The 144,179-nt window shown below is 40.2% G+C and overlaps 1 protein-coding gene across 1 annotated transcript; it reads left to right on the top strand.

Annotated features, from left to right (window-relative positions):
* The first annotated feature begins 29,811 nt into the window (after positions 1-29,811).
* Positions 29,812-127,625, top strand: GALNT2 (polypeptide N-acetylgalactosaminyltransferase 2). Its single transcript, XM_074167267.1, has 16 exons — positions 29,812-29,934; positions 84,219-84,309; positions 90,219-90,372; positions 95,144-95,242; positions 95,819-95,886; positions 96,782-96,847; positions 98,678-98,799; positions 105,469-105,556; positions 109,363-109,450; positions 110,006-110,109; positions 115,675-115,801; positions 119,711-119,803; positions 120,008-120,091; positions 121,865-121,991; positions 126,035-126,154; positions 127,470-127,625. The coding sequence occupies exons 1-16, from the start codon at positions 29,812-29,814 to the stop codon at positions 127,623-127,625; spliced, it is 1,710 nt and encodes a 569-aa protein (XP_074023368.1).
* Positions 127,626-144,179: the final 16,554 nt, after the last annotated feature.

Raw genomic sequence — 144,179 nt, 5'->3', positions numbered from 1 at the left:
ATTGAAATGGTATCCCCTCGTTGGCAGGCTGCAGGTCAGCGAGGGGGAGACGTGGTCTGTTCCAGTTAATTCTGTAATTGCCATCTAACTGCTGACAGAAAGCATTTGGGAAGCTTCTTAAGCAGCCTAATGATTTTACATGGTGTACACCTAGAGGAGCACTCAGCCTTTCCAGCTCTGTTGGTGCGTTAACATGTCATGTAATGAAACTATTCAGCCGAGATTAGAGGAGAGCTGTAGGGGCAGGCAGTGGGGAATTGGTTAGAGTCACAACTGTGTCTTCCTGACACTTGTATTGCCAGGGTCACAGAAACAGGCAGAGTGGAGCATGAAATGAGTACATTGCTGATAATTTATTAAACAAAACAAATTGATATTAAGCCATCTAACAGAGAGTGTACAATTCCGCTCCAAAAGCCAGCTATTACACCACCACCCTCATATTTCTATAAAGCACTTTTTAGCCAAAGATCTCGAAGAATGTCTTGGTCTGGGCATTGTAATTCTCAGTTTGCAGATGGGAGTCAGGAGCTCAAGGATGGCAAGGTTTGATTGTCCACTGCCTGAGAGCAAAGGTGGGCCTTCGGCAGAAGTTTTGAGTGCTAGTTCAGTGCTGTAACTCAGAGGCCCCACTGCCTCACTTGCCAAACGGGCAACAAATCATCTACTTTAAAGCACCCCCTATTCTGTGCTGGTTTGGACAGCATTTCTGTACTCAAAAATGCCTGTAGCTCAACAAATTGCAGTGGAATTAGATGGCAATTTCTATTCCACGACAGAGGGTCCCCCATGCCTTGTTATTAATAGTTTTCAATTGTTGAACTTAAGTCAACAAAATTGCAATTGTTTTTCCCCTAATCTTCCAGCCAAGAGAGGGACTATTTACGCAAATATTGCTCAGAGTACTTGAGAAAATGTTTGTTTGTGGCTTTAAGTAAAGAACTGCAAATTTCCAGCAGAGCCCCCCATGGGTTATTCACAGTCCTGTGCTTAGGGAACTCAGCCATGGTAGAGGAGGGCAGCCTTCTGCGACCCTTGCCAGTGCCAGGCGGCTTGTGCCCCTGCCAGTAGCTCCCAGTAGATTCAAGGACTATATTTGTAAGCACCACTAAAAATTCACATGGGTTTCAGAATTTGCCCTGAAAAGTCTGGTAGGGAAAACTCATCAGAGAGTGGAGTGCTTTCTCAGTGCTCTGAACAGAAGAAATTATCTTTCTTTTGTTCTTTCATTCCTTCATTTCCTTCCTTCCCTCCTGCCTTCCCACCCTCCCTGGCTTGCTTTCTCTTCCTCCTCTTCTTTCTCTCTCTTCTTCAACACAGATAATTGAAAATCTGTCATTCTGAAGTTCCTTTGTCCCTGCAGAAGGCACTGAATAGCGATTCCAAAATAGCCCAGCCTTTTCTTTTAATCCATAATTCATCATCCTAAATTGTTGTTCACTCGCTACAACCCTGAACAAAATGTCACAGACACAGCATAAAGAAAAGAAATCAAGCAAATGAAAAAGGGACAAAAGGAAAAGCAGCAAACCCCAGGGGTAACTGCACGGAGAAATAATTTAATCCAAAAGGCTCCTCAGCTCTCATATAGGAAACCTGACTTGTGCCATGTGTGTCACCATGTATTATAGGAATGCAGGACCGGACTTACCCTGAGATGTGCTGTAGAGTGACTTAATGGGTGGAATAAAATGGGGACAGGACTGAGAAAGACACTAGAAAATAACTTTCTCTGTACCTTCACAAGCAGGACTCCAGTGAGCAGCCACGCCTGGCTTTGTCTGGACTTTCTCCATCTCATAGCAGACTCTCACGCAACTGTGATTTGCTCCAGCCGACACCAAGAACTGGCACTAAATAGCCTGATGGCTCTGCCCTGTTCCCTGTGAAATATGGTAGTGGTGGGAGAGTAGGACAGCAAAGTGGGGTAGGATCCAGTGGGGATGGTGGTAGTGTCTTCAAGCCTCTGGGACCTGTACCCAGAACAAAACTCATCAAGCCTCCCCAACATGTGGGGTATCTTGCAGTGCTACGCACGCCAACCTGGGTGTCACATTAATATGGGATTTCTTGAAAATGCCTTCATCTGGAAGGAATCCAGAGAGGGAGTTTTGTGGCTGGCAACCTGTAATCTGTCTTTAGCTCTAAGCACATCAAGCTCTGGCAGTGGTCATCTAGAATCGGCTCCCCTCTGTACCCTGTGAAGTGCCACCAGCGTCAGGAGTAGGAGCAGACAGTTTAGACAGGGTTACAAGAGGAAAAAGGTAGAAAACCAGTCAGGCAAGAAAGGATCCTGAGAGCTGGAATAATTCCATTAATATGTACAAATCTGATTGCCTGCTCCCATTGACATCAGTGGGGAATTTTACTATGGCCTTCAGGGGAAACAGGATCAGGCTCACTTTTAGAAAGGGCAGATCAAACTGGGGACAAAACCTTGTACATGTGATTGTGCTGTGATTTGAGTTGTGTTTGTTTTCCTGAGATACCCATGCAAGGATGTTGGAGCAATCAGATTAAAAGAGAAGATTTTAAGGTCCTCCTGACAAGAGAAATGGAATGGAGAAAGCCAAGGGGTTAGTAAATGCAGTTATTATCCATTCGTCCCACTTATCCCCTTAGGCTTGTGGCATTCAGGTTAGAGTTGTCCTTTATATACACTGGTTTAAAATAGTCTTGATGCTCCAAATAATGCCAGAAAAAAAAAAAAAAAGAAAAATTATGATAAACAGACTCAAAGCCTTTTAAAAGCTTGCTCAGCTGTGCGAAAGAGGGGTTAAGTCCTTGATCCAGCAAGGTGTTTAAACATATGCTCTTATTTTAAGTATGTGAGTGGTCCCATTGATTTATACTTAAGAATTCTGCTGAAGAGGGGTCTTTGGCCTCTGGTTCAGCAATGCAATTACACACGTGCTTCGCTTTTGGCATGTGTAGTCCTGTGACTTTTCTGAGGAGACTCACGTGCTTGGCTGGCTCCAGGCTGAGGGACAGTCTTCAGGAGGTGGACGGCATTACGGCACGGCCAGGGTTAGAGGGAAAAATGTCCCAAATCTGTCTCTTGATTGGTCACCACCTCTCTCTCGACTGTGTAATTCTGTTCAATTGCTTGTAGCTTTGGGATAAGCCGTAGTGTTGAGAAAGTTTCTCGGGAAAAAAATAAATTTTCCCTCAACATTTTGGCACTTAGAGTTCTGGCCTTCGCCAGACATGGAAAAGAAAAGACGTAGCCAAAAAGTTTAGTCTTGAAGATACTATAAAAGCTTGGTTTTAATCAGGGAGAGGAGTTTCGGGAAACAGAGAGGAAACAACAATTTGGGTCTAATTCTGCTCCTTCTGGCAAAATATCACCCCCCCCGCATGAGCTCATTGGTGTGGCTTTTCTCCAAGCTGATAGCAGAAGTGCAGAAGTACGCCTTGCTCACATGCTCAGACAAACCTTGTTGCCAGTTTTGGGGCTAAAAGGGATTTCTCCCTCAGGTCAGCTGTGCCGACTTGGTTTCACCCTCTGCAGGGAGAGGCAAGGTCTGCTCCCCCAGACCGCTGAGGGTGGTCTGACAGCCCTTCTTCTGGGGCCTTCGGTGGGAGCAGCTTTTGGTCTTTCACAACAAGACTTGAGCTTATAGTGGGGCATTGGTGAGTATCGTAGGGTGGGGTGGGCCACCCTTCTGCCCTAGGTCCCACCCCACATTGCCTGTGATGCCAGGGCCTGGGCTAGCAGCCCCAAGATGGTCCCTTCCCACCCAATGTCTCTGAAATCCAGCTAGAGTATGCGTCACGGGGAGGGAGACCCATTACAAGCAGTAGCTGCTGGTGTGTTGGCAAGTAAATATCCCAGTAAGGGGATAAGGTGGATAAATACACAACGTATGGTTTGTCGATTAATTTTGACAGCTGGAATGTCTTCTGACTCGCTGTCAATGCACAACCTCAGCTCCGGTTTCAAAGCAGAACGCAGTCTCAGTGCAGGGCACACCACTAAGGCTTTGGTGGGAGCAGAGCAGCACAGGCAGCTTGAGCAAACCACACGGAGAAATATCTGAGCACACTGGGACGCAGCAACGCTGGGGAAAGGATGATGGAGTTGTCAGAGATTCAAGCTCCTGGGGCCTGGCCCAAGACTTTACACTTTGTTTATACAACAGTAATCCCGAGCACTTCACGTGATAGATCCCCAGTGCTATATTTCAGGGGAGTTACACTGATTTACACTTCTCAAGGCCTTGGCCTATATTTTCCAAAGGATTTTCCAAAATCTGGTAATGAAAAATACCAGAGTGGTCTAATCAGCAGAGGGTTAGCTTACCGCAGTCCACGGGCTGGGGAGTGCGGGGAGCCCTTCTCCCCAGCGTCCCCTAGGGAAACCCCGGGTGCAATCTCTTCCAGCCTACTGGGGGGTGTGTGGGATGAGGTCTGTAGGCACCAGGACACAGGGAGTTTATCTGCTGGCTCTCGCCCCCTCTGGAAGACTGTCTGTAATGCACTCAGCTCCCACTTTTAAAAGCTATGGGGCATGCCTTAGCAGGCATAAGATTGAAAAGTCTCAGCACTGATTAACTCCTTCAGCCCCAAACAGCACCCCAGACATAGTCTCCTCCCTTTGTCTAAATTCAGCCCTGGGGGCGGCTGGAATGAGCTGACAGTGCACTAGAGCCTGCAAAATCCCATTCCCCCAAGAAAGATGAAATAACAGTTGGGTCTTGACTTATTCTGCACATTCCTGCTGCTGTACAGTTCAGAAACAGAGCACTGCCCTTGCCAGTGCCTCCTGCCATTTGGCAGGAGGTAGGAAGAAGGAGAGCAGGCATGACCGGAGAGGTCAGGAGATGCCCTTTGCATTGCTGGAGCCTCAGATCCATCTCTATATACGAACAGCCAGAGTAGGTCAGTCGCAGTCTCCATCTGGCCCAGGGTCCTGTTTCCAGCAGTGGCTCTAAGTGGACTTCATGCATATGACCCTCATCACCCTTCGTCTCCTTGTCCAGAGCTTCTCCCTGGGGTGCTGTGTTCCTTTGAGGCAAGGACCAGCACAAATGTAGGTAGCAACTGAGGATTGCTATCCAGGTGGGAGAAATTTACTCCTGCTGCGTTTACGGATCAATGGAGAAAGGGTGTAGGAGGAGAGAAGGGCTGATGAGAACACAGTATACAATCTAAACCAGACTGTTTGTCAGGATTTAGAAGTCTCTGTAAACCATATTATTAATTTCTAAAGAAGGCTTGCTTTTTTTCTTTTTTTATTTTCCCCTCCTGTCTTCCTGTTACAGGATTGCAAAACTCATTTTCAAACAGACTTAGTTCTTTCCTGTTACTAATAGCAGCAGAAGTGATTTATATGCACACTGGGGGAAGAAGTGTGTCTGAAAAGAAAAACCATCCATCCTTTCTTCCACCTGTATCCAAACTTATTCTTTTTCTTTTGTCTTTCCCTCAGGGCTCAGACACACCATGGAGTTACTGTGGTTTCTGGAGCTGCCATGGTAACTTGACAGCGTGTCCAGGCCCAAGAGCCCAGCTCTGCATTGGTCAAAGCAAAAGGTCCCCCTTTTTGTTTCAGGAGCTGGGAAAGGCTGAGATGTTGAGTTAAGAATGCTACCTGCCTACAGGCAGTGAGGTTTGGTCTGAAATTCCCTACTCCAGTAAGAATTTGTGTTGCAGGTTTTCACCTGGAATTCATTTTAATGATTACATCATGCAAGCCCTGGCAAAGTGGAGTTTGTAACGGCCTCACTTTAGCAGGAGCAATGAGAGGGCAAAATTACCGGATGTGGTTATTTAAGCTTGTTTGTGCTATTTTGCTGTTGGAAGTCCGAAAGTCTTCCTTGGGGGCCACAACCCAGCCTCAGGCTGAAGCGTGGTGGCAGGGCCATGGGTAGCCCCTGTCCCCGTGATACAGCTGCTGGAGAGGGAGGCACAGACCATGGCTGAACTAGCCCTGCAAAGTCAGTAGCCTTGCCCAAGTGCTCTTCTGTGCAAACAGTTTACAAACCAGTATAGAAGAGCTCACCACTTGCACCACGTCCATGCTGTGGGAGAAGGGTCAGAAAACTAAAAGGAGTTTCGGAGATGAAACGAGTGGCTGGGGAAGGGCTTTGTCGGGCCGGAATACAAGAAGTTAACAGCAAGTGCCACACCTGATTTCGGTGGGAGGATTTTCAGTGCAGGGTTGGCAAGGGTATGTTAATGAGTATCATTAGAATTAGGTAACAACGTGCTTCCATGTAGGGTTGCCTAACTCTCTTGCTGTGCTTTCAAGCTGAACATATGTTTTCAATTATTAACATGATTAATGGGAATGAGGTGACTGGAATCCCAATGAGCTCTATCTTGCCATCACACGCAAATCCCACATTATGGAAATGTTTATGCAGTGTGGAAGTGCATGATTTCCTTCACCAGGAGGGGTCTTAGGAGGTCCAGGTGTCTAATCCTTAGCAAGTTTAGAGACCCACAATTAGAGCCACTTGCTGTAGTAAGTCCCCAGGCTCCTGCCTCTGCAACTCCGGGAGCACAGGATGTGGAAACTGCAGTGCAGGCGCCAATTCATACTGTGCTATCCCAGCTTGGCATGGATTTTGGTCAGAAGTCTGAGAAGGGCTGGGAGACATGAAACCTTCCCATCGTCATCTGGGACAAACTCCAGGATGTATAAATCTCTGGTGAGACACTCTCACTATTTTGTGTGGGCTCTAAACCTCCCTTTCCATTCGAGGTGGGTAAATTCTGCTAAGGTGTGCATCATTTTCACCCTGCCCTGTGTCTTTGGGAAGGGAATAAGGTTCAGGATTTAGAACAAGGAAAACAGACTTGGAAAATCTTTTTTAATGTTTAATTCCTCTACAACTACCAGACCCAGAAATCATCATTATACTTGGCCCCTTTATCCCCCACCAGTTAAATCCTGGTCTCGTTCCTTCTGACATAAGTATATGTCATTCACTCAAAATCCAAAATCTTATCTCTGGAAGTGAGTCATTCAGCCCCTTAATAAACAGGAAAATGTAGGGTAGAAACAAAATTGTACAGAATGAGTGTATTTGCTGAAGGTCCACTATAGAAATGGACAGAGTAACACCCTCTTTCAGATCAACAGAAACAAAGTAGAGCCATGATCATGGAACTAATGAAGCCAGCCTTTCCTTCAACTCGGGTCTGGTGGTTGAATAAAAGTTCCCATTTAAATTTTCCTAGGGTTGCTAGACTTTTAAATTTGCTGTCTCTTGCAGATTCTGGGGGTTAAAGTGAGGGTAAGTTCATATTATAGTCTTTACCCCAGCCACGATACAGATCGAGGCTTTATCCTGTGTCTGGATGTCTATTTTCATTGATTCTGTAAGAAATTAGCTATCTCCAGGTAAGCTTGGAGCTGCTAAAAAGGTTTGGGATTGCAAGGAGATCAGCCAGGCAGAAGGAGAATGATTTCATAAATCATTATTTCCATGGGAAATGTGACTAAAATTGCTATACAGTGCAAGTGCAGATGGTTTTTACAATACCAGCAGTGTGTGCACATGTGTGTATGCAGACAGACATACAGCATCAGTTAGCATCAAGAAGCTGTGTGACTAGATCTCCTTTTCAGTTTTGAAATATTCTATATATATGTACACATGTCTGTATATACACATATATATAAATGTCATCTTCCTGTCTGTTTCTATGCATATATATGTGTGGATTTTTCTGTCTAAGCATTCTATATATATTTAGACAGAGTATATAGCATTGTTGAATAGGCTGGTATACGATTATTTATCTTACTGAACTTCAGACATACTCTTTTCAGATTTACCGATCAAACAAATAGATTGCATATTAGGACTCCTGAATTCAGCCACTGAAGAGAGGGGGGTGTGTATGTATGATACATGATGTACAGCCGTACAAAGGTTGCACTCAGGTGAGAGACAGCTACATAACACAAAAGCAGTAAGACCACCCCAAACACTCGCGTATTGCCACAATGACTGCCACAGCCCAAGCGTCTGTACGCTACATGATGGTCCCAAATCACCTGTTCATTCTCCATCTTTCTGCAAGTAATTTTCCTGTTAGCAAACATGAAAATTCATGTCACAGGAATAGTCTGTGAATGGTTACAGGAGGTATTTCCATGTGTGACTGTAGCTGGGATCTGCACAAATAAAAATTTGCCTAGTAATATTCTATGAGTTCCCAGACTGTAAAATACTTATAATTGGGTCTGCACTCAACTGCTGTTTTGCTTGGGTGAGCCGCAGCGAAGGAGTGTGGAGCATTACCAGTTAACTAATGTCATGTTTGTAGAAAGCATGGAATAGGCTCAGCACCGTCGTTGCTACGGGTGTACAATCACACAGAACTTGCCATCGAACAGTAACAATTTTTGGTAATTGCCAAGCACGGCAAGAGGCAGCAATCCTCTATATTCCATTACCCATTCTCCCAGACATCCACTTTTGCTGAGGAAGGGATTTTAGAAACAGAACCTATATTTAAGGTCAATTGAAGTCTGAAGAGATTCCAATTTTTTTTTTTTTTTTTAAAGTTGCCATTATTCAGCGTAATGCACTGCTGCGAGCATCTGGAAAAGGCAAGGCAGGGGGGTGAGCTGCTCTCGTGCTGGGAGCACGGGCCAGTGCCTGAAAGCAAAGCAGCTGCTTTTCGGTTGGGGCAAGACAGGCCCAAACCGGGGACCTTAAATGAAAGCAAACTGCTGTTTGAGGGAGAGCGTGTGCCAGGCCGAGAGCCGCTTTCTGCACGATGCTTCGCTGGCATCGGCTGGGCTACAGAGGTTATTTATGGCAGGCCACCGCATTTCGAATGGAAAAGAGAAGCTGCTTTGGCAAAGGGTGCTGAGGTGTCTCAGGCTGAAGGACTTGTTCTTATGGCCGGCAGGGTAGATCCCAAGAGAGCTCTTCCCCTCCTGCGTCCCCAGCTGCCTCCACTCAGGAAAAAGCCATGCATGAGCTATAGCCAGGCCTGGGAAGAGGGCTGGCTCCCTCACGCTTGTTTTGTTTCTCTCTATGTAGCATGAAGTAAATAAAACGCGGCAGCTTGGGTTTTAATAACAAATGCTCATCTGTCCTGGGAGATGGGCACAGTTAAAGGCAAGCAGGAGTCCACTGTGGGTCGTGCGGCAGCATTAGCTGGCGCCTAAACAGGTTGCTGGGTTTGTCCTCCTACTCCAGGACCAATATTTTTCTAGCATGCTTTCAAAAGCCTCAGTGCCTTTACGCCAAATCCTTGTATTTCATTCTCAGCTTCAGATTATTCTGGCAGTTGGACTTTTCTTTGACCTTGCCAGAACCTCAGTTCCTGAAATATCTAAAGAGGACAGAGAAAGGATTTCTAAAGATAGGTCTGAGGATTCATCAACCGCACCAGGGCATGGCAGGCAAGCGGTGGGGGACCACTGAGACCCCAAACCATCCTACTTGGCACCCAGCGCCCTGAGATGGCAGCTGTGAGCTGTGGCAGCGAGGAGGGAGCAGAGGCTTGCTTTCTCCCACCCCTTCTCCTCCCACCCTTTGCGTGGGCTGGCAGCCCCTGCCAAGCAGCCCGGCTGCTACACCTGAGCCTGCCTTCCCTGTGCCTCACTTACAGCCATAATTCACTTCCAGAGTCAATTAAGATAAACTGAATTAGGGGCTCTCTATTTCTGAACAAGAGCGCTTCGTTTGCTGCTGATTATGTCAGCACCTAATCCGCTTCCAAAGTTAAATTAATTTAATTCTCCTGAACGTCTCCTTATCAACAAGCCCTGAACCTATCTTCTATCCCTAAGGTGGCTGGAGAGATACCAAGTTTAAGGAAGTTTGGGGCACCTGATGACCCTGTGGCAGATGTGAATCGTTGCAGTAACTCCTGAAACTTCCTGTAAAGTAACTTTCTGAAAACCCCATGAAGGCTTCCCTGGGAAACCCCCCGTGTCCGTGTCAGGGGAGGCGTTTGGTGGCTTCAGCAGAGGAGCGAGAGGCAGAAGCCCATGGGTGCTGGGGCTGGCTCAGGCTCAGCTCTGTCGCTTTGCACGCCCGGAGCACGTTCCTCCAGCTGAAGGCAACGCCATGAAAAACCCCATATTCTTCTGTTTGCGTTGTTCCCAGCTGCAGTAAATTTTAAGCAAAATCAGATATTGTTTAGTGAGGTGAGTTTACTTTTTTTTGCTGCTTCTTGCAGGTTTCAGTTTGTAAGCAGTACTTAAACCTCTGGATTGGAATATTTTGGAATTGCGACATGGCAGCTCATCAGCACGAGTAGTAGCACTTTGATGAATCCCAGTAGAGACAGAGTGACCTGGGAGCATAAAGAAGACCTGAAATTCAGTTCTGAAAGAACTGTGCAGATTTGACTAAAACATAGATTTATATCGGTGCTAATGTAAAACTGACAATCTTGTATTTGGGTTTTTTTGAGGTAGAATGACACTGAGAATACAGTGTTTATTACTGCCGTGCTGCTATTTGTAAGGGTCAAACTCAGCCAATTCAGACAGAAGACAGCACTGCAGAATGTTAGAAGGGTGGTAAAAAAAGATATGACAGTTTTGCTGTTAGAAAATTTATGTTTAGAGCATCACAGCAGGGAACCTGCGTCATATTTTAAGTACTTTTAAATCAATTTTTTTTTTGAGAGTGCTGTTTGAACGACACCTCCTGAAAAGCCAGTAGCTGCTCTTCACAGGAGAGAATGGGGAAATGTTTGGTTACCACCTTCATAGCCCATAGCAAGTATGTGTTGCAAGCCTCTAAGCGACGAGGGGAAGAGTGGTTGCAAATATGAAGAGGTGCGGTTCTTCGATAAACAGTAAATTTTCACTCAGAATATCATGGAATTTGTGGAAGAGAATCGAGGTGTTAATAAATTTCAGTCAAATTTGTCAAGTCAAAGATTTTAATATACTTGGTGTTCATGATTTTGAAGCTGAATTTATTGTTTGGGGAATGATAATGATACAGCAACATTATTTGAGGTGGAAACAAACTACTTTCTTTCAAATAAAATGAAACATTTTAGGAAAATTCATTTTGGGTGGGGTGGGCTGTTACTTGTTTCACAAAACCTCTAATTTGTTCTGGTTCACTTTTACCTGAACGTGGAGCTGGTTTTTATTTCACCCACCTCAAATTGCACACCACACTGCAAATCCAAGTATCACAAGCCCTAGATCCAATTTTCTTTCAGCTGTGTTTCTCCCACACGGTCCTCCTGGGCTGGAAGGATGTGTCCGTGACACAAGTCAGGTTACGCCCTGCTTTCCAATTATGGCAAACCCCACAAGCAGAAGGACTCATCTCTGGTGAGTGGTTTTTATGACCCCCTCTCTGCTGGTGCCTGGGCTTTTTGGAAAGGGCTGGTGGTTTTCATACTGAAGATCCCAGGTTTGCTCCCTCTCCCAGATGTTGGCTGAAAGGCTGTTGTCACCTGTCGATGTAGAAGCTTACTTTTTGAGATTCACATCGTCTGGTCCAGACCCATCAATATATTGCAGCCAGTGGCTTTGGTGTGAGCAGGGTGAACAGGTCAGAAACCACCTAAAGGAGATCTGCATTGTAAGCAATAGTGGGTAAACATTCTTCTCTGTGGACTGATGCAAGACAAGACTGGATAACGAGTGATTTGCCATCTCAGCAGATGGCTTTTGCACTTTCTTTTTGCTCTCTGCTTATACGTGGAATAAACTTCTCTAACTCATTCATAAAAATACTGCTTCGTCCTCTGCAAATCTCACTTCAGCTATGAAGTGCAGAGCCAGCTGTTCTGAGTAAATATTTATTAGATGCTAATAACATGGTTCAGTATTTCCTAATTGTCTGCTAAAGAATAAAACTGTGCTACTTCTGCTCAGAATACAAGTGTCTTATCATTTCTAATCCTTCTCTTCATTTCTGCATTCCTTCCTTACAGGTTTTCTTCTGGCACTTGATGATATGCCTTAAATCTGATTTAAATGTATTTGATTTACATGTTTTTTTCCCCATGTGCTTGTATGACAGCATGATTCTTGTCTAGCTATAGTATTAATAACAATTACACAATATTTGCTTATCATCACAGTGGAGATGGTATGATCTTGTGGTTTTATCCTGCTCCCAAGTGAATTCTGTGGGAAATCACCCTTATCTATGACAGCAGGAAGCTTGAGTCCATCGCAATTGCAAGTCACTGGTATCACCCTTCAAGGTGTATACCGAGGGGCTCAGAGGTCCTGCTCGCTCAGGGCAAAGCTCAGCTGCCTGGATGAATTTGTGGGAGTGTCTTGTGATTTGTGCTGCTCCAGTCACAGCTGGAGACCAGAAGCCAAGCTCGAGGGATGGCTAGTACTTGCTCCTATGCAGCAATGCTTTTGGTTGCACTGCTGGCTCTTAAATGTTTGCCTGAAGAGCCTGAATGTGAATAGCTGAGATGTCTATTGACAGCAAGTAGCTTCCATTCCAAGACACCGATTTGCAATACGAGATGCAGTTAATACCAGCCTGAACCAGCTGGTGTTCATCTGCTTGTCCATAGCCCTGAATTATTTATCTGTTACCCGTTGCACAGCATTTTATTGCTGCAGCTTACTTGTTTGTGCCTTGCACTCATTCTCAAAAGAATAGTACAGATCCACAGAAAAATCTCCCATGTCAGTATCCTGAGACTAAAAATCCCTTGTTTCACTGCAGCTGTTTTGAACAACATAAGAAGAAAGGACAATTTCCGAGATAGATGTTGTTCCATCAACATACACTTTTGTGCCTTCTGCACTCATCCAGCCATTTTATTTTCCCCCAGTCCTCTCTCTCAAATAACAAGTGATGCACCATAGACAAGTCTGGCAGGCCGTCAAGATGCAAAGGTTGGACCGTATGTTAAGAGAAGAATTCAGATATCTTCAACACTTCAGTCATTATTCCCAGAACACCATCAGTCTGGTTTATGGACCTGCGGTATAATCTGCCTGATAATTTATATATTATTTGACCTACCACAGTCTCAGGTTATTGTTTTTATCACCCTGGAATAACCGGTGAAAAGTAACAGTTACTTTACTATAAGCTTCCAATGGAAGTGTATTTCCCTGTGCTGAAGGCACCGTGCCGTATAAGGGAATTCCACACGCAAGTAATTTTTGTGTATCCTTTTGGTTATGCTTCAAATTTTGTTATCATTATTTATTTATTGAGCGTTGCCAATGAGCTCAGTTTTGTACACTGTGTAGGAAAAGCATGCGGAGCCTGACTCTCAGCCAAGTTAAACTGGCGTGATGTGCTCTGGTGAGTCTGGCTTTCGCTCCCTTATCTTTAGGGCTTACCATCAAAGGGTTTCACACAGGTGCATTAGGTACCAAGCTCTTCTTTGTTTCGTTTGCTAGCTCTACGTTCAAACACCTTTGGGGATCTGGCCTCACTGAGAAACTGGGACTTAAACCAGCTGCAGTGGGAATTCTAGTACCTCATTCCTAAATCACTCTAGTCTGCTTTTCCTTTTATTTCTCTCTCTTATTTCTTTTATCCCCCTTCTTGCATACTGAAGAAGTGCTGTATCTTATTGGAAGCAAATGCCACAAGGCTTCTCTTATTCCTTTAACACAAAAGCAAAATTCTGGGCGTGAATAGTACACAGTCAGAGCACTCGGTGATGTGTTGCACAACCAAAAAGTTAACCTGCATTACCTTCTTCCCTGCTTAGACCACTACATGTTGCTCACCAAAGGGCTACGAAAGGTCCCACTCTGTCTGAGGAAAGATTATTTCTCTGCAGGGAGCAGCCATAAGGTTACGTTCCTGGGCATTTGGCAGAGGTGTGCTGGGGTATCATGAGTTGTGGGGAAGGATGTGCTGGGGTATCATGTGTGGAAAAAGGGAGCAGCTTTCTCCACTGCCATTTCTAAACGGGACTATTTATCCTGGGAAGGCCCTGGGAACGTCTCCCTTTGGACTCCAGCAGGGTTTCTGCATTACTCAGAGTGTGATGGAGCAACAAGAGATGGGGTAACATACAAGTGGCTAAAGGCTGCCATGTGCTGATCATGGAGGTGGTGAGCTCCCTGCTGTGCCTCTTACAGCAACTTTGCTATGCAAGGATGAGCTTACAGCTCGCTTGAGCCTCATGTAGCTGTTGCAGCAGAGAGCACAGCCACTGCTGAGCCCACGCGTGTTTGTTAAGATCCTGGACAGAGTGCAGTCCTTACTAAACCCTGCATAGCTATAGTCCTACTGTTTTTAATACTGTAAAACTAGGTGTTATATCAGCTGCAATTGGCACTCTGGCTTGTAGTGTACCCATAGCTGGAGGGCTGGAGTACAGAAACCTACCCCAGCTGCAGGAGACATGAGCCAAAACTGGGAGTTGATGGGAAATGTGAAAAATGTGAGGGCTTCTGTGAGGACAATAGCCAAAAGCAATAAACATACAAGTAAATAAATCAGGAAATGGCTGATGAAACATATCTCTGGGTGTAGTAAGAAAAGTAAGTGGAAGAAAGGATAGAGTTAGAGAAAATGACTGGAAGAGAAGGAAAGGAGAAGAGATGGGGAAAAAAAGATAATTTTGCTGGGTGTTCATTTTTCTTAGAGGGAGATGGGAGAGGGAATTGGGGAACGGGGAGAAAGGTAATAGAAAAATTAAGAGCTCTGAAAGGAAGGAGGAAAAAGAAGATGCTGAAGGATGTAAAAATGTTAAAAATTACATGTTGAAGTTATGGGATGGGAAAACATAGGCTGTGAATGGAAGTAAAAAGCAAGTAGAACCAGACTTTACTGTCCTTACACACAGAATCACAGAATCATATGGAGTTGGAAGGGACCTCTGGAGATCACCTAGTCCAAACCCCTTGCCAAAGAAGGTCCACCTAGAGCAGGTTGCACAGGAATGTGTCCAGCTGGGTTTTGTATGTCTCCAGAGAAGGAGACTCCACCACCTCCCTGGGCAGCCTATACATCTTGCTGTTCAGTGTGGGTACACCAGTGAACCCAGGGGGATGCCCTGCAGAGCAAAGGACCTGTCTGCATCAGAGAAGTGATGAGAACCTGGCAGGAGGGTGAGGTAGATGGGGAATTGAATGGCTGAGAAAGTGCAAGAGAAAAAAAAAAATAAAATCAATGTTACTGTGGAAAGGGTGATGCCAGAATGTTGTAGAAACAAATTTTGATTTTTCTCTTTCCACAATGCACGATTGCTGAGACGCAAAAGAAGAAGTCAGGTGTGGTGGTGACTGAATGGTGTGGACATGAGTCCTTGCATTTTGGGTGCAAATGTGCATCTCCCTCTTCAGAAGTTTTCTTGAGCTTCTCTGTGGTGGCTAGGACTCAGCTGAGTGCATCCATGCAGTGAATTTTCTTGTGGCATGCTGATGGACCAGAAGCTCAACCGCTTTCTATGAGCAAATTAGAGTTCCACCAGGAGCCTTCCTTTATACTGACTTAAAATGTTTTTTGAACAAAAAAAGTTTTCTGAAAATACAGGTAATTGCAGGGTTTTTTTATACTTTCCAAGAAAAGAATTACTTGCATGAAGGCTTCTGCATTTTGCTTTACTACCTCTTCACACAGGTTTGTTTGTCTGTTGGGGACGGGGAGGATATTCTCCAACCATAACAAAACAAAAGCACCCCAGGATGATGCAAGGGAGACCTCCAGCCTGTTTACCTCCACCGGTCTCAGTCCTGCCGTCCAGCTTTACTCTCTGTACTAATTGCATTACTGGGGTTTTCAGGTTGTGAACAAAATCATTTGTAAGAGCCACTGTGAAATAGGGCAAACCAGCCTGCAAGGTGCTCCATTCTTCTGCAGCTAAACCATTTCTCATAATTTGAAGTTGCCTCACACACATTGATACCGCACCACAATCTGCAGCACACAACAGGGCAGAGACCTGGACAGACATTGCCCATACTACTCCTCACCACTAAGACAGGGAGCAGGTGAAGTGATGGTAGTATCTTAATTGTCTTGCTGCATAGACACTCCCTTGTGCTCTATTACAAACCTGCATGGAAGAAAGAGTCTGATCCTTTCCTCCAGGTCCCTGGATCATAAAGCTGTTGCACATAAAGGAAAAGGATCTGGGGGTCCTGGTGGGTAGTAAACTCTCCACGAGCCAGCAATGTGCCCTTGTTGCCAAGAGGGCCAATGGAATCCTGGGCTGTGTAGCCAGTAGGTCAAGGGAGGTCATTCTCCCCCTCTGCTCTGCACTGGTGAGGCCACAACTGGAATACTGCATCCAGATCTGGGCTCCCCAGTTCAAGAGAGACACTGGAAAGAGTCCAACGTAGGGCAACAAAGATGATTGAGGGATTGGAGCATCTCCCTTATATGGAAAGGCGGAGAGAGCTGGGACTCTAGCCTGGAGAAGAGAAGGCTGAGGGGAGACCTTATTATTGCTTATAAGTATCTAAAGGGCAGTTTGAGGGAGGATGGAGCTGGACTCTTTTCAGTGGTTCCCAGTGACAGGATGAGGGGCAACGGGCACAAGCTGGAACATAGGAAGTTCCATTCAAATATGAAGAACTTCTTTACAGTGAGGGTGACAGAGCACTGGAACAGGCTGCCCAGGGAGGTTGTGGAGTCCCCTTCTCCGGAGATTTTCAAGACTCGCCTGGATGCAGTCCTGAGTAATGTGCTCTAGGCAATCCTGCTTTGGCAGGGGAGTTGCACTAGATGATCTCTAGAAGGTCTCTTCCAACTCTGACAATTCCGTGATTCCGTGATTCCATGATCTGCGTGCAATAAGAGAAGGGGGATTTGCCAGGGGTGCTGAGTGTTCAGGCTCTGGCAGAGACCTTTGTTTTACAAGACTTCTTGTGAAGCCGCACTCAGGGGTAAACTGGACAAATGCTGTTGATTCCTCATTTTCTGGGCCCTGTCAGGCAGGGATGCAGGACTCACAGCAGTTCAGGGCTCATACGGCATGTACACAGTAGCCCACGGGTCAGGTTGGGGGGCTGCAGCATCCCACAGCTCAGAACTTGCCTTCAGGAGGGTTGATTCTTGGGTAGATATTGGAGCATGTGGGTCTTCATGGTCAGCTGAATCCTGAACAAACCTTCTCTGCTTTCAAGCACAGTGAGGAGAAAAATTCAGGCTGACCTAAAAAATACGAGTAGAGTCTCATATCAGAACAAAATCTAGGAGTAACTGGAAAGGGGTTATGTGTGACCACTCAAGTGTACCTGTGTCACGTAGCTGGGAACATACGCAGTGTCCTGGGGAGAGAAGGGGGAATGCAACCCCCTCAGGACTCTCACTACTGGGAAACCCACCTGTGCAAGTAGGGAGCAGAGTTAGATGATGCTTGTCCAACAAAAGCAGAAGAAAGAAAAGGTGCCTGATCCTGAATTTGTAACTGCCAAAGTGTTGAAGCTATTGAAAAGCACCTGCAGCTCAGCTTCAACACTGCTGTTGAGAACAAAAGGAAACTGGATGGAGCTGTTGATAAAACAAGATTGAGAATGCTGAGAAGCTATGTGAAACCACTGAGATAATTTCCTTGCTCTGAGTGGGATCAAATATACCTGTAGCACTGCCAGATCTATTCCTAAAATCCTGTGCTAGCATAGAGTCCCGAGGATTATTAGCCAGCCTTGGATTTTCCTCCAATTTCTAACTGACATTCTTCAGGATCTAGTGGATCCTTTCCAGAAAACTGGGAAAAAGGAATAACTGATTGTTGTCCTTTCTTGGACAGCCTTTCACATACTGGAAAACTATTATCAAATGTCTCTTTGGAGCTTTTAGAGTTACCAGCCTAATTATCTGAGCTGTTTCTGGTAGGCCACATTCTCTAAAGGTCTTGTATTCTTGTTGCTCTTTTTAAAAGCCACCCAGAACTAGATCCAATACCCGAGCTGGGTCTTCACCAGTGCCTTGCAGAGCTGAATAATTCCCTGTTGCGTATGATACTCCTGTAATAATACATCTCAGTATGAGATTTGTCTTTCACAAGATTTACCTGCTTTGCTCATATTTGCTTTGATTCCTACTGTAGCTCTCACATCCTTTTTTTTTTCATCCTTCCACCTCTTCTATGATTCCTCATTTTGTATTTGTGCATTTGATCTTTCATTTCTTCATGTCATTCTTTGTATGCATTGTTATTAAATTCTGTCTTGCTAGTTTTAGACTATTTCTCCAATGTATTGAGATAATTTTGAATTCTGATCCCATTCTCTGAAATGCTTGCGTCCACTCCCACTTTGGTGTCATCCACAAATTTTATAAGTGCACTCTCCACTCCATCATCTCTGAGGATGGCAAGAAAGTACTGAGCTAGGTAATAAAACATTCTTTTTAAACCTTGCAAAGATAAATAGTGAGTTAAGCTCTGATAAAGAACACTTCAGGATGAAAAAGGTGTGAATATTTCTTAGCTCTAGGACTTCTAATCCTGGTTTGTGTGGATAGTTCACATGTGCTACATACTTGAGTAAAGATTGGAAAAACGCAATCCTGATTTTTCTGAGGGGCTTTTTTTCCCTACCAGCCTAACTGCAAATGAAAAAGGATGCTGGTAAACTGAAGTATAAAAAGAGCCATACTGTATAGCACAAGATAGTACCAGAAAGAAGTTTAGTATTCAGAAAGTGTACAGCACTAAAACACTTGTCAGTGTTGCAGTGTTTTGACATATAAGTGGGACACATCTGAAGCCTTATCTTTGCCCTCCATTGCCTGGTGCAAAGAACTGGCAGAGTGACAGAATTCATCTTGCTCAGGAGTCAAGATGTTACAAGAGCCATCTCTAGGAAAAAAGAAAAAAAAAAGAAAGAAAAAGAGAAATGGCAACACCTGTAGAAGTCTTACAGCCCTGGGTTGGTGTCTGCAGCATCTATACTCTTGACAAGCCTGGGAGGTTTTGTCTGAACTTAGAAATGCACAATTTGTGAACTTGCTTTCTGAGGAAATGTCAAGAAGCATTGGACAAAGAGGATGCTTTTGGGATGTTGCCAGTTCTCACAAACTGCTGTCAACTATGCCACTGCTTGTATGATTTTCCCATCTGCGTAATCAGTTGACAAAATATATGTTTTTGCTTCCACAAGGTATTCATCCTGCCTTTACTTGGTGCTGTTTTTTCTATGTAGGGTTGAGATCTAACTAGAACAAGGAGCTGAAAATACAGCAGCTTCAATTGAGTCTGTTCCTTTCATTTAGTTGGGTTTAGCGAATTTAATGATTCTGAATGGTGCCAGATTAACAGCCTCTTGTACTGACGTTCCCCTTCTTTTCTGTAGAGCAGGTACAGGATCAGTGCTGGCTTTGCTAAGGCTTCCTTACTGGGTTGTATCTCAGCTCAGCAGGATGGAGAGCAGTGCACTCGCTCAGCTGTGGTCCCTGCAACAACCCACAGCGTAGGTATCTATTACAAGTGCAAATGTTGATCATAGCCAGTGCTGTGGGCTCTGATCCACTACGAGTGGCCTGAGACTGGGCCATTTCACAGGCAGCTATTGAACGGCTCTGGGGGACTGAGCAGCCTAGCCAGTTCTCTCTGGCAGAGACTGGGAGCTCTGTGTGTTGTTACCGGCTGCCTGAGGCTGCCAGCTCTCCCAGCAGACCCGTGGAGAGCCTGCTTGTGGCAGGACCGGTCAGAATGCTTCTGGGCTTTTCTCAAGGAAGCAGAGGAAAATCTTGGCAGGCAGATTTACATGGGAAGGGGATAACTGGTTACACACTGAAAAGAGGTCTTGGCTCAGCTGACTTATTTATTCAAACTTTTCTCAACACTAGGTAACGTCACTCCCCATGGGGCATGCAGAAGAAAAGCACGGCTCTGGCAGGGTTTCCAACATTGAAGAGGTTCTTCTCTGAAGACTTTATTCTTCTTGGAAGGAGAAACTTCTTCACCTGGTAAATTGCAAATGCAGACCTCTGTTGTGTTTGTAGGTGTGAGCCCTTTGGTTCTGTATTTCTTGGGATGTCAAAAGCACATTGACTCCTCTGAGACATGTATCAGCTACTATCTCAAGTTCCCACCAGGACCCTACCTCCTTGGCTTGGGGAGTGGGGTGTGCGAGTCCTGTCAGGACCTCTTCTGGTTCTTGGAGGTCCTTTATTTCAAGCCTTTTTTTCCTGTACAGCAGCACAGTACAATTTTTCAAGAACTGAAAGAATGATATGTACAGACTGACCCTGACAAGAGCTTGAGATCTGAATCTGTTCAGGTCTTTCAAATGCAAACTCCCCTTCTTTCCTCTCTTTCTCTTCAGGAGCGATATACGAGCTCACGGCTGATCAAATTCAGCAGCTGAAGTACCAGTGGGATCCTGAATTAATTTGGTGTGCCATCAAGTTCTTTGGTATAGCCATACAACAGTTCAATGTTTTAGTGACTAAAGGGAAAAAACAGCTCTCCTGAGTGTATCGGTCCTGCTGATGTTTTTTTGGCTTTTAGAACAGAAAATCTAACTAAAATAATAATAATCTTATGAACAGCCTCATTTTTCCTGTTTATTATTGTTACTCAAGCACATGGTATGCCTGAAGGTAACCTAGCCAAGAAAGCAGTGTAGACAGCAAGCAAACGCTATGGAGAGCCAGCACAGAGCATCATGATCTAACCCAGGGAAACTCCAACTGCCGGGTTAATTATTGTTATTTAGTCACATGCCAGAAAGCATGCTATTAATTGCAGCAGTAAAATGCACTGCCTTTCATCATATTTAAAAGAAGTCTGCCTGCCAGGAGAAAAGACGAAATCTGTGAAGCCGATAAACTGAAATAGAAGCAGGAAAGAGTGAGATAAAAGCTAACAGTGGTCCTGCTAACAGTGGTGAGGCTTCCCATTGTATCCGGCCCCTCGTGTGGTCCTGTCAGAAAGCAGGGAAAACCATGAGACCCAAGCACAGAGAATGTTGCTTTTTGTTCTGGTTGAAATCCCATACCAGTGGCTTGACAGAGCCCTAGGGAACTGTGGGAGCACAAGGCAATACATTTCTTAAGTACAGGGTTTCTTTGCAGTGCATAGGTGTGTGCCTGGCTACCGTGCAGTGACATGGCCCTCTTCCTGATGGGATCCTTGCCTTCAGGTGTGAAGGTGTCTGTAGTGTTGCGCTGCCACCCACTCTGCCTTCTCCTCGGCAAGAGCGCTGGGTCTCAACTGCTCCAGGGCGTGTAGCATGCAGGATCCTGAAAGGGCAGGTGACTCAGACAAATAATGGTTTAGGTGAGGCTCTGCGAGGCTTGGCAGGAGCTGTACTGGTTAAAGGCAGGATTTCTGTTGGTGCTCCACATGGCATACGACCGCCAAGGTCAATATTGTGTATGCACATTTGTCTTGCCACTGTCATGCTGTACCTCTGCGGGTACATCTGTGTCCCTAGGCAAGTATTTAGCGAGCTCTTCTGTAACAAGGACAGGCAGAGAATAGCTGGTAAATGTTTTATACTATGCGGTACAGCCAAGGATGTTTGTTCCTGTAAGATTGTCCTGGGATACCCATCTAGAGGGGGTGCCTCAGAAAGTAAAAAAGAAAAATAAGTATACAGTAGAAGTGCTGCTTACAAAGATGTGATACCAGAAACAGTGTTTTTCTTGTTCATCATCACAGAGTTTTCTATTCCCAGCATCATAGCAGGAAGCACTTCCTAAAATGCGGGGTTTTTCCCTCCTTAACAAGATATGTGTGAGAGGCTACAGTGCACAGGCATGTCCCTCACGCTGGGCTTCCTGACACAACCACTATATGCCCGTATGTAAACAAGCAGAGGGCATCTCCTCTCTCTTCTGATTATCCTCTTCCTCTTCCCATGCCTTCCTTTCCCTTACCTTCCCTGCCACCCCTACTCCCTGCACACAAGCCTTTGGGACTGACAGTGGCTCTTTGAGCATTTCCACGCACTAGGTCTCCTGTGGTGACAGTTTTCGGACTGTTCTGTGCCAAGTATATGTGCAAGTGCAGTACTGTGTGCAAACACCTTTTTGTTCTCCACTGTATATTACAACCTTTCAGTGACAGAAGGAGCTATATGGGAAAACCTGATTCTTTTTCTCAACTTGCATCAGTTTTAGCCTGTTGTGATGACATGACCTTCTACAGAGTTATTCCCAATGTATACCAATGCATGCGTGATGACAATAGGACAAAGTATCTCTCTCTAGGACTTAAGGAAGGAATTACCTTCCTGGGGAATTCCTGAGGCCAAAAATATTATTTCAGTAGGGAAGGCCTCATTTACACCTGTATGTGCTGGAAGAATCTAATTTGCAAGTAAAAGTAAAACCATTATTTGACCATCTCTCCACGAGGTGCACGTCTCAGTTCAGAAACAGTTTTGAAAGCGAGAGAAAACAGTGATACTCTGGTAGAATGAGAAAGAAAAAAGGATCTCAACCTCAGTTAGGAAACCCACAGACTGTCAGCTTATGGAACCAGGACAGAAAGTCCTTTTATTTGTCATTTGACTTGGAAGAAAACACATGCTTCTCTACCTGAAACTCTTGAGAGAACAAAGGAGATGGAAAATACATGGTCCCTGCCAGGGGGGTGTTTGTGTGATAGGTGCCAGGGCCAAGTTCATTGTGGTTCAGTCGTGTTACACAGAGGGTGGATCTGGCTACTTTTGATGCAAGAGGAACACTGTAAAACTGATTTCTCCAGGTTTGCTGGTTTTGGCCCTGTTTTCAGAAACAGTGTCTTTCATGATTTCAACGGATAATGATAACGGTTTGAAGCCAAAGGGTCATGAAGGCTACAAGCGGGGGTCAATTTCCATCCCCTGTGGTAAGTGAGCCTATTTACTGTCTGTTCCGAAGTACTGAAAGCTTAAATTTGGAGAAATCAATATATGACTTCTAGAGGGTATGTGAACTGAAATACCTGTGAGCATCTCTTTTCCCTCTTATATGATATATGCTCTTGAGTGCTATACAGAAGACCTGTGTAATTTGCTATAATGATTGTGGGATCAAAACACCAAATTTTGCAAATTGGCAAATATGCAAATGAACATGATAAAGTAAAGTAATTATTGATAATATATGCCACATGAAAAGACTACTTTTAATTGCACGGAGAAATATCTGGGAGTACAATATATAGCATTGATAAAAATATATTACTGGGGTTTATTTGTTTAGCCACAGTTGTAATGGAAAAAGCAGACGTGGCGCTAAGGCAGGTGTGTGGGGAATGATGTCCTTCACCTGGCGCAGAGGAATCTCTGGGGATGTACAGCACTGCTGACTGTCAAACTGCACTGTGTCCAGGAAGAATAGCGTGGATAGGTTGCTATGGGCAGCATACCACTTTTGAGGCATAGGCTCCTTGTGTGCATCTGAATGGGAACCAACAATATGAACATGGGAGAATGGTATTAAAAAAAAAAAAGAGATTAGCCAAAGACATCTGCGCTGTATTCAGCCTGTCCACTATGGCACCTCTGGAAGTAACTTGTCATTGTCAGTGATTAGGATGCTTCTCCAGAAAACTGCGCCTCAGACTGAAAGCACTTTTCTAACTCCTACAATAAAGGAAGTGGGGAAAAAGTAAGGAGATGCTTTCTACTGTCCAGCTGAAACTAAAATATTGTATAGCAAGGAAAGATTTCCTCTCTTTGCCCCTCTGAATCACATACAGTCACTGCAGAGAAGCATTTGCAGTACCTTGGTTGAGCACTTGCTAAGCATCAGGCTCTCCTTGCCATCTGTATAAGAAGCCAGGGTCTGACAGCTGGCGATCTGAATCACTTATCAGTCTTTTCAATTCAGACACTGCAGAGAAGGAGTTTGAATATGGTGCAGTAACTTTGTAAGGGAAAGGCCTATGTTGCTTGCACTCACCTCCCCTCCTACCACGCCTCCTTCAGTTCTCTTAACATTTTTTTTTCTTTTTCCCTTAGTCTTTTACACTCCCGTTGGTGAGCCAATAAAGCTGCAATTAGCTAGGACAGATTTTATTTAAAGAGATAAGCAAAATCTGCTTCTGGTAGAACACTTTGACTTGGGGAAACATCGTTCTTGATCTCTAAGAATCTTATTGTGGGCTAATTTAGCTGCATTTTCTATGCGTTGCTGTAGGAAATCTGTATCATAGATAGATAGCCTCAAATTACTTAGCTGTAGCCTTACTGGTCAGGATTATGAGTTTGAATAGACAAAGTACCAGTTGCAATTACAGCACCATTGTGTGATCTGTTCACATTTGTCTTTGTTGCTCAAAAATAGACTTTTGTATTATGCATTAGCACATGGTGTTTACCCCTAGCCTCATATGACTTAACAGTACTACAGCTGCACACCACTACAACTTAGTCTTGCTCGAGAGGAAAGGATGGAATTTCCTGCCCTGTCTCAGACCATAGATCATCAGTCTTTACCACTCCTGGCAGCTCTGAAGAATGCAGTATGACCTTCAGAATTCAGATAAATGCAATGAAGGGGGATCAAATTACCTCAATCAAAGGTGAGGTCATTGTTTCAGCAAGTCTCTCTCCTCGGCCGATTCTCTCTTTCATCTATCATCGCTCTCCTATGAGAGATGCTTCTGAGCCGTATCACATTTTGAAATCCGACCATCAGCCTACAGAATGCCGCAAGAGGTTTGTTTTGTGCTGCTGAAGTTCAGTCCAACACACTAAGTGACTCAGCTCGGGAAGAATAGTTGGCAATGGGACTGCAGTTTGTACTGGCTTCTGCCATCTTTAGTGGGAGGCCTACCAAAGGCTGAGTTGTTCTTTCTTTGTCTTCACCACCCATAGGAAAAGAATCTGTTTCCTCTCTTTGTAGAACTGAACAACTCCAAGGAATGTTGAACCTTAAACTTTATTTCATAGAGAGGAAGGGCTTCCAGATTTGGATCATTTGCCTTGGAAGCACAGGAGCTTAAGCTGATGCTGCAAACCTTTGTGAGAAAATGCAGCATTTACAATATCTGCATCACATGACGTAATGTGTTGATCGATCTCTAATGGGGAAACAGCATAAAAAAGCTGCTATCAGAGGAAATGGCCATTGCTTTATGCTTTAAGAGTGAGGATATTGCCTTCCTGATATCAAAGTCTGGGAGGAGAGAGCTTTAGTTCTAGAAGGCCTGAATGCATTCAGACCTCGTACGGCAAGCCCCGTACAGGTCAGGCAGAGTGAGACACTATTTTCAAGGTAAAATGTGCATGATACAATATTTGTTACTTGGGGTTTTAACAGCTCGAAAAACATTCTTGGAGGGTAACAAGATTTTCTGGAAGTGAGCCACTTTTGAATGCTATTGCCAGCATGCCTGCCTACTCTGGGTAGCATCAGAAACTGTGCTGAAAAATTAAACAAACATAGTTCTTGGCATCTAAACAGATGGGAAAGGACATGTTGACTCCCAAGTCTTTAGCTGAGGAGGTAGTCTGTTTCTCATTGTTACCACTGTGCAATGAGGAATTGCAAAACACCCACATAGATTTTCAGACCTGCTAGCTGCACTTAACCTTCAATCCTGCAAGTACTCAGCCATGAGCATATAATTTTAAACATCTGAGTAGTCTGACTGACTCCAATGGGAATATGTACTGAATGAAGTTAAACATTTGCATAAACGTTTGCAGGATCAGGATCTTTCACTACAAACACTATTCTTGCACTACAAACACAAACTTGGTTCAGGCTGAGTACTCAGCTCAAGCTCTCAAGGCATTAATAAACCTATACCTTCTACAGATGTATTTTAAATTTCATGTTAATGTGTGATTTCTATGTTATAAAACACCTTACATTGGGCTAATGAGTAACCTTTCTCATGAGAGAGGAGGAATTATATACTTTCTGACATAACTGCATAGGTTTGAGAGAATGGAATCTGCACCGGATCAGCAGCATACCGGCTTCCCTGTATCAAAGAGGTTCTGGCATCTTGATTGGATTTTTTTGGACCTTTAAAGTTTTCAAACCTATTTTCTGTGTTTTAGACCTGATCTGCAAAATTCTTCTTCCTGTCTTTGCAAGGACAAGATTTCTTGCATGAGTAAGGGATTGACTCACTTATTCCTCAAGGTGAAGCCTACTTTCCATCTGCACCGCCAGAGGATTCATTCACCGCTGCCTAGGTCATTGAACTTCCGAAAAGGATGAGTAACTTTTGTGGTCTTTAGCTACCAGAAGGTGAACACTAACACTCTGAATTAGAATCCCATCATGGCTGTGTCTGGTTTTATACCTTCTGTCAAATAAATTGGGTGAAATTCCCTCTGCTTTACACCCTAGCTAACTAGATCAGAATTTGGCCCATCGAATCTAGGTGTCTGCATTAGGAGATCAAAGGCAAAGTTTTGATGATTCCTTCTGCGCATTTCACTCCTATTTGTACTCTCACATGCTTGATCTCTCGTTTGTTTAAAGCACTGTGGTTGATACAGAAGCATTTATATTCTGTGAATCATTATAGCAATGCTGCTCTTAAAATATGCTAATATTTTCTTTTGAAATGCACTGGAAAAATAGTTTTAAAATGTCTTACATTTTTCTGGAATTCTTTGCTTTAATTGAAGTACTTTTTTTTTTTTCCGGTTTTGCTTTGCTGACTAAACACGTTAGGACTTTTGAGGCAAAGAGGTATGTGCATACGAATGTGTTGTAATAGAACAGGCAGCTTTTCCTCGAGTTAAAGCGATGTAACATTTTCCATTCTAAACCTCTGTGTTTTCTGTGGTCTCTGAAATATAAATGATTCAGGATGAAATCTGCCGGATTGGGACTTTGTCCAAATGTGAATATTTTGGAAAGATTTGAACAAAACTGGTTCAGCCAGTTCAGAATATCAAGAGAGTGGGGAAAAAAAATGTGTTTCTCGAGCTAAATGGGTTCTTACAGCCTTTTTTGAGCATTTCTATAACTTTATCAGCAGAAGGCTGAAAAATGAACTCTGACATGGAAGTAGCCTTCCTTGAAGTAGACATGTATTTGCTTGTTCAAGAAAAAATTAGTTTTGATTTGACTGAGTTATAAATGCGATTGAGCATGTGCAGTGGATTATTTCAGTAAGCTTGTGAAGTGTGCAGCTACAGATGGATTTTCTGTACATGCATGGCTGGCTAATTTTGCTGGAAAGGGAAAAATCTATCTAAGCACATTGCTAAAATCAGTGAAAATACCTGGGGCTTCAGGGAGACCTTTGAAGATCGTCCCAAGATCTTTTAGACTATGAAAAGGGCAAGAAACGATTCTGTAGGCTTTGCAAAGTGTTTAAAGAGTAAGCGGCCCACAGATTTTGTAGGGTTAAATGGGATTAATGGGCTCCAGAATTGGGCGCTTTACACATGGAAGTATATGATGTTTTCTGTGGGGAAGCATGTCGTGCATGGCACCATCTCCCTCGGCAGGTCTGCCGGGTGAAGGAATCCCCCAGCAGCAGGGGAGCTGCACCTTCGTCTCACTTCCAGCTGATGGTAGAGCTTAAGTGGCGGGAGTTTATCAGCAAGTTCACAATCTTGAGCTGCTGAGCCTGCTCTGAATGATATAGAAAATCTTGCTAATTAAAATTTAGCCTTTGGGGTTGCGTGTGTGTGTATCTTTTTAGACGCAGGCACAATCAGTGCTTTTGCAGGAACTGCTCTCACTTGCATCAAACACACTTTGGATAAATCAAAAACTCTCATCCAGAACATCTGCGTGTCTCCTGGCAGCCCATGCTCTCCAGTGTACCTCACTTCAATGGATGCCAGTTGTTTGATTCCAAAACTTGTATTTTGCACAAATTGGGTGTCTCTCTCCAACTCCCTCCAAACCCAAGAATCGTAATGCTGAGCTTACTCAAAGAGTCATTTGCTCTGAAGAAAGAGATGTCTTTATTTTACAGTCCTTGAATGAATAGTTATTTGGGATTTCTTCCTTCGTCGTTTCACCCATCCCATCTCTCCATCAGGGCTCTGGCAGGTGGAAGGTGTGCAGTTATTCACTGAAATCTTTGCATGCCGGGCAACTTCTGCCAACGCTGACACTAATCACCTCCCTGATAAGCCTGTCAGCAGAGCGACTGTGGCGTCGAGCAGGTGAGCTTTTGATACCGTTTCTTTTGGCTGCTGGATCTTTTCCTGCTCATGCAACAGAATTTGGCACCTCATCCTGGCACGGCTTGGTGAGAAGTATTCTACAGAGCCTCTGCAGTCACTTGGTGGGGCTGGACTGGCAGAGGTCTGACATCAGTATAGACAGAAGGAGGACAGAAATGTGGGGTACAGTCAGAACGGGAGCAGTAAAACAGCATATTGAAAAAAAAGAGGTGAGATGGCAGTGAAAACCTTTGAAAATCAGGAATGTTCTGCTTTGAGCAGATACCATGGCTCTGAAATAGAGGTGCTTTTTAATTGTTAGGGAATGCGTCTCTTCCCTTCTTAGTTTTGTGTTCTTGTTTCTTGAATTCTCACGCCAGGATGAGGTAGCAGCAAATGCCGAACAACAGGAAGCTCAGCAGTGTGGAAAAACAGCAGCATGAGCCGTGCACACACGAGCCAGTAAACCACAGTGAGAGCCAGCAGCAGTGCAGCGTCTGTCCTGAGGTGTTTAAGGGTGGAACTGGGTAAGCAGAAAGAAGGTAATTTTCCCAGGCAATGACCCCATATCAACAGTCCAGCCTCTAAAAGTGGAGCCTCACCTCCTGGGAAGGTCCAGGCAGAGTCCCCAGAGGTCCCTTTAGGCCTGCGTAGGGGCGACCATGATCCCAGACTGGGCACTGCTGTAATGCAGTGACCCCAGAAGTGCAAGTGGAGCAGGTGCATGACCTCAGTGGGATGCTGGGGTTGTCAGGACCTTGATGTCTCCCATCAGGCCACATAAGAATAATGTAAGGTAGACTTATCAAATGAGGTGCAGACCCCTGTCACGCAGAGGGTACTGGACATCATCCAACATGGCTTTGCTTCCTCACCTTTGAGGTTCAACAAAGATCAGCCTCACTACTTGCCTGAAGTGACTTCAAGGACAACACCTTTGTAAAGCACGTTCTCTGTTCCCTGCTGTTCAGTGGGAACAGTAAGGAGAGAGACGGACACGACCTGTGGTGTCCAGCCCGGAGTTTCTGTGGACCTGGGAGTCTCTACATAATCCACCAATATGGGTGTGAATGACACAACCCGAGTTCTCCAACACACCGGTGGTGTACTACAGCGCTCAGAGACTGCCCTGAAGGGGGGTGCAGCCACCAGCAGACCCTGCGAGCCGGGATCACCCCTCACGTCAGGCACCGCCCATGCCCCAGCTCCGCAGGGAGCCCGCGGGAAGCCGTTCCACGGAGCGCGGCCACCGACTCTTCGCCGCTTTTCGGCCCGAAGGCAGGCCGGGGGTGGGAGGCGGCTGGTCGGGGCCCGGAGTGCGCTGCGCCCGCGAAGCGGCGCCCAGAGCGGCTCCGAAACCACCCTGCGCCGCAGCACCCGCACCGCCCGGTGCCCACTGCTCTCCCCGCCCGCCCGGGGACAGCGCAGACGGCAGAAGTAGGAGGGGGGTCGGCCCCGCCGCCTCAGGGAGGGGAAGCCGTTGCTCGCCGTTGGACGCGAGGCGCGGCGCGGCGCGCGGCACCCGCCCCACGGGGCGGCGGACAGCGCGCGCCCCTCAGGCAGCCGGCGAGCAGGGCGCGGTGTGGCCCAGTGCGCGCCTCTGCCGCCGCCGGGGGCGCGTGGCCCCCGGCCCGTGAGGGAGGAGGAGGGAGCGGTGCGGGCGGCCCGGCCGGCGGCCCGGCGTGCTGCAACCATGGCGACGCCGGTAGTCCCGCCCCGCCCCGCCCCCCGCGGGGCCGGACGGCGCGGGATTGGTCGGGGGGGGCGGGCGTTCGCCCTCTGCCCCCTGACCCTGCGCGGCAGCGGCGGCGGCAGGAGCGGAGGCGGCGGTTGCTGCTGGCCGTTTCCTGGTGGCCTGGCGGCGGCGCGGGAGTGAGTGAGGGAGGATGCGGCGCAGGTCTCGGCTGCTGCTCTGCTTTGCTTTCCTCTGGGTGCTGGGCATCGCCTACTACATGTACTCGGGCGGCAGCGCCGCGCTGGCCGGAGGCGGCGGCGGCGGCGGGAGGAAGGTGAGAGCCCAGCCCGGAGCCCCTGCCCGGGGCGGGAGGGGAAGGTGCGCCCTCCCCGTGCGCCGGCGGCGGGGCTGGGGCAGTGGGGGCGAGGGATGGGTGTCTCCTCACCCCCGCGGGGCGGGGGCCGCTCTCTTTCAGGCGGGGTGAAACTCCCCCGGGCTTCTCCTTCCCGTCCTTCTTCCCGCCCGCCCTTCCCCAGCCCGTTTCCCGGAGGCAGATGGCTTCTTTGTGGACTTCAGACCGGTTTCAGCCTCGTCACGTCGCTCCCTATCCAACTGCGGCCGGCCACGTCCCGGGCCGGGGGAAGTTGGTGTGGGAGGGGAGAGCGGGGCGGGCGGCGGGAGGGGGCCGGGGCTGCGCTCCGGGGCGGGGAGGGGGGACCGGGACCCGCCTCGGCTCCTCTCCGCTCCCTTCCCGGCAGATAACGTCTGCCTTTTCCTTCCCCCGCCGGCACCGGAGTCGTCTGGGCTGGTGCTCCCACCTAGAGAATCGATGAGGATCCCAGCCGCAGATGCGTTTCCCCCTTTCTTTTCCCCTCTTGGACGCACAGCGATTCCCTGTCTCCTTATCGCTGCACCCAAAGATACGGTTTTCTGATGGGTTTTGCAATATTTCAGGAAATAGCTGGATTTGTCACGTTTCGTGTCTGTGGTGTTGAAGGTCTGTCTCTTCCTTTTTTTTAACGGCTCGGTTACTGATGTTCGAGAAGTTCTCTGTTGACAGTACAGGACATTATTCTGTCCATCAGCTTATTAAGTGAAGTTTTCCATGTGTTACAGTAATGCATTGATCAGGAAAATAGCTTTAAGTATGTCATAGTTCACGTTTGTGTCAGTCAAAACAGGCTTCTGTGGCATGATATGGGAAGTGGCAACTTTATCCACTAACTCCACTTAGAAAAAATAATTATGAGTAAGGGTGCTTTTTCTGTGGGCTTTCTCCCCAAACACTAGCAAAGCCAAGAGCTTTTAGAAACTGTCATATTAAACATTATATTTTGGAATAGGAAAAGTGAAAAAGCATCTCATAATTGTGTCACTTTTCAAAAAAATCCAAACAAGCCCAGAAATGGGAAGAGGGCAAGTGAGCAAAGCGCACCACAGTTAAGTGGTGTTATTTTCTAATAAATGTTAGTCTGCTGTTAAATGAAAAGTAGTGTTTCTTAAGTCTAGCAGTGCATAAGAAGAGGAATCCTTTTATGTTGCTATGATGCAGTGTGGTTCATCAATGCACGTATTCCCAGTAAAAATCTGTTGATGACTGCTTCCACGACCTGCCACGGGAACCAAATACTTGCATGATTACTTACAAGATTGCTTACGTGAGCAAGGGTCTAGAGAATGACTTGCTGCTCATTGATAATTGGCTCTCTGTTCTTGTGTGTCCTGTTATATTTTCTCCCTGTAGCTTAGGAATGCGTTCAACAGCAACTTTTGACGTAATATATTAAAGTGTTAAGTGTGTATTGCTAAATACAAGCTCTTGGTCCTTCAAAGTAGATACAGTAGCAGAAATAGATCAAGCATGTGACAAAAAGTAAGGCAGTAGCCTAAAGCCTGTCTTGAAGAACCATCAGAGTGTATTTAGAAAGTAAAAGCAATCTTACGCTGCCGCTGATGTGTAATGGGATAAAGAAAAGCTATCTAAGGCAAATATATCTGCAGATAGGGAAATATATTTTTAACTCTTATGGTGTGTTTCATTTGGAGTTTCCAGACAGGTTTGCAACTCTGTACAGTTCATTTTTACTGCTAGGGAAACAGCAGTGTGGGGATAGTGATTTGCCCAAGGTCACCTAGAAGACTAGGTGAGGATAAAACAGAAAATAAACCCGTCTTTCTGAGTACTATTCTGGTACTTAATCTACTAGAACCTGCTGCTGTTTATTATTGATATTAGTAGGAGTTTTTACTAGGTTTTAAGAGATCTATGATCCTGATCATTGCTTTGGTAGCATAATTTGTTAACATTCTGCTCCAAATTTAGTAAACCTTACTGGCCTTGGTAATTGGAAGAGTTTAGTAAAGATAATTTAAAGAAAATGAGAAATTTCATCAGCCTCAGAAACTCAGAGCTAGTTTAAAAATGTGGAAGTTTAAGGCTGTATGGTAAGGAAGAAAATAGGTACTGTGACCACAAGAAAAAAGTGGGGAAATTAACAATTATGTGTGGATTGGCGATTTAGGATTCTATTTTCTGTCAGCGAAGCGTAAAATTTAATCCTGGGCCTCAGCATAGGTTAGCAAATGTAAGTAGAGGAAGATGTGTGTAATGTAATAGCTCTTGAATCTCAATAAAAGGCTTATTAACTTAGTGTCAGAGCCTGGTATAAAGCAAAAACACAAACTGTCTTAAACTTATGAACAGAAACCCCGCTGTAGTAAATTTCTTGGTGTGTATGACTTCATGTAGTCCTTATTACTTGCCCACTATTTCAATATAATGGAAACAGAGTTGCTTGCAGAAGAACATCACTTTTAATAAATTGAAGTCTCTGCTGTGTTCAGTCTATATAATTACAGAAGGTGGGATAGTTCTTAATTTGTGTAAGTAATTTGCATATCAATTACAGATCTGGTTATACAAACAATGTTTTTTTTGGTAAGGATGATTTTTTTTTTTTTCATGTGCTGGTAGTGTATTATCCAGACATACTGGACTTGTTTGGTAGGGCAGCCAGTCCTGTTATGTGACGAATGCCACCAATTCCCTTTTTCTTCAGTAAAGTTGTAGAGTTGAAGGTGTGTGCCCTTTGTCAGGATTGCAGCTGAGTAAGAAAAGAGTGATTTTTAAATTTTTTTTATTTTCATGTGAGTTTCTACTTATTTTGGTTCTCCGTTTACAACCTTTCTAATGAGATCTGTGAAGCTATTTGGATGTTGCAGTGTGCAGTACAGCCTTGCCTGGGTTTTTGGCCTCTGGCAGCAGTGGTGGAATCCACAGCCCTATGTGCAGTAAGAACTGAGCAGGCATGAAAGGGCTAGAGCACACAAAGTGGAAGCTGTCTCATTGGTAAGTGTGTAAAGCATAATAACAAAAAAAATTAGGAAAATAGGAAGGTGCAATGCTTCTTATTCTGGATGTAGGCATAAAAACTGAAGAAATTATGTCTTTCATGTCTGGAATTTAGGGTGTGACAACCTTTTTCTTATTTTTTTTCTTTTTTTTTGAAAAGAAGAAAAGGATAGAGTCAAAGCCTTTCATTCAAAATGTTCTTGGAGGGGGCAGAAATGTCTCTCTTTCTTCTTTTTTTTTTTCCACCCCCCTCTCTCCCCTCCAGTGAATCTCCAATTAAAACAATTGTAAGCTTGAGAGTGCTATGGGTTCACTCCTTCTCCAGCCAAATTACTAGGTTGTAGGTTGGAAAGAGTGAGTCTGATTCACTTGTTTGAAGGTTAGAAAAACAGTTGCTAAAACCAGCTGTGACACAGAAGAAAGCAAATTGCGAGCCCAACAGTAGAGACTGAGAAAAATGTGGGCTACTGTTGTGTTCACTTAATGTGTTTTATATTAAAAAGCCTTTGGAGTGGAGACTGGAAATGCCCTTCTTTTCGTGGATGAATTTCCTAATCTGTAGCAAAAGCAGTTTGTGTCTCAGACTTGCACAAAATGGAGCAACTTTTGCAAGATGACTAGAAAGCTACTCATGCTCTCCCAAGCCAAAGTCATCCTGATGATGTGATCCCCTCCTAAGACTGGTGTGAATTTGAATTTGTGTATTTGTCACACAGGTTTTGAGTTCTTTAACCACTAAGCTCTTGCACAATAGAGTGACTGGATTAAAAAAAAAAAAAAAGCCCAAAATCCCAGCTGTTTTCTAAAGCACTTGGTCTTCTAGGCATTAAGAAAGTAGCCCCATGTAATTGAGCCCTTCAGGCAGGACAGAGGAATGTCTGCATCGTGTTGAAAGCACTGAACACTCAGCCGCTGCCAAGAGTGAAATCCTCCTAGGCGTACCCTGAAGGAGAACTGTAGGCAGAAAGGGGATTTACCATTGAAAGCTAAGACATGAAGAGAGGTCTACTAGGTTAAGCTCCGGCTGAGCCAAGGTTTGGACCCTTCTGGATTTAGGTGCCAAAGTTCTGACAAGCTTTTACTTTTTTTGCACTGTAAAGAATGTTGGTTGTTTTTAAGTTGGGCCTCTGTCCCCTCTTGCCCCATCTTTGCTATCTGGAGGAGGTGGCTAAAAGCAACCTTTCAGAAATCAGAGATGGGTAACTTTTGCCAGTCCTTCTTAAAATCAGAAACATCTTTCTTTTTCATCAACTCCCCTCTTCCTCCCCAAAACCAACCAAAAACCAAACCCTAACAAAACTAAACCTCAAAACTACCTCAGACTAGAAGCTTGTTACTCTCTTGGCTCACCAGATTTACTGGATGTAATGGGACAAATTGGAGAAATCTAATTTATGATTAGTTGAGCCACAAGGAGGCAGGCTTCTCCTGTGGAACTGGTTATTACCCTGTATATAGTGCTATTTTTCCTTTCCATATTCTGGTTTTGGGGTGGTTTTTTTGGTTGGGTGTTTGTTTTTTTTATTTTATTTTATTATTTTGGAACAGGCTTTTGATAGGTGGCTGTACCATGGAGCTAGCTGAGATGAAATATGTCCAAAGGTAAAAGGTGATGTCTTGCCTTGAGTATGTGACTGATTAAAAGTGGCTTAATCACTTTGGGGAAAGCAGTGGAAAAAGAAGCAAGCTTTGTAAATTCTTGTTCTACAAGGATAAAACTTTACAATAACTCCTTTCAGCATATGGAAGGCTTTCTTTTTCTCTTTCTTTTCTCCTTTTTTTTGGAACCCCTGAACTATTTCAGTTACTCTTAAATGGAGCTCTTATTGCCATTATACATAATGACGTACATAGGAGAGCAAGAGTGCTACATATACTGCAGATTTAGTGTACCTAAGTTTCTTTTTGAAGGTTTAAGTAGGAGGAAAAAGGAAATGTCTTTTAACTTTAGCTGCATTAACCTGTTTTTGTCAGAGTGAAGCTGCAGAGCGTAACTTCTTTTGACTGTTCCTCTCAAGGTGTGTGAAGGAAGTAGAGATTTTTTTTTTTGGAAGGGGGTTAGAAGTAACCTTCCCAGTTCTGTTGTTTTCTTTCATCTGAGAAACGCATCACCTGTTTCAGCTGCTAAATACTGTTTAGTTTGCCACATCATTTTTAAAGGTAACTTCAGCCCCTTATATGATGTCACATTGGATGTGATTTCCGAAATCTTGATCTTTAGACAAGTGAAGATATCAAAGGTTAAAAAAGCTAAATTGTCATATGTAATTTCTGCGGCATTCATTTCCTAGAAGATCCAAGGAGATAGAAAAGGATGTTCCTCTGCATAACAGATAACAGTTTCTGCTAATGCATGACTTTCTTCTGTACAATTCTGTGGTAAATGGGAAAGAAATTAAATGCCCAGGCACTTGAATAATAAAGCTGTCCTTCTCTCGCTAGAATGTAAAAATGAGTCTCTGAATTTTGTTGTACATGTATGTTTTCTCAATCTAACATATGTCACAACAAAATGACTGTCTTGCCAATTTAGTCAATGTAGTCACTTATTTTTGTGGATTACTTCATAAAATTTAATTCTGAGTGCAATGAAAGACAGTCAAATGCAAATTTTCTGCCATCTATTTAGGTCTGTGGTCATATTGGGCTCTTCCCTTTTCCTCTGCTACTATTTGAAATGCTTCAGTGGTTCGTTTTTTTTTTTTTTCCTGTTGATATGGAGGGGCAGTGAGAAATTAATTCTTAGCTAGAAGACTGTTGTGCCAGATTAGAAATTGATGACTCTGGCTTTGCTACAGATGCTGTTGCTTTTGGATTATTGATAGCTATTTTGTTTCATAAATGGAGAAGGGCAGGGCTGTAGTGATGGCAGAAGGGGCTGGGGAAATGAGAAAGATTTCTTCAGTAGTTTCATATGAAACGGGGTAGTTAACCATCTTTTTCCCCTAGTTTTTCCCTTTTGTGTGGGTATTGTAGTAGTTTGCTGTGCTTCTCTGTGTTACTCCATTGCTGCTGGGGTTTGCTGCTTACAGTGATCTCTGTGTACAAAGTTTGTAAGTTGTAGTGATGTCCTTTGAGAGATATTGTTTAAAAATTAGCTAGTGCGCTAATGAAGTGTGCAGTATACCTTACCTGTTCTGGCTTGTCCGTCCTGTGTTTTGGGCTGTATTGCAAATAAATGCCAGTTGTTCTTTCCATGTATTCTAGATCCTTCCAAAAATACAACGTGAAAAGTGATAGAATAACATTTTATTACTTCATATGAAGTAAAAGAATATTAAAGATCCATCTCAGTAGTGATTACCAAAATGGAGTTGTCATCACTTGGTCTTTTAGACCAACCTAGAAAAACAAAATATAAACCATTTAAACATATGTTAGATAATTTCAATCTTAGTCTTCAAAATTACATGATAATTTCACATTTTTTCCTTAGAAATCCTGATTATTTTTTCCTCTCTTGTCTTGTCTGTTCTTTTGGCCCTTTGCTCTTTAGTTTACAATGTTACATGGTACCCAAGTGCTTGTATATAACTGATACTGTCTTTTTAGGTCAGATCAGAGATGTGGTATTGTCTGCTAGATAGCCACTCACAATGATACTCCACTACAGAATAGAAGAGAGACCTTTATATCCATACTGGGTGTCATGAGAGAGTAACCCTTGTTGTTTGCCTAGAAACTGTTTAAAAATAATAATTGCAGCAGAGACAGCCTATAAAACTTTTTTTCTTTGGTTAGCTTTTTGGTAACTACATGTAATTCATAAATAATCTAATATACAGTACCTTTGGTTAAGTTAAGTCTGTTTGGAAAGAAAACATTGGGACACAGTTGATCCTGTGCAACTCAGATGATGGATGTAAGCTGCTCAAATAAAGTCAATGCAAATTATAAACTTGTATTGTTGTTTAGGTTAGTCCACTTAAATCTTTTCTTAAATAACCTACCCTTGACAGTAGCTTAGCTATAGCAGTACAAATTAATGTTTAGCCAGGTGGTGTACAAACAGTTTTTCAACTCCCTGGCCATTGATAACTTGTTACTAAATGTGATTTTTATTAGGATTTAGTGGAGAAGTTGTATATTGCCAATATGTTGTGATACAATTTGAATTCTAATAGTGAATCTGCAGGAAGCAGTGAGAGATTTGTATTTTTTTCTTTCTTTTTTTTTTTTTTTTCCAGGGATATGGGGCTGAATGTCATTGCCCAAATATATACAGATAGTGTGGAAATAGAGTACCAGTGTGGGTGATAAAGAAGGAAACACTAAGCAGGTTTTATTGCTGTCATGTAATTCAAAGCAGTGATATCTTAAATTTTAAAACCAAGTGCATTCTTGTATGTTGTTTGTTTGGATATGAGTTAGGTGCTCATCTTCTCTTCAGCTTTTCCCTTTCATGTAATCTTTCAAAGGAATAAGAGATGGATTGAGGTGGGAGGAAGGTGGGAATTAAGAGTCCACATCAAAATGATCATTTTATGTGTTTGGGAATTTGAAGGCATAGCATAAGATAGTCTAGATAACACTAGAAACTGAACCATTTTGTGTTCCCTCTGCGTCTTTAAGGTTTTTTTCACAGAAAGTTTTGTATTGTAGACCACTGCTGCTAAGTGGAAGTGAAGGTTTTAAAATGTGTGGGTGGTGTTTTTTTCTCCATTATTCAGAGAATGAATTATTTTGTGTGCATCAGTAACACGCAGGTTTCATAGACTACATGCTTACCTGTCGCTTTCTAAGTCTTCATTTGCCAAGTAATCCTGCCATGAATGAAGCAGTCCTGGACTATTTATCGTGTCCTCTGGCAGTCTTTAGTGATCGTGAAAGGGGAAAAAATCAGCATTTGTTTTCTTTCTATAAACTATGACTGATATATCCCCTGTTGGAATAGAAGGTATTTTAAAATTCCATTGTGGCTGCTTTTGGAGTGGGTTGTGTGTTTGATTTTGTGGGGTTTTTGGTGGTATTTTTTTCTTTTTTCTTGTGTGTATCAACTTGCATGTTAAAGTTGTTTCCCCACTGTCCCTTTTTATACACTGGTTTTGTTAATTGCCTAGGGTACCTTTATTGTCATTTAAACAAGTTAAAATATGCTAGTTCAAATAGCTCCACCACCTGACAGAGCACATCTGTGTAAAGGGACTATGCAGGCAGATGTTAGTTTTGAGCTCCGCTTATGAAATTCAAATGGGAAAGGAATGAGATGGTAAAAGAACAGAAAGTCTGAATTTTAGAGTATTTCATATATTCCCCCAAACTGCTATGTAGTGCACATCAAAGGCAATAATTTGGATTTGTCGTCTTTATAACTGTGGTCTCTTATGGGGGGGTGGAAAAAAGAGCCTATTAGAAAAGTTTTTTAACAACTGAACCTGCAATCTTTTCAAAGTTGTAAAATTGTCGTAAAACCTGGGCGCTTTTTTGAGGAAAGCAAAGAATAACTAGAGATTCTGCTGAATTCAGGCATTAGCAAAGTGCAATAGATTGTCTGTACCAAGTAACAGATCTGCTTGAAACAAAAATACTTTAGCTGAGGAAAGATTATACAAAGAATTGGCACTGAGCTAACGCTATTGTGTACAAATCCTCAAAGAGCTATGACTTGATGAGAAGAAAATGTTTTCTCCTTGTATGAAGTTCCAAATGTTTAGGCACCCTGGAAATAATCAGCACAGCTGAAATTAGTTTTGGTTGCTAAAATAAATTTGCTCTAGCTGGCCTGTCAGTTTAAGGATGGTCAATAAATATATGAGTATATATACGGATATATGCTTATTGAGATGAAATGTTAAGCTTTTTAGATAGCTTGGCTTTTCTTTCTCTTGGGTCTCTTAAGTGAAATGGAAAAGTCTGTTCATTGAAATACATTTCGGTTCTCTTAAGACCTTGGTAAGGAAAAGGAAAATTTTTCTCATTAACTACTTCATTTGGTAGCAAGCTGCTACTGACTAATGGTAGACTAGCCTATATACTTACAGATCATTCAGCCATTGGGAAACATTCCTATCGCAAAACCACTGCTGTGGTAGGTGGATCTGCCAAAAATGTGGGGGTGATTGAATTACAGTATATATCTGCTGGAGTGTTTCATAAGATCAGGGTTGTGTATGTTGTCCAGACAGTATAATAGGTTTGTGTTATGGGTGATAGCATGTCTCCTGCTACAGTGGCATGCATCAGTCCATCAGTCCTCCTGGTTACCATACCAGACCATCCATCAACAGCAACCTTGCTCATTTTCTTCAGCATTATCTATTTGGAGCAAATAAGGGGTGTTCTTTAGTCCTCTGACTTGTGTTCTCACAACACAATGTGTATTTGGGTTTTTACTGTGTTGCTCTGTCAACAGCTATTGACATGAAGATGTGCAATGTCTTTTAGTCTCAATAAATGGTGAACCGACTGTTGCAGCATGTGGGATAGTTGTTACCCATATACACTATGTTAGTGAATACTTCTTAAAGTTTTAATTAAGGAAATGTTCCTTTTCGTTCCACTGATGCAGTATCTAGCTTTCTTTCGGTATTCTCTGTAGGTGGACCCCATGAGAGCACTGGAGTTTGGTTTTATTACTTGGTGCACTTTTAAGAGCCGTTCTTAATACCTCTTAAACTGATAGATGTCTGTCAAAGACAACCCCCACCCATTGGCTAAGCTGTGTGCTTTCTGTTAATAAGTGCATCATAAGAACTCGTAGGTGTTGGTAGTTAAATAAAAAGGCATTTGAAGTCTAAAAGAAGTATTTAAAATAAAACTAGTGGGCATTAGCCTAGCAAACAGCTTGTTTGCATCCTTAGGTTCCATACTTCCTGTGCAAAAAGTGCAGGGGAAGGGACTTGCCTTCTTTGTACAGCAAAAAGTGTGCCTGAATGCTTTTGGGGGAAACTTTTTCCTTTATAGAAACACAAGTGCAAGTGTTGTTTGGCTTGGTAGATTCTTAGTGGGAAGATTGAACTGAGTGGAAGATTGTTGATACCACCACTGAGGTATCACAAGAGTTAGAAATATGTTGGGACAAAGCTTACGCTGAACAGCAGAGAAAAAAAAATTTGAAGGACTTTTCTCCAGTGACTGCCAAGTCTGTGAGAGACTTGGTAAGGATGCAGTATGCCTCGTTAAGGTGTAGCTGTTCAGTTATTCCCAAATCTTTCTGAATATTCTCTAGCAAAAATAAGCAAGAGATTGATCTTGATGTTCACTTTAGCCGAGACAAGTACCTGGCTTTATACACAGCAAAAGCTATTTGCCTAAAAATCCATTTAGGCTACCTACTGAGATAACTAATGTTGATCATAGTGGTGTTCTAGGAAAAAATACTACTTTTATCCTGGGAACAATAGTTAGAAAATCAAGATGATAAAATCAATCTATAATCACCTAATGTTCTCTCTCCTGTGTGCTTGCAGTCCCAAGAGACAGAAACTGAGGCAAAATCTAGTTTTATACACATGGATGGTCTTGGAGTGTGATTTTTTTTTTTTTAAATTATTTATTTTTTAGTTTGTCGTCATTATTCCTTAATGGTTGCAAATGTTTCAAATTTGTCCGTGACTGGGTCTTTATTTAGTGATATGCCAAAGTAGTTTGTCTGGTGGTTGTTGTCTTTTTTTTTTTTTTAAGGTAGGGATATAGAAAATATTTTTGACAATTTCCATTAGTACATTTGCTAGGCTGTCTGTGTAGAAGTAATCCTTTTCTTGATAAACTTGGATGTTGTAAGTACTGTCTGACAGTACCGGAAAGTCTGGTTAAAAGATACCACCACCTGTTCAGAAGACTTGAGTGTTACTTGCTTTATAGTACTGTCTAGAGTTCTGGGTCTATTGTGCAAAAAACTGAATGGTCTTGCTATTTCTACACCATGAACTTAGAAAAGGGCTTTCTCCTGGTGGGATTTTGATATCTGTGCAAGGATGTTAGCTGTGGTCTTACAGTAGAAATGTTCTCATGTGGCCGTCTTCTTGGTATGGCCTTTTGCTCAAAACCAAATCTTTTTGTCTATGTGTATCTCAACAAACTATATTAGAGAATTAGCTTTTATGGATTAAAACTCAGTAATTAGGATGTTATAATTTGTTAAATTTAATCCAATTTACACATCACATGGAAAAGATAGCTCAAGCTTTTCGGTATTCAGCATTGAAGTGTGATGGGACTTCACGCTGCTGAGCTTTCACGAGAACAGGGTGAGAATGTCTCTTGGGTCTGGGTCTGATATGGTAGTCATGCTACGCAGTGAACCACATCTAGTGTCTAATCTTAATGTTGCTGATGTTGACTCCAGTTCACCACATTCAGTTTTGCTTATAATTGTGATATACTAATGTTTATTTCTAAGAGCAGCTACAGCTCTGATGCAGGCAATGGTTTGGAAATATAATGGCATTTGTTCAGATTAACTGCGTTTGTGGCTGTCATGATGTTATCCCAGTTACTGAGAAAAGTTTCCAGTGACACATCTGGAAAAGTATGCAAGAGAATTGATGTAAAACTCTTCTACTTGCTGAATGTTATGTATCCTGTAATGTTCTTGGTGTTCTAAAAGGTGTATTAAAAAGGCAGTGTGGCGATGTTGTTCGATGAGTTCTGGGGGACAGGAGTAGTTTGGATGTTACTTCCTTTGAATAATTTACAATGCCTGAACTGATCGCTTTTCAGTTGTAAATGGCTTTGAAGATTTTTTTTTTTCTTTTAAGGGAACTGCCACGCAAGTGATTTGGCAAAGTCTTGTGAAGGCTTCTAAAACTATGTAAGGAAACATTGGTTTTAATGCACCTTTGTGATGAAGGCCAGTTTATAGTGATGAATAAGCAAGGTATTGGATGTTAGTGGGTGTATGAACTTGACAGTCTTCTGAAATCTTATTTTTTTCTTTTGGAAGATGTGAGTAGTAGAATTTAAGGAAAAACCTTGTACTTTAGATGGCAATTTCTATTAAAATAATCCATAGAGGTACTGAAATTACGGCAATTCTTCAAGACTCTAAGTGCTTGTTTATGTATGCAAAACAGCTAATAAGTGTCTGCAGTTTGCTTCAAATATTAATGCTTTTCTGTTTGCGTTATATACCATCTTAGTTTGAGTTTATCCCTGTTTCACCTTAGCTATATGACTGTCACTTTCCTTTTGCACTGTCACAATACTTTGACAGAACATCATGGCACATGGTGGATTTTTTTAAAACATAATTTCTTGGGTAAGCCACGTTTTTAGGTAGAGATTCTATTTTATTATACAAATGAGAGTAGATCTAAAACTGGTTTTGGTAAAGTGTGTGTGTGATTTTTGGTGTGTGGTTGTTTTTTTTATAAAGACAGTGGCATTTATGTAGATACTGATACTGTGTTTGCTGCTGTTTCTCCTACAATATTTGAACAAGTCTGACTTTCTTCTTCTTGCCTGTAAGTGTGAACTTTGCAGTGATGCAGCTTGCTATCTGCAGCTTCAAGCGAGTTGAAGATGTATCTGCTTTTATCTTTTGTAGGTTAAAGTAATGTCCTCCTTTTCCTGGAGGGAGGTGATAGAGGGAGTGTTAAATGATTAGTCTGGAAAACATACTTTCACATAAGCATCAGAATAATTAAAAAGATTTTTTTTTCTAGATTTTTGTGATCAGCTAGTGCTTGCAGATATCATTTTTATAGTTCTGAATTGGTTTGGCTGGCTCTTTTGTCAGCTGAAGGAAGAAGAGTCTCCAATGGGAGAGTTTTTTTTGAAGTATGTTAGTATAACTGTTCTTCTGGCAACTGCATGATGTTTTCATTCAGTCTGTTCTCATGCTCTTACTGGCAGTAGGCTGTAGCAGCTGGGATGTCAGCATGTTTGCTTTCTTGTGACATGGTTTAGTCTTATTTTTAAGGCTTATCGGTTTAAGACAATTTTGTAGTCATTTTTTTCCCTTGTATTTGAATGGACTTTTGCCGTTACACAAATAGTGATGAAAATGGCAATGAAATGATAGAAAGTGGCTAGTACTGGCTTCCCTTCTGGTTTTGGAAGTTACAGTGGTTATTGCATGCCTGAATGCTATTTTTTGCCCATAGTTCAATGACCAAGCAGTTGATTCTCTTCTTCCCTCTCATCCTGAATTCTGGATTTTGCCAGGAAAACAAAGCTTTTCCCAGCTCTGCCAGTAAACAGCAGTGCTTGCCAGTTAATGCAATGATGTTAGCCTGGATGGAGCTGTTGTTGAGATGGGAATGGTCCCAATTGTACTGTTTGAATAGGTGGTTAATATGGTATGGGCAGTATTTCTATCGTTCTTTTGAGTGCTAGCATGCTTATGTATGTGGTCTTAATTTGTCTTAAAGTATATAATAATATACTTTAAGATTAATCCCCTAAATACATTACCCAAGAGTATTCTTGTTTGCTGTTGAAGAAAATGGTAATGACTGGTTCGTGTCTAGTAAAAACGCACATGCCTTTTAACATTTTATAGTGGGAGTAGTTAGTCTCTACCATGATATTACATTATATTATGATAAGGAAACACTGAAACTGTGATTACTATCTCACACGTAGCACCATGTAGTTTTTCAACTGTTAACTTGATTCTGCCTCTTTTTTCTGGAAGTGCAGTTCTAGCTGTTACGCCCATTCTGATAATAGAGGTGACTTGTAAAATACACTGCCCTCTTACTCTTTTGAGGATTGAAGATGTACAACAGAAGTTGTATTAGTTCTATTTTCCCGGTTTCTGTGCTCTGCTTTTGGGTTTGTATTTGAACGTCTAGCAGTTGTACTCTTTATATCTTAGTTGAAAAAAAAGTCCTATGTAAATAAATTGCATAGTCACTTTTCCCTGCAAGTATGAAAAGCTACTGATATTGGCATGACAGTATTCCTGCCTTGGAATAAAGAATGTATGATGAATACTTCTTGGGAAAACTATGATCTTGCCAGGAGCTTATAAAGAGAAAGTCAGATGGTCACTTGATTATTTTCCGTTAACTTGAACTTTTATGATCCTAGAGTTAAGCATTAAATAATTGGATACTGGTAGAACACAAAAAAAAAAAAGGCTCAGTGTTTCAGTAAGTAACTTAAACTAGGAACTGTCTGCTTCCGTTTACAATGCCCAAAACCAGAGTTTCTGTAGAGGAAGGGCTGCCAGATCTAATAATTTTAATAGTATCTGACACACACCAACAGACATTTTACTTTTGTTCTGCGACAGAGAAGGGAAAGGTAATGATATAGGCTGCTACTTTGTTTTAAAAGGCATCTATCTGTCGTACATAGTTTTCATCAGTCACCAACAAAACATTGTGTGTAAGAAAAGTAAGAAAAAGGGTGAAGATAAGCTGTAGGTCAAAAAGCAAAGAAAGGTATGCTAAAGAAGCCCTTATCTCTATCTCGGAAAATCATCACATCACTCTAAGAGAACAAATGTGTCTTATCCTAATCTTACCATTAGTATAAAACGTGGCCTGTATTACCTGGTTTTGGCTTGATAGTCAAATCCAGTTGAACTGAAAGGAAATCTAGGGAGAATGCTGTGCTGCAGGGACAGGTTTTGGTTTTTTGGTTAAAGTTCATTTGTACTAATGGCAACAATGTATAATTTTAGTTATCCTGTGAAATTCACTTAGCTTTGAGGTTTACAAAACAATAAATACTCTCTGTGCTAAGAATAACAATACAGTTTTAGACTGAGCTGCTCAGTATAGTTTACCAAGTTTACTTGTAGACAAAAACAATTACTTACCGTTAAGAGCAAATATGAGTGGAAAGCTCTTCTCCTCATGTTTATGTCTTGATGTTTGGGCTATCCCCCTGCCTGACCATTTGATTGCTCCTTGACAACTTGACTGATTTATTTCTTTTTCAGTCATTTTTGGGTTTTAATGATGACAACTGGGTTTTTTCATAGACTGTGAGTAGCAAGGAAATGGAATCTGTCAGCTGTCTTCAGGTATGCATTAGCAGAGAAGGAGGCTTCTAGAAACAGAAACTACATCCATTGTGATACTACAGCGTCTTTTTTGGCAGCTATGAAGTATTGTATGTGTAGAGAGAAATTAAATATGTGGTGTAGGTGTGTACAAAACTAAGAAAAAATAAACATCACAGTCATGGTGCTTCATCCTAGGATGCCAGGTGATTTGGATTGTACCCACTTTTGGTGGGTACATTTCAAAAAAACTTAAAATCACAGTAATCTATAAGAATCTGGGTTTTGTGTAGCCACAAACCACACTTCAGAAATTACTGGAAAGTTTATCTTGGGTGGGGGAACCAACAAGTGAAGTTACAGCTTGAACTGTGGCAAAAGTAAGATACTGAAAATCTTCTAAGAATAGAGTTAGTTTACTCTGTAGCCATCACTATGACTCCAACCATTGAAATACTGTGTTTAGGTTATCCTTAAAGCTAGAATACATGTCTGAAAGCTAAAAAGAAGCTGCTTTTTTCCATTCATGGCTGTTTGGGAATTCACAGTACTTCTGGCACGTGGTGAATTAGGTTCTGCTGAGCATGGGGTGCCCGTGGCTCCCACTGCATTCAGTGCCTCTCTGTGGTATAAACAGTTGGCATTGAACTTCTTTCAGTCTGCCTTTCTTCTTGGGCCATCGCTGCTGCTAGTAAGTGGCACTGGCACTAGAAATGTCAAGCCTTTCTTAACATTGCAGGACTTCAGCTTATTTCAAAATTGATCAGAAGATGTTTGAGAGGAGATCTGCAATTGTCAAAGGGAGGTGAAAGTGGCAACTGAATTTTTTCCTGTGGTTGGGTATCTACAAATTTTAACTTGTTTGCTATTTTACGATGTGGATTTCAAACTCTACTTCAATGGTAGGCTTGGGCTGTTCATTGAGAGAAGCTGTGTATTTCACAATGTTCATTTGCTAAGGCTCTGTTTTGCAGCTGCTGCCTTAGAGATGCACTAATTCTGAAAGTGTTGCATGTTTGGCATCCCTTGCTGTGCACCTTTGCTGTGCATCCCTTGCTGTGCACACTTCTAAACAAAACCTGTCTTGTCACACTGCTGTAAAAGAAATTGGAATAGAGATTTCTACTATTGCAACAAGAAATAACAAGCACAGTTTTTCCGAAATATTTTTACCATTTGATGTAAGCATGCTATTTTACTTTATAAACTGTCTGCATTGAGTGCAAGTGGAAAGTATTATATCTTATAAATAAAAGCTGATTTAATCTGCCTGTGATATTTTTGCCATTGTACTGTTTACAGTTTTTAAGACTTCTTAAATATATTGGAGTGTGTTTATTTTTGAGGATGACAAAATATGTCTGATTCCCTCTTTCAAATCACTGTTTATTCTATGCTACATTTTGAAGCAACAGGCATGTCAGAGCCTTTACTTTTCTACATAAGGCTGCAGACCACTACCTTATTTTCTAGATCTCGGGTTATCAGACAGTTGTAGTTGAACATGTTTTCCATACCAGAGAAATGTTGACCTGAAATGTCACAGAGGTAAGAATATTGTAATAATTTCCTCTATAAAGGACTGATGAAGTAGAGTGAAATCTGTGTGGACAGGTCACATGTACTTTATTTTTGTCTTTAGGAGCAAGCACACTGTTACTGAACTATCTCATGGCATGATACTATGACCATATGGTCATGATTAACGCTTAAGTATACTTACTTAAAAATTTGAGTCCTTCCTTCCCCCCCCCCCCCCCCCCCGCCCTTGCTCTTCTCATTGTGTAGTGTTAACTAATAGGAATGAAATCTTAATATACACAATTATTTTCCTCCTTGAGAGTTACAGAAAGTGATAACCTTTGGGAGACCAGGTAGCTCCTGGGAGTCCTTAAAGCATGTTGCTCTTCATAATAAAGTCTGTCTTCTGCAGAGCCTAAACAGCATCTTCTGCATACAATTGCCATAATAAAAAAAATCTTGGTGTGTAACGAATGCTTAAAATTCACGTGAGGTTTAGCAGGCTTTCTTTGCATCATTATATGGAAGTAGTACTGAGGCTACCAAACTTACAGGTTAAAATTAATGTTCATTTTCAAGATGATACTGAAAAAAATCAGTTCTGTGTCCAGAAGGTTAGCTCATTGCTGTACCAAGTAGCACAGTCAGCTCTGTCCCAGGAAGAGAGCTTTTATTTGATGTATAAAGATCACTGAGTAGGTTCTCCTTCTGTGCTGACTGGCTTTCTTTGCATCTGCTGTGTGTTGTCCCTCTGATTTTTCTCCCTTCCAGCTGATACTTGACTACTGCAAATAAGTAGCTGTGTAGTTCCTGTCCTCACAAATAGTTTTTTTTCTGAGTATTTTCCTGCAAAGTTATGCTATTTTGTTTTGCAGTTTTTAAAGAATTTGGCTGCCAGTAGGATTATACTGCATGATCTATAGCAGTGTTTTTTTCTGATGCAAGCCATGCGTGTAGGTACTGACTTAAAAGAAGAGTTCTTGTCTGTTGAGGTGTTTTTGGCCACTAGTGCAGACCAGTACCCTTTGGGGAGGAAATTATGTAAAACACTGTCATAAAACAAGAATAACTTTTTCCCCCTCTTGCCTAGAGAACCCTCAAATTAGTGTGAAAACGGGAAGTTCAGAAACAAAGAAAAATAACATTCTTATTTTCCTGCTGGAGGGAAAATGTGACACAATGCTGTGCTGATGGTAACCAGAGCCCAAAAAATAAAATGGTCTTTACAAAAAAAGCAGTTCTTCACAGTGAGAGCGTGTGTTGGGTGGTGGGAAGGGTGGATGGTAAAGCTTCCGCTTACAATGTCGGGCAATTTGATGTTTCAAATTGAACTTAGGTATGAATCTATATCAAAGATTTTGAATGAAGGTTAACTTAAAGATGGCTTCACAAGGACATTTTGAAAAACAGTTTCTGCTAGATCTGAATTTGTTGTCATTGTGGGCTTTCTTTTTCCAAAGAAATCTGCTCTAGTAGCAGTCTTGGAGTCTGTTTGTGTGGCATGGCATATCTCCAAAGTCTTGGGAATTTGTTTTTGAAGAGTGGTGATGTAGCTATTTCTTTATTCTAGCTGCATACAAAATCAACCATCTTTGTTCTGCTTGTTCTAATATATTCATTCCATAAAATATAATCCTCAGTATTTTTCCTTGAAGCTTCCCTTGGCTTTGTGACATTTTCAGTTGCTTGACTTGAAGAACTGGTTTACAAACCCAGGACTCTGTTGACCAAGAGGGATTTCTGCTTTTCACATCTGAGATTCATCCATAGCAGGTACCAATGACAAGAATACAGTCTGTGTACTGCAGAGAAATATGCTCTGTTGCAGATTATCAACACAGAGGTATGGGTAGAAATTACCATGATGCAGAAACCCTCTCAAACTTAGCCTCTGATGCTGAAGCTATACATCAACAGCTAGATTCAGAAGTTGCAACATTACTTGGTTGCTATTATAAGTAGTTGAGAGCAGCTTCTGGATTTTAAAATCTTCTTTTAACATCTTTGACTGTAAGCTATGCCTTTGTTGTACTTTTGTTCAGTGAAGCCAGTATAAGCATTTGTCTGATGTAAGAAAAAACCAATCTGTTCGGTGGCTTAATTTGAACAGCAACACACAAGAATTCTTGCCTGCTATTGCTTCTTCTATCCATGTGACTACTCTTAAGGGTTTTCATCAATCTAGTGTGGTTTTCCAGTGGAAAGGTCACATTTTTCAAGCAGTCTTTCTTTCCCATTGCTTTAATAGTAGTGTTGCCTTATTCTTGAGTAGCTCATTTTCTGATGAGCAAGTCTTATGAAGTACTGCATGGGCACTTCTCTGTTAAATGGATGAATAAGTGGTCTCAATTTGTGCAGAAAGCAAATAAACTGACATAATTATTTTGTTAAGAGCCAGATTTTAAATGTGCCCATTTCACTGTAATTACTGATTGGCTACTTCAGTAATTGGCCACTTCTGCAGAAGGTGCATCTGGTAGTCTCAGTCTGTTGGTGGAATGGTCCTCTTCTTGAAGTTTTGGGAAATGGGAGGCTAATTGTCAAGCTGCCACAGATTCCAAAGGTAATCACTCTGAAAACAATTTCTAAATGGAAAGCTTTCTATTTCTGCACAAACTTTTATGGAAGTTTTTATAAAGGGAAAAAAAAGCAGGTTTTCCTGTTTCAGAAATTAGTTTCTCGGGAAACACGTGTACTGAGGGGAGTGGAATTCTTGTGTTCAACACAGTATTGGTGGTCCTGTGTTGAACAAATGAATGTTTTTGATAGTTTTAACTGTTATGTTTTTGAAGAACGTGCTTGGAAGAGCATATTAATTGTTCACAACTGTTATGAGACTGAGAAGTTTCACTATATTTAAATTATTCTTTAGTTAATATTGCCCTGTAAGGGGGTAAGAACAGCAGTTTGTCAACACAGGATATGTCTGAATGAAGTTTTTCTTTTGAGTGCCCATATCCAGCCCCCAGTATTGTTATTCCCCCACACCTTTCTGCTCTTATTTGAGGTAGATTGCATTGATTTCTTTTTAACAGATTGTACCTATAAATCTCTGTGGCTTTTCCTGTGAAAGGAGGGAGAACATAAGGAGGAGAAAGAGTCTGAAGAAGGGTGTTACTGAATTCAAAGGAAAGTCTGGTGTTGGACCCTAGCTAATTTTCCCAGTGCGTCTTGCTCAGTCAACTGTGCATGAGAGAGTATGTTTTTACAAGCAGCTATGAAATTCTGGGGTTTTTTTGAGGGGTGGGAGAGGTTGCATGGTTGCGGATATTAGCACAATAGCATTATTGATTTTTTTTTTTTAAAAAATAAGTAGTGAATTTCAAAATTCAAGGGTTGAATCTGCCAGCTAATACTGAAGGTATTTCAGTACCTCTAAAAGTATAATGACTTTCCTTCTGGGCAATCTAGGTTTCTGTTTCTTCCCTGCTTTGGGGGTATTCAGCATGATGAATGGTATCTTGTACCTCGTGTTTTAGTCTGTCTGGTTAGACTCCAAAGAGCAAGCCTATGAACAACTTCACAAACACTGTGATTTTGTATTATGTTGGAAGTTCTTTTGCTTTGAGTCTGAAAAGGCAAGTAGTGAAGAAGAAAGCCTCACAGCCAGCATACAAATACCCTTTCTTCTTTGGTTTCACTGTATTGTGCACTAATAAGCATAATCTATAAAAACTCTTCTGTTATTTTCTTAGCTTCTGCTTGCTGTGAAGATACTTTTTGCTACTAATGTGACAATTTTCTGTTTTCGTATCAATGCTGGGATATGGATAGTCTGTGAACTCCCTCTTCCTCATAGCTGTAAATGTCCTAGTGAGTGCCATTGCGAAAGGCTGTTGTGGCTGGAGATAAGTCAAAATAATTACTGTTGCTTGCAAGTTTGGCTGTGCTTTCTGTGAGATTTTTATTGTCAAAAGGACTGTGGGGTGAATACATGACTACAGCGGAGTGCAAGCCCACAGAACTGCTGCAGCAGGCATAGCTAGCACCTTGGAAACATAAGTGTGTCTATATTGCAATGGAGATTAAGCCTGCTCTTCCTGCTTATAAATGACTGAGTACTGTCAGCCTTGGCTCTCTGAGGTGAGTGGGATATGTTTTGTGGTTCTCTACCACATTAGGGTGGGTTACAATAAGTGGGTTTTTGTGGCTTAAGCTGTCAGGAAGATACGACTCTCCAGTCCATGATAAAAGACTGCATTTGCATGAGGGTATTGTAGAAAAAATACTTAACACGGGGTAGAAAGATGATTCTGAAAACAACAAGGATGTTTGAGGACTATTCATTTTCAAGTCAAGCAAGTGACTCCAGCTCTTCATTCAGCTGTGCTTAGTGTGGTGATTTAACCTTGGCTGGCCATGAGGTGCCTATCAAGCTGCTCTATCAATCTCCCTCCTTGAGCGGACAGGGAGGGTATACAATGAAAAGCTTGTGGATTGAGGAAGATAACAATTACTGTTACTGGCAAAACAGACTTAACTTAATGAACTTAGATTTATTACCAGTTAATAACAGAGTAGGATAGTGAGAAATTAGAACAAAAACTAAAACAACTTTGTCGCACCCCTGCCTTCCTCTCAAGTCTCAACTTCACTCCTTACTCTACCGCCTCCCTTACTTTTGTCACTGTAAAACTCAGTTGTTTTTTAATTTTCTGCTTGTCCAACTCTTAACTGAGTAGAAGCTCATGACATAACTTAAAGATGTGGAAAGGTAGTAAGACAAGAGAGTAGTCAAAACTCCGCTGCACATTCCAGTGTAGTAAAATGTTCAAGCTTGTCAAACACACAACTATGACTGGGGAGAAGGGGTTTCTGTATCATTAATAGCGTGACCACAGATCTCTAACAACTCTGTACATTTTTATTGCAGATGGTATCGGCACACGTTAAAAGATGTAGATTGCTGAATGAAACAGCAGTGATAATCACAGCAGTATGTATGTGTGGAAAAGGCTTGTGGAAAATCTAAACAGATTTGTTCACTCTTACATTTTGAGGAAATAATAGTGCACAGGATAGCACCATTAATATAAAATAGTTACTAGTCTTGCTAGAGGTATAGTAAGCATGTGTGTGAGGCCTGTCATATAGTAACTGGGTTGTTAGACAACTGCAGAAATAAAAAATCTTAAAACACCTTCCCTCCCACCCTTTCCTTCTTCCTGGGCTTAACTTTACTCCCACATTCTCTACCTCCTCCCGCTGAGTGGCAAAGGGGGATGGGGAATGGGGGTTATGGTCAGTTCATCACACATCTGTGCTGCTCCTTCCTCCTCAGGGGAGTACTCTTCACGCTCTTCCCCTGCTCCAGTGCGGGATGCTGCCCATGGGAGACAGTCTTCCATGAACTTCTCCAACATGAGTCTTTCCCATGGGCCGCAGTTCTTCACAAGCGGCTCCAACCCATGCTTCAGCATGGGTCCTCTGCAAGGTCACAAGTTCTGCCAGCAAACCTGCTCCAATGTGGGCTCCTCTCTCCACTGGACCACAGGTGCTTCCAGGAGAACCTGTACAGGCTTCCCATGGTGTCACAGTCTCCTTCAGGGCATCCACCTGCTCTGGCATGGAGTCTTCCACTGCAGGTGGATATCTGCTCCACTGTTAATCTCTATGGGCTGCAGGGGAACAGCCTGCCTCACCATAGCCTTCACCAGCGGCTTCAGGGGAATCTCTGCTCCAGTGCCTGGAGTACCTCCTCCCCTTCCTCCTTTACCGACCTTGGCGTCTGCAGAGTTGTTTCTCTAATGTATTCTCACTCCTCTCTCTGGATGCAGTTGCTGTTGCACATGTTTTTTTCCCCTTCTTAAATATGTTATCACGGAGGTGCTACCACCATTGCTGTCTGCGTTGGCCTTGGCCAGTCACAGGTCTGTCTGGGAGCTGGCTGGCATTGTCTTTATTGGATATAGGGGAAGCTTCTAGCAGCTTCTCACAGAAGCTGCCCCTGTAGCCCCTCTGCTACCAAAACCTTGCCACGCAAACCTAGTACATGCAGGTGTGAGCTGATTGCTCTGCTTTTGCAGGAACCCCTTTTTTAACCAGCTTATTAACCTTAATAGGTTTATGTGATCTCAATTACTGTGCATCAATACTTACTTAGCATGAACAGATAATTTAGTGGGCAGTAGTACTACTGGGCTGGTAAAAGAGACTTTGCTAGACCCAGTTGTTCTGCAACCCAAGAAGCAAAGAAAGAGGAAAGCAGAGTTGAGGAAGGGAGCAGGAAAGAAGCTCAAAAAAAAAAAAAAAAAAAAACCAGTTGAAGAAGGGCAGAAGAAGAAAATATGAGAGGGTGTATACCAAAGGGGTATCGTCAAAACAGCATGGTAGGAATAGTTGCATTCCTTCAGGAGAAAAGAGTTGGCAGAGCCCAGGGAGTGGGCAGTGTAGAGCTGAAGGAGCAGATGGGTCTTAGTGAAAAGAGGGTAGATCATAGAATGAATTTAAGCATGTTATTTTTGATCTTGTGCCTTTAAAGTGACAGTGGGTAGACCAAACACCTGTTCTTTATCATCACTTTTTAGGAAATGTAAATAAGCCTAAGTGTTAATTCACTTCTAAAACTTCACCTCATCTGACTGCTGAAATATTTGCTGGTGTGTTTGCTCTATACACAGATGGGGTATTTTGAGGAAAAATGAGTTTTTTGCAAAAACATCCCCCCCAACCCTGGCAATCTACTATAATATAGGACAAGTTTAGATGTTAATTAACTTGGGAACCAGTTAACCAATTTTGGTATTGGTATGTATGTAGTACTGATAAAAGAAGTTAGTTGGGTGCATCTTTGTTGTTGCTCTGTGTGGTGCAGAGAGGCTGTTTGCTGTGTTCCATTGTGGTTTGTGGACTTCATATCCACTTTGCATTTCTCATGTCAGGAAAATTTGCATTAGCTGTCAGTCCTTGGAGTGCACTGTGCTTGCGTAGAGAACAAACTGTTAGATGATCTCGCATCTTTGTTAAAAGTAGGGAAATACAGGTAGAGTCTTGGGGTAGGACTTCAGCTTAGATTTCATCAGGAGGGGGGGATGCTTTGAGCATGCTTGGGCTGTGCCTTAAAAAATGCTACAAAACTCCAGATATAAACACAATGCAAACTTGCACCAAGGAGTATCCCTCTGGCAGCCTAAATATCTATTGTGGATGCAGCTGGTGTGAGCCACATCTATTACTTCACTGTTACTGTCTTCAAGCAGCTGTAATCTGCTTCCTGAATGCTCAATTTATAGAATCGTAGAATCTTTTCAGTTGGAAAAGACCTTTTAGATCCTCAAGTCCAACTGCCAACTTAGCACCGCCAGGTCCACCACTAAACCATGTCCCTAAGTGCTACATCTATACATCTTTTAAATACCTCCAGGGATGGTGACTCAACCATTTCCCTGGGCAGCCTGTTCCAGTGTTTGTCAACCCATTCTGTGAAGAAATTTTTCCTACTATCTAATCTAAATCTCCCCTGGTGTAACTTGAGGCCGTTTCCTCTTGTCCTATTGCTTGTTACATGGGAGAAGAGACCGACCCCCACCTCACTACAACCTCCTTTCAGGTAGTTGTAGAGAGCAATAAGGTCTTTTCTCAGCTGCCTTTTCTCCAGGCTAAACAACCCCAGTTCCCTCGGCCACTCCTTGTAAGACTTGTGCTCTGGCCCCTTCATCAGCTTTGTTGCCCTTCTTTGGACACACTCGAGCACCTCACTGTCTGTCTTGTTGTGAGGGACCCAAAACTGAACACAGTATTTGTGGTGGGGCCTCACCAGTATTGAGTACAGGGGATGATTGCTTCACTAGTCCTGCTGGCCACACTGTTTCGGATAAAAGCCAGGATGCTATTGACCTTCTTGGCCACCTGGGCACACTGCTGGCTCACGTTCAGCTGGCTGTCAACCAACACCCCAGTGTCCTTTTCTGCCAGGCAGCTTTCCAGCCACTCTTCCCCAAACCTGTAATGCTGCGTGGGGTTGTTGTGACCCAAGTGCAGGACATGGTACTTGGCCTTGATGTGCCTCAAACCATTGGCCTCGGCCCATTGATCCATCTTGTCCAGATCCCTCTATAAAGCCTTCCTACCCTCGAGCTGATCAACACTCCTGCCCAACTTGGTGTTACCTGCAAACTTACTGAGGGTGCACTCAATCCCCTCATCCAGATTATTGATAAAGATATTAAACAGAACTGGCCCCAATACTGAGCCTTGGGGAACACCGCTTGTGCCCAACCACCAACTGGATTTAACTCCATCCACCACTACTCTTTGGGCCCAGCCGTTCAGCCAGTTTTTTACCCACAAAGTGTATGCCCATCCAGGCCATGAGCAGCCACTTTCTCCAGGAGAATGCTGTGGAAAATGGTGTCAAAGGCTTTACTAAAGTCTAGGTAAACAACATCCACAGATGTCCCAGATAAGCAAAGCAGGGGGACAGGGAGCACTTGAGATGTTTAGAAACTGTTGTGATGCTGATTCATACTTGACAGGATCAGATGTGGCATGTCTGCTTTTGAAGTTTAAATGGGATCCAGGTAGTTGGGATCTGCCAGAGTTCTTTGTCAGCAAAAATTTGTTGCCATAAGTGTTGCCGGTTAGGCTTAATAGTTGATTCTGTGCTGTGATACTGTCATTCAAGTCTGGTGCTTAATATTGACTGTGCTGGAAATTTGTCTGCATTTATTATGTCATTGCATCTCCAGAAATCATGTTACTTGGTATTATCTTAGAAGGAAATTGCATGACATAAATTTATTCAAGTCCCAGGAAATATGCTTTATTTGGTTCTTGACCAGGATTAAAGGGCATAGTTGAGAATGTGAGTCCAGTTTGAACTTCTGTATATTTAGAAACTGCTCTGTTGAGAAGAAAACTACTTCTGGGGTTAAATGGAAAAGAAATTAAAACCATAAAATTACTGACTAACAAATTCCCTGAATGTAGACCTTGTGTGTTTTCTGTGGTAGTTTTTCTGCATGTGTATGCTTTTTTCATCAGCTATCAGGGTATACATGAATAAAAGTCTTACAAATTTATATGAAGAAACAAGTATTGCTTTTTTTATTTGGTGTTTGTTTGCATCTTCAGAAACTCCTAGCACTAAATTGTGCTAATATCTATGAAATTGGAATTCTGAGATTTCTATAAGGTACTGCTAGCCTTAAGCTATGCAACTTGAAGTTGCAGTTTTTCTAATCATTCTTGATTACATCTTCGTTCCTTGCATGTCAGAGGTAATTAAATGTTGACTAATTATAGTGGTTTGGATTTTTGCTGACAAGAATCTGCTTTAGAAAGTGCAAATTCTTTTTCTAGTTATGGTTGTCTTCCTCCAGCCTATATTTTAACACCAAAAAAAAAAAAAAAAATAAAAGCACTTGGTGACTGTCTAAGCAAAAATGGAGGTAATCTGAATCGCAGTGTAATTGGCTGCCTTGAACTACAGCAGGCTGTAGAATTAGCTGCCTTGAAATGGTGGTACTTATTGGGCACATCTTTCTGTACAGCAGTTCTTTTTATACCTGCCAGTCGCTTCTACACTTTTTTTGCTGAAGTCCAGGTGTTGGGCTGAAGGGTTGGGCCAGAGCAAGTGGATTTTAATTTTTATTAGTGGGATCTAGATCATAGTCTTAGTAGAGAATTGGGTGGATGTGTAACGGTGTCTCTTCCCAGAAGTTCAGCAACGTCCATTGCAAAATATTGGGCAAACCTTTCCTACCTCTCCTATTACCTCTCTTGCAATTCTAGATACACTTTTTTTTTCAGCTACAGATGAGTATTTTCTGCAGGATACTTGATTTCAGTTAACTGAACTTTCCATCACTTACTGATTATATTTCACAAAGCAGCATATGAATTTGTCCTGCAAAAAACTGGAATACGGAGCAGCCATAAATGAGATACCTAGTTGCAAGTTAGCAAGGTAACATTGCACTTCATTGTGGAAAGCAGCTACCTATGAAAATGGCAGGAAACTGATTAGCGTTTGAGGACATTGTTCAGAAATATAGAAATGGATGATCATATGGTGATACACTCTAAAATGCTGAAAAGTAAGACTTGCTTTTTGGTATGGCAGCTGGCATAACTAACTTGCATACCTGAAGAGAGTCTCTAGAGGATAAAAGTTGATACCACTTCTGTCAATACATTTCTATGTTGTTCTGTTTGTGAACTTGGCACACGTTTTCAAGAATTAAGATATAAACTGCTTAAGATGCACCTTTAGTTCTCCTAAACTAAAAGAAGGTTTTATGGAAATTCAGTCATCAGTATCTTATGCACAATATAGTGAGTTATCATACTAGAAGGTCTTTTTTTAAAGAGGTGCAAACTCAATATCCCATAGCATTTCTGTGACAACTTCTAAAAAAATATCACGTATAGTCTTACAGATTTAAAATGCTTCTTCACTTACTGTGAATATATAGGGTTATAATTTTAGATAAGGCAAAATATTCTTGGCATTTCTTGCGATAATACTGCGTGAGTTGACTCAGAAAATAGAGAGATTGTAGTGATTTCATGGCAGAGTGACCACAGAAAAATTATTCTGAGTACTGAAGCAGATCTTGGTTTTGGCTTTTTTGTTGTTTTGCTATAAGGCACACTCACAAGTAATTGTGAAAATAAAACTTTACTTATCTAGCTCACCTGATGTGTTAGAGGAGCATTGATTGTTCTTGAAATTGATTTAGAGATGCAGCTTGCTGCATGCCTCTGTGATGACTATATACAGTCTGTGGGTCTGTTCCAAATGTTTTGGGTGGTGTTTTTTTTTTTTTGTTTTTTGGTGTGTGTGGTTTTTTTTAGTGTTTGTATTATAAACAGCCTCCCTACTCTGCTATTGGCATTGCTCTGTGTGTGTTGCCCTGGAAATGGGCAGTGCTAGTGAGCCCTCTGAAGCTTCGCTACAGCCCCCCCATCTTGTGAGTGGTATTTTTCAAAGCAACTTTTAGTGGCCCTCCATTAGACATCAAAAAGCATCTTGCTGCAAGTATGAATGCTTCCATATTCCTTAGTGGCTTGCTTGTAAAATTGTATCAATAACATTTTCTTTGTCTAATGTTGTACTAGACAGATTAGTTTTGCATGAGAAATTATATCTTGTTTCTGCAGTTTCAGAACTGCACTACTTTGTTTTCAACTGTGCCAGTCATGCACACGTCTGCCATTTTCTCAAAATGGTTTTGACAATTAAAATTTGATTTATGTTGCTGAAGTCAAATGCTGTGTTTTCCCCTCTGTGCTAATAGCTCGAGTGATGCTTTGAAAACTTTACTGTCAGTTAAAAACAGGAATTAAGGCTCGATAGTCTGGGTGGAAATGCAGCTGAACCTTTTTGGTTGGTTTTGGTTGGGACCTCTGAACTTGGTGATTTTTAACTGGAAGGCTGCAGTTGGTGCGATGTACTGCAATTTGTCTTTCCATTAATATTCCAGCCACTTCTATTCTACTTCCTTGTGTTCCATGGTATCTTAACTCTTCTCTTAAGTCACTTCTCCTAAGTCACTTCATCCATTCCGTTCTGTTCTTTTACTGCAGGAAAGAAGCCTGGTAGATGTGTATAGACCACACTCTTCCCTCGATTGACAGGTTATGTTGTTGCTTAGGATATTGGATGTAAAAGCATCTGTGTTTGATCAGTTTCCTGATAACTGCCTCCCTAACTCCAATGTGTCTTTCACAGCTCTTAATGTTTTTGAAGAGTCTGTTAGTAATCACAGTACTAAAAGAAGGTTTAGTGGTTCTGATCCTGGACTGTCATTCTGGGAAGAAATAGGTTTTTCTGTCACCACCTGCCTGCTGGAGCTCCAGGGGTCTGCCCAGTCACTCTAGTTTCTCTAGGCTCTGGTAGCAAGTGTAGTATCTGTCTGCCCTTCTACGCTGTCTGAACGGTGGAAATGAGGGTTTTCTTCAAGGGTACTGGGAAAAGGTCTCTAATCTAAAACTGTCACTTGATTTTATAACTGTTTTGCAGCTACAGTTAGTCACCAGACTTTTGTAGGTTGCATAGTTTCCTAGATGACTAATAACAGCTTTCCAGTAATTAAGTTGATATTTCTGTAATGGCTAGAGAAAGTTTTGAGCAAGACTATCAGGATTTGAACCGGGATCGTTCACTGTAAGTTTGCTTTCTATTAACTTCTGAAAGATTATTTTTAGGAAAGGACAAGTCTAATGTCTGACACTCATAGAGAAAGTTGAGAGATGCCATGAGACTCTGCCTTCATTTGAGGTGATATTCCTGTTTCTAGTGGTCTACTGCTCTTCTAGAAAGAGATGTTTAGAGGAAAGACTATATGATCTAGACAGTAGCCCTCGCTGAAAATTACTGTATTTTAGAGTTATCTTACCTGCTTAAATGCTTGTTGCTAAAAGCTTGTTCTGTACCTTCTAAATTTCTTTGAAGAATAAGGTCTGTAGGAAATTATCTTCTAGAGTTATTTGAAGTTTTTTTGATAATAATAGGAGGAAAACAATCAACAGTGCAAATTAATGTGAAAAACTAGCAGAAATTGAAATCTCTCTTTGTATGTGATCCTTGCTTCGGCTAAAATTCATCAGCTTTTGTGTGTCCTTCTTAATTTATCTGAGTACTTGAAAGCTGCCAAACAAATGATGTACCTGGCAAACATTATTAAACAGCAAAATGCAAACGCCCATAGCGCTTAATATTCCTTGTGTTAGTTCCTTACATTAGTTAGTTGTACCCTTTCATACTTTATTTCCCACAAATTATATACACATCTTCCTGTTCACAACTTTGTATAAACATACTTGTTTTTGAACTACTATGGATGCCACTTCCATGGAGCTCTAAAGAAGTTTTTTAGGGCTGTCAGCTGCAAAATGATGTTTTTGAAAGAGAATTTATGCGAGCTGAATAACAAAAGTGTGACTTCTAACAACTGTCAGATTCTTTTTGAATGAAAAAATGTTCACAAATTATGTTTGAGAGACATAAGAATATTCCTACTGTGTCTGTGTAAATACTGTTCCAGGCTAAGCAGACCCTGGGTATTTAACACAAAGCTTGATAGTTCAGATAATTAGGAGAAAAGATGCACACAGTCCATCAACTCAGTGAGGGGAGAAATGACTTCTTCCTTTCCTTTTTGGTTCAGTGAAGAAAAATGGTTTCTGCTCCTTATTCTGAAGGTGCACTATTTTTAAGCGTGTTTTTTTTTTTCTTCACCTATCTATGCCTTCTAAGATGTGGCAATTAGTAGTCCATGTCCTTTGACAAATCTGAGACCAACAGAACGTGATGTTTTACCCTTTCTTCTCTCATTTTAAAAAGCTAAGGAAAACTTCTAGGGCAGGGAGCTATTTTGCAACCAGTCCTTTTTGGGGTTGACTTTTAAGAGGTTCAGTTGAGCAAGACTTCACTTGGAAAAAACTATTGTATCTCACTTCTTGCTGTTCTCTTACTGAAAGTTTATAGGTTAAAGATATCTTTGCAGTTTGTATCTTTTGAAGCTGTGAAATATGTAGTGGTTTGGATTCCCAGTTAAGAAAATATTTGTTCAGAGCATGACTGATAAATTAAGACAAAACTTCCTTCCTTAGCTTAAACAGGAAAGGAGTGTGGTGACTTTTGAAGACTCAGAGGGGCTAGATTAGCTGGTATAAAATGTCTCTGAGAATTCTAGTTAGCTTCTTGCTAAGATGCTTGTTGAAATGCATGTAGAGAAGGAAATACAGCTTCTATTCTGCTGCAAGCACAAGTGAAAAAAGTTGCAAATGAAAGGGTATCTCAGGAGTCTATTTTTGATCTGTATCGAAATCTATGGCAAGGATTGTAATATTCCAGTGGCTCTCAAGTTCCTTTGTAGAAGCATGATAATTATTCAGTTAAGATACTTTGTACCTTTTTAGATGCTACATGCATCTTTTTGGAGTTAAAACAGCTTATGAAACTGTTGCTCAGTGTTTCTGGACCGGAGATTTACATCTTAACTTTTATAGGCGTGCTTATAAATCTCCATGGTTAACTTGCAAAGTATTTATACTGAGACCATGCCTTCCAAGAATCCATGGTATTGTCTGATTATTCTTCTGTTCCTCATAGTCATGATGATTTTGAATTACTCTGAAGGCACCACAGAGAGATCAGGTTTTCCCCAAAGCAACTCTGCAGAACAAAGTTATTTGAAGTGTCATAGTACTAATTTTCAATATTGCTGAAGCAATTAGGTGGCTCTTCAGCACTCAAAATCCCTTTACCCACAGACTTTTAACAATATGCATCTCTGAAAGGAGTTTTATGTGAAGAACCTGCTTTTGCATGATAAATTACTTTCAATATTCTTGCAGAATAGGGTTCGGAATGCCTCTTATATGAAGGGTTTATATTAAACTTACACCAAATAGGCCTAATACATGGGGTAAATTATATATGTGTATATATATTTTTTTCTTCCTCTATCAGAGTTTGGATATTTTATCTTTTTATGGCACTGATGCAGATCATTCACCAATTGATCCTTTTTTTGTGTGTTTGTGTAACTGTATACCAGAGTTGCTTTGATTTCTTTACCCTCCCCCAAATTACTCCCAGTATTAGCTCATATTTTAAAAGTAGAATAATTGTTATAGCTCTGCCTTTAGTCCTGACTCCTTCATGAATTACTTCTCTTCATCAAGAGCCCAGCTGTGGCAAATTCCTAAAGCTTTATTCCTTAGGGTTTTTTATTAAATTTCATCGAACCTGATATGTTTTGTGTGTTACAGTAAGCCAAATAGTTAATCTTTTAAAGTTTCAAACTTCTCCCTGAATCTCAGTCAAAAAAAAATTGATTAGGACTCTTAGTTTTGTTCAGATAAGATGTTGGTGAGGAGGGAAGGAAGGCAGGGGTTTAGGGAGGATTGTTTGTTTAAAATGTGAAGGAGTTGTCTTAATTGACTTCTGGTTAACTTTTTTGTCTCCATCTGAATAATGTTAATGAGGTTCTTAACTGACTTTTTAATTTTGTCTTTCTTTTATCTGGGGACCTGCCTCTTATCTTGACCGTTACCTGAGTCCTTCCTTTCCTTGAAAGTATTGCATATGTATTTGTAGCATAGCGCTCTTGTCTTTTAATGGTTAAAATGAGGCTAACCCGACTCGCCTCCCCAAGTCATTAGTTATTGCAGGAAACTAATAGTCACATGAAACAGTGACTTCGGTCTTCCAAAAGTGCTGCATAGCTGCTAAAGTAGTAAATGAAGTACTATGATGCAAAGTTTATCTTTGTAGTACTTTTCTCTAAATTTGCAGAAACTTAGTTCTGCAGAGTTTTAATCTTTCAATCTTACAATTTCTGTGTAAGTATAGAAGTTTTGCCTTTATTAGGAAAAGTTGGTTTCGGAAAAGTATTCCTTAAAGTAATTGGGAATTTCCTTTTGTTGTCAACATGAAATAATTGGTATCACATTGGGTTTGGCTCTTAGCACTTGCTAAGTGAAATGAAATTAAATTGCACGTCTGTTACCAAAATAATCATTTTGGATGTTTGACAAATGGACTTGCCTTTGTTATCATACACTCTTTCGGGGATAGTTTCCCCATTAAAAATAGAATAAGGCTGCCTGTGAATCTAACTGGAAAACTAGTAGCTTTGTACTTAAGTGTTCAGTAGAGCTTAGGGCCCAATTATGTCCTTTGATGTCACTTGGACTCTCTGGCAGTATAAGTTAAGAGAAATACAATATTTCATCTTCTGATGTGATACTTCACTGCTTATTTGAGGTAAGACCACAGCCTTGTGTGAGAATGCGTGCTGTACAGTGCAAGATGGATTGCAGAACTGGCTCTTAGTCTGTCTTATGCTTTTTATGCTATTTAGTTGGATAGTTTTAACTTCAGCGTGTCAACAGATGAGTCTGTAGGCCATGCAATGTAGGCCATCAATAAGGAAGTTAAGAGTTACCTGGTTTTGAGGCATGTTTATTCAGTTGCATTGATAGCAACTAAGGAGTATATTTTCTAAGAAATCATTTTTCTATGATTTTCAGATTTATTGCTGATGCAGCTGATGAACTGATAAGAGATCAGGCTAAAGTTGTATTAGTCATGAATAACCTCACAAGAGGGGGACTAAGTGCCCAGCAAATGTAAGTGGGACAGGCATGTCCAGGCACTTCTGTGTTGAGACAGTTAAATGTCATCAGAACTGCACGTAATTGATTTCATCATGCTAAGTATAGCAGTGGAGCAAAAGCTGGTGTTCCTCCTGACTGCAGTAAATTGATGGTAGGAAATATGCCTGGAGAAGAGTGATGTAGTCCATAGTGCCTGTCACATTTAAAGATATTTTTAAGGAATGGCTATCAATTGCTCTCTCCCATAGGCTTGAGTGAGTCCACAGAGTAATGGCTTTCTGGCAGTGCATGCGGTGGAGCTGGCAGCTCTGAGCCGGCCTGTATTGCCAATTGCTGCGTGGTGCAGGGGATGGCTCCTGGCCAAGCAGTGAGCTGTGAACTCTTGGGGATAGTTCTGTGGGTCATTGTGCAGGCACTGAAGTGAATTCTGCCTAAAACGCAGCCCTTTGAATTAAGAGGAAAACTACCATTTACTCAAGGTCTTGTTTGTGCTGGCAGATTAGCTTAACAGTTTAATTCAGTTTTTGCTCTTCAGTTAATGCCTAGGAAAGATATGAATCATGTTGTAGTACGTGGCTGTCATGCCTTCTTTCTGAAGTCTTAAAATTCTCTTGCAAAAAATTAATGTCAGGGATATGTGTTCCTCATTTAAAAAAGTAAAATATCAGGGAAAACTCTGAATGTAATATTAAAGTGTGTGTGTAGAGGCTTCATTGTTGGGAACATTTTGTGAAAAAAATGCTTAAATCCTTGACACAGTACTGAGAAAGTGGATGGGCTAGAATGTATTCACTGCATGGAAAGCTAGCTGTTGCTGTGCATTTGACAATTCTGTAATATTCTACTAGCTTTATCTTTTAGATAATTGGAGTAATATCTACAGTATACATTTTGTTTAAAAACAAAAGTTAAAAATCCTTTACAGTCACCTTTTCAAGATGGAAAGAAATGTTACTAGGTAATATTTTTCTTTTTGTTGCAAGTTAGACAACTCTGACAGTTTTGCCAAGTTATTCTTCAATCATCTGTAAAACAGAATTGTCTTAGCAAGTAACGCCTTAATTGGTAGACCAAGAAGTATCTCTAGTGTACTTCTCATAAATCTTAATTTAAACAGAGTATTATTCAGAACAGGAATGTTGTCAACCCATAGATGAGCGTTCACACGGAAACCTTGAGGTTAGCTTGTTTCTTGCATTTTCCCTATCTTTTTTGATAAAGCACTTTTTCTTCTTGTTTACATCTATATAAATCTTTCAGTAGTAAGTCAATTAAAAATCATTTAAAAAGGTGAAGATTTGTTTGTTTGGATGTGAGTCATTGGAAGACTAATACAAGAACTTGATAAGATCATGAGTAGGAGTTAAGAGGAAGCCAAACTTGTTTTTTTGCATTGCAATGAAACTTGGCAGCCTGAGGATTCAAGACTTTTCATTTCTTTATTAATACATTTCTCACAATGGATGACACGCAGTATGTTTTTCTAGGATAAGAGAAGTGTTGACTGCCAGAACAGCTATTTCATTTTCTGTTCTCTCTTGTAACTCTTTTTTCTATGAAAGGAATATGTTTCCATACAGTTTGCTAGTTGTGCACAAAAAAGTAGTTAATCTAATAATTTTTTGTGTTGGCCTGGGACTTTTTGTGCATCTGCTGTGGTATTTGGCTTTATCGAAGTACCATGAGGGACCAATAGAAGAGGAGAGACTTTTTTTGTTGTTGTTGCTGTGTAAGGTGCTGTAGAACAATTAAGAATGATTTCTCGTAGCCTGTGTTAACTTCTGGAAAGGCAGGCTTCTAAGATGAAACCTGTTTTTACTTTTAAGCAGAAGTCTTATGATGGAAACCTAATTTGTTTCCCATAGATTCTGATTTTGTTACAAAGGTTTGGTACTTACTGCTCTTACAAGGAAGACTTGTTTGAAACTTTACCTGTAAGTGCTAGGTACCTAGAAAAAGAATAGTACAAATGGCATATTTTGAAGTTCTGCACCTTTTATAACTGTTAAATATGTGCTGTGGTTTGGTTTTGCCCACCCTTTCAGTTTCCATGGTTCTTGTGTGCAAGAAAGTATTTAAAAAAAAAAAAAATCAGTGCAATTTTTGTCTAGAGGATACTGTTGTGTTGAGAAAATGCATCCCTTCTTCAGGTTCAGTAGGGATCACTAAAATGCAAGTGAATTTACTACCAGGAAATTGAATTTACTTGTGTACTTTTTAAAATGTCTTGCGCATCTATCTTCTCGGTCAGCCTAATAGATGATATTTGTATAGAGAGAGAGTGAAACTTCACAGGGCACAAACTCCTTTATTTCTAAGCTCTCTGAGCAGCCGAGAGGGCTGTCCTCATGACCAGATTCTCCTTTTGATGATTCAGGCCTGCTGCTTTGGCTGGATGTGTCCTCCCAATATGTTACCCATATATGCTGTAACATTTTTGCTGTGGTGTGCGCTTAGGTGTGCTAACTCTGCCACTTGAAGAGGAGTGGTGTAATTGGTCTAGCAAAACAGACTTTCACTGAGTGTCTGGGTTCACATACAAGTACTTGTACACTCTTGGGCTTCACAACTTTTACCTGGGTCATAGCTAACATAGCTGTGCAGCTTGGACTCCAAAGGGTAATGTAATGATCACTTGGAGATACTCAAAGCATGCCTTTAGTGGAAAACAAAACTGAAAGCTAAAAAGTGGTGCTCTGTTGGGATTCAGTAAGAAATTAATAGAGATCTAGATGGAAGGTATGAGAAACTCTGCTTGAAAGTATTCTCTAATAGTTTTGACTCACTACTACAAGAGTTCTCTCTGTCAAAGCAGAGCTGCCCATTCTCTGTTCTGCAGAACCCTATGAAGATCTCCTGGACAGGTTCACTCTAGTTCTTGCTCGTTGTGTTGGTCACTATTTGAATGAGCTAATCTTCTGGTGGCACTATGCATATGACAAAACTAGGTTTGCTTTTCTATGTATTCAGAACTAGGTATCCATAGCTTACTAGAAATAAGCCTTAAGGGTTTTTTTGAACTGTTTTTCAGCTGTAACTAAACATTTTGCCAATGTGCACGTGTAACACATCCTTCTGTGTGCTGAATGAACCAGTGTAGAAAGTGGATTAAGAATGTAAACTGCAAAAAGTCTGGTGTAAGAGAAGAGAAAACTAACTTTAATGTAGTCCTTTATTGAAAGTCAGACCTGTCCAGTTTATCAATAGTGTGGAGGAGGAAGATGATATTGTTCTTCCAGTAGCTCTCTCATTTGGGTTCCCTGACACTTGGTATATTTCCTGCTTCCTGCACTGATTTTATTTTTTTAATCCTAGCTACAGCAATTCATGCTTTTAGTGTATGATTGGCAATAAAGACATTCTTTTTCTTCAAAAGATTAGAAGATCTCAGTATAGTTTCTAGAAAGTTCAGAGCCCTGCAGCTCATACTGATCTTCTCCAAGAAAATCCATCATCATTAGGGATGCAGTTCCCCTTTTAAGGGGATAAAAATGTGAGAACTCAAAGCTAAGTAAAAATAACCAGTATTTTATTTCATCTCCAAAGGAATGATTTCATTAAGAGAACAAATATTTACTTTCTCTCATCTGGAATATGTATTATTCATACTGTTATATAGTTTGTAGATATTAATGATTAAGATTCATTTTGGACTTCAGAGCAGGTTTGTTTTTTCTTGATCCTGCTAGTGCAGAGCTGTAGGTTTCTTTTCATTTTGGAGAACCATTCCTTATAATCTCTGCTGCCTTCCAAGAGTTTATGGTTGAAATAATCCCAAGATACTTTTCTTTTCTATAATTAAACCTGAGTATGCAGCTTCTTTTTTTTTGTCCTTGATGTGTGTTCAGATTTTATGAGTAAACAGTACATTATATTCTCCTTTTTTTTTTTTTCCCCCCCCCCCTCCTCCTTCCCTCTAGAGAGTTCCAGATGAGCCCCTTCTGAAAAAATCTCTTGATTCTGTCAGTTCTGCAGAGTTCTACAGAGTTTCTGGAGTTCCCTGGAATTTAACCTTGACAGATCTAAGTAGATACAAAGAACTAACCTGGTTAAAAAGTGAGAAGCATTATCTTTTGTTTAGAAGCAAACCCTCTCGATACTGCATCTGAGGGCTGATAGGCTGTGTTTTCCAGATCACCTTTTTGTATCTATTTCCCCTGCCACATATGTTCCTCCTACGTGATACGGTCAAGATATTCCATATGAGGTGCCTGTTTCCAGTGGTGGTGGTAGGTGGTCCCCAGAATTATCACTGAGAATTGCCATCAGGTATGTAAACAGTTTGATAGGTACCGTGTATTTTCCTTTGGGGAGGAGGGCAAGGAAGAATAAGCATATGAAATAAAACTATTATGGGGGCAGTCTCTCTTTTATTTTAAGTCATTTCATGTAGAAAAGTGGATTAAAAAAAAAAATCTAACCCCTTTTTAATCCAGAAACCTAGCAGAGTGCAAGGTGGTAGTAAAAATCCATTAACATGTAGGAAAACTGGGCTGAGAAATCTAATCAGGAGTAGAAAAATGTACTGTTTTAACTTGACAGTGTTTAATGTGAGAAGATACAGGCAGAGGTTCATCCTTGTGTAAAGGGACACCAAGAAATACAAGGTGCCACTTGCTATTCATAAGGCTTAAAGTGTGGTTGCCAGTGAACTATTTCTGAATTCACTAGACAAGTCTTGGATAATTGTCATAAGACTTTGTATCCGAGGCTTAAAACTACTCCGCTTTTTACTTGCATTGGTGTTGAGGGTATCTCATTATTCCATAAATAGAATTTTACCATTTATTAAAACACTTCTGAAAAACATTACAAAAGGATATTTGAATATCTAAAAATTGAATTGCCTTGTTTCTCTTCAGTGATGCTAGCAGAAATAGTTTGTACTCAGTTGAATAAACTGATGCTTAAGACAGAATCAATACCTTCTGTTAAAGTGAAGTGTAAACTGCAATGTACAAGTTTCTGTTTCTTTGCCTCAAGTACGTTGATTACATAAATGCAAGATCTTCTTGTGTCCAAAACTAATCAATAAACTTGTCTATGTGGACTCCTTCAGGCTTACTGTAACCAAATAATGAATTAAGATTATTCTCAAAGTTATTGTTTGTAGTCTTGTGTTTAATGACATTCTTATTATTGCATGTAAAAAGCATTTAAACTAATAGCCTGATTAAAAAACAATTTACTTGTGAAGGTGTTCCTTACAGAATACCTGTTGCTCCCATTGTAGCTCATGAATTTTAACAAATATTCAGTATAATACTGGTTTTCACCTACTTAAATATGATTTTAAAATTCTAAGTTCCTGCTTATGTCTGACAATTCACCTATCTAATCTTTAGCAATGGGACGGTTGTTGTTTCAGTAACTCCAGCCAAAAAAGATAATTCCTTTTGGTAGTAATGAAAGCCACTGATAGAGTAATAAACCCAATAATAATTATGGTTTGCCACATGTATTACAAACCAACTTATTATATTATTGTGCTTATGAAGGGAAACTCTTGCCCAGTTGCATTTCTCCATGTAAGAAAGTTTAGAGATTACCTTTATATAATCTCAGCAGTATTTCCAAAAATGTGCCATTGCACATTTGCTAACAAATGGTTAGCATCGGGTATGGAGCTGACAATGGGGTTTTGAGTGTTTTGCCTTAAGTGCTGGTGGTAAAGCAGGACAAGCACAAGAAACTGTAAAAATGGTGGTTGCTGGGTACATGGCTTTGAAGCAGTAGCAATTTAGCACTGTTTTAGAATGAAGTCTGGCCATCCCAAATTATAATACATAGGTTTTTCAGGTGCAGCTAATGCTGACAGTAAGCAACTCCTTCTTACAATGCCAGCAGTCAAAAATATTTGGAGAAAGGGAAAGGGACAGCCTTGTGCAATATGGATCAGAACAGGTTTTGATGTTAGGTTGAGGAAGTAGAGCTGGTGGCTTTTAGAAGTGATGTAGGAAACCACTGCTGTAACTTGCTCCTGTTTGTGCTGTGGCTTGATTCAGTGACACCTGATCAGTTTGAGCATCAAAGAATTCAACTCCGGTTTTAAGGATTGATTCATCCTCTTAGAGAAAAGAAGTGGGAGTGCATAAATGAAAAGGTAAAAGGCGGAGAAGGCTGGAACCACCAAGCAATATTGCTCAGGGCTGGCAAAAAGTAGCAGGTGCTTGGCTTTTGGGAAGTAGCGATCAGTAGCTAGAGAAATTAATGTGTCTCCCCGACCTTTGCCCTTTTAAATTATTTGTGAGTGTTGCTTTTAGTACTTGTGTGAATTTAGGGGGTTTTGTCTTTCAGACTTTTCTTTAGCAGGTTTTTTTTTTTTCAACTTTAATCTCAACATGTAACTAATCTATCAACAGAACAGCACAAACTTTAAGAGCCGGTGAACTAATTTATGTCTCTGTCTTTATGTGTGTTTTCCTGCAAGTGCAAAATAAATGAGTTTGCAATCTGTCTATGTTTTTAATAAAACCTTTTAAAGTTGCTCCTATCTGAAACGTATGTATACCGTAGTGAGAATTAAATGTCAAAGAAATACTTGCTTTGAATTGTTACTCGGTGGTGCTGAAGTTTTCCTTCATTTTCTCTAGGAGTTTTTTATTTTTACATCTGTGTGTGTTAGTACTTTTTTAGCCTTCCTCCTGCCCCAGAAAACTCCTTTGATGGGCTGTCCTGTTTCTTTTCTTCTTTATTCTTCTTCCTCCTCCAGCTTTTGAATCTGTTACTCAATTCAAAATAACTTCAATATTTCATCTTTGTCAGGTTCTTTGGAACTAGACAATGTAGTAGATAAGGACAGATCAGATTGAGTCCCTGAAGGAACAGCCGTATGGTGAATTGAAATATTTGTAACTCCTTGTGGGTTAAGATTACAAAGCCAAATTTCTCACGGCCTTATCTTATAAATGCTGCTGCTTACGTAGTTCTGTTATCTATTGTAGTCTGGCTGAAGTCTTAAAAATGATGGTAAAGCTGCATTTAGGCCGCAACTCAACTATTTATCTGGCTAGGTGAGTCAGAATTTAAGGAGTTTGACAGACCATATTTACTCATTAGTCTAGAAATAGCTTTTGAATTATTAGTCTGTGTAAGCAAGAAGTATTGCTGTGTTAAGTACTACCTCTCTAAAGCTCAGCTTTACTTATATGCTGTGGCTCAGTATTTTGGTGCTTTTTTTCCAAAATGAAAACAAAATGGGGTAAGAAATTAGAGCAGTATGTGGGTTTTCTAAAATCTGGTAGCTCTAACTTTTGGATAGTGTGACTGGTCCAAAAATTAAAGCCAGCTGACTATACCTGGTTTATTTACCACACTATTTAAAACAAGTCATTCTGAAGATAAGACAGTATCTAAGAATTTCTGAGTCATGTAGTTTGAATCCCTCCAAGTTTGATGAATAACTTGTTTCACCTAAAAGATTTAGAGGAGAGAATAAGAAACAAACTGTTTTTAGGACTTAACAATTTTTCTAGATATTTCTTTTGGTTTGGGTGTGGTTTTTTGTTTTGCCATAGACTATCTCATGCCTGAAAGTTAGATCCTGGATGTCTGCAGCTGTAACCTGCTGCTCTCAAAAATATCCTGCAGCCTTGAAGTGAAAGGACTGGCTGATGAAGCTTGACACTTGTAATGCCTTATTGTGATGAGGAATTGAGGACTATTTGAAAGAACAATGATGAAGGAATTAGTTTAAAAAGTCAATGATGCAGTTGCCTTGGTATCTACATGTAGTATCTTACTTTACTACTTGTTCCCTTCATATTCCAGTTGTCTGAACTGTTGGGGCTGGACAGCTGTTTCATGTGTTTGTAAAGGATGAGCCTGCTTAAAGTTCTGTGTAAAATGAGGTTCCATATAAAAGAGATTAAACAGTCTCTACAATCAGTAAAAGTGGAAAATATAGCCATAGCAATCTGATTGCCCGGTCCAGTGTTGAAAATTTTTTGTGTGTGTGTGATGAGATGTCTCTGATAAATTTAGTTAACACGGTGGCACTTCATAATGGAGTGTGAGACTGATGTAAAGATAGGGATCACCTTTCTAGCCAGAAGGAAGGTTGCTATCCTATGGAGATGATGTTCTTGTTGGATAACAATTGGAAAAGAGTAGATGAGTCAGATTTCAGGTGTGAAGTGGTGTTGCTGCTGTTCAAAGCCGAGGACCACATCTACAGTGTATGCAGGAGTGTAAATAAAATCCATAAAATCCATTTTCAGACTGATGCAAGGAAAGAAAAGGCTGCTGTTTCAAATCATATTTTTTTCCTGGGTATTTTGTGGAATAGCCAATATTGAAATAATCCTCGCTTCTTTCCTACTGCATCAGTTATTTCATTCTGTCAGTTCTGCTACTGTTTTGACTGTTGCAGAAAACAATGAAAAATGAAGAGAAATAAGAATATCCTATTAATGAAATAAAGTCTTTATAGACATGAGCTCTGCTATTTTTTTAAAAAATGATTTGTAGTGTTAGATACTTACTGCATTACCTGACTGTATCTTGCTGTATTGACCACCAACATATGAATGAGTCAGTACGTTCACGTAGAGTAATTAAAATATTTGCAGCAGTGCAGTGATCTTTCTCAATATGAAGCCTGCTGGTTGGTGCAAGCATCAAACTGGTAACCATATTCTTACTGAAGCTAATTTGCGATTTGGAGCTGCCTTCTGTTGTATAGACATACATTATCTTTCCTGAGTATCGTGTAGTCCTTACTCTCTCATCTTTAAGGACTTCTCTAATCCACGTGACAATGTATTTTTCAAAAAGCTGAACACACCCTTTTATTCTACCACCTAAATGTGAGAATGCTGCTGTGGCTTGGGTTCAAGGCAGTTTGATATTATTTTTTTTTTCCTTAGTTTTTGGGAAATCTTGTTGCTTCTCCTTATTTTTGGGGTTGTTTTTTTTTGTTGTTGTTGTGGGTTTTTGGTTTTTGTTTTTCTTTGGGGTAATGTATCTCTTAATTTTATTTGCTGTTGTGCTGTGATCAAGATTTCAGCTCTTCCCTCATTTGCCAGAAAGCAATTAAATGTTTTTTTCTGTCGTCTTGTGGTAGTTCAAATTACTTACTAAGATTTCTGTTATACATTTGAAAATACACTTGGTCTCCCACCCATTTTTCTATCACAAAATAAATCTGTGTTTTGAGTTCACTTCTGGCCACTAATATGAAAGGATACTTCTGTCTCCGTGTATGCATGTGTGTATATATTTTTGTGGGGGCATATATATGTATACGAGCCCATGAATTTAAGGAGTCTTTCTTCTCAAATCTTTTTTTTTTTTTAAATTTTCTCATTTACTTTGGGGTGACTTCTGACACTACATGTCAGTATACGAGCATATCTAGTGAGAGGAGGCAGAGAGCTCACTGTTGAAAATAGCGGGGTAGTATGTATTGTGGAAACAGTAGATGATAGTGACGTTCTGCTCTTATCTTTTATATGCCATTCCTGACTTCCAAAACAGATGATGACTTTTTACCTCATCTTTTATCTTTTTCCAACATTCAGGCTAATATTCCATTTCCAAGTTGGTAGTAAAAAACCTGGTTTGAGCTAATGAATTCTAGAAAATGGTAGCTCAAAATCCTGTGAAGGGTTTAAATGTCAGCTTTCAGAAGTTTCTAGTAGTTTGAGTTAGGCAGTCTTAAAGTGGAATCTGAAATGGAGTCATGTTTCCAGTTGGAGTCTTTTGAGTTGTTGAATTCCAAGACTTTTCCTTATTGGTAGGTTTGAGAGTGGCACAAAAGCTCTCTGCGCTGCACCTGGTTTAGCCGTCATGCTTGGATCAACCTTTAGTTCTGGCTTTCCCCCTCTTAGGTCAGTTTCTAGGATAAAGGCTCTTTGTGGAGGTTGTGTGAGATCTTGAAGGGTGCACAGTTGGTGACCTCTCCCCTGAGGGACTGCAAATGAATAGGCCATAATTTGAGCAGACTCTAGCCCCCATCCTCTTCTTGCTAGGCCTTAATATCCAGGAGGAGGTTTCCCATCACTTTTTAGAGTGAGATTAACTCCAGTGTGCCTGTATAGTGTAAAATTGCCTTCCAGCTTGCTGCTTCAAGTCTGCAGAACTCCTGGGATGCTTCAGTAAATTGCCCAGTCCTTTCTAAACATCTTCCCCTCAGTCCTGAAAATCTTGTTTTCCTATGAATAGGTTTGTGTATTGTGAGCTTTGTCTCACAACTGAAGGAGAACAGGTCTCATAAATGTGTCTGATACACTGTGGAAATCTTGAGGGTTTTGCATGCAGGACCTAAATCATATCAAAAGGGCTCCATTTATACACTTGGTATAGTATTTAGCTGCATAAAGCTGCTGCTCCCCTCTGTGCCTCACTCTGCCTTTGCTCAGGGCTGAGCAGACAGGATCCCACCTTGAAGGAATGTACTTTCTCAGAAGGAAAAGCAGCGCTGTGTGCTAGGAGCAGAATGTGTACCAGCATGGCAACATGCTTGATTTCCTCCTTTGAAGCTGTGGGTCTGTGCATGGTCAAAATTTTACTAGTAGAATGCTCTGACATTAGTTTCCTGTAATAGTGTCAGTTTGGGTGTTAACCTCAATAAACAAAAAAAGCAAGCTTTTTTTTTTCAGCTGGTGTCTTTCAAAGATATAATGCTATATAGTTTTGTTCTGTGTTGAGCAGAGATACGAAGATCTGCATTGCCACTTCAGATCCAAATCTAAGTAGTAAAATTTGGCAGAAAGAATTTGGAGGAAGTATAGATGTCCCCTATCTCTGTAGTGATTAGTATTTTTTTCCTCCTGATGCAGGAGTCTGCCTTTCACACTTGTCTAGTTTGTGATTTGCATTTGATTCATTACGGAGTTGGGCTTTGATTTAGTAGTCTGAGAGTATTTCAGATGAGCAATGCTGCCTAGTTCTGGCAAAACTGAAAGATGTTACTGGCAATTATCTGTGTGAATTTTGTACTGTGGCACCTTTGCTGTTTGAATGCATTAGTAGATATTATTTACTGCCAAAATTTTTGGACTGCACTAGAACTTTACACTTGCTGTGCACAATATTTTTCATTTTAAATTTTTTAAAAATTAGAATCTGCAGTTAAACCATGATGCTACGCACTGTGTCATGTGCCCAGAGCTGCAGAGATTTGTCCATAAACCCTAATGTTGGGATGGAACGGAAAATATGCAGAGTTATTAAAAGCAGAAGTCATCTGTCAAATGCAGGCTTGTCATAAGGTTATTTAATTAGAGGAGTTACTAAGTAATTTTTCAGAGTTCTGGGACTTATTCCATCTGTGTTCAAAGATGTCCTCCTTGAAAGAGATAAAGGAAATAGTTGCCGTGTTTTTCAGTGAGTCAGTTTCTGAATCTGAAAGTTAACCTTTCCCCCTTTTTTAAAAAGGGTAAGATTTTAAGTCAGTCTCTTTGTTTTCCTATTGTTTTCTTAGAGAACAAAACAATGCTTTTCCATGCTACAGAAAAGATCTAAGACACAGCAACTTTAATTCCCTTGTCTCAACCTATCTTCAGTTTCCTTATATGTCTGCGATAACCTTCTGTTACAGCCGAGAAAATGCAGTGTAATGTTGTGTTACTTCACTGCATTGTAACTCTGCAGGTCTGATCCAGAAAAACACTCAACCTGTTAACTGCATCTCATGTTTCTTTTTTTTTTTCCTTTTTCCTCATTCGAGACAGCAAAACAACACAGAAACAGGATCCAGGAGAGCTATAATAGTCACCTTGTTCCCTTTACTAATAAACTGTGGACATGACTGCCACAGCAGTTTTGCATTTACGTATAGTTGCATTTCTGATAAATGTATATCCATTTGATCTCAGTTACATTTGCAGGTTTAAATATTTATAACACAAAATTAAGCTGAAAAAGGTTTAGTTCCCTTTTTGCTCTCTGTGTGCTTCAAGATGTGTGTAAAGGCATGGGAGGTTTGTGGGTGTTTTTTTTTCCTTCTGCCCCAGCTGGTTCTTATGTTGCAGCTGACGGATTGGCTACTGCTTCCTTCAGAAGTATACAGATGGAGAATTGGAAATACCTGGGTTATTCCAATGCTTCAGTATACTTAAGTTATTGGATATGTTCATTTTAAGTTGAGTTCTGCTTATTTATTCAATCCTTTTCTTTCAATTATTTAACTCCCGTTTCCTGGACTTCCAGAAAATATAAGACTTTCTCATGTGTGTAAACATTAAAACAAAGCACCACACTCTTGGCTTTCTGTCTTTCCCCCTCATCCTCTCCTGTGGAAAAGCTTTTTTTTTTTTTTCCCTTTGGAGAGTCAGTCTTAGAGCTAAGAGCAAGTGGTGATGAGTTGAATTCAAAGAGGATTAGGGACAGGACTTTGAAATGCAGGCTAATTCATCAGACACTTTTGATATTGTAGAATTAACAAGAGATGGCATTAAATCATGCCTGAACATTTGTTGGAGTAATTGCCTTCTTTCAAGCAGAAAAATATGTAGTGTTTTTGAGTGATGGGTCGTTTAACGTTGTAACTAAACTTGTAATCCTTTACTTCTAATGGGAACACCTCTTTTAGCATGTTTTACCCTGTTACCCTGGCTGCTGCTTCTCTTGCATCAAATACCTCAGATAATTTAGTGGTTGATCTTGTAGTTTAAAAAAAGCCCAGCTAGTGAAATAATACAACCATACATTTATACATCACCACCCCCACTCCCCAGCCCATTGTCAAGTCAGCTGGATGGATCAGATCACCTATCTGCCACACCAGTGTCTATAAGGGAGAAGTGGGGCCAGTCCAGCAGCTCAGGATAGAGACATGGTGAAATGTGAACAGCCCCTTTCAGCATCAGCTGGCCTTTAAAGCAGCTGACTTGTCAGCTAGGGTAAGCAGCACCAACTACATGCTCGCTTTGCAAAGCACTGCAGCAGTTCAAGTTTATATTGTCCTTCTGGTTTCTTCCTCTTGCTGGACGAGTTGTTCCATGGGATCTTTGATCTGCTGTAAGTAAAATCAACTGGAATTGTTAAACAGGGGTTTAGTTTAGTCTCATTAATCTTTTGAATGACTAACGTGCCCGCTAGATCTCTTGGATCTGAATTGGAGTCTCTGTACTTGTGTTAAGTTACTTGAATGTTCAAATTTGACATCTTGGAAAATGCTCAAGCAAGAAAATGAATACACGTAGTAATTTTCAAACAAGAGCTGTAGGCTCTGAAGGAAGCACAGTGGGAAGATACTGTGTGTGCATCAAGCTATGCGCTACTTTTTTGGGACCTATCACCACTTTTTCTGCATTGTCCCATTCCAGAAACTGGTCAATTCAAACAATTTAACAAAACAATTTAAAGTATTCTTTGAAAATGTTATAAAGTGTGGGAAAAGCAGTAGGTATGAGATAGGTATGTTAAAATTAATGCTGCTGCATGTTCTTCAAAACACTTTTTAACCTGTATCAAACATGATGACAAAATGCTTCCTGGATGTGGACATACCAATAAGATGCTTTTAACAAGTTGCCAATGGTAAAGTTTTGTGACATCTTCCTGACTCTTCTTTTTTGCTGTTGAAGCTTGTTTTCCTGGCATATGTATAACAGATCAGATCACTCAGCTCCTTTTGATTGATGATGATTTATGATTAATTCATTCTTGGATTTTTTCCCAATGTAGCGCAACTAAAAGAGCAACGTAAACACCATTGCTGCTGAGTGTGCACTTACTGTGTAGATAGTGGAACTATGTGTCTGCACTGACAATTTTGGAATAGAAGGCTGTTTTAAATGTTGTTTAAAAAACTCCATGAATTAAGTATTGAAAGAAATACCTTATCTTGTCTCCCTCAGTCTTTCCTTTTGGGAACTAAAATTGAGTCATAATGGACTTAGATGTTATCTTGAATTTAAATAATCATTGCAAATGTTTTGTGATGTTTTATTTTCATAGTCTGTGGCAGGTAGTGCAGACAAGTGAGACTTTTTTCTGAGACATGTTAAATTTAAAAGGAAATACTGGATACTGTTTCTGACTCCCTGCAGCCATCCTTAGAAATGGTTATTCCTTGCTTTCAAAGTTACTGGTGCACTTGAGAATTTACACTTCTATCAGCCGCGGTACCCTTAAATGTTTCTCCTCTTCCCTTCCCCCATCCACGCCTAGACATTTGTGCAGCTTCATGAATCATGAGGATTGAATAGTCTTAGAAAAAACCCAGCAAAGCCTTTTAATTGCTCATCTGCAATCTTTCTGTTGCATTTGTGTTCTTTCCGGTGTATGAGATTTTCCCCTTCTGCTGTTTCTGTGGAGAGGTGACAGTCTCTCCCATGAGTTGGAGTGAGATTCTGTTTTGCTTTCTGGTCCTTGGGCCCTAAGAACGGGTGCCGGTCCTGCTTCTGTCTGTGGGAGCCTCTGCGGAGAATTTTGCTTGGTTGGTAGGGCTTTTTTAGGCATGGTAGACTTGGCTTAGCTGATGTTGTTAGATGTAGCCTCTGGCAAGAAGATGTGTTCTTATCTACCCACGCTTCATCTGAGCAGGGGTGTGTGTTATTGCACCTTCTTGACTGTCCCCTCAGTCAGATGATCACTTCTGCTCCAACAGTGTTTTTTCACTGTACAGCTGAAGAAAACAAAGGGTGTGTCATAATTTTTTGGGTTTGTGGGCTTTGTGGGTTTTTGTTTCCTCTTGCTGGTGGTATACTAGCTTGCCAATTTTGTAAGGCAAGTAACACTTATTTTTTTGCTTTCTTGGTGGATGATAAGGTTGACCTCTTAGTTTAGACACTTACTAATGGAGCAGAGGAAATCTCTAGGCAAAATGGAGTGTGGTTTGGTAGAGCTCACCTGGAGCTGGATACCTGAATTCTCACAGAGCTTTTATACCTTTAGGATCACATTATATTATGTCAGATGCTTACAGAAGAATTTACCTTTTATTGTAAAATACTGAAATACAGTCTAAAATTGCATAGCATATGTGGGCTAATCAATTAACCCAGTGTCCATTAAACCAATGTGAGGATTTGGAGGTTAAGTCATGCTGTTACTTTTAGGTTATCTTCAAATGTTAATTAGTTCCTAAAATATACTGAAATGCAAATTTTAATATTTAACAGCTTACTTGTATTTAAAACCTTAGTGCCTGAATAGCCCTACCTTCCCTGCCTTGGGGTTTCTGTTGCTTGTTGGTTATTTTCAGTTGAATAAGTTTATTGTGCCCAGAAACCTTAAATGAAGTTGAACCAGAACTTCCAGTTGATCCCATTCTGCTGCAAAGCTGGATCAGACCTTCCTCTGAATACCAGTATACATGTAAACCAGAAACTTCAGATAAAGCATTATTTTTGTCTAATCCATTCTGGATCTATAAAATGCCAGGTTTTATAGGTGTTTTGGTACTTCAAATAGTGCCTGTAAGCTCTAAAATATGTACCTTGCCCTAAGCAAAGGTAAAATTTACAGAGAAGGTAGGACACTAAGGCATTTAATTTTGTCTGGAGACTACAGTGTGTAGTAGTAATAGTAATTGGCATTTTCAAAATGTTTAGAGAGTATATCTAAACATATTTCCTATAATATGGAGCCATCAAAGTATAATCTTGATTACTTTTTGCCCCTTTTTTGAGAATTCAAGATTGTTGCGTTGTGTGAATGAAGAGTGTGTGCATGTGTTAGATGCCTCCAGCAGGGGGGAAAAATTTTTGATTTGAATATCCAAACATATGAAAGGAATGTACCTTTGGCAGCAATTTACAAGAGCAGTAAGAGTGAAAATTAAATCATCTTTGCTGTAATAATTCCAGGCATTGTCTAACAGTGGTAATTAAATATCTCAAAGTATATATATAATTTCAGTGTTTTTTCTGTTTGTTTAAGCTTTGCTTCTTGGTGTACTTGGAAATGTTTGTTTTACTAATGTTAAGTAAGTTGGCAATAAAAGGAAGCCAGCATTTGTTTCTGGGATATTTCCTGCTCATCTTGCCTGTAAGAAGCAGCATTCCAGACATTTTCAGAGCACACTTTATCTCAGTTTCATACAAAACGTTTTTGCTGACAAGGGAAGACATGGGTGCCTCATAATGTAATTATATTAAATTGCTAGAGCGCTTTCCTGGCACATAGGAAAGCTGCGTTCGTTTACTATAGTGAGAGAATCTTGGAGTCATGTTTCTGAAGACCTTTTGGAAGGCGGCGAGCGAGCATTGGGTCAGAAGGCAAGCCAACACACTGGACTCTGTCCTCTGCTGAAGATTCCCCAGGATTAGGAGGAACTGGCACTTCAGAGCCTGCTTAGCTATTCTATAAGCATCTGAAGTGATGTCTAATTAAAAGATTGTAAACTGAATTGGGGGGGGAAAAGAGGCAGATGTTAAGTGCCAGCAGTAGCAAAGAAGTTTGGGCTTTGGCTACACCTGTGGCTTAGGCAGCTTTCTGACTGCACGGCTTTGAGTCCTTTCCTTAGGTAACTATGCTGTCTACGGAGCCTTCGTGCTTGGTTTAGGGATCTGAGTTGTAGCAGGCATTAAACTGTTGCGACGCCAAGTGCCTTTCTACGTAACATCAAAGTGTTTCTGTGTATCTGGCCCCAGGTATGTGATCAGAAGTATATGAAGCGCTAAGAGGAACGTGATCTGCAGCAAGAGCACCCCTTCCAAAATCATCAACTGATTTGACTGATCTGTACTGCATGATGCAGCGAAGTCTTGTATTAGGCCAGCTGGATCAAATTGCGGTCTCTGAAGATGCTGCCAGTGTTCACTTTCCTCTTAGAAAATCAGCAGCAGAAGAAAATCTGTCTGCAGTTGGCCCTTGGCCAACATCTTAAAAGCAAGCACCAAAACAGATATTAAGCCTTATCATGTATTTTGTCCCATGAAGCCACATTTCTCAATTGTTCTGTGTGTATGCTACCAAGGTGTGTAGAACTTTGTTTTATTCTGTGTAATTCCCTGCTTTGTATTCAGTGTGAACTTCTTTGAAAAGTTGTGGTGGTACATGGTGATGAGCAAAGCAGTTGGTTTGAGGGTGTCTAGGATAGCTGGATGGCTTTACCCTGGGGGCAGAGCCGTGTGTTAGCCAGGTACTACCTGATGTGGTCGTAGCTCCTAGCCATCTCCTGCGCCCCAATGTTGCGTGTTGTTCAGCATGTGGGTTGTCTGTGAGAGGAATGGCTGGTGTTGGAGGCACACTCAGCTCCCATTTCAGATGTTTTCAATCACAAGAGCTTTGCTGAAGTCTGTGTTGACTTGCCACTTGTAAGGCGTGTGATATCTTAATATATCTGGTGATGTTACACGTTGGTAAGTTGTTCTCTTGTTGATAAGAAGCTGGTGTAGGGTAGAAATCTCTGCTATAATGAGATCTAATACATAACAGTTAAATGTCAAATCCGTGATACTTGAAACTTTAATTAAAAGAAAAAAAGTGTTAGAAGACAGAAATAGGAAAACCAGTAGTGGTTTTTAGTGTTTTTTATACAAGAGAAATACCTAGGGACTTGGATCAATTTAATTTTTTTTTTTTTTTTGTGCTAAGTAAAACAACAATTGACAAAATGCTAATTGCTTTGAAACACTTGTAAGGAATGTAGTATTCAATGGAAACAAATACACTAAAACCAGCAGGATAAGCGGTCTGGAAGATCTAAGTAATGGTAATGAAATTATCCACTAATGTATGTCTGTGTATAATTACAGTTTTCTAAACTCAAATGGCACTAGTCTTAAATTTCTTTCTTAAATTGTGTCGTCTTGTAGATGTGTAGAAATGCTGTAAAAATGTGTTTGCATCTTGGTTTGCATTTGTACTACCTCATCTTCCCTTTCCACACACCAGTCAGAGCAGCTGCAAATGTGGATGTAACTAATCATTTCATGAAAGAATTTTTTCAAATCTTGTTCTCAAAACGGGAGTTTCATATTGCATCTTTGTCATATCTCAAGTCTTAATGGAGTGGGTGAGTTGAGCAGGAAAAGAAGTGGCAATAGCAAGATTTGTAAAGCGATGTAGGCTGAGGCATAGACAGTTTGCCATATCCTAAAAGAAAAGAAGTTGCTGCACTTCAGTGATTAATCAGTCTAAAAAGATGCCAAACTCTTAACTACTCTCCCCCCCTGCCCTGGTTTATTCAATTTAACCATAATGAATTGTGGTTATGGCTTGCAAGGAATGTTTTAACAACTTAGAAGCTAAGGTGACGTACACTTACTTACTGAACTTTTGGAGTGGCAGAAATATTTAGACAATTGAATTTAAAAATTACATTTAGTTTAGGTTTGTTTGGTACATCTAAAATAGGACTGCAATACTGCTGTAAGATTTCCCACTGAATGGAGTTGAAAGGCTGCAATTTTGTTTCTTTGCGTGTCATCTGGCACTGAATCAGGAATTAATGGAAAGCAGTGACATGATGTGTAAAACTAATGTATGCCAAATCCCTGCAACACATGCATTATAGCTGGCGTGTACTTATTTTGATGTTGCTGTGTCCTGGCCTGAGATCATAACTGTGTGAATAATGACCACAAATATATTACTCTAGTGGTGTTCCACGTCCATCTAATGTTAGTGTCTCTGCTAGTTGGCCAGCTACCTTTTTATTTTTTAATAAGCTCAAAATACTTGTCCAGATGTATTTATAGCATTTACATATTTAGGTTGTGGCCTGATATTGTCAGATTTTTTAGTATGTCGGGAAAATAGTATTTTAAAGTATTAAGTACTAATAGTATTAACAATATTTTAATATAGGAAAAGGCATTAACCTTTTCTTTTTCATTTTAATGCATTAAATCTCCCTCTTGTGCTCTCATGATTAAAGAACTATGCCTCCTCTTAAATGTTTTCACTTCCTTCCAATCTTGCCTTAAGCTTAGCTTTTTTGTATGAATGACTTTTGTCGGTGCAAGAATTGTTATCTTCTACTGAGAAGATTACTCATCAAATGCAAGCAGCTTTTTAAGATAACTTTACAAGTTGGGGTTTTGTTTCTCTCCAAGCAAGCTGAAAAAGCAACTCTGTCCTATGATGATGACAACATAGGAATGTCATTTGACCATATGATTCATTTGTGTAATGCACCAGATTAACATGCTGAAGCAATTTACAGTCAAGAGATGTAAAGAAACTGTTGTACTTATGTCTATGGTTTTAATGTCTGATTTCTCCTCCTTTTGTGCACTTGAGCTCTCTCTAGAGGATATAATGTATTATTTGCCCCTAAAAGGCATGGGATGCCCACATGTACTTTCCAAATGCTTTATTGGATAAAAGTTAGTGCTTACAACAGATCATCAGTTTTAGCTGAGTAGTCTATTTTAAAAATAAATAAAAATAAATAGGCTTATTTTGGAGAAGAAAAATATTACAAAACCCTAACCTAGGGCACAAAGATTCAAAGTTAATATCCCATACTTTCCCATTACTATACTGTTTTACAGGGACTCCTGGGAGGCAAGTTGAACATCCTGTAATCTGCAGTGGGAACTTTCATCCTGGCAGCTTGACTCGCCTTCAGTCTGAAGGCTGTACCCACATAGTTTCCTAGAAGCCTCAAATTTATAAGAATTCAAAATGGAATTTAGCTGTAAGATTTTTAAATCTGCCTTTGGTAGTTTTATGTTTATTAAAAAACCCCAAATACAACAACGACAAAACCCAAAGTGAAAGAACTTGATAAATAATTTGCTTAATGGCTCATGCTCCTCAGAAGAACTAATGGGAAGGCAAAGCTTTCCCCTTAAAGGGGAGGGTAGGGAGAAAATGAGGAAGCACTGAGTAGTTTTTGTTTAATTTCAGGAGAAATTCTTGCAATTTTTTTCATTGCTTAATAGATGTTTTGCATTTATTTTTCAACTTAGGTATTTTTTTAGACTCACCACAGTAATTTGGGATAGTAAAGAGCTCTGTAGAATTTTGCAGAACTTAACATTGGGAATTATGGGAAGATTTTGGGAAGATTTATTGAGAAGATTTTTCTTCCAACTACAGCTGATACTTGTACTTACAAAGTGTTTCCATAGTGTTGCTCTTTAAAACAGTGCACAAAGCCAAATAACAGGTGAAATACAACTTAGAAAGCTTCTGTTTCAATGTGCTGGCAGGACTCAGTGCATAGCGACAGATAATTTCCCTCACCAGCATGAGCCATGATAGTTCTCTTGAAATGTGTTGTGTGGTTTTGAGGGTTTTGCTGTTGTCTTAAATCTTTCTTTAAGCTAAGTTACTGACCTTCACGAAGCCCAGTGGCCCAAAGGATGTACCAACATGGTGAAATGTAGTATAAGAACCTGGAAAAATTCCTTCTTTGGTATCCCTGATGCATGATGCTATGAAAAACATAAATTTGTAGCGTTTTGTTTTCAAATGATTTAGTGTTTATGTGGCTGCTTTTCTCTGAAAATTATTAACAGTAACAAAGAAGCATCAGTATTCAGTTTTGCATTTCAGTATTTTAGAAATCGGTTGCCTTTTTTCCAACATATTTCCAAATATTATTGCCTACTTAATGTAGACACTTAAGCTGAATTTACACTGGAAAACTCAGACATGCAGGGACATGCTGTAATGCTATCATTTGTGGCTGAAATGTTCTCCAACATGAATTTGGCCTGTTACTTACTTTTCTACTCAAAGAATTTGTAGCCATGGCTTAGGAGTTGGGGTGGCAGAGACAGTTTGCAGCGTGCAGGTTGTACGCCCTCACTCTGTTCCAGAGACTCTGACAGATTCCTAGAAGAAACATGAATTGTTCTGCATTGCTTGGCTTTGGTGCCCGGTAATGTTTTTAGGTGCACTTACTAATTAGTATAGGCATAATATTTTATCTTCTTATGTGATGTAGAAAGGTGTTGTCTTTATCAGGGTTGTGCAAATAAAACCGGTCTTATAATTGGGACTTCTTCAATGCAGATGTAAAAAAGGAAACGGAATTTCCTTTGGCAAGTGTGAAGAACAACAGAAGCCGATGGGACTTAAATCAGTTGGCTAAGTATAGTGTGCAAATCGGCATACAGTTGCTAATTATCTTTCTTTTTTTTTAAAAAAAAGTTACCATCTTATCTGCTTCTTCCAAATGCATAACGGGGTAATTCCAGCTTGACATCTTATATTTTTGACATTAGAAGCGTACAAAAGCGTGGGATTTTTTTTCTGTTGAAAGGAAGATGAGATTTACAGGTTCAGAATAAAAGTTGGAAATGCCGGGGGGGGAATGAAACTATTTTTCTCCGCTCTCTAAATGAGTATTATCAATATTACTGGAATGACAAATCCAGTGGAGTTGCCTATGAAGCCCAGAATGAGCTCCACTGAAATGAGCATATGAAAATACCAACTTGGAGATAATTTCGAAGGTTTTTTTTCCAATAGTAAGGCTGCCTGTCCAGAAAGTTATCTGAAAAGGAGAAGTCAGGTTATCTAGCAGCTATGTGGCTGTTCTTTGCCAGGGTAGGGCTTGCTTCAGGTTTTGTTTAATCTTTTTGGCTGCATTGCTCATTTGAGTATTACCGATTTTTTTTAAAAAAAAGAAGTTAGTCCATCTTTCTTAATACATTTCCTTCTTAAACTTTTCTTTTTTTATCCAAATAAGAATTGTTGCATAAATTAAATGCAAAAGCCTGTCTTAAATTTTTGCTCTGTTTTTTTTTGTTTTTCAAGTAATGCAGGAAATAATCCTCCTTTCATTTAAAATTCAAAGTTAGCTGTCTTGGACCACTTCACGAGCTTAAAGTCCACAAAACTTAGTTATTGCTGTTTGCTTTGAAAACACAAAATTAAATCAATTAAGGAGATTATTTTAAAGATTATGTACTTTTTTCAGGAGGACCCAAATGATATCAACCCCAAAAGGAAAGACGTGCGTGGCAATGATGGGGAGGACAAAGCACAAAGCGTGGAGACACTACCTCCAGGTATTGCAGTAACATTTGTTATGAAAGATCATCTTAAAACATCTATCCCTGAAAGCCATAAAACACAGCAGTTATTCTGATTCTAATAAGTCTTTGTAGTTGGGAAGCGCCAGGATTATTTTAGCAATATGTACCTCTGTATTCTTAAAGCTTCGGCTTCCTTAAATCTTACCTGCTTCACTGCTCCTTTGGGTTTACAACCATAGAGAATGTGACTTTTTGCTAGTATGTACCATAATAGCCTCTGGTACAAAAGTAGTCCATTTCTCAGTGAATAATACCGGCAGGCAACAGACAAGTTGCCTTGGGACTGTGCTTCCAACTGAAGATTAAGCCAAGGCTCATGCTTTTTTAGTGTTGTCTTGCTTTTGATGTGGCAGACTTTCCTGAATGTACGGATGGTCTATCTTGTTTTTCTCGTACTTGCTCAGTATTTGTCACAGGCTGGCAAATAACAGAGCAACATGATTTTTGTTTTATTTAAGTGAAATTGTCTTATGTGTTGAGCGTGAGCTAGGAAAGCTAAGTGTTAAGAAATCTTCATTTTATGTGATGGCTTCCATAAAGTTCTTTTACTGCTTAGTTGTTTCACATCAATGAGATTTAATATATAGCTAGAACTGATGTACAGGGAATAAAAAAAATAGTAAAATGGATTTGAATATTTTTACACTGTATTGAAAGTTTACTATACAAGGAGGACAACTTCTGATCGGATAGCACAACACGTTTTATTCTTCTTCTGTTAATCTTACTATTTGGCTTAGACAAATTTGTCTAAGCCAAACATTTGAAATACTATGAGGTCTTGAAGAAAGAACTAAGGTAAACTTTCCTTTAAGCAGCTGGAAACTTCCATCCCCAATAACGTGTGAGGTATGATTTTTTGTTTTACAGTCTTAGACTCCTGGTACGGTGTAAGCTGTTTGACATTCATGGCTCTTTTCCTGTAGCCTTTGGCCTACCTTGTTTTAGTTGCTTTCTGGAGAGAGGAAACAAGACTCTGGTTATGCATGTATGTTTTTTTGGCAAAACCTTTACTTTGTGTATGAATTGGGAAATAAATCCTTAAAAGCTGAAGAGGCTGGCTTACTTAACTTGGTTTCTGGCAGATCTTTTTTTCCTTAGCAGAACTCTCTGCAAATATTGTTACTGGGATTATAGGTCAGCCAATTTTGTACCTTCCAGCTAGCTACTATTCTTATTTTCCCCTTTTTGAATGCTTATGTATTCTGAGCCAAACACTGTGCATTTCCTTTAAGACCTTCCTTTCACAGTGGCCTTAAGTAGCTATTTGAGTATTAAGAAAGTAGGAAATGTCACAGGTTGAAAGGGAGAGATATCAGAAGCTGGAAGAGTTGAAGCTAGAAGTAAAATTAAGTATAAAGTGGAGCAGGTCAGGGCTTTTTTTTCACTGTCTGTTGATTAGTAATCTCTTATGGCTTGATTTAACAGGCAAGAGAATCGTTACTGTGAAGTAGTATGAGAGTCTTGAATCAAATACCAAAGGCTACACAGACAGAATTATGCGCTTTTAGATCACTATTTTGATTATTTTCCATTTGTGTAGGCAAACATCTGAATCCTTATGGCAATGAAGCCTGGAATTTTTATTTCTCCAGTTCCTTTGTGCTGTTTTAAAGCAAAGTGATCAAATTTTAGGAAGGCTTTGGTTCAAAATTTTCTTGCATTTCCACAGAGGTTAGGAGACCTGTAGGTTAGGTTTCGTCATTATGCAGTGTAGTATCTTCAGAACTTCTCAGAATTAAGGAATTGTTTATTATCTTTATCTTTAAAATAGCTTTATATAAGGATTAAACTATTGCGTTTTTTACCTTCAGTACGTCAAGTGTATCTATCCTTAGTCATTTGGTGATGTTTTTTATGTGCTGCAAAAGTCTCATTTCTTGTTTTGTGAAAATAATGATGTTAGTTCTCGTAGTTAGAAAGAACGACCAATGAATTGTCTGCATGGATAACTAAAGCAAAAACGTACAGCCAGTTCTCTGAAATTATAGGAGTTTCAGCAGTTACTCAAACAGCTCTTTTTGTTAGTTAATGAAGAACTGAAATCTCTTAATGCCTGTAAGTCAAAATAGTCATATATATATTTTTATATATATATATGTCTCAAGTATTCTATTGCTTTTAAGCTGTATTGAGTCTGTAAGAGGGAGTGCAGGCTATTTAGGGGATTTTGTATCCATCTATTCCTACTCTTTGTTGCCTGCTGCTTGGTTGCATGCAGATTTATCTGCTATGCTTTTTTTTTTTTTTCCCCCCTCTTCTAACTCAGTTCAAGCTGCTATTACTGTTATCTGACTTCTCCCTAATAGATCTGATTCATATTGCACACAGTTGACAGGGCCTTCTGGTGGAGCCAGAGCCAGGCTTTGCCTCCTTCCTGGCTCCAGAATACAGATTCACTTGTTCTTATATTCTGTGGGCTGTCACTGCTTTTCAGTAAATTTAGCCCTGTGAAGTGGTGTCCTTTGTTCTCAAATTTACTCTATGCTTTCTGGACTAGTGTTAATTTTCTGGTTTTAAAGTCTTGGAAAATGGTAAATAATACATTTTAAATGATATATATCAAGCTCTACTTGGATGGAAACTGTAATGGAATAAAGTGTACCAAACTAGCACTTTTTTTTAAATACAGCTACTTATTACAGAGCAAAAAAATATCAAAATGTACTTCCTATTTAAAAATCAACCAGTTTTGCACTAGTTTTGTTGTTTGCCTTCTCCAAGACTTCAGAGCTGGGAAATACCTGGGACAAAAAGAAGTAGCTCCACTGGATTTCAGCTTTCTCTTGTTTCTGCTCAGCTTCTCAAGCTCAGATCAGTCTGTAAAATAAGCACTTCTTGTCAAAAATCCTTTTTTTGGCTCTATTTGACTCTGGTAGCAATCTGTACAATTACTGTTGAGTTTAAAAGAATAACTTATTGTCACGTTAGGCCTTCGTATAGGTAAACACACATTTGCTTGAATTTGAAGTTAAAAACTTGCTTAATCTAAGTTTGGAATAATGTAGCTGCATCTTCTGATACTCATTCCACCTGACAAAGTCATTGAATCTTAGGAAGCTATTGAGCCAGGTAACTCCCCAGGAGAAATTAAATCAAACATGCTCCTATTTGTGTAGCCCAGGGAAGCATATAACAGAAACAGTACCTATTATTGGAAAAGGTTTGTTAAGCCACTTCTAACTTGAAAATTTAGTTGATAAATTGTCAGAAAGGCAAGCCTTTCAGCAAAAGTAAGGCTGGACAATATACTTTGGACCGGCCTTTCATTTTCCAGCAGTTAACTTGAGCCGTTGGTGCTCGTGACTGTGTGGGCAGCCCATGTTGCATATTGTAGTTCATAAAGAACATAAGCTATTTAAGAATGCTTGTGACGGCATCACCTTTATCACTGCTGAGATGCTCTCATGACCCCTTGTGTTTTAGCTGCTCTTTCCACTGGATGGAAGGTAACTGGAGGAGTGGATGGGAGTGGCAGTGCTGAAGCAGGCATAGCATTAAAATCCATTGGAAGCTGGAGTGTTTGAAAGTTGAAAGTCCTATATAACTGTATTTTAAATGTACATTGTATTTTGTAAAATGTACTAAAATTTTTATTTTTAGAGCAGAAAAGCAGTGACATGACATGTTCTGTATTTCAGAAAGTATTCAACATATGTTCAGATTGAAGCTATATTATAAATTAGAAGTAAGGGTGGTAATATAGTTTAGTTACCAAGGAGTTTGCGAAAGCATTGGGAAATGTTAAGGGAGAGAGTTATACGGGGACACGATCTTGTGATCTCTGCTGCCACTCTTGCATTTTGTACAATTTTAGTGCAAATGAGGTTTGGTGTAATTTTTGTAAACAATTCTGTATTGGGTTATTTATAGTGCGGTAGCTGGCTGAGGTGTAAACTTGTTTTCAAAGTAAGTTCCTGGAAATACTCTAAAGAAAGAACTTGAAAGGTTAAGAAAAACTCTTGGCAGTCTGTGGGCTACGAGCAAGAGCTGGAAAGTTTCCTCTGTAGAGTTCTTTCAGTAACTGGAATTTGAAAATCTGTATTTCTCCCTCCAGTTATTTTCCTATAGTTTCCCCTCTGGGCTGCTTCACCCAGTGTCTGTTAAACGTTCTGCAATCTGTTTGTGTTTAACTCTCTAGTTCTGGCTTTCGTGTGTGTGTGCGCATGTTTTTATGTCTGAATAACCATCCTAAAGAAGTTAAAATAGTTGCTTAGTATTAACTGGCTAGGCAAGCTCTTAAACCAGTAATCCAAAAATATGGGCACTTCTCTCTTACTCTGTGACTTTACTTGGATGTTAGAAGCTTCTTAAAAACAAACCAATCAACCCGAAACCATCTCTCCCCAGCTTTGATATTTTTGCCTTACAACCCCCACTACCATCTGATAACCAAATCATACCTTGGGTCTGAGTTGCTTTTGTAGATGAGCTCCTTAGATGATCATGAGATTATAGATAATTTTTTAATTGGTAATATTTGTCTGGTTAAACAGACACTTACTTAGTTTAATGATAGAAAGTATTCTTTCAATATCAGAATCTTCTAGCAGGGGTTAATGCATCATAGTTGGGGCATGGCTTATGGATTGGAAGCTGTAAATGAAGCCGGCCTTAGCTTCTGTGCTGTGCAGGTTGAGAGACAGAGCAAAGGCAAACCTTGAAACATCTGAGCAACCTCTGACTCTTGTTAATAGCTGTTAGAACAGTATTGCCTCTATGCGTATCAGCTTAGTTTAGGATATACCTGAGCTATAATACTTGTCTAAAAGCTGAGGTTGAATGGAGTGACATCTCTGCAACCTGCTACTTACTGAACGTAATTGAAAGTACCTCAAAAACTTTCTATGTTAGTTAGGAAAACAATGAATATTAACTCCTCTCATCTGTAATAGACAGTGACCCCAAAACCAGCTTTTGCTTTGTATGGTTTTTTTTTTTTATGCCAACAGCATGCTGTGTTCATCACAACGTACTTACAGGACATTCTCATACACATCCATGTTAAAACAAGAATGTCTGTATTGTGTTAGAACTTGAGCTCTGTTTTAGAGTTGTAGGTGGTATAAATTTCCTGTAGGTAGCATAGGTTTGGCTGTCAATAGGCAAAAAAAGTGAATTTTCAACCAAATGTAAGAACTGGTAGTTTAAAGACGTTTGGTAAATATCGTACTCGTTTGACACCTGAAGATGATTAAAGTCCTGAAATTTCATTCCTGGTGGCTGGATGGTAATCTAAGTTTCCATTAAGTGCCACAACCAGTCACATAACAACACAGTCCTTGTGAATCAGCTCTGATTGTAAAGGAGGTTGCAGTTATGTCATATTGGAGAGCAATCTAGCACTCTGCCTACATGAAGTGCTTGTTTTTGAGAGTAATGTTGTGTCGTACTTCTAAAAAGCCTTGTGCTCAAATAGTTTGGTTATAACTGGCTGGTTTTTACTTATGTAATGAGAGGGTAAATTAAATGTCTTTTGAAGTCTGGACTAGATCTTAAAAGATAAATGCTACTTTGATAACTTTATAGCCAGATCATCTGCCATATTAATGTCTGTTGATATGTGCAGAGCTTTTTTTAAAATGGAAATTGTGGTACTTAGGGTTTAAAAAAAAAAAACATACAAAAAAAAAACCCAAAACAAAAAAAACGGACAAGATGAAGCATGGTCTGGTGATCACTTGATTCGCATGGTATTCTAGAGGAATTTAATAAGTGAAAATAACTGTTGATGTTAACTGTTAACAATACTGTAGAGGCTTAATTACTTCATTGCAAAATTAAAAAAACAAGCTATTTGATCTCTTATGTTTGGATTGCTGAATGCTGCTCTTTATATTTTGAAGATTAAATTGGATATTTTCCTGTTTCTCCTATTGTAGGAAAAGTTCGATGGCAAGACTTTGATCAAGATGCTTATGTTGGCGCTACCATGGTGCGATCCGGTCAGGATCCATATGCCCGCAATAAGTTCAATCAGGTAGAAAGTGACAAACTGCGAATGGACCGAAGCATTCCTGACACTAGGCATGATCAGTAAGTGCCAAACTAAGCCATGTTTAACTTGGATTAAACTTTTTGTATTTATGGCTTTTGAATAGCAGGTGTTTTTTCTAAAGCAGGAGCTCTCCAGCTTTCAAAAAGATGGGAACACTAGACTGTGGTGTGAACCCTGAACAGTGGGTTAAAGAACAATGTATCTTATTCAAGTTTTTCTGTTTCCATGATTTCCATCAGTGTGTATTCTGTATCTAAACGGCTGCTGCATTTCAGTCTCTTTATTTGTGTTTATCTGATGGCTTTTCTTGGTTTCTACGTTTGTAAGCTCTCTTTCACTGTGAGGATGATCAAACAGCGGAGCAGGTTGCTCAGAGAGAGTGTGAAGTCTCCAGCTTTGGGGATATTCAAAGTCCAATGCACGACTACTGTGGCTGGCTCTGCTTTGCGCAGGGAACTTGGACTAAAAGATTTCCAGGGGCCCCTTCCTTCTCAGTCTCTCTGTGATTCTGTTCTTCTAAGTATATGATGATTGTCAACTCCAGACCTAAAGGAATCCATTTATGCACACCCCAGTGAACAGAGGACAGACTTACACTTCAGATGCTTAACAAACGTTGCTATGTCAGGCTGCTTGTGCAGATGCAGGAAACGGTACGCTTCAGAGTAAAGAAAAACATTATTTTCTTGTGAGTAGAGAAGATTTTCATTTAGAAAAGGATTTGAGTGACTTGCACTAATCTTGTTTAAGAAGAATTGATTAATATTAAAATAGCAGTTGCTCATTAGGACTTCCATGACTTAAAAATAACAAAAGTAGGTTGAACTTGATTTTAAAATCTCTATAAGCATAGTCTCAAAGCATAAAATTTGCCAACTGTGTATAGTTAATTTGCCTAACTAATTTTACAGTTAGTATGAACGTACATTCACAGCTTTGTAGGTAGAAGAAGCTGGTGGAGACACCAGAGGGAGAGAGAAAAGGAAGTTGCCTGTTTTTTTTTCCATAAAGCTCTTTAATCAGGAATGGCACAGTGAAGGAGATTTGTATAAAAACTTAGACACTGTCATTTTTAAATTCTTTGTATAATAGCATGGGCTTAGGTTCCTTTAAGCAGCTGATTTTTAGATAGAGTAAAGCAAGTTGTGTATAATTTGCCAATAGTTGAACTGAAAAGTAGGAAGAATCTGGTGTTTCACTTGTTGCCATGAAAGCAGTGAAAAGCACAACGCCCATGGTATACCAAGGAGTTTGATTACTTTTGAATTTTCTTCGTTGCATACTTTTTTTTTTTCATAAGAAATGCATTCTGGCTTTTTAGACAAGGTATTCTTTTCCCACAAGAGAAAGCTTAGCCACCAACTTCTAGAAGCTTCTATGATTCACGTATGCTGAATTCGGAATTTTTTTAGATATTTGTTAACCTCTGAGGGGATCTAAGAGACAAACACTCTCCTTTGAGAAGAACATAAATAAGAGAGATGACAGGAGAGAAATTTATATTACAGTGGCCTTGTTTGTTTTAATTGTCAATGTTGTGATTACACACTGATCTGCCTGGTTTGGTTTTTTTTTTTTCACTAAATGGAACTGGAAAAGAATTCTGCAATGGAGAGAGGAGAGAGATGTGTCTGGGGAAAGGCCGTATCTGTGCTGTGATGATTACTTAGACTTTGCCATGGAGCAGATTTAAGTGCCCATCAGTCTGCATATGGTCATCTTTTTAAAGAAGAAATAACCAAACAAAACAAAGAAACCCAGTCTGAAACAGTCATTCCATCAAGTTGTCCATGATGCTTTTCCTGTGATGTTCCAATTAATTTTCCTTCTATTTTGGTGAGAACATTTACTGCAGAAGCTAAAAAAGGTTGCATGAAATACTTGTTTGGGAGCTGTCCAATGGAAAGATCAATAGCCAAAAGAGGAAGAAAATGTTACAGATCTGAGCATGTGACACTTGGAAGCATGTTATTTTAAATAAAATCAGAGGCAACTGGGTTAAGATTAAGATCTCTTATGGAGATGTTACAATTTTCTTCTTAAATAAATGAAACATGGATGAGGAAATAAGTTAGGAAATGTGATGCCAATCTACAAGAAGGGCCAGAAGAAGAATCCAGGCAACTACAGGCCTGTCAGTCTGACCTCAGTTCTGGGGAAGGTTGTGGAGCAGATCATCTTGAGTGTGATCATATGGCACAGGACAACCAGGTGATCAGGCCCAGTCAGCATGGGTTTGTGAAAGGCAGGTCCTGATTGATTAACCTGATCTTCTATGACAAGGTGACCCACTTAGTTTATGAGGGAAAGGCTGTGGATGTTGTTTACCTGGACTGTAGTAAAGCTTTTGACAGAAGTATCCACTTTAACTAGTGCAAAGAGAACATTCACCTTCTCTTTGCACTAGTTAAAGTGGATACTTCTGTCAAAAAATGGTTTCAACAAACCACAGAGGTTTCAGAAAAATTGTTAATGATATGAACTAGTACAGCAACTCAAATTTCTGGGGGGAAGAAAAAAAAAGTACTTTTCACGTTTTGACTGGTTTTAAGGACCTATGCTAAGCATTGAAGCTCTAGATTAAAGTTTTCTGTTCAAATTCTATTGTATTCAAATGGCTTTTCTCATTCTGCATTAAAAATTGAGTGCTGTAATTTGAGAAAGAAAGTCTAATTTCTGTGCCAAAAGTGGTGACATTATTTCTTTGGTTTGAGTTTTAACTGTGGCACTATTGACACAGCAGAATAGGAGGAGGGCTGCTACTGAGTCAGTTAAAGCAGGGATTTTTGAAAAGCTTGAGAGCAGAAATATTGAGTGAAATATTCCTCCAGTTTTATTTGAAAGTCTAAAGATCTTAATTTCTCCCTTAGAAATATGCAGGAGTGCTCTTCTCTTGAGTTTTCTTAAAATTGAGAGGCTTCATTGCCTTGAGTAATTCCACCCTAAGATGTGCTCTGGCTCAAGTGCTCTCTTTTGCAAAGAGATCAGCACAAGTTTAATGTGACTTTTTAAATTATTCTAACATAAGTGCTTCATGTGATAACTGCGTGCACAGTAGGCTTGTCCTCTGTGGGCAGTTTGAAAGTTGGCAGAAAAAAAGACTGTCTTTTTTGGCACCATAGGCTTTGGTGTATTGTAGCTGGATGTCTCGTAGCTGTCTAGATGAATTGCCAGAAGCTCGCAACAGAGGAGGCCTTAATTCTTTGCTTTCCAGGCAAACATAGACATTTGTGATTTATTGCTTCACTGCACACACTAAGTGTGTGATGTTGGTGTGTGGTATGGAAAACACTGCAGGTCCTTGGGATTTTGTAGGGTGGGCAAGGAAAAGCAGCGTGTTGCCGCTTGCTTTTAGATTCCCAGAAGTGGAAGGTTGGTGATTTATGATGCGTGTTGCAGATGTTTAATCAGGTGTGGAGAGGCCTTTTATACAGGCAGAGGCCTGGTTTTAGAAGTTTAGGTAGCAATGTAACTTACCTCTGCACAGAGTACAAAATTACTTGCCAAATTTGCTACAGATGCGTGTTAGCTGGGTTTATCCCCTCTGAAGACAACTAGGCCTGTGAAGACTCTACCCCTGATATTAAGTAAAGGTTATGTGAAGAAATAATCACTCCTGTATGTTACTGCATGAACGGCCATCAGTATTGTGACCTGTCAGACTATAATGCTTTCAGCATAAACTCAATATACAACGTTTTCTAATACTGTTAGTTTCTAATTCCTATTCTAATATGTTTCTAATATATAATATTTCTAATTCCTATTCCTATTCTAGTTCCTATTCCCAGGGATAGGACAAGAGGAAATGGGCACAAACTTGAATATAAGAAGTTCCACCTAAACATGAGGAGGGACTTCTTTACTTGGAGGGTGGAAGAGCACTGTAATAGGCTGCCCACAGGGGTGGTAGAGTCTCCTTCTCTGGAACATTCAAAACCTGCCTGGACAAGTTCCTGTGCAACCTGCTCTATGTGGACCTGCTTTGGCAGGGGGGTTGGACTAGATGATCTCCGGAGGTCCCTTCCAACCCCATGTGATTCTGTGTAATACAATGAGAGTAGTGCCTTTTTTAGGTTTGTTGTCAGTGGATTTAAACAGCTTAACTTTATGTAGTCCTGCAGGAAGTATTTTGGGATTTGCTTCTTTTTCCTTATTATATTAATTTCAGGCTACTAAAGGTGATGAAAAGTGAGTTGAGATACATGGAATATTTCATTATCTTTATGGTTTGGTAAGATGTAGTTCTGCGTTTAGCTGGCTCACCCTCATCACAGCTAGCTTTATTTTTCAAATTCTGAATGTTACAATCTTTACGACTTCTCATTAGAATAGAAAGCTGTTTTTATCTATGAGTAAGACCAGGATGTTACAGGAGCTTTAAAAATAAAGGGAAAAGTGGACTCGTGCCATTCTAAAGAGGAGACATATGGTAGCCTGTGCATTTTCATTGAAAACATGCTCATTTACTTAGATTTATTGAATGCTTTTAATGTAAAATAAACACTCTGGTTTCATATTTGGTTGCATGAAAGGTATTTATGACATACTCCAGTATGATAATCAGGTGACTTTTCTGAACCTGCCTATATCTGACACTGACTTCCTAACCTGTTGTGTACTAAAAAAACTGCCAAAAAAAGTGGCAGGAGTTAGTTACGATCTCACCTGCAAACAAGATATTTCATTCTTCCTAGGTAGGCTTACTGTATACATGAGTTGAATAGGTAACTGCTTCATGATGAAGGCTGTCTGCTAAACCTGGGATGTTAATATTATGTTTAAATGACACGGTATTATGTCTTTCAGGTGTCAACGGAAACAATGGCGGATAGATTTGCCAGCCACTAGTGTGGTGATCACCTTTCATAATGAGGCAAGATCTGCTTTGCTTCGAACTGTTGTCAGGTATACCTAAGAGAGACATAGAGACGTTGATTTTTTAATTTTTTTTTTTCCATGTTTTGTGTCAGATAATAGCTTATGATAGGAAAGGGAGGTAATAATCCATTATGTTTTTCGGAACCGTTTGCGGAGGGAAAGCTGAGCCTTAATTTCATTGATGCCTCCAGTCCTTATGTTCTGAAATAGTGGCATTAAACAAAGTTGCTCCTGTTAACTACAAATGCGTGAAAGTGTGGAACTGATTACTAGAAGATGTTTGGAGATCGGCTGTATAACTAATTTCAAGAACAACTCAGGGAAGATGGATTCTCAGGGATGTTTGACGTAAAGCTATCTGCAAGACTTCCATGTTACAAGTTGTCTAATCTGCTTGTTTCTGGAGGCTGGAATTTTGGGGGGAGTGATTCTATGTGTACCTTTCTTAACAAGTGCTTTCTATAAGAATAAGCCAACAGCTGTCATTGAAGATAAGATCCTTGCCTAGGTTCTACTGTGATTTAACAAAGTAACTGTTTTTATGATATTATTATGGCAAATTAAGACTGCTTGGTATTGAATACTTTTTTTTGTCTGTTCCAGTGTCCTTAAAAAAAGCCCATCACATCTTATTAAGGAAATCATATTGGTGGATGACTACAGTAATGATCGTAAGTGTTTTTAAAGTATCTTAACTTTATTTTGTTTATTCTGGTAAGACTTTCTGGAAATGCTAGTAGGTGACTTGGTTAAAAAAGGTCAAGTGAATAGGGGTTTGCAGAGACTGATCTAAAACTAGCTATTAATTCTTTCATATCTGTCATTGTGGAAATGTGAAGAGTTCTGATAAATACTTCAGGTATATTTTATTACTTCCCGCTAGCTGAAGGAGTGGAGTATGTAACTGAAAACAGCCTTAATATGCTAGGTTATCTGACATCAAAATAAAACCTGTGGTGCTTGCACCAAATATTTTTGTAGCACTGCTTTAAATGAATGCTGGTCTTCATCAGTCTCTTGGAAAAATTCTTACTGAATCTAAAAAGTGCTACAATATCACAATACAAACTTGAATAATTGAAATGTAACGTTTCTTAAAGGAAGTTAGTGTCTGCATTGCGTTGTTAGCTTATAGCTAGTTTAGGATAGGTTTAAGCATTAACGCTGGTTAAAAAGTGAACTTTCTTATATGCAGAGACAACAGTTTATTTAATCCTATAAAAGTTTTTTCCCTTATGCAATGTAGAAACTGGCTAAAGTAAGCAAAGAATACAATTAAACAAAAATTTCAAGAGTTTAAAATTAAATTTGCTTTAAATAACATAAAGAGGTTAGTAATTTCTTAAGCTAGTAACTTTTCTTTATTTCTGATGAGACAAGCAGGTTGGGGTGTTCTTAAGCATGTGTCTTATATTTAACTATTTATGACCATAAACATTTTCCACTACAAAGCTTTTGTTTTTCTTTGAAGACAGCCTCCCTTATGGTATACAGTGTTTGATATTAAATTGATTCTCATGACTTGATTTTTTTTTTTTAATTTTATTATTATTTTATTTTTTAAAGCTGAGGATGGTGCTCTCTTGGGAAAAATTGAAAAAGTGCGAGTCCTTCGAAATGATCGCCGAGAAGGTAGGCTTAATCTGGGGGAAGGAAGATACAAATTCCTTTGTGATGCCTTCTCTGTTAATCTTCAAGTCTTTTAAATGAACATTCTGCTATATATTCCATATTGGAGGGGGTGTTTTTACTTTATAAATCAACTGACTAATGGAAGGAATGAAAACAAATGCATTTGTGCAAGTGAAAACAGTGATTCGGATTAATTCCATGTTGTTGTGCATCCAGTTGCTCATTGTTGGCTTTTGCTGACTTGAGAAATTGCCTTTTACCCTCAGCCTCTCCTTTCTCTCACTGTACTGAATCCTCAGTTAAGCTGCTCCCATTGTATGTAAGGGCTCACTGTAAACTGTATGAATGTTTGAAATGATCCAGCTTAAAAATAGCCCTCTTTTTTGCACTGGTTCCATTACTAGAGATCATTTTAAGGATCCAGTTGATGGATAGCCCAGCAAACAGTTTGTTAGGCAGACTTGAGAGAGTTTGAGCAGCCAGGAGGGCTGGGACCACATGTGCCAGTTTTGCTGAAGCCCGTCTGCCATGTAACAAACTTGTCTTACATTTTTGTTTTCCTCTTTGTTGCTTTGTAAATTATGCTCTCATGTCACTAAGTCCTTCGGTCAGCAGCTTCCTGGCTATGGAGCTTAAAGAATTAGATACAGGCAACTGTTATTCTACAGCTGTTTGAAATAATAACTGAGAGTTGACAGTTGAAATAGCTGACTGAGTTAGCAGATATGTGCTGGTTTATTTTTATAGGTGCCATATCTTCTAGGCTGGCCTGAGGAGCAGCTAGAATCGTTATATTGACACTTCCAGTTTCTGACAAGCACAAAACCTGTGTTATCTTATAATTAGTAATTGCAAACTGATGGGCTCTTAGTGTTTAAATATTTTCTTTGGGATGGGATATACTTGTGAACAAAGGCTTGCTAGGAAAGCAGGCCTCTTACGACACGCATGGGTGCAGGGCTCTGAGTAAGTTGATATTATTCCTCTGATCACTACAGCATTTAAAGATGGAGATAACATTAATGGAAAAATGGAAGGAAGTAATATTTTTTGATTTTTATTTTTTAGTACTTTTTAATATTTGTAAATATTAACTTTGTACTACATATACAGATTAAATGAATTTTCATTCATACTTAAAAATATGCATCAGTATATCTTGAAAATTTCATTTTCAGATAAGATTTAAAAAAACAAAAAATGCCACCAAGCCACAAAACAGGAGAGTTGAAAGAATCGCAGGGGAAAGACAGTTGAAAGGGGCAGGGGGAAGGCTTTTGGACATGAATTAATGAAACATGGTTATTTTTGGAAGAAACTAATAGAAGACTGGACAGACTGTGGTGAGAAGTGGGAGGTGGGGGTTGGGGGGCAGCAAAAAGGCAGGGGAGGATAAGTTAATGATGGTGCTTTCCGCAGTTCTGTCATAGAACTGTAGGAAAGGTGTTTGTTTTCAGGACTGATCTTGAATAATGTTTATTATTCAAGATAATAAATATATTTATTATAAAGTATAAATGCCACTTATTCTAATGCAGACCCAGCTGTACTTGTGTATTACTCTTTTTGAAAAGGTACTTTAATATTTCTGCTTAAATCAGATTGAAACCTGTAGGCTAAGGTGCAGTAGGTTGGAAGCTTGCAGGCTGTTCGTTGTGAAGTCATTTCACCGAATTGTAGCTAGATTCTCATTTTGATAATGGAACTTGTGTGTTTGTCCTGTCTGAGTTAGAGTAATTTAATTCATGACTAACTTGGAATGCAATAGTCTCACTACTGTTGATTGTTTTCCTCAGTAAATACTTTATATGTTTTATCTTTACTTCTCAGGCTTGATGCGCTCCCGTGTCAGAGGGGCAGATGCAGCACAAGCAAAAGTACTGACCTTCCTGGATAGTCACTGTGAATGCAATGAACACTGGCTGGAACCGCTTTTGGAAAGAGTGGCTGAGGTTAGTAAAGAGTTCTTATAAAGTAATTTCCTGAAAGAGTAGCTTTTAAATTTTAAAGCCATCTGGTTTATACTACATTAATTTTATGCATTGTTCTAAGGGAGCTTTTTTTTCTCTGAAGTGACATGATGGAGATGATCAGAGAGTTTCATGATTAAAACCCACTTTTTGTTCATTTAATCTGTGAACACAGGAACCTAAAATGGGAATATTTGTTATTATCTTTACAAGCAATTCAAGTTTGTGCTGCTTTGGTTCTTTAGGGACCTCCTCAGTAAGTGTTGAAAATCTTTAGAGCAAAGTATAGTTCTCTTCAACCAATATTATCTCAATGTAATTCAGTTTACCTGAGTATTTATGGCTCATTAAGATTCAGTGTGATAATAAGAGAGTGGTTGAGCTGTGAAACTAAAATTCTCATGGAAATTGGCTGGGACTGTGGGCTCTCAGCTTCTATGAAAATGATGTTTAGTCTGTGTCCCAGAAAAGCAATTGAGAGGATTGAGAGTGAAAGTATGCTGTTTTCTCCAGGGGTTGGTTATACTTGCTCTGGAGGAACTTAGTTGAAGTGGAAAGCAAATCAAGTGTGATCCCCAGAAGCACTGGGGAACACTCAAGACAACAGAGTTTTTCTTCTTTCTTTACTGCATTCCCTTTCTGGTAAACTCCCCTTCTTGGAAAGGCTTTCTTTCAAAATGCTTCTGGTCAAAGTGTTTTTGCTAAGCTACTCTGTCTTGTTAATGCCCAGTTCTTCGCTTATCCTCCCTACACTTCCCTTTGCATTCCCTCCAAAAAGGAGGGGGGAGGGTAAGGAAGTAAAACCCTTATACTCAATATGCCAATGGAGAACCTATCAATTGATGACTGATTTTCCTTATTCTCTTTGGTTCTGTGATGCTTTACTGTGTATTCCAGAAATACTGTAAGTTGCCTAAGACATATCAGCAGTTAAAATCCTATTTTGGAGTAGAAATAACTTTAATCAGCTCAAACCTGGACGCTATTCAAGTACCTAGAGCCTACAAAGCCCTTGAGTGTGAGTAACGTAGCACTTCTATTTTCGTGGCTGTGTAAAGCATTGCGGTCTCAGAAGGGCTGGGGGAATTTCTCTACAATTATTATCTAGGAAAATAAACTTGAAGGTATTAAATATATCTGAGAAGGAAGTGGAGAATGCTTGAAGCTAAAGCATTAATGGATTCCAGGATGTGGGAACTGTTTTCAAGCCTTTTTGTGTAAATGGTTTGAAGCATATACTTGTTTGAGAAATCAGAAGAGAAATGGTAGTTTTGGTCAACAAAACCCTGCTTTTAGTAAGACAACTATTTTGCCATTTACCCTTTTTCTTGTCAGGGCATCCTCATTTAGCTTTCTCAAACTGATATGGGATATGAAAAAGTGTTACATTTTCCTAATAACAGAATGTAAAACCTCTTATTAAATTGTTTACAGCTTTGTGAAGATCCAGCATTATATGTGGTATCGTTGGTGTAAGAAACTGGTGCATATTTAGCTTTGTGTAGCAGCTACTTTTTAGCAGCACGTGAATTAGGTTCTTCAGACTTTGCTCCTCAACCACTTCCCTGGGCAGTCTGTTTCAATGCTTGATAACCCTTTTGAAGATATCCGATCTAAAGCTCCCCTGGTGCAACTTGAGGCCGTGTCCTCTTGTCCTGTTGCTTGTTACTTGGGAGAAGAGACCAATCCCCACCTCTCTACAATCTCCTTTCAGGTAGTTAAGTTCTCCCCTCAGCCTCCTTTTTTCCAGGCTAAACAATTTTGATTGTCTCGGTGACAGGAAGCTGAATAGATGTGAACTCATTTCTTCTCTGACCTCAAAGGTAACTTTTTCAGGTCAGGGCTACTATACATTAATACAGTGTTTTCTGATGAGCTGCTGCATCTACACTGTATGTGGTGGAAAGTTTGGGGTTTTTCTTTATTTCCTTTTCTTCCAGAATTGCCCACTTGGCATTTAATTCTGCCAGAGTTTTGGAGGGTTAGTTCTGTGTGTTAAAATATACAAATTTGTAGCTTCCAAGAAACAGTCTTAATTGAATCAGTTCTACAATACTTTATCTTATGTGCTGTAACCACTTAGAAAGCTGTGTCTTTGAACTGTTGCTTGTGTTAGGAGCCCCTGAGGCATCAAGCTCTCCCCTTCAATTGAAGGATGATCCATCCCACAGTTTTCTCTGAGATGGTTTCCTGGTTAGGGTATCTTTTTCTATTGACCGTACTTCCTCAACACTCCTAGAGGGTTCTGATACTGGTAAGGATTTTTCTTCTGCAATTTTAGTAAAGGCTTAAAGCAGAAGCAACATACATATAAAGTGAATATTTTAGAGTTCAGAACATACAGATACCTGTGTAATGTGGAGCTGGTATTTCTGCTTCCTCCTGGAGAATGGTTTTCTGCCTGATTCCATAAGGCTACTTTTTATGCCTCTAGATTTTTTTTTGTGTGTACATTGGTTGGGGGAGATCAAATGAGTTGTCAGTGGAGTTTAGCCCTTTAATTCTCCCAAAATGTCAACATAGTAATAAGTATACACAATCTTGAAAACATTGGTAACTATTAGGTATTTCATGAACATTTTTCTACTTGTTTTTTTCTGTTTCCGATTTCTAATCACTTTGATTTTCTAGTCTTATAAAACATCAGTTATATGAGAAGAATAAAATTTGGAAGATGCTGGTGCAGAACTGAACTAATCTGTTTTTTTTGTAGCATAGCTGCAAAACCTGTACCACACATCAAGGTATTTTTAAATAAAGAAGACCTTAAAAGAAAGAAAAAACTAAAATTAAGAATTGAGATGTGGATTCCTTTTTCATATCTGTATCAGATTTTGTGACTCTGAATGAGTCACTCTTTAACTGGCACAATGCTGAAAGGAGAATATTTATTTTTTTCTCTTAAGAGCATTGTGAAACTTGATCTTTGCAGTGTCTTGGGATTTTTAGAGAGGGGAGGAAGCAATGTATGCAGAATCTTGAGGATAATTTCTGATGGTTTATGAGAATAATATATTTAGTCAAACTCTCTAGAGCATATATAGCCTCATTATGAAATATTAAAAAGAAATATTCTGCTACAAATATCCAAGCACTACAAACTTGCAGTATTCACAGGCTATTTCTTTCCATTATCCCTCATCAAGAAGGACATGGTTTTCCAATTGTGTCTTCCATTATGAGTTACGGTGTCATCCCCTCAGAACAAAACAGGAGATCACAAGCAAAAAGGAACTCTTCTTTTTGTATATTTGTATCTAAAAAGCACATCAGATTTCTACTTCAATCACACTATGGATAAATAAGGCTTTAGGAAAATTTAAAGGGAGCAGCTGTGTTTTAGTATTTTAAGTGAATGAGCTCCCTGTACTTTGGAGACCCACAAGCTCTTTTTAGCGGTCTCTGGATTGACAACTTTGTAGTGCCCTGCAAAGCACCACCTTTGTCGTGGTTTTGACCAGATTATTTTGACCAGATTAACCAATCAGAATGACAGATGGCCCCCCCCCCCGCAAGGAAAAGAGAGGAGAGGAAGAGATAAGAGATTTATGGGTTTAGAAAAAACTAAACTACTTTAATGAAAATATTAATAAATAATGAAATAATAAATAATAAAAAAAAGGGAAAAAAAAAAAGGGGGGGGGGGAAGTATACAGTATATACAAAACCGTATCAAGCTCCCAGGGTGATGATCATGTCATCAGCAGGCACAGGGGAAAGTCCCAGGCTGGACTCCAGTGATGGACAGCAGCTCGATTATGGATCTGGAGTCAGGATTGCTCGGATCGGGATCAAAGGCAGATGAACAGACAGGATCCTCCTCAGATGTCAGCCATTGAAGGAAGAGAGATGACACTTTGATCCCTCAGCTTTTATACTGAGCATGATGCAGATGGGGTGGAATACCTGTTGGTCAGTTTTGGGTCACCTGTCCTGTGCGCTCCTCCCTACAGGTGTGACCCCTCTACGCTTTTCTGCTTCCGACCCTCCAATGGGGCAAATAAATTTACCTGACCTTGGTTGTTATAGCAATAAGTACAAGCAAGGGCCTCTCTGCATCCCATTCCTTGGTATAATCAGGTCTTATCAGTATGAGAGCGAGAAGTTTCTGAACAATATGCTGTTAATTTCAGAGTTTAGTTAGTTAGAAGAGGCCCAGCTAAAAAGGAAAAAATTACTGAACAGAAAACTAGTTCTGTTTTACCTCAAACCAGGACACCTTAATGTGCAAGTCTTGTCTACTTTGCTGCTGAGCAAATCTGTAATTTCAAATCATGGAAGGAACAGCATGTTTCCAAGCCAACAAAAGTGGTGGTTACACATCAAACTGAATGCTTACAACCTGGGTATTTGTCTGTTAGAGAAACAACTGTAAGTTGCTTAAATAATATGTTAGGTATAGCAAGTGATGTTAGTGTGGTGTTGCACAGATATTGATAAAACTAATCAGACCAGCAGTAAAAGCCTGAGGGAATCCCAAAAGTATAGCAACAGCATGATACCTGCTTACTCAGCACAGTGGAGATAAATTGAAGCTTAACTGAAGCTCTACCTAATGTGACACCTGATAGCTTGGGCAACTTTTACCACCATGTTCAACTCTGCCAAATACAACCATTTGAGAAAATGTAAATTTTTGTCAGAAAAGATTTTAGGGATGGGTATAGGTGTATAAGGTGTCTCAGTTTCAGCTAAGGAAAGAAGGAAAGAGAAAGGAAGAGTGGTTTCATTTCTGTATTTCATGCTGATGGATGTATTGTGAATAACTGGATAGGCTGGATATCTTCTGTCTTATCAGTCTTTAAATAAAGGAGCTTTTTAATTCTATTGCTTTATACAAAATGCCTACAGTAAGATCAAGGGTGCATCTGAAGTTCTTTAGCGTTTTGCAGTTAAGGTGCAGTAAATCATAGTTGGCTCTCAAGTACAACACAGCAAAACTGTATGCTTGCCATTAAAAACGTGGGCTTGGGGCTACTGCTAACGGAACCAGGAGCTAAAGATATGATAGATGGGGGTAGGACAGGTTGGTCTTTTTTTTTTTTTCTGTGTTTCTAGTTTGCTTTAGGCCAAGCTAATTAATACTTAGTAGCAGACCTGATGAGGTTTTATATTACATCCCTCATAAAAGCAGATATTTGGCCCGGGTGATATAGCTGCAGTGATACTTAAAAGGAATATAGAAATCAGTAATGAGACTTCAGCTTTAGCTTAGTCTTCAGTTTGGATTCTTTTGGATTTTCCTTTTGGCTGATAGAGAAGTTAGTGACCTTTTGCTCACTCAGGCAGAATGACCTACTAAATGCCAACTATGGAATTAGGGCTTATTAAAATCAGCACAGGCTGAATAGTTAAGATTCAGTAAATGAAAATGGGCGTTTAATGTTGTTATTGGACCAAGTAAACCATTTGACTGAAAGAGTGGCTTTTAAGTCTCTTGTTATGAGCTCAAGCTATTCTTACACTAGTTTGTTTCCAATCTGTTCTGTATTATACTGATTAGCACGAGAGATGCTTTGCTGAACCACTGTTTAGAATATATGTATTGTTGTTTGAAGACATACTTACGAAATAAATTCTTAAAGTAGAGATGTATAGGTTGGTATGGTTTTTTAACCAAGACCTGTTTCTCTATAACAGTTACCAAAATATCTCCTGTTCATTCAGTATTTTTATGTTCACGCTTTTGGGGACACACTGTTCTGAAGTTATCTGTGCTCTCTGAGGGATGTTAAATTGCGGACCTCAAACTTTTATTTTGAACTCAAGCACAATGTTCCATCAAACTACCATAGAATTGCTTCAGTGTGTAATTGTAACTATTTTTTTATTTTCTCCAATAGTTCATGGAGACAAACTGGCTTAACCATGATACTGCATTTCTAATATTAGATGAGTCTTTTTTTAGAGTACTGATGTCTTGTGATCCTACTGGATGATGCATGTGGGATTGTTGGAAAGATTTTTGTTTTTTCTTAAACTATTTTGCCAAAAACATCAGCTAAGGTAATTAATATTGCTCAGAGTAGTATATGAGACCATAGTTGGACAGAGGAATGTGGAATCTTGGCTGCTGGAGATAAATAGCGTTCATTAGTTTGGGGTGGTTTTAGGTTCTCTTTCCTATCTAAGTATCTGATTGTGAAGTGTGATTCTTCTAGTGTAAAATGGGTTAGCGTTAACCTAAGACTTTTCTGATTGCAGAAAGGCCTATGTGTTCTTAAAGGTTGAAATAATAAGACCGTAATACACTGCATGGCTAGAGATTTCCTGTGGAAAATATGAATTGCCTGGATGCTTCTTTTCTTTGAGCTAGTTTTAAAACTAAGAATGGAAGTGCTCTTTTCTTGACTGCCTTTAGAACTGTAAGTTTGCTGCCTTCTTTGAGAGCAAGTCAGAAGAGGGGGATTACTTGACTCTAAGTAGCCTAGAAGAGAAAGAGGGTTCCCAGCCATATCATGTGGTTTCTGCTTTCTGAAGCAATGCTGAGCAATGCTATTCACAGCACTAGCTTTTCACAGCCATAAGTTGAAGGGAGACCTGGGGGAGACTTGCTAATGAAATCTGCTGAACTGTTCAACATCTCATCCTGCCTGAACCTTTATATATTGATTTCATTATTTCAATATTACTTTCTAATATTTATTTTAGGACAAGACCAGAGTTGTGTCTCCTATTATTGATGTAATTAATATGGACAACTTCCAGTACGTGGGGGCGTCAGCTGATTTAAAAGGCGGTATGTACCTGTACTGGAATACAAATCTTTTTTTTTTTTTTTAAAAAGCATTAAGAATCAAAGCTCATAATCACTGCAGTTGTGGAATGGGCACTTAACATAGTGTTCTTCCCTTTCATATACCTAGTTTAAGTTCTATAGGTCAGTTGTTTTTAGGTGTGGATTTTAATTGGCCGTAATGTCTCCTGCTTTAAAACAGTTCATCTTTATTATACTAATTCTTGTAAGTTTACGCTGCCTTTTTCCAATGTGCAGTACTCACTCCAGTCTTTGTAGGATTGTGTAAATGTGTTGCAAGCAGCTTATGGCCAGAGCTTACGATTCTCTTTTTAGATAAGATAGGCTTTAATTGCTCTCTAACTTAAACCCATCAGCAATGCAGTGCCTATGAGTTTTTTTCCAGATGCTGGTTTGCTTAAAAAACCAAACTCTTCTGAATAAGCAGAAAGCTTTGAAATGTGTTTTAAAATTGAATGTTTTTGTTGGCCGTAATCTGTAACTGTGAAGAGAGCAACATGTGACCTTGAAAATTTGTAGCATTTATACCTTTACAGTTACAAAATTTATTGTTAAATTGAGTTTAGAAGTACTACAGTTTCATTATGTCTAGCTAGCATAAATTGCTGACAGCAAATAGTAAAAAGTCTTGTGAAGCTCTCAAAATAAAAAAGACAAGAAAAAAAAACTAACTCCCCACCAAAACCCCAACAAACCTCCCCTTTTTTCACTGTAAGCAAGAATCTAGCATTTAAAATAGCTGTTCTGTACATACACACCATACCCTCTCTTTTTTTTTTTCTGAAATAATTGTTGCCACAGCTCTGGAAACTGAACTGTTTGCACAAAGATAGAAGGTGAGCCACAATATAGAAATTATGCACTGCTGTTCCCACAGTGTTTCAGCTTTTTCTGAATGAGTGAGGAAGGAAAAAACAATTTTGAGCCTGTTCTGTCAGTCCCTAACTGGCCACCAAGTGTTGTTCATGTATACTAAAATAAAAGCAATATTCGCATAATGGCACATATGCTTCAATTTCTAGTCAGTGATGTGGAGGTGAGAGGTTCTATATCCTTTTAATTAATGTTCTGAAATGACACCTACAGTGCGTATATTCACAGTATGCTAATGGATGGGTCTCTGCTATTGTCTGTGTGCCAGCTTTATTAAAACCTTTAGGCTTTTACCCAGTCTATTCATTATGCCTTGAGTATGGAAATCTCTATACCATTATGTTGCTTTTATTGTTGTCTGCAGTAGGAGGAGGAGTTCTTTCATTGAAACCTTCGATTGGTTCCTGCGGGGTTCATGCTCTTTAATTCTTCTTAAGTGAAGTGGGAGAAGATTGAGAGATCATTTCACTTGTTACTGCTTTTCATGTTTCATCTTTGGAAGTACATTTCCCATTTTTTCTTTTTCACTTTCTAGTGCTCATTTTGTCCTCTCGCACACAATAGATTCGTTTTTTAAAAAAAAGAATTTAAAGTGTGTGGAGCCTTCATACTTCTGGACTAAAGAGTGAGAGGCTGTCTTTTTTTTTTTTTTTAATGTTAACAATAGAAATGTTGCACATACCAGTGTTTAAAGCTATTTGGGAGCCTGCTAAAACATGAATAATATATTTCTTTTCAGTTCCCAGAGGACAGATTACCATGTTAAAGGCACTACAGCATTTGGCATCACAGGATGCTCACTGGGGCCAAGTCTGAACATGGAGACCAAACTATGCTTTCAACCTTAGATGCGATATCTGTGTGGCTGAAGCAGGGAGAGTTGAGACAGCTGGGACAGCAGTTGTGCCTGGCCTGTTTTGAAAGGACTTAGTCACCCAAGACAAGCAACCTGGCAAATGCTACAAACTTTTTATAACTGACAGGGCTGAAATACTTCCCAAGTCTGACCGATACTAAATCCATGCACTTCATGTTACAATTTTTTTTTTTGAGGGGGGATTTGCGAAAATGTTTATGCCGCCCTGAGAAATACTTTAATTACTGGAATAAACTGTAGTTAACTGAGATCTAATAATTTAGAGTATGCCTATGATGCAGTTTACACTGGATAGAATTTCATATTGGATATGCACTTGTGTTTAAAAATACTCCTTTTACAGAGTTACTGATATTATCTCATTGAGTGCAGATTTTTCCCAGAGTCAGTGAAAATGGAGATGGAAAAACAGTTTTTATGGGTAGACAATTTATGCACTTGTTCAGAGTTTGTAACAGAGTGCTGTGTTCCAAAAGAGACCCCTTGTGTTCACTGGAGTGTATGTAACTCTATCTCTACAGCTTCTGCTGGAGAACAGTAGGTATTTTCAAGTTCTCCCAGATGCAAGTAGTTTTGCTGTGTATGTATGATGAAATGAGACTTTTTAACTGCATGGAAATACTGGAGCTCATTTTGCTTTTCATGCTGGAGGCTTTGCAGTACTATCGATTGTAGCCATTTTACCGTTTTGCTACTTGGAGTAGTTAGACAGTCTTTCATTTTTACAGTGCAGCACTTCATTAAATACTCAAACATGGAGAGAAAGAGTTGGCATGTGTGCTGTAAAGCCTGTTCAGGATAATTTTTGTATTGTGTACGTGATAAGTATCTTGTGAGTTAAAATGAAAACTGCTTAGTTTTTAACTCTCTGCATCAGTCATTACCATGCACATTTATGGATGCAGACAGTTTGTAGGACTGTAATTTTTGTCTGTTTACCTTAGCTTTTTCCTCACTTCTCCACAAAGTAATTGCTTTATCTTTGTGCTGGAGAAAGAAAACTGTTGCCATCTGTGCACCGTAAATCTGGAAATCTTTCCTTATATGACCTAATAGAATCTAAATGTGTGTGGCAGCAGGCAGTCTGTATAAGGCTGATTGCTAGGTGTGGTGGTAGAGGGCTATGAACCTTCTGTAGTTTTTTTTAATAGATGTTCATGCTTATGGGCATAACTCAGCTCAAAAATTGTTATGGAAGTGTTTCCTATAGGAAGTTTGTCTTATACCAGCTGTGTATTATTGCCTAAAGGAGTGAATTCAAATGGTTGTCAGGTAGACAACCTTGCTGCTGTAGATGACCAGCTGGTCTTGTCTGTTCTAGTGATCTCTATGTGCTTCTGTGCTAAACTCGCCAAAAGACTGGAACAGCTGTTTCTGTGTGTGTACACACATACGTGTACATACATAAGGGAAGTAAGATTTTGGTGCTTTAGCACTTGCCTCAGATTTAAGAAGTGAAGCACTTAAAGCATGCAGTGGGAAAGCAGGAAGCTAAATGAATGTTAATAAGTGGGAGTTATATAACCTGTTGTGACCTTCATGATACAGAGCTTCTGCTGATAGAGCTTCTGATGATAGAGGAGTACTAAGAGCACATGTTTATGTTTGTACAGGCTTTAAGTAATCATTTGATAAGAGTTGAAAAGCAATTGTAAAGTACAGACTGTTGGGTGCATTTGAAATAGCTGGAAGATCTTCACATGATGTTCTATTTGATGTAAGGATATGAGACACCGGATTCATATACAAGGCTTTTGCTTTGTCATTTGTTGACTGGGTTTCTTATTTTGTGTAATAGATGGCAACAAGAGAAATCAAAGTTATTTTGTACTTGAGATTACCTTTTTTTTTTTTTTTTTCTTATTGTCCTGTCAACTTCTTTACCTTTCATCTGGACTCCTACTTGTTTATTTCCTACCCAGAAGTTTGTATATATTTAAATAACAGTTCCTGGTGTTTTTAGTCAACATTATGTTACTACAAGTTGAATGATGTCTGTAATCTTTTTAATGTCCTACTCTTTTTTTTTTTCTTGAAGGCTTTGATTGGAACCTCGTGTTCAAATGGGATTACATGACACCAGAGCAAAGAAGAGCACGGCAAGGAAATCCAGTTGCTCCCATAAAGTATGTCTGTACCACCACCTCTCCCTCTAAAAGATTGTAGTTTGCAGCTAAGCAAAGTTAGAAATCATCTTCTCTGAGTCTGAAAGGGGATCTTTACTATAGCTTTCTTTAATATTGAAATTTCATTTGTATTTATGTAGCATTATGAGACTCTAAAATATCTCTTTCAAATACAATTTATTTGTGAGAGTGCACTAGTAGATTATTTCCCTTTAAGAAAAAGTGGTTGTCACTTTGTTTAAAGTTGGTATGTTTTGAGGGCTAAAGATACAGCATCAGTTTTAATGCTTTATTGCTGGCACAAATTGCCACCCTTCACATGAGGAACTTGTGAGCCAAATGGAGATTTGGAAACTGTCTCAGAAGGTGGTCATAACACTCTATATGCTATAGAAATTTGTGCAGACAACATCTGAAGTGATAGATGCAAAATCAGTTGCATTTGAAAGCATTGGAAATTTTTTCAAGGAGATATTAGCCTTGAGATGCAAATAATACCTACATCGCAGTTCATGGTTCTGTATGTATTTGATTTATTTTTTCTTGTCTGTTCAGGACACCCATGATAGCTGGTGGGTTATTTGTGATGGACAAATCCTATTTTGAAGAACTAGGGAAGTATGACATGATGATGGATGTCTGGGGTGGAGAAAACTTAGGTATGTATATTATTTACCTTCGGATCAGTCTTAAAAGAAAGCAGGTTTCATCATTGCCTTTACTGTCACAGAGTCATGGTCTCCCTGATTTTGTGTGAAGAGGGTTAAAACCAGAGTTAAATCTTCACATGCTTTATTGGCAAAATCCAAAAGGTTTGTTTCAATGAAAGGATTAAAACAAGTTCGGAATTATATGTTAAATATGAGAGAATTGTAATGGAAGTTGGCTGTTAAAAAATGTAGATAGCATTTTTGAAAGTAATTGCCTATCTTGTTTGAAAGTCATATCCTTATCTAAAGTTATTGATTAAAATACAATAATGTTTAAATGCTGGCAATTTAAGGCATGTTTTAAGAAGTCACTGAAATTTAATTGTGAGAAGTAGAACACAGGAGTTCATGAGTTTAATGTTCTCACATACACCTTAAGAAATCAATTAGAACTTGGCTGACTGAAGAATAATCTGTGTCTTAACTTTAGATGCCAGGCATTATAATAGTATTAAACTTGGTGAGTTTTTTAATTTTACACGCCCACTTTATCCCTATAAGATAACTATGGTTGAGAAGGCATTTTTGCTGAAATTCCTTATTTTCAGATGTTTTAAGTGAGTAGGGAAGAGGCAGCAGGGGCTGAGAGAACTTGTGCTTTAGCCATTTCTTTGACCTGGTTGTTAGATCTGACTTCAGTAGGTTTTTTGGTGCTTTGCATTACAGTATCGTACCAAGTTTTTCTCCAGTTAAGACTGGTATACTTGTATTAAAACAAAAAAGATTTGGGAGGACCAGAACTGTACAACTTCTCAAGACTTCCAGTCTGTCGTTAATTTAGTTTTTTTAGGTAGGGATGCATCTCAGACATTTGAAATAGTGTTTTTAGGACCAGTTCTAAGGATAGAAACTTCTCTACTGCACGTGCTAGCTGCAAAATCCTAAAGTACCTTGAACTTGTAAAAACCCATGAGTATTTTGAGTTACTGATATATACATATGCATTGAGCATATGCTTGGCCTACACGGAAGTGTCTGCTGTATACAGCACACGAAGTATGGACACATGGGAACCAAATGTTTAATGCTTCTGTAGGGAACTTAAAGGCTGGAAGAGGCATCCTTACAGTCCAGTCTCTGACCTTCCTATGCAGTACTCGAAGAAAGCTCTTACGTATTTTGAACAATAACTTTCTGTGTTTCTGTTTTCCTACTATTATGGCTGTATATTCCTAAATTGTATTAATATAAATATCATAATTTTTCATTTTTTAAATGTCCTGGAAAGTCATTGGATAAACTTACTACAGCAATACTTGCATTCACTTTGAAAACCTCTTTTGCCACTAGAGCACTTAAATATTTGATTAGCTGCAAACATGTACTTGAGCAACCAGGTTTTTCCTGAAAATTTAGCAGCTGCTTTGATAATTGAGGCCTTGATAGCAGGAAAGGGCGCAAGCAACAGCTCCTTACTCAAGGTGAGAAGACTGTTTATGTTAGTCCTGCTGCATTCTGTTCCCCCTCCTCCACGAGGAGGAGGAGATGGAGACTTTGGGGTACCTTTTCTCTACTCCCTGAAAAGGCAAAGTCAGTACAGCAGACAGCTAGTGATTTGTTCATAGCTGCCAGACTAACTGAAGATGAGTAAAAATCACGTGGCATATGATTTTATTGGCAATAAACGACATATGCACCAGATACTGGAAATCTGTGTAGTGCAGTTTAAAATTCAACATGTGCACTCATCAGGCCTTTTACTCTCAAGTGTATCTCTGGATGAGCCGCTTGATGTTTCATGCAAGTAACCTGCTAGATGGACTTGCAAAATAATTCTATATGTTATATTTATGCTTCATAAAACCCAGCATTTTTCCTTCAAGCAGGTACAGAGCGGCTTTTATATGAGATTTTGTTCATATGTTAGTATAGTCTCAACTTCACAAATTTCAAGATGAGCCTGCAGTATTTTCCTTAAATTAGCCAAGAGACAGCTCTTACCGTGAAGACATGGTGCATTTTCAGTTTGTTGTTCAGTTCATTGACTGATGACACGTGCTTGCTGTACAACGTGGATCAAGGTTTGTTCAGTCTTGTCTTGAATTCTAAACTCTAATGCTCAGAATCTTTACAATGCTTTTTGACAAGCAGAGGAAGATTGGAGTACACTGGAGAGCTGGATGGACCATTAGAAGGTTTGGGTCTAGTTTGAAAACCCGTGCTTTTTGTAGTAATTTTGCTAAAATCAGGGAACAAGTAAGACATTCCCTGTCTTCTGGGTCCTTGGCACATTACAATAAAAAGAGCAAATCTGTTATTGAGAGATGTAACAAAATCTCATGCAACTGAAGAGTGTTTGACATGCTGTTAATGCCTTTTTAATGAAACACTGTTCACTGAAATTGTTACAATAGTAACATTTCTTCTCCCACTGTTTGAATGGGGCAAAAAGATGTCTTTAGGGAATTTATGGGGTGTTTTTACGTTTTAGTTGCTGTACATTCCTTTTTCTTTAAAAATCCATGCAGACCTTAGAAGCCATGTTGGTGTAAATAGAATTAGTTTGCTTCTTCCTATTAGTAGTCCTTTGCTCTCTTTTCTATAGATCTATTTTTCATCATTTTGACTTTTTTTTTGAGAATCTTCGGAATCTAAAGTGCTGGAAAGTATACATGTAGGTTTACATTTCTGGGAATTTATGGAGGGGGAATTAATCAAAATCATCTACACAGCAGAGGAAGCTGTGGATAATGAAAAAAGTTGACAGAAGATATTTCTAAATTACTTATTAAACAAAAATACTTTTTCAATGCCCACATACATTTAATAGATGACAATGACTTTTTTGATTAAACCTTCAAATGCATAATTTAAAAAAAAGAGCTTTAGCGTACTGCATTGACCTTAATTTTTAACCAGAATCTCACTTTACGTCATTTCAGAGGCATTTATTTCCTAATACTTATATAAGTCTCATGCTACATTTTGAGTGTTTAGTCTGCACTTGCTTGTCTAATGCAAAAGCTTTTATCTTTGATCAGATCTCCCTGTCATCTTTCACTAGGCTGTCCTCACTGAATGCAGCATCCCCTCATGGTGGACTAATAACTGTCTGAACTTGCTAGCAAAACTCCATAAATAATGCTTCAAAGTGGTACAAGAAAACCATTATTCCTCTGCTTTCACACTTTGAGAAGCATGGGAGCAAATTTGAGCTAGATATGGGAAAGCCTGAAGTCTTCTATCTATGCGTAATTTATTCTGGTAGAAACATGGAAGTGCTTTTGTTACTAACTTAATAGAAATGCTGACCAGTCATTTACTGTGATTCGCATTTTTTTTTTCATTCTAAGTTCAAAATAAGACTTGTAGGAATGCAGTCAGTGCTATGAAGAATGTACAGAGAATGTCATGTTCAATTGCTTTAAAAAATAGTTTTGCCTATTTTTCCATGTTAATTTAACTGGAAAATCACGACCGTAAGTTACTGGCAAAGACAATATTGTCATTAATATTTTTTGGAGGATGATCTGCCTGGAGATTAGACTATGCTGACTGTCTAGGATTCATGAATATGCCTAATTGGCCCCGATGCAACAGAATTTATCACTGAAGTAAAACAAATAGGAAATGTTCCATGTAAAAGCAAAGGCCATTCAGAAGAAAGACAGTTAACTTGCACTGTCAACAGCTGAAATCACAGTCCCTCCCTCCCTTTTTCTGTGGACAGACCATCAAGAAGACATGGTCTCTAGCATTCTCTAATTGGTCTCTAACAGGCTTGAGAGGTGGGCTTGTGCAAACCGCATGAAGTTCAACCAGGCCAAGTGTAGGGTTCTGCACCTGGGACGTGGCAATCAAATACAGGTTGGGTGGAGAATGGCTAGAGAGCCGCCCTGAGGAGAAGGACTTGGGGGTGTTGGTGGATGAGAAGCTCAACTTGAGCCGGCAATGTGCACTGGCAGCCCAGAAAGCCAACTGCATCCTGGGCTGCATCAAGAGAAGTGTGGCCAGCAGGTCTCAGGAGGTGATTCTACCCCTCTACTCTGCGCTCATGAGACCCCACCTGGAATACTGTGTCCAGCTTTGGAGTCCTCAGCACAGGAAGGACATGGACCTGTTGGAACGGGTCCAGTGGAGGGCCACGAAGATGATCAGAGGGCTGGAGCACCTTCCCTATGAAGACAGAGAGCTGGGGTTGTTCAGCCTGGAGAAGAGAAGGCTCCGGGGAGACCTCATAGCAGCCTTCCAATATCTGAAGGGAGCCTACAGGAGAGCCGGAGAGGAAATGTAGTGACAGGACAAGGCGTAATGGTTTTAAATTGGAAGAGGGGAGATTTAGATTAGATATTAGGAAGAAATTCTTTACTGTGAGGGTGGTGAAGCGCTGGAACAGGTTGCCCAGGGAAGTTGTGGATGCCCCATCCCTGGAAGTGTTTAAGGCCAGGCTGGATGGGGCTTTGAGCAACCCGCTCTAGTGGAGGTGTCCCTGCCCACGGCAGGGGGGTTGGAACTCGATCTTTAAGGTCCCTTCCAACTCTAACCATCCTGTGATTCGGGTTTGGTTTTGGTTGTATTTTTTTTTTTTTTTTAATTTTTGAGGTAATGCTATTTTAATGACTTATTTTGTGTATGTGGGAGGAAGGCTTCCAGGGGAAGAAATGGCACTTAAAAGTCATAAAAGGTAGACACTGACTTTAAATGAGCTGCTTATTATTATAACTTTTTTTTAATCTGTGGAAAGATACTGAATGATTATGAAGAGGCTTGAAACTAAGGGTAGCACTCTGTAACTGGTAGCAGCTGTTGGACTAAAAGGGGAAACATCAAAATTGAAACAGTGCTACTAGAAGCACCCTTCTTACTGTGCCTATTTGGAGTGAATGAAGAAAAGCTCTCTGTCAGCACTAGGTGACTTCTGCTGTCAAAGGTCTAAGTTGAGAAAGGTGTATAAATATTTCTAGACCTTCTTGACCTCACTAGATTGGCTTAGAGGTGTACTGTCCATAACCTTCAGTTTACAGAAGTTGCATTTCTGTTCAGTCTGTCTTCAAATAAAGATTGACTTAATATAACTCCTTCCACAGCCAGTGTTCAGGAGTGTCTGGTTATCTGCTGTTATAAGTTAGCACCTCTAATCTATGGATTGTTTTATCGAGCCATGATTTTGTCCACCGTGTTATTCCATCTTTAGCTAAAAAATTCTGCTATAAGCTAGAACATTAATTTATCTGTTATGCGTACCTACTGTCGCTTACCCTTTAGATAAATGGGAGTAATAGTACATATAGATCTACCTTACTCTGGGAAATTGCAGTGTGGTTTATGAATTTGGGGAATGCTGCTAACCTCAGATAAGAGAATACACAGGGATTTGCTTCTCAGTTAATATGATTATTTCTCCTGAGCTTCGAGAATAACAAATGCTCAGATATGCCCTTATCGTAGATTTTATCAGAAAACCATCTTATTGATCTTCTCAACAATAATCACTAAAAGCCTTCTCTGTAAATCATATACTACAAATTTACAGTATTTTGTGATGTAGGTCTGTCTTTCATGTTTATATTTCAGAGATCTCATTCAGAGTTTGGCAATGTGGTGGCAGCCTAGAAATCATCCCTTGCAGCAGAGTGGGTCACGTATTCCGTAAACAGCATCCTTACACGTTTCCCGGTGGGAGTGGTACTGTGTTTGCAAGGTAACTGTCAAGTCTTCAGCTAAATAGCAATGTTTTGGATTTCTTCGGATGATCAGCAGGTGGCAGTAATTTCATTTTAAGGATCTTTTCTTTAGAAATATTTGCAATGTTACCTAGCATGGAAAACTATTAATTAAAAGGAAATAAATTACTTTGAGGCAACTATGCAGATTGAGAGAAGAACCTAAAAGTTCAAAAAGGGAAAATTCCAGTAAGCGCAGCCTGAGAATCTGGGAAAGAAGGAAATGCTTAGCTTGGCATTCTATAAATTTTGAGAACTTTGTGTTTATTTGGTTTTAAAGGAGGCTTTATTTTCAGAACTGTCTCATAAATCTTCATTTTATAGAAACAGTTTCATCATTCATTAAGAGCCAGAATACACTGTTATGAATATGCTTTGCTTGCTTTTTGTTAATACTTTATCAGTATGTGATATGCAAATGATTATGTAGACTGATTCTGGCATTTGTGCCATTCTGTTGGCAACTTCATTCTATATCATATTTGCCTTTCCTGTGATATGTTTAAAAATGCTTTTTCTGTAGATCTAAGAAACTGATTAGGTTAATATGCCTGTTAATTTTGCTTTTGATAAAACATACAGCGGTTGCTAAAATACTGAGCTATTTCCTCAGTTTCTCCTCTATAGACTGAGAATAGCAATCCTGATTCATGATCATAGTGTTTTTTAAGTAATATGGATGAAGGTAATGCATGAGTGTATGGTGGAGGTTTTGACCAAGGCTCTGTCAGTTGTAGCTGAAGAACCACTGTAGGCTTTGGTTTAGAGAATTGGACTTGAGTGTCGGGGGCTGAAGAAGTACAAGTCTCAGCTAAAGGTTCTGTGGGTTAAGAGCTGCAAAGAAAATTGTTTGTTTATCCTTGAAGGGATATGGAGCCCAAACTTGGTTTAAACATGAAGCAACGCAGAGAGCACAGTGTACTTAGATTCATGAAAATGTTGTATGCTGCCAATATGTTTGGATTTGTGTTTCACCTTAGATTGAGGAACCTCCTTAGGGTGTAATTCTTCTCTTCCACACTGGTTGCGCCACCAAGATGACTCTGATGAATTTAATTGTGCTAAAATAAAGTCATTGTCCTGTTTCTTCCAGTAGTTCCAGTAGGGATTTTTCTGGTCTTTTTCTTTGAGATCTGTATTTTATGCTACAGTGAAAAATGAATAATAGCACTTATAGGAAAACAAAAGCTAGCAATGAAATATACATCTTAATATGTCACATCTCTATTCCAGTATTCATAGTGTGCATCAGGAGGGTAGAAAGATCTAGCAATTAAACTGTATTCTGTAGGCTTAGGATCCAACTGTTTTAATGTCATGGTAGGTTTTAAAATTACAGTGTCATAACAAGGAGCATAGTTAATAAAAATAAATATATAAGCTGTGCAGTTTTCCCACTTCTCTGCAGCTTTTCCATCCTTGGGCTGTTGCCAAGATGCTGCTTTTCTTGTGATGTAAATAGATACTTAAACATAGCTCAACTGAAAAGTAGGAAAAAGATGTGGCTGTATGCGTGCAAGGGTACAGGAGGCATCAGAAATGCATCATATTAGCAGGGATTGAAGGTTCTGCATTCATACTGGGATTAAAGCTTTTGGATTTTGTGGTGAAGTCAAATCGTCATTTTGATTTGATCGCTTAAATGTCCTGACAATTGCTATGAGGTTTCTTTTTTAAAGTCACATTGTGTTTTCCAGTCACTTGTATTCAAAATTACTTTAAAAAGTAATCCCATGTGTACTTGAATGGTGAGGACAGCTGAAGCCTGAAAATTAGTGTCTTGGGTACTTACATCCCTTTCCAGATCTACCATACTCTGCAAGTGGTTTATTACCTGTGTCCTTAGCTGTCCAGCTGTCTCAAATTCTGAAATGCCATTAAAATTTGTTTCATTGGAATTATTTTTAAATTAACCTGGAAAAGTTGCATATCACTTAAAAGCAGGGTTGACAAGTTGCTGTATATTTGAAGGTCTCCTCATTGGTCAGCTTTCTTGGGCATCAAATGTAACAAAATGCCTTAAAATCAGTTTTAGCGATGACAGAACAAGAAACCTAAGGTAATGGGATGCCCATGTAGTACAGGTGTTATCAGATATTTGTTGGATCATGGTGCCAAGAAACTTGCTGCATGGAATCTGTGCTAGTCTTGCAGTCAGGACTTGTTATCTTATACCATCATCTGTCCCTTGACTGTATGCAATTTGTTCTGGGGTAGTGCTCGGAGTAGAGCATCCTATTTTTAACTGACTAGTCTTTATGCACTGCCTTTTGGCAGCCAAAACAAATGAGTGATTCTGGATGAGAGTCTGGGAGTCCTGTTTCATGAGACGGGAGACCACATCCTGGCTCTGTGGTGTGGGCAGATACAGCTTGTCTGGCAGGTTTTGTTAGACCATTATGCACTGCCTTAATATACGACTTCAGACAAGCTAATAAACCTTGCATACCCTGGTCTGCCAGCTCCATGCAAAGCTACCTCTGATCTCTTAGTGCAAGGTTTCGTTGACTGTGGCTCAGCATTAAGTGTTGAATACACCTTATGTTGTGTTCCTCAGTGCCCTGCCTTCTCTGGGGTCATACTAGTTTAGGCAGTTCTCAGCATCTACATGGTTTCCGTACTCATGTCACACTAAGCCTGAACTGTTTATCCCTGAGTATGGGGAAGGATGATGAAAGCATGCATTCTGGCCTTGGAATTGCCTTTGGAGTTGTTAAACCCTGGCAAACATTAATAGTTCCTCTCCCACCACCAAAATCTGTTTGGCCTGTGGGCAGCCAAGCTGATTGCTGAGGAAGCAACAGGGGCAGGTGCTGAGTGACTGGCTCTCACGCAGGCCTGAGAGACTGGAAGTGAAGATAGACTGAAATAGCTCCCTCATCTGGATGGAATGGGATTTCGCTTACAAAAAACTTAAAGGAATCTTTGCAAGGAGAAATCAGTCCTCAAACAAAAAAAAAAGATTGAGGTTTGTCTTGTGAGGTTTTTTCCTTCCCCATGTCCTTCCTTCTCAGCAGCTGGCAAGAACAACTCACTTTATACTGGCTATTTTTTATCTTTTGAATTGGAAAATCATATAAAAAGTTATTGGCTGACTGAGTTTACTCCAGTTGCTTTAGATGAACTTACTGCCAAATGTAAAATAAGTTCAGAGCATGCCAGTTGCGAGTGAAATAAGATTAATGTTCTAAGCATAAAATTATGAACAATAAAAGTAAATGAGTTTTTCCATCCCCTGGCTTCTATGTAAAAGGCATTACCCGCTGGCAGTCCAAAAGGAGATTTAGAGACACCAGTTACATAAATGCAGGAATTCTAGCATTAAAATTATTTTCTAATTACTGGATCTCCTCCGTTACCTCAGCTACAGCAGACTTGTTTAGTTCATAGCTTTAAATAGCAGAAGTAGGATGAAGACTGAAACATGTCTTGCCTGTGTTAGCATATGTTTTCAGAAAGGTAAAAAATATTATTAAATATTGCAAATTGTTGAGATTTTTGTTTCCAATTAGCTTGGTTATCCAGGTGAACACTCACTGAATTTGGCTTCTGGCAAGTTACTCTTACAAAAAAAAAACAAACAACAACCTAACAGCTTCCATGAAGTTTACAGGAAGAACTCCAAGATGCGTACTAAATTCTGGATGAAAACCTGAAGCAGTGATGAGTGTGGAAAACATTATTTCATTCTAAATGCATTGATTTCAGTTATGTTACTCTCTAATGGTTTTCTATTACTTGGATCTTTAATAGGGAATCTTCTGCCTGGCGTGAGGCAGCTGACTATGTAGTACTAGGAGGGATTAAAATCAACCTAAGGATAAACAACATGGTTTAATTGCAGCTAGAGAAAATTTAACCTGTGTGTCTCATGTGATTGTTCCTAGAAACACACGCAGGGCAGCAGAAGTCTGGATGGATGAGTATAAAAATTTCTATTATGCAGCAGTGCCTTCAGCCAGGAATGTACCTTATGGCAAGTAAGTCATAAGTGCTTCTTTGCCCTATTCATTTATTCCTCATGAGACAGCACCTTCTGAGGTGAAAGCAGTGCTAGCTCTCATGTGTTACCTCTTTAAGATATAGTTCTACAGTTCTACTTTCTTGAGTTTTCTGTGTATTCCTTAATGTATATCAAGACAGCAGCCTGACTTTGAATACTGCTCCTTTTTTTTCCCCTCTAGTATTCAAAGCCGAATGGAACTCAGAAAGAGACTTAGCTGCAAACCCTTCAAGTGGTATCTTGAAAATGTTTATCCTGAGTTACGGTGAGTTTTGACTGAATTGGTGATAGTATGGGGTTCTCTTTTTTGCCCTCCCCAGAAATCATCAGTTACTCTTTCCCCTTCCTTGGATGTAAAAGATGTTTTTTAATTTATTCATGAAAGAAATGATTTGCAGGCTTATTTTCTTTTGTTTTTTGTTAGTTCCGTTCATAAAGAGATGTTTTTCCCCTAGTAAGCTCCTTTTCCTTTTTCTACTTACCGCGACTGCAGCTGCAGTGGCAGGTGTTTTAGAGAACAGTGCCCAAAGGACTCAAATTATGAGCCTGAATTTAGTGTCCTACACAAGCCGTTTGCTTAAAAGTGCATTGTTCTGTATCCTGTTGTTGCCCCTTAAAAGCTTTTGCCTTCACCAAAGCACATGCCGAATTGGGTGAGGAGGCTGAATCTCAGCACAGCAGAAGTAACAGGAGTCGGCAGACAAGAGAGCCTTGTTCGTATGGCAGATCAGGGTAGATGCTGAAGACTTAAGAAACTGAGTCTTCTGCTCTCTGTCTCTCGTTCGCTGTCACTGGATAATCACTAACTTTTGAGGGGGGGATGAGAAGAGGGAAATGAGAGGTAACTTTGCTAACAGTCCTTGTAATGTGAATGCATCTTAAGTAATGAAAAATCCTCAAAGAGAAACACTTTTGAAAGGATAAAAAGGTTTTTGTTCAATAACCCATTAACAAATATCTGTCAGATATGAGCCTATAAACTAGTTTGTCTGCTGTCAACCTGATATTGGTAGTGTAATTGTAAGATACTGTGTTTGGCCTATAAGAATACTCATTTTTTTTCCTGGGGGCACTTCATGTCAGTAGAGTCAGGTAACTGCTAGTGGCATTTCAGCTTGGAATGCAAAAGCACCAGCCATTACAGCCCAGTGAAACACGTATAGAACCGCACATACTAAAGAGTCTCATAAACCAGGATGATGCTGAGGAAGTAAGTTGTTCTTTATTTTTCTCTTAAAAGTGCCAGAGTATATTTACTTTTGTTTGATTTGTCAGAAAAAAATATATCTTGCGAGCTCTCCTGGAAAATGTGCTACCATAAGTATTACTTAAGTGTAATGTTGTCTTACTCTGTCATCTCTCACGTGCTCATTCTGCTGGGCTGAATTATTACACTCGTATTATAGTCTGAAGTTTTAAAAGGACCTAATATGCCCTTGCCTTACTGTTTGACATGAACTCATGGACTCTACTGCACAACTTCACTTTGGTTCATGGGTTTGCCTCGGTATTTCCATACTATGTGAGTGTACTTTATGTGGAAGCATTAGAAAATAGATATCAGCAAAACATTGATTTTGTTTTTATATTTTTTTTTATTCCTAACCCCTTTTCTAACACTTCAGTAACAACAGTTTGGGAAAAATGTAAAATGTTGTATTTCTGCCACAAGCTAGCTTGGCTGAAAGAACAAGAGGGCTTGATGACCGTAACTGATAGTATTAAGCTTGAGTGACCTTAAATGATGATGTTAAATCATCTTTTAATTTGCTTTTTGTGCTGAATTTATATGTTCATCCTCATTTTCTGGTCTTTTTATATTCTGTCCTAAGCTTGCAAGTTTACTCGTTTGGTCAGTTCATGATGAGATAATTGCCTTCCCTCTTCAGAAGATGATTGAGATTTCCAGATAGTGGTCATCACTCATGTTTAACCTGTCATCTTAAAAATACTCCGAGTAAAGACAAGGAGTTAAAAAAAAAACACCCAAAACCAACAAAAAACCTGCATTAAGCAGATATTTCTGGTTTTATTTTAGGGTACCTGATCATCAAGATATAGCTTTTGGGGCTTTGCAGCAGGGTACCAATTGCCTTGACACTTTGGGCCATTTTGCAGATGGTGTTGTTGGAGTTTATGAATGTCATAATGCCGGGGGAAACCAGGTCTGTATGCCTTTTTTTTTTTTTTTCCCCACAGTATGTGATCTTTAAATAAATAAAAAAAATAAGCGAAACTTTTTAACTCAAGCAGGTACTGTGTGCTGGTGATAGGAAGATGAACCCAAATCATCAGATCAGTTAATATAAAAGATTGGCTAAATAACTTCTCCCTCAAATATAATTTTGCATTTTCAGGATTAGAATCTAAGCCTAGAGATTCATTCAATGTGCATCAGATTATCCCCTTCCTTTGTCTCTATTAATATTTGCTTTTACACTAGAGGCCAGTAACTTCCTTCCCAGGAGCTTTATACTTGTATAGAAAGCTTTTTTCAAAGAATTGGTGTGGGTTTTTTTGGGGAGGGATTTTTACTTCAGAAAAGATTTAGGTTGTATTAAGCATATTGCCTAAGGCCAGCAAAACAGAAGAATGCTTTACTGTGATGCCCTATTAATCATTTCCAATTTGTGGTAGCGGGATATAAAAAAAAAACCAAACCTGTCTTAAATCCCTATTTGGCTCTTCTAAATGTCATAATCCTATTCACTCACAGTAAAGGGAGTGTTTTAACAAATCCTTTCTAATCCTACTTTTAAACTAATTGCAAATGTGTCAAATCTGTAAATGAGAGCATTAATTATTTCAAAGAATCTATTTATGCAGTTGTGACTTAGTTATCATGAAGTCTATGCATACGTGCTCACTGTTCTGTGAGCTGCTTTGTCACTAAATTCCTTTCAGAATCAACCTGACTATAAATCAAATGTAAGATTAATACTTCAAGTACATCTGTTAAAATGGAGTGCTGACCAATTACAAATCAACTGTTGAATGAGTATCAGAATTTTGCTCACTCTGTTTTAAATTAGAAGGGTAAAACCCTAAAATCAGCTAAAGACTAGAATAAAGGGGTTATTTTCTGGAAGATGTAGCATATTGGAGAAGAGAAGGCTCTGGAAGAGAGTTTATAGTGGCTTTCCAGTCTCTGAAGAGCTTATAAGAAAGCTGGAGAAGGACTTTTTACAAGGGTCTGTAGTGATGGGACAAGGGATAATGGCTTCAAACTGGAAGAGGGTAGATTTAGATTAGATATCTGGAAGAAATTTTCCACTATGAGGGTGGTGAGGCACTGGAACAGGTTGCCCAGGGAAGTTGCGGATGCCCCATCCCTGGAAGTGTTCAAGGCCAGGCTGGATGGGGCTTTGAGCAACCTGGTCTAGTGGGAGGTGTCCCAGTCCGTGATAGGGGGGTTGGAACTCGATGATCTTTAAGGTCCCTTCCAACCCAAACCATTCTATGATTCTATGTTAATTTGAATGCCTTGCCATCATACATTTGAGATGTCTGTTTTTCCCTATCATTAAAGAGAATATATTTGGGGAGGCTTTTTCTATTACCTTTATGAAAATACACTCATCTTTTCATAACACCACAGTGATTTTTAGGAGAAAGGGTGGACATGTCAGAATTTCCTTGGTGCAGAAATCTTGGAAGTTTCTGGTGGTGTTGTATATTCTCTATAGATACACAAAGTTATCTTCCTCTTTCAAACTCCCCTCCCCTGTATCTGACCCTCTTTTCTCTGTAGTTTCTTCTGTGAAGCTGACCTTGACAAAGCAATATACACTTGCTCTGAACACATATCTGAGAGGCCATGCAGAAAGATTAAGAGGCAGAATGGGTCAAAAAAAGAGTTTATGTCCAAGCATAATTCGTGTTGGATTGGAAAGAATGAACAGCATGGGAGAAGAGGGATAGGGAATGAACCAGAATCATTAAATCTGTATTATGTGTTTTGTACCTATTTTTATCAAGACGTTTTGGGAGGGGGGTTGGGATTAAGAGTACTCAAATATTATAGGCCGCCTTCTATAATTTGAAGAGTGTACTCTGCCTTATGCTCAACATGATTTAGAATGCAAAATTTAAGTAAAAATTCGATTTTTGCCCTGTCACCCCCCCTGCTGAGGTTACTAGAATTCTGTGATTAAAAAGGCAGATGCGCAACTCTGAAGGGCTGAAGAAATTGTGGTTATTTGACAGCTAGGTACAAATATGTAGGGTTATGGTAAGGAGCTAAAGGTAAAGCCAAGTGCACTTAAGTGCTAGGGGAAGGTTTCAGGTTAGTGGTCTTCCACTAACTTTATATTTCTGATTTATGACACAGGCTTTTTCAGGTGTCCTGATTTTCAAATTGTTACATAGAGCTATCCTATTTCCATCCCATGCCCTAAGCACGTACACTGCTTGCAATTTCTCTTCTGGTGCAGTGGAACTTGCTTAATCTTATCTCCATTATAGCTAGTCATAATTTCTGATGGCTGGAGGAAAGCATCTATACACCGAGTTTCGTAACATAAAGGACTGTCACATAATTGTCTCCAGCAGCAGAGCTTGGAGCTTTTTGTGAAGCAGTACCTGTGGCTTTTAAATGTGTTAATTTCTTGTGTGATCTCTGTTGTGTCTGGGGCTCTTGCAGCCTTTTGATGGAAGGGTGAAGATGTATAAAGCAATATTGTCAAGGCTCTAACTTTCTCTGACTGCAGGGTTCTCAAACAAGTTTTACGACTTCCCTAGCAGTATTTTCAGCTGTCACTATTCAGTATAAATCTTATAAGGGGGCCATCTGTTTCAGGGTCGCTTGTGATTCCTGATAAGCTCTGAAAATAACTTGTTTAATTCCTTAAGTTGTTAAAAGTGGTTATTAATGATTCTTGTTGACATCTTGGGAACTGGACAGAACTGAGAAGGCAAGTACTTTTGCTGTCATCTGAGATTAACATATCAAAAGGAAAAGTTTTCAGCTTAAGGATTTTGGAGACAAAGGGATACACAGAGTCTCCTGCCTTTGCTTGGTTTTGCATAGTTGTAATTATTCTAGTATTTGCATAATATGGTACCTATCTAATGGCTTGCTACCTGTACGATGGCAATTACATGTAATCGTGTGGCTTAAAATTCTGATTGTTTCCTGAGCATCTGTTCTCAAAGAAATTTAACTGTTAAATCTGCTGAGTTTAAAAGTGATTACACGAGTGAAAAATTCAGTTATGGTGTCAGAAAAGAGGTAAAAAAATAATAAAATAGGATGGGATTAGTAATTTAATTTTTCTCTGAAACACTGATTGCTTGCAAAATAACATTTAAGTGTAGCCAGGCTTGGCCCAATGTATCTAGGGTTTTGTCTTATACAACTCTGAATCCTCTTTAGTTGCTGGAGAAAAGCTAATTGTGCCATTTTAAGTACAGATGAGAACAAATTGGATAATTAGTGTGGCTTCAGTGGATAGATCAGCTTTCTTTCTCAAAGGACAATTAGACAGATGAAGACAAGTCTAGATCCTGGAGACCAAACCTTTAGAAGGGCATGGAGAGTCTGAACATCAGTGCAAGATCAGGACCTTTAGACGGATGCTGAGATCAAACAAGCTGGGCAACAATACATACAGAACAGCTCTTCTTTGCTCTCTATTTGAGTTTTATATTTAAATGCATTTCAAGAAAATTCTGTTGTACATCATGCCTTGGATAGGAAGTAATAATCTTTCTCTGCCCTTGAGTTTGGCCCTCTTGTGTATTGTTTTCTGGTGGTCTCTATCATACTAAAAACTATTCTTTCCTCACTGTAGTACATAGTACATAAATTTATCCTCCATAGAAATATGGGGAGCATGTAATACACGCACACACCCCCACATACATACATACATATATATATATAGAGAGAGATAAATAAAAATATAACTGGACAAATGTTTTAAACCTGAGGACCTGTGTGACTGCCTGCTGTACTTGTGCAAAGCCAGCAGAGGGAGCAAACAGCCAGCCCAGCCCTGTGCTGACTTTGGGATACTGAAACAATTGGAATTACTGTGTTTGAAGGGGATCTTTTTTCCTCTCCTGCTTTATGGGAAGCAATAATGAGCAATGCTTATACATAGCTATTTACAAGATTAACTGTGCTATTATATGCAGAGATTGCGTGTGCACTTTGTCCATATGTTTGTATATACAATTTTGTACACTTTTTTCTTCCTTTCTCTAGGAGTGGGCCTTAACAAAGGACAAGTCGGTGAAACACATGGATTTGTGCCTTACTGTTGTGGACAGAGCACCTGGTTCGCTAATAAAACTTCAGGGCTGTAGGGAAAACGACAGCAGACAGGTTAGTATGTTGTGAACGCGCTCTGCAAACAGTGGGAAAAACAAGGGTTGTGAATGAGAATCCAAGAACATGCCCTGGCAATTGTATCTTCTCTCCATTCTACTCATCGCTGTCTCGCTGTTGTTTGTGTGTGTAAAGTTAGGTTGCGTGACATCTGGGCAGAGCAGCAGGAAGTAGCTTGCATACTAAGCTGTTCTTTTCATATGCCAGTGACAATCTTTTAAGAACATACAGAGGTTTTATCCCAACGCTGGCCTTATGTGAAGGTGTCACCTAACAGCATCGATGTGTAACAGTCTTCAACTGACGTATCTGTTTTCTTAAATAGAATATACATTCCACAATGTATTTTTGAAAGGTCTTATTCAGTGAAGTTTGAAGATTATGTAGTCTATGTGTCATAACAGTGTGATTTGGCTTTCCTTTCCTCTTTTCAGCTATGACCTGCTTATAACGGTACTAGACTCGTTCAACTCATTTTTATTAATACAGCATTGTAACTTCACCTATTTCCCATGGCTGAGGAAAATCACATTTGCAGAGTCATTCCATCTTTTTGATCTAGTCCTATAACAATTCATCTCTTTCTGCTAAGTCATCAGTTCTGGTTGTCTGCCAGCTTTCTTGCTTCTGTATCTCAATTTTTGCAGACAGATAAATGAAAGGCTATTCCTTGATGAAGGAAGAATATTCTTGCCACTCTTCAGAAAAGGAAACAAAGGAATCAAGATTATCTTGATAAGATTTAACGGCACAATATGTGAGAAATACAGCAGAAAAAGCTTTTTCTTTTTAACATCCTGTATTTGGTATTTACTCTGTCCTTGGCATCACCTTGGGCAAAGAGTTTCTGACAGTGCAGATTGACTGGTTGTCTTCTGTATAATTGTAAGGTGTCTGACAGATTTCTGTGAAGTTGTCTTCTTGCTGTGATTGTGCTTCTTGCTTCTCTATGTTCAGAATTGTTGTGTTTTGTGGATGGGTTTCGTGATTTTTATTTCTTTCTTCAGACTGAAGGTGTCACACAGGTAAGATGGTGTGACAGCGTATTTGAGAAGTGCTGAAGTAGAGGAAAATGATTTCTCTATTCTGTATCTATTGCAGTGTGTCAGCTGAATGAACAGTTTTTTTGGCAAGGCTCGCCAGAACTTATATACTCATATTCAAGGATCATCTAAACTGCATACTACTATTGCAGTTTTCACAGCTTTCCTAAGCACAAGCCAGGAAAGCTTATGAAGACTTCAAATGACAGGATGTAGAACTCATCTTTTTCCTGCTTTTCCAGCTCAGTAACTGTATTTTTCTCTTCCAGAAATGGGAACAAATTGAAAGCAATTCTAAACTGAGGCACGTTGGCAGCAACCTCTGTCTAGACAGCCGAAATGCCAAAAATGGTGGTCTCACCGTGGAGATCTGCAGTCCTTCTTTGTCACAACAGTGGAAATTCACACTGAATCTGCAGCAGTAGAAGGACTTACAAGCAAAGTGCTGTTTCATAGACGTTGGGCAAAGTTTTGATTGAATTACTGATGTATTTCTTAAAAACTTTCCACGGAACTTATATACCTCAGTATTCCACCTTTATCTGAAAGTAGGAGAGTGCTGAAGCTGACAGCAGGGATCCAGGAGACTTGGAGCACTGCAAAGATGTCACTGAACATGACTGCAGCACAATTCCTTCTTGGTGTGAAGACTTCAACGGTTCCTTTCTGTCTTCAGTTATGTACTTGCACAGCAGATAATTAACTCTAGGAACAACTGATGTATGATAAAAAAAGGATCTGAAGAAACACCTGTGGGGAATAGGGTGTGGGAGGGTGGGTGGGAAAAATTACTAGGAGAAGGTCATTTGAAATCTCCATTTGCATAGAAAACATGGTTTGTTGTTTCCAGAAACAGAAGTGTCATTTTGAGGGTTTTTTTTTCTCCTATGTGTACTTGGTAATTTGAATATGAACTTTTCTATGATGGACTCTAAATATAAATATATAAAAGTATATATATTGTCAGCTCCCAACAGTTTATATCAGTTCTCATCATCCTATAATTATCAAAGAAGTGATTGACATATGTATAACCAGAAATTGGATTGGAATGCTAGGAAAGTGAAACTTTATGAAGGTGCGGATTTTGTGCTGCTGAGTATGATGTCCGTGCTAACACTGGAGGCTTTTGCTTTGCAAACTGGATCTACTTCGTAACACTTCACCCTCACTGGAGATCATGAAACTCAGGAGGAGAAAGAAAATAGCAGAATAAGTCAATGCATCTGAACAGATGATTGCTCGGATTGTTTATTCCAACTTGGAAATTCATTACATGTGCTCTGGACAACGTTAAACGTGTACTTGATATTTGTGTTGATCATTTCTGTAGTATTTTGTCTTTAAAATACTTCTTCCTTTGTTACAAAATTATATAAACAGTGCAGATCTTTCATGCAGCCATGCAGGTTCAGCACAGTTTTATTCTGGGCCCTAATGAGAAAAATTTGTCTCAAAGCCCCCTTTTGAATTGTAGAAATAAGATAGAATAGTAATGTCACTGACAGTACAAGATCTGAATTTTAATTTGCAAGGATGAGCAGCTATGTAATATCTCTGAATTGCACTTGCTTAATTTATAGACCTACTACTGGGAAATTTTCTTCCATTCTGTTTCTTTAAATGGAGCTTTTGAATGGATTCAGGCCTGGCTCTGGGAATCAGCCTGGATACCAGCAAATCCTATGTGTTTTTAGCCATAGAACCCCATGCATTTTGCAGCTTCAGTCCAGCTGATGTCATTTTTATATTAAAATAATATTGTCAAAGTTAACCCCAGCTTTGACCTGTCCTTTCTTATGTTTGCATAGACTATATACTTTTTTTATTAAAAGCAAATGCTTCAATGAGCTTTTAAAATGAGAAGGAAAGGTATATAAGTATTAATAAGTGAGACAAGAATCAGTGCAGACATGCAGTGCTAGGAGGTGGTTTTGGTAAGATGATGGATCTTGGAAAAATGTAAAGGTTGATCGTAAGGAGGTGAAAAGCATCTGCTGTACTGTAGTATGCTGGTACAGTTCCCCTCTTTCTTTGTTCCTGGAAGTAGAGTAGTTCCCCATTTTTCATTTTCTGTTGGCTGCATCTGCACACTAGGTGTAGAGGTGGTACTCTTCTGGGCAAAATGGCTTTCACTGTGATAGTCAGTGTGCCCGTAAATACCTTGTGTGTCTGAAGTGATGACTTGCAAATACCTGCATACCTTTTGGATGGGGGCATTAAATCCCGTTTCTCCCATCCATCATCTGACTTTTTATGAATAATTAATACCTTTTTTCCCCTGCTTCTTCACAATCCACTTTCTCCAAAACTTGCCAGTTCTAGAGGCCATGCAGTGGATAAACTATTCTTCGGCTTTTAGTCTTTCCCTATCTGCAGCTTTTAACCTAGCTGAGAACTTGAAGAACGTGATTCATAAACATAGCAGTAGATTTCTTCATATTCTGGAAAATAAATGGTGAAATATGGGCTCAGCAGCAAGTCAATTGTTAGAGGTTTTGAAAAACGGAATTTAAAAGAAAAAACCCAACTGCTCAGCCATGGAGGTATTTCCATTTGCAACTTTGGTCATAGTAGGGGTAGTACTAACTGAAATCAGCAGTTGCAACTCTGAATATTGACCTGTCTCTTAACTCTGAATCAGAATTGCCAGTAAAAAAAAAAAAAAATCCATATTCCATCTCTTAAGTCTTTAATGTCAGCTGCTCTCTTATAAGGTAGGAATATTTTCAGTAATTCCCCACGGATGCTGTGCATAGGGGTTTTAATATAGGAGCTGTACATTAAAGACAGCATTGCTTTTCTTTGAGAGAACACACAAAAAGTGGTATCCTTTTGTTATGTTTACATGACAGTGTGCCAAAGTTACTTACTGTGATTTTAGGGGTTTTTAATGTTGAAGAAATTTGCCCATTTGAAAGATAAATTAAGAGCCCTTGAAGCAAATTGCAATGGAGTCTCCTGAGAACTTTTCTTATTGTCTTCAGAGCAAGAACAGTGATATTGTTTTGCAGATTTTCGAAACGTAGTTTGGAAACTGTTTTTTCAGTTGGTTTGAAAAGTCTGCTGTACAGAGCTTGTACTTTGTTCATTTTATAGATGGAAACCATCCTTGAAAAATTGTTTAACTTAAATAAAGAAGAATGCTTTATAGATAAATGTGTGGCGGTTAATGTAACTGAGTAGAACCAAGAAGTCTGCCTGGAGCTTGTAGATTGAAGTAGTTTTCAAATTCTTCAGTTTACTTAGTTGTTTCATAAAGTTCCTGTTCTAAAAGTGTGTATATGTGGGTGTATATTTGCATTTATGAAAAGATAATTTGTCTATATTTAAATTAATATGGTAACTGAGAAAATGGTCTTATTTTGGAAGCTGCTTCGTATTGAAGAGTGAGTTAAAGCCGACCGTAGTCACCTGAAAATATACTGTTAAAGCACCCCTGCTCCTGCCGTGTTAGGCCTGATCTTCTCAAGACTTCCACTGACCTTCTCTGCTGCCAGAAACCACTATGTCAAGTGTGATGGGGCCTCCTGCAGCCCGCAGGGTGATTGCAGCAGCAACTCTCCTGGTTGATTGGGGTCCTCACCTGCTCATGTTGTCTTTCTGCCCTCTGTTGTGCAGGGCAGTAATTCAGATGTCTGTGGTGCACTGGAAGCTAGATCTTAAATACTCCAAATGAACTTGCGCTGGCACGGTTGGGGAGGGAGCAAATCCTCCATGGTAGGTGATGGACAACTGTGAAAGTATGAGATTCTTCTGCTGTAACAGTAAGCAGGGCTGCAGCCAGGGCATGGCGCTTGATTACAGCATCACCTTGGCAGAGGTGGGCTCAAGCCAAACAGGCAGGGGAAGGTACAATGCTCTCCAGGAGGGGAAATGGGAAGCAGGAGAATGAACGCGGTAAAATCTCATCTGTGATGTTTTGTCCAGCTTCAGAGACATCTCAAGTCAGATCTTGGGGCACATCCTTCTTTCCCACTCTGTGGTATGCAGGACTAGGATCTTTGCTCCTGGTCTAAGGAACTCAGCTTTACAGTTAGCCCCAAGGACACATCCTGTACAACCTGCAGAAGCGTTTATAGGAAAGATTTAAACACTTCTACTCTCTCGATTGTACTGACAGGAAGATTTTTACTTATGCTGTAGGAAAGGAGAGAGTACTTGGTACAAACTTACTTTCCCTGTGTGCCTGCCAGTCAGTGACTAGTTGGTACCTTTCAAGAAGTCTAAATTAAATCAAGCAAATAGCTCTTTAATATTTATGGTTGGCAAAAATACAAAGGCCCTGTCAAACTGAGTAAACAAAAAAACCAACCTTGCATTTGCAGATTCTGTCTGAGAACTCAAATGAGGATTCTCCATCTTAAATGCCCTTTGACACCTGTCAGTTGACAGGTCATACTAAAAGATAATTACAACACGCTTCTGGCAGTAGAAGCTTTTAATCTAATCCAGTGTTAAATGTACAAGTCTGTTTCTCATGCTTCTGCCTTGAGTCTTGCATGTTTTCTGCACGTGTTGTTCTCAGTGAACTTCTTGGTATAAGTATCAGGACTGAATGACCCATCCAGCAAGTTTTGTATTACTTCTGACCAGAACTCCATTGCTTCCTTTTCCTTATACCCAAGTATATATATAAAAAAAGTTGCCCGTTCAGTATAACTAATTTTCTGGAATTTCAGGTCATGCTTTTTAGCCAGTTTCTATGCACGGCTTTACTCTACATACCTGTCACTGTGACTATTCTTGTTTAAAGTTAGTCTTACAGAGCGTTGTCCAGTTCCTGCTTGGGTTGTTACTGCCATAACCTTAGTTATTTCGTTATATTTTTATATACAAATACCAGAGTCTACTTTACCTTACTTAGATGTATATTAAATGTAGATACTCTGTAGAATTTATGTGGTCCTGAGTTGCATGTATGCATCACTTGTGTCCTCATTCAGCCTGAAATACAATTAATAATTTCATAGCAATAACTTGTTATAGAACACTCCAGCAAGAGAATGATTTCAAATTAATAGAAAACACTGAAAAAAAATAGTCTAGGATAATAAGCCATGATTACAGAATGAGCACAAATGCCAGGGTTGCATCTTTTGTTAGACTGCACATTTTATTTACAGCTTAACATCCAGTAGCTATTTTAAGGTCTGCTAGTAATCAAGCTTAAAAATTGGGAATAAAGTCAGTCAGCAGATGTTCTCTCTGTACAGCCCTCCAAGAAGTTGTCTGAATGGGTGCAAAATACCCATTTGATTTAATTTCTTGCAGCACAGCAGCATGTTGTTGCTCTGTATGCAGGAAGGGGGCCCTGTTTGATTTGAAGTCCCTATTTCTACCCAGCAGATGTTTTTAATCCAAGGAATTTTTTTTTTTTTTTTTTTTTAAAGGATCTGGAAGTAGCAAATAGCTGTGTTTTCTGTCACACCTGTACTTAGTGAAGCCTCACCTTTGGTAAGCTGGGCATTGTGGTAAAACAAGGGTTAGGAAATGACTATGAAGAGTCTGTTCTGCTCTGGTTGCGTGATGAGCACCACTTCTGCAAACCCCTGTTCTCTTAACTTTTTAACTCTTGTGCCACCTTTCTTCCTGTCCAGCAAGCTGGTTTTGAAGTGGATGTGAGGTGGATTCCCAGGTGGCAGCTCCATGCTCTGCTGAGCCAGCCAATTTGTTGCTGCTGAGGGGGAGAGGGATGCTGACCCCACCTCTCCTCCCTTGTGCTAGCGCAGGTGCCCCATCCATGAGACAATTAACTGCATAAAGCAGCAGAACAAGATTGACTGTATTTTTTCCTCTCTATCTTGGAGAGTCAAGTGGCCTTTTGAAGGGTCTGGAGAGCTGGAGCTGGCACTAAGTGGCAGGGTTTCATAACCAGACGCGGGCGATGGGGGGGAAGGTGTTGAATTTCCCTCCCTTCAGCACCAGTGAAACATCCCAGCAGCATCCCCATCCTGTGAGCAGGGGGATCCAGCATCTGCTCAAGGTATTGCCCCTCCCTGCTCGTCACTGTGAGACTTTGGGTGCAGTTTTGTCACTGTCCTGTGTACCAAAACAGCCTTATTACTGATATCTGGGTCTTAAGCCAGCAGCACCTGTAGTGGCAAGAGAGGAGGAAGAGGGAGCAATAGAGAGGAAAAAAAATTAAGTTGCATTAAGGCCTTGGTTTCAACATCAAGCTAATGTTTGATAGGGACTTTCCTACTTGGAAGGGACATAACACTTTGGTTTAGATGATCTTGGGAAAGAAAATGCTCCATCTTGCATGCAGTTTGTGTTTTGTGTGGTATGATGCAAACCATACTGGTGTTAGGCTCTTTGCCAGCTGGTTTCAGAATCGTATGAAGATGTTGCTTTTACTTTTCCTGTTGAAAAAAACTGTTTGAGAGAGGGTGGCATCTTTAGGTCACTGGTGTGAGGGTCAGGGCTAGAGAGAGGAAATATGAAAAAATGAGCCTAGAAAAGATCAGGAAACTAATTTTGTGTTTTCTTGTGAATAGCAGAAGTCTAGTGCTTTCAGGGATCAAATTCCACATACCATTTTAAGAATTTCCTTCCTCTTCAAAACTACTACAGATATAAACCCATAAGAACTGGCATTCTCAATAGCCTCTTAGGTAGAAGATGACATGACTTTGACATTCTGGTGTTTCTTCATTGTACAGTCCCTAAGGACAGTCTTTGAGAGCTTCTGAAGAAAACAAGTTTTTACAGACTTCTGAAAACATGCCATGGGATTTTCCATTAGCCTGGATGCAATGAGCTTTGTGCTGCATCTGAAATTTGACCTTTATTAGCAGTGCTTGGAGAAAGGCTTGTATGAGCTTCTGAATCTCCTCACCTGGCACAAAGGGGGTCCTGGTTCAAGATGGGGCACCCCGGGCTCTATTGCTAGAGAAATGACGACAAAAAGGGGCAGAGGCTTTTGCAACCTGGGAATTCCTGCGCTGTGGGGTAGGTGGGAACCAGCCCCACCGTTTTTGTTAGTGCCGGTACTGTGCTTTTGTGATCCATTTTGTATGGATGAAAACAATTTCTGGCAATGAAGGTGAAGATGTGCCCGGTCTGAACAGAACTGAGCCTGGCAGGAGTGAGCAATGCCCTTGGAGCAATTGAGTGACTTTCTGGAAAGTTTAAAAAAAAACCAACAAAATAAGAAAAGCATTTGCTTTAACATCGAGAGGGAAAGGAACATCTTATTTAGACTGGGCCAAATAAAAAGTCATTTCATGGGGGCCACAAGGCGTGAGCCCAAATCCATGTGAGTTGAACGTGAGCTTTTAGCCCGCTCGCTGTTCTGGCTCTGCCTGAATATTTGCGTTGGAGGGGACATTCACGTGGGCCTCGCTCCCTGCGTCTGCAAAGGCTGGAGCAAGAGTAGCCTCAAATACGTTTTTAAGCATTTTGTTGAGCTGGGTTGTCATGTGTGAAGAGCTTTGTTCGTGAGGTGACGTTTTCCGTCTTGTCGGGGGCTGCCTCTCAGGGCAGGGAAGGTTACCGCTTCTTCCCCTTGCAGGATTGCCAGGCTGCCCCTCGCAGGGGGGGATTGCACGTACTAAGCAGAAGGCATCCACAGAGAAGATGCTTGTCTGTTTGTTCCTCTGTATGGTACGGTTATTTCTGTGTTCACCTATACATACTATATGTACTATACGCTGCTTTTTTTTATCTGTGGGAAGTGGCTGTCCCTTTCCCAGCAGACGAGCTCCCGCTTGCCCGGCTTCCCTCGCGGGGAGGGCTGGAGCCCTGCGTCCTGCTGGCAGCTCCGTTTTCTTTGACTGGGTGCCCTGGAGCACAAGTTTCCTTAGGAAAGCCAGAGATGGCAGCAAGACAAGTTTCCTGCTGGTTCCCTTGTTCCGGTGTCCTCCTTCTGGCAGAACAGAATTTGATATTTTTTTTTTTTTTTCCTTCACGATTATTATGGGCTGCGAAGAACAGCTCTTAAATTAGCCCTGAGGAGGTGGAAAGGTAGAGAAAGCTCGCTGCGGGGAGTTTGGTCTGACGCATGTAATAAGCACAAGCTCTACCTGATTCCACTGATGAACGCTGTCATATGCACAACCTTCTCCTTAGTTTGTTTTTGTTGTTTTAATTAACTGTTGGCAGCCACACCAAACCAAAGTCCTGCGTCTTTTTCCAACTGCTGCTGCAAAATTCCAGCAAAGCTCTTTGGCCACAGCTTGACTTGGAGGCTTGGGTCTGTCCAGGGAGCATCTCATGAAACTTGAGGCCCGTGTGAAGATGCCAAAGGTCCAAAACATCCCACAACAGTGACCCTTTATCACCCTTTCCTAAAAACTCCTGCTCCATCTTCTCCCCACTGCTTTCAGCAGCTCAGAGACCTTCAAACCTGATGTTCTTGCCACTTCTTTGGGACGCTTGTGTGATGTTTGGCCAGACATGATCTTGCTGCATGGGTGCCGAAGTGACCACTTGCAGACCACTTGCGGGGGTGGGGGGGTGTGGAGCTGGGAAGGGCCAGCTCCGGGTCCTTCAGCCGTGCTGTGCCAACGTGCACCCATGTGGATAAGGGCCTGGCATGTGTGACGCTGGCCCCGTTACTGCATCTCTGGAGGCTGTCTCTCTGTGGGGGAGACTGTCCCTCAGCCCTGGGGACTGTGGAGCGGTTGTGTTGCTCCACACAGAGAGGATGCCTCTGGTTTGTCCTGTGGTGGCTGCTGGGGGTGAAAGCATCCCAGAGCATCTACCTGATGGAGAGGGAAGGCAGCACATGAACCTTTCTGCGCCCTGCAGCATCGATGGGCAAAGCAGGATTTAGGTCACCTGCTTAGGGAGCGGTGTGCTTTCTGCTTAGTGCCTCAATCACACAGCCCCAAGGTGCCAACAGGAGGGAAGGGCAACTTTTGAACCAGATTGTAAATCCCCTAGACCCCAGATAAGATGTTTTGCTTTGTTTTCAATGAGGGAAGATGACTTTGCAATCACTCAATTTTAAGTAAATTTGTCTTAAGAAGATAGAGCTGCTCAGCTGTTCCTGGATGCTTCAGCCTTTGCGTAGGGTTCCCAAGAACAACAGCAAATCTCATCCACTGCTGATTTTCATTAACCACATGAGAAACTGGGTTAAGCTCCCTCAGGCAATAAAATCCTGCAAGCTGCTGCGAGGCTGTCATTGCTAGAGAGGCTCTCTCAGCTGGGAAAGGGCACTGCTGTCTCGCAACAATGAACGCAACCATGTTATAAATAACTCCTTGTTGTTTAAAGAGAAGCAGTTAGAGGAAATTCTTTCTCTCCTTCTATTCCAGTTTTCTCCCTTTTGGGTAGTGTCAAAGTGATTTGGTAATTTACAGCACAAAAGCAGAGCCAGTCGGGAACAGCAGCCGTAAAACCGGGGAGAAAACAGGTAGGGTGAGCACATGGAGAGAAGAGTGGGGTCTGGCTGGGCTGGCGCTTCTGGTGGTTAAACCTGATGCTGAGGCACGAGATTGGGTTCCCACTACATTGCTGCAGGACAGGATTTCCAGCACTGCTGAGGTCAAGAGTGTAGCAGGAATGCTCCCTTGCAGCCCAGTTCTGTCAAGCGCCTGGTCTCCCTTGCTCAGAGGGTGCCTGGTCATCACTCCTGCAGGCTGCTCTGCTGGGAAGTAATGGGAGAAACATTCATCCCAGCACCTTGCAGGATGTCCATAATATGTGATTTATAACTGGTCTGCTGAACCGCGCTCTCTCAATAGATGTTTCCACTGAAATTTGGTGTTGATGTTAACGGACAAGTCCTGAGAAACAGATCGTTCATGGTGGCCTGTGGGAACCAAAGTCCAGGAATCTCTTTTGCTTATTTCATGAGGAATAGAAAGCTGTTGCTGGCACATATTCAAGTCTGGCACCTACTTCAGTCTACTCAAGTGTCTACACTCAGCATGTGTGCATTTCCCCCAGGCCAGGGGGAAGGCAGGTCTATTTTACGCAATGTAAAACTAGCTTCTGAAATCACTGTAGTGCACAATGCCTTGAAATTGACTCCTGTCCTCCCAGGTAAGAGAGTGCTGCTGAATATGGATGATTTGTTTAAACTACCTAATGTCTGTTTATTGCATTGGCCAAAACCCCTGTAAGGAATACAGATGTTTAGCAACTGGTCTGAGTCCTACTGAAGTACCTTTCAGATAAGTCAGAGCTTCTCTAGCCTGGGATCACATGTACCAAGCTCCTGGCTGCAGTAACAAATTTTCTTCATTAAAAGTCCTAGTATCTCTCCTATTTTAATAGGTTTATCAAACTTGATTTGCAGTATTTAATAGCACTGATTGCTCAGTCTGGCTGCAGACTGTGGTCATCATCCGTGTTTGGTTTAGTAAATATTTGATATTATCTGTTGTCTGAGAAGACAGAAGCTGTGGAACTCTGCAGTGGCACTTCTGAAATTGCTTTTCTGAACAGAGCAGTGCTCTACCTACTCTATGTTAATCATGGGATGGGAAAAAAAAAAAGATTCTTTGAACACAGATGTTATGCTAAGCTAGTTGTCTGGATGCCTCTCTTCCATCCAGTCTCAGGAGTAGCTCTGTACCAGGTGGTAGTGGTTTGCTGGGCGCGGTAATGGAGAAGACTGAGAAAAGACAAATTGAAGAGACAATGAGAAGAGGAACAGCATGCACAAACTGGAGGAAAGCCGACAGGTATAGAATTATATTTTCCTTTGCGAGTGTTGGATGGGAACTTTCCTCTGTGGCTGGGTGGAGATATAGTTGCTTGTGTTTGGAGACCAGCTTTTTCACTTCAAATGTTCAAGAGATACGTATGGTTTTGTACATATGTATTAATTCATGTATTTGTCTTTATCTCCAACAGTTTCAATGTTAAAAGGCTTTGAGATACAGATAGACTAGTAGGCAATGAACTTTTCCAATTCCTGAGAGTGGTTTGCAATTTATTCTGGTGTGTCTGGCTGCAGATGCTAATCTTCTTCACAGCAAATTAAATAAATGTCTTCCTGCCCCCCCACCCTTTCCCTCACAACTATACATTTTTGTAGATTATTGGCATCATTGTACCTGGCTGTTTGTTTTTAAATTTTGTGTCTGTCCAGAAGAGATTGAAGTGGTTTGCTTTGCTCTTTCCCCAAAGGGTATGAGACAATGCTGCAATTTTAAATCCTGCCTTGTTTTTAGGGACTCTGAATCTGGCAGAAGGAATACCTCACCCTTCTTTTAAGGTTGCAATCCAGCCTCAAGTCATGGAAGTATGAAAAGGAGCATATTTTGGCTTGTTGTACCTCAGCGTGTTCACATCGCAGTTGCCTCTGGTCAGTGCAGGGTGAGGGCTGTGCCGCAGTAGGTGAGCCTGTCTGCCCAGGGGAGGTTATTCTTATCCAGGTTTGTGGATTGTGAAGTCCCCATGAGCCTGAGAATCTACTTTACTGCTGCTCTTGCTTCTTGGGTGAAGGAAGGATTGCAGTTTCCCAAGCAAAACCTGTAGCAGGAAACAGATTCTGGGGAAGAAAAAAAAAAGCTAAAGCTGATAAAATACCTGAATCCTGTGCCAGTATCTCTGGTGCGTGTGTTCCTGGGGAATCCTGTCCAAGCCCTCACCTGGGGATGTGGGAGCAGCAGAAGAGGGAGAGGTGTCTCTGGGTCCTCAATTCTCATCACCAAAAGGTGATGCCTTTTGTTTTCTTGAACTGTCATTCCCAAAGACAAAGCTGTGCCTGGCTGTGCCTCTGACCTGGGCCGTCACTAAGGAAACTGGAGGAGAGACGATCTCTGAGGAGAGTTGAGATGGCTTTGCTTTGCAGGGGTCTGATGAGAGACCATTCATTACTGCGTTGTAAAGTGCTTTTTCAAGCCTCAGATGAGGATGCTTTAAGAGTTGCTTGTGCTCTGACCGAATGATGGCTGGGCGTATCCTTCTTTGCATTGTCTGTGACTTGGCACTTTTTTCTCTCTGCTCCCCTTTGGGGATGGAGGGGCAACTGGATACTAGAAAACACTGCAAAATGGAACATTAGGTTTGGCTTAATTAAGAAAGATTACATTGATGGAATTATTAATTGCAAATTCTCTTGAGAATAATTTCACAGGAGATTTAGTTACTGCTGGCCCTGGCCTGCTCTGAATGGATGGCGTTGTTTTAAATGACAGTGCTGAGGTTACGCGTGTGTGTGTCTTGGTGTTAATCAGATCCTGGATTTCATAATTTCACAAATTAAATTCCTTGTTTTATTCAATTAGTGTGTTAAAGATGATTCACCTTGCTTCTCACACCTCTGATTATGTAGCCTGATTACGCACAGCATTAGCTCTGGTCATGGCACATCCAGGGACCAGGGAGCAAAGCGATGTGCTGCTGGGGGTGGCTCTGCAACCGTGGCAGTGAACTCGGAAATTCTCATTTGGCTCATGACCCAGATGAACGTCTTGACCGGTGTGTGGCCAGTCCCACTGCAGGGACTTGTAGTCATCTCCTTAGGTCCCTCCTGCCTCTGCATGCCTATGGAGTGACATACAGAGCCACCTGTGGGTGCAGGTGCTGTGCAGTGTGTGGCTGTTTGCATCTCGTGGAGCCCTGCCACCAGCCAGGGTGTGTTTGTGCCCATCCACCACCCTGATGACGCACCCAGATGTTTCCAGCATTGGCACTCGCTTGGGATGAGCCAGCCTCCACTGTGCAGGCAAGCACTGTGGTTTGATTTCTTCTTGATCCTGGATGTGATGTCTCAAAATAAAAGCCTGCGGGTTCCCCCCCAAAACACAAGGCATAGGAGAAAAGGAACCTGTTTCTTGAAGGAGCTGATTGTGTGAAGTGTCCAGACTGCCTTTTAGATCACACTGAAATGTCTTTCAGACCAGCACATTAAGGGATGTTGATTCAGCTACCTATATGCTGAAAAGATTTCTGAGAGCTTGGCTGTGTTGAGCATGCCAGAATCTTCTGCCCTCCCTTTTTTTGTTACTCGCTGAGTAATTTAAGATAAATAGTCACCTCCTAGAGACTGGGCCCACAGAGATATTAAACAGGTCAAGGAGCTTGCAGCTGGTTCCTTCTGTTAATGTTCTATTTTCCCTAAAAATCTGGATTTTTATTTGGATGACTTAGATGCAAACTAAATTTCTCCTGTGGGAAACACAAGTTACTATGAAGAAATACCCTGAGCAAATTAGACATGTCAGATACCTGACAGATCACAGCAAGAGGTCAGTGTTGAGCCACACTAGCACATAATTGGAGGATGTTCTTCAGCCTGGTCCCTGGCAGACAGATCTACAGCCATGTGAGAATGAGGGACATAGACCCAAGGTGTGGGGGACATCTTTATCATGGTTGTTGGCAACCCATTTACGTGTTCTCCTTCAAGGTTTCTGCTCCCTTTGTGGATTAAGTTTTAAACCAGGTCATAGTAACTTGTCGGCTTGGAGCTTTGAAAGAGCAATCACCAATGGTTTTGCCTGCAAATGTCACTTATTTGTCATGCAGGTCATGTCTTCGGTGGGCATCACTGGTGGTACAGACAAACCTTGCCGGGAAGTGGGTGTTGATCTCTTCTCCCAGGTGAATAATGACAGGACCAGAGGAAAAGGTATGAGGGTGTGGCAGGGGAGGTTTAGATTAGATATTAGGAAGAATTACTTTACTGAGAGAGAGGTCGGGCACTGGAACAGCCTGCCCAGGGAGGTGGTTGAGTCACCGTCCCTGGAGGTATTTAAGAAATGTGTAGATGTGCACTTCAGGGCACGCTCTAGTGGCCGAGATTGCAGGTGTTTTTTGTGTGTGTATGGTTGGACTTGGTGATCTCAGAGGTCCCTTCCAACCATGATGATTCTGTGCTTCTTTGAAACTTTCAGGAAAATCAAGATTGCATCAAAGTTGCTTGATGAAGAGTTAGAGCAGTGAGGATGAAGGGCTGGTACCATTTCAGCAGAGCCACCTCTGAGAGCTGGGACAGTCACCCCTGTCCTTGTGCCCACTCCTCCCTTCCCTGAGGAGGCTGGGAAGCATCGCTTACTGGTGGTGGGAGGGCATGGTGGAGGGGCAGCAGTCCCCTTTCCTATGCTTGTGTGCGGGCTATGTTGAAAGGCTTTTAAAACTCAGTTCTTTCTTAAAGAAAATGCCTTTGTACTCAATGGCTGGATAAAGATGTCAGGCTTTTGCCTCTAATGGTCTTAGATAAATTACAGGCTCTCACTTCAGCAGTGAGAAGTGTCTCCATGGCCTCTCACCTACACACGCAGAGAACCATGAAACATCTTCCCCAACTATTCCAGAAAAGAATGAGACAGAAAAGCAACCAGTAATATATCTGACTGTATTTCAAAGTTGTTGATTGTAAACAAACTTTGTTGAAGAAATAAAATCACATGACAAGATATCAGAGTGATACTATAAACCCATTTTGTTATTGTTGCCACACTTCACATTTTTGGAACTCAGAATTTAGCTTATGGTGTACAAAACTTGTAAAAATTTATTGCAAGCGTGCCTTTGTGTAGAACAAAACTGGTGTCACAAAAGTAGTTCCCTGTCCCATGCAGAAACACAGTTGTGTATCTCTTACCATGAAGAGGTCACACACCTACATTTTCTGAAAGACTTGGCTGTTACAAAATTCAGTGTTTAAAAAAAAAGGAGAAAAAAAGCAATTGCAGTGTATGCTTTGCCTCTGGAATTTACATTTTCAATGGAAATCTTTAGAATTATAAAGAATATAGAACTTTGCAACAGAACTGCAGTCGCTGATGTTGTGAGCACAGCCCGATGGAGTCGGTGTGAAAGCACTCGGCCAGGTAAGGCCGTTCTTTGCGTTTGGTACCGTCACTGCATTTGATGGAATGTAAGTTGCACATACCGAAAATAAATGAAAACAAAACACAGGGGAAGATTCCTTTTCCGGAATCCCCATTGCTCCTGTTTCTACCGTGGCGCTTCCTCAGACTGTCGCTTCCATGCTGTGCAGACAGGCAGCAGTGCTTTGACTCCAAGGTTGGCGACTACTGAACATCTATAGTATAAGGACAGGCACGGAGTGAGGCCAGGGATGTAGCTAAAGCAGGGTTGATGTCACCAAAGCAGGTGTGCGGACTGGTTGTGTTAAACATCAGCCTTTTCTTTTAAATTCAAAGGCAGCAGGGGAGGGGGGTACACATGCTGGAAAGATGGGAGTTAGAAGGGATCACCTGGTGCCTCTCCCTCTGTGTGCCCAACCTCTGAACTTTCCTCTGCCTCCTCAAACCCACTGCTCCCCTTAAACTCCTCCTCCTAACAGACTGTGCTGATCAGCCTCACCTGTACGGATCAGATTAATCTCTGGCATAAATCTGAGTTTTGCTATCTCTAATCTCATGGGGTCAAGTTATTTTTAATTTCTGTACTGAAATGCCAGGCAAAGATTTGTCTTACAACTAGAAGAAAAATCCAGGTTGCAAAAGTAAGTCTGAGAGACCTGCAATTTGTTTTCCATCAAATGAGTAACTCCCTTTCATAGAGTGATGTGAATTGTTCAGCAGTCACGTTTTGCATACAGCTTTTGACACAGATTAATTGGAGAACAAGACCACAAAGTTACTTTGACACCAAGTGGGTTGGGGCTCTGGACAGATGAACCTAGTGTACTGGGCTTTGCTTTTCAGTTTCTAGGGGTTTTTTTTGGTAACTAATGAAAATAGGACAAAATGCTCTGTTTGAAGTCCAGAGCACAGCATAAATACTTGAAGAGTGAACGCATTTGCCAGCCACTTTATTTTAGAAACAGAGTTGCCAGGGCTGGGAGCAAACTGCATGGGCCTGGAATCTTCCCTTCCCTAGTAAAACTTCCGAGATTAGCTTGACTATGAAGTCTCTTTGTTCAAGGACCCTGCATCCCAAATTGCCCTCATCTTTCCCCCTTTGTTTATCCAATCGGGTCCTGCACATCGTGGCCCCACAGGACAGCATTACAGTCCTTTCCCACTAGGTTCTTCACCCAGGTCCCCCAGGCATTCAAGGGTTGTTGCAGTTACATCAAATGAGCACTTCTGCAGAGTGATGTTTTCATGGATAAGATTTTTTTGCACTACACGTCGTGTGGACCACCTTGACATCTAAGATAAGCAATTATTACTTCAGAACAGTGATACAAAAGGGATTTACCACTTAAGGCCTTTTTGTGATACCTAACAGCTGTTCACCAGACCCATCACTGTGGAAGGGTTTAAAACAAACCAAAACACCAAAAAACTCCCCAGACCATGTCAAAGGCCCCTCTTTGACAGCGATCCAGAGCTGAGGAATGTTGCAGCCATTCCAATGGGAGCAGTGGGTGTGGTGATGTTGATACCTGTTTTAGGTCCATACAAACCCAACTGGCAGCACTAATGGGGCAAAGCAGGCAACACCTTCACAGTGATTGCAATTAGAGTATAGGCTTCAGAAACAATACCCTGTTCCATCTGAGATTTGCAAAATAGCAGAAAAGATCAGCAAAGTAATAGCATAAAAGTAAACTGAAGAGCCAACTCTCTGTTGTCACCTCTGCCAGACTGACGAAGAACCTGCAGGATGATTTGGATGTGCTTTAAATCCACGGAATGAAGAAAGCAAAGGAAAGCATAGGGCAGGAAACTTCTCCAGGGCTAGATTTCTGAAGACACAGAGCTGCCTCTCAAAAGAAGAGGAAGAGACCTTTTTTTACAAAGCACAGATATTCTCTGCTGTGCCTCAACAGCGAGATGATGATACAGAGGCTTTTCCAGTTCATAAAGTTTCTGGAAACAAAGGTAGGTTTGGGAAGAACTGTTACAAGAAGGACTATACATCAAGTAGCACTGGTGATAGGCTTGCATTTGAGCAGAAGATGATGTGATCTGTCTGTGCACAATATCCTAGTTAATCACAGGCCCAATATAAATGTGTTTTGAGCTTAGAGTTCCTTGCCTTTGTGAAACGTTGCTAACAGTCCTTTGACACTTGAATGTTCTCAACCAAATTGAGATGAGCTCTTGTTTTACAAACAGTTAATCTTACATCAGTTCTAGCAACAAGAAAGT

This window comes from Numenius arquata, chromosome 2 (genome assembly GCF_964106895.1).
Source record: "Numenius arquata chromosome 2, bNumArq3.hap1.1, whole genome shotgun sequence".
In the NCBI taxonomy this organism is placed as follows: Eukaryota; Metazoa; Chordata; class Aves; order Charadriiformes; family Scolopacidae; genus Numenius; species Numenius arquata.
This window is presented reverse-complemented; position numbering and strand designations above follow the sequence as displayed.

Excerpts from the sequence above, each read along its gene's own strand:
- GALNT2 (XM_074167267.1), top strand. The coding sequence starts at position 29,812 with ATGCGGCGCAGGTCTCGGCTGCTGCTCTGCTTTGCTTTCCTCTGGGTG. Across the intron at positions 29,935-84,218 it reads GCGGCGGCGGCGGGAGGAAG|GAGGACCCAAATGATATCAA; the intron begins GTGAGAGCCCAG and ends TACTTTTTTCAG. Across the intron at positions 119,804-120,007 it reads AGGAATGTACCTTATGGCAA|TATTCAAAGCCGAATGGAAC; the intron begins GTAAGTCATAAG and ends TTTCCCCTCTAG.